Source organism: Zalophus californianus, chromosome 13, assembly GCF_009762305.2.
Source record: "Zalophus californianus isolate mZalCal1 chromosome 13, mZalCal1.pri.v2, whole genome shotgun sequence".
NCBI lineage: Eukaryota > Metazoa > Chordata > Mammalia > Carnivora > Otariidae > Zalophus > Zalophus californianus.
Window position 1 is genome coordinate 93216934 of NC_045607.1, and position 144179 is coordinate 93361112.

The 144179-nt window shown below is 48.2% G+C and overlaps 1 protein-coding gene across 9 annotated transcripts; it reads right to left on the minus strand.

Annotated features, from left to right (window-relative positions):
• Window positions 1-1898: 1898 nt before the first annotated feature.
• On the minus strand, window positions 1899-79112 carry SPIN1 (spindlin 1). Of its 9 annotated transcripts, none has more exons than XM_027614512.2 (7): window positions 78100-78143; window positions 76707-76774; window positions 40267-40476; window positions 24850-24898; window positions 13405-13658; window positions 8899-9132; window positions 1899-5392 (listed from the first exon to the last, which is right to left on the minus strand). In XM_027614512.2, exons 3-7 carry the CDS (start codon window positions 40316-40318, stop codon window positions 5193-5195), a joined length of 789 nt encoding a protein of 262 aa, XP_027470313.1. In that variant the 5' UTR covers window positions 40319-40476; window positions 76707-76774; window positions 78100-78143; the 3' UTR covers window positions 1899-5192. The 9 variants fall into 9 exon arrangements, with proteins under 9 accessions (XP_027470313.1, XP_027470312.1, XP_027470316.1 ...); XM_027614511.2 differs by having other exon boundaries at window positions 76702-76774; window positions 78100-78116; XM_027614515.2 differs by lacking the exons at window positions 76707-76774; window positions 78100-78143 and adding an exon at window positions 78984-79112.
• Window positions 79113-144179: the final 65067 nt, after the last annotated feature.

The window sequence follows — 144179 nt, forward strand, 5'->3', positions numbered from 1 at the left end:
TCGCTTACACACCCGGTGGGACACAAAATCGACGCAGAGCTCGAAAGCTCCTTTTGCAGTCTGCACCCGCAGGCCACGCAGAATGCAGAATTCCAGTCCGGAGTCACAAGCTCGACATTAGCGCCAAGGCCTGCCTCTGTCCTGTTCACGTCACATCCGCCGCAGCTATTCCAACACCAAGACAGAGTTTCAAAGTTACGTGCACGTGCTGATCCCGTGAAGGGTTCTGGGTCATTCCCCGAGCGCCTGAGTACACGGCGCAGAGGTGAGCGGCGCAGGGACGTGCCCACATGGCAGACGGCAGCCTACTCACCAGATGGGAATGGCTAGCACAAAGAAGAAGGACGAGCCAGGGCCCGCACACCCCCACGCCTGGGCCGGCAGGGGGCAGGGGGGCGCCCCCGATCCAGCATCCTCAGGAAAAAACCACGCAGAAAGAAGGCAGGGTCATTTTTAGGCAAAATGATGTGCCAGGCCAATAACCCTAAAACCGTCTGCCATGGAGTCACCTTAGCTGAAGGGTTTTATGGGCAATACAAGGGCAGACAGAGACTGAGAGCATCTGCAGAAGTAATTCCAAGACTCCCCTAATTCTCTGAGACTTGGCGGCCTGAGCGCTTACAAACACAGGACATAGGACAAACCTGTGCTAGACTTTACGTGTGAGACCGTGTACCGCGGGCGTTAAGCAGCCCAGGTTTTACAAGAATATTAACGTAAGGACGTGTTTAAGGTATCTCTGAAACACAAAATAGTTCCCACAGTCCTATGACGGAAATGCAGTTTCTTCAGCATAATTGGAAGACAAGACAACACGTTTTGCCATTGACCTGGGAAGGAAGGTCACAGAAGTGCCCGCAGAGACGGCTGGGCTGTGGCCTCTCCGGGCCCCCGCGCCGAGGCCGCTGTTGTCCTGGACCACACATGTGCCCCCACGCCTCCCTCACAGGCGCCGCGGACAAAAGGCGCGCCTCCCCCCGACCAGGGGTCCCACGCGGCAACGGCCGAGGGCTACGCAGCATCTGCCACAGTTTACTCACCACCAGCGCGTGGCTGAACTGGCAGGCCCACCCACAATTCTCCAAGCATGGCTGCTTCCAAGAGACCCACTCGCTGGCCTAGGGACAGCAACCGGCGACCGCCAACCTTCCCACGAAACCTGCTGTCCTTTAGGGAACACGCTTCCCAAGCTGCACCTGCAGCGGCGGGGGGGCTGGTGCGTGTCAGGAGGGGGGCACGAGATCGGGCCTGCCACGGGCGGACGCCAGTCATCCCCGTCCCACATCTGCCCGTGCCTCCCCCAGCCCCAGCCTTAACCACGTGATCCACGGGCCCCACTCAGCGGGCAAACATCAAAACACAAATCTAATTAAAGGCACATGAGGGATCTACTTTGTACCTCACTGGTTAAAATTTCCCAGGAAAATAAAGCACAGAACATGCACCCATCAGTGGCGTGACAGTCGCCTCCTCATCCCACCACCGGGAAACAGAGAGAGATCTTCCCTACACTCCCGCGCGTGGGTGCTTGAGTATTAACAACATTACAGGCAGTATATAAAGCAAAACTAGATGTGCAAGTATAAAATACACATTATTTAATTCTATTTAGAATAATCAAGTTTAAAATTTTATGATAAATTTTCTCCTTAATGGCAATCCACCACAGAATGGCTCTAGGACACCGCTCACTGCCCCTCTCCCTTTGGGGACGACCAAGTGTTAACATATGCGAGGAGAAGTCCGACCTCCTTCCGTTTCTGCGTGCACTGGACGGTTTACATGTGGTGGAGAGGGGAAAAGGTTACTTAAAATCTTAAAGTAAACTTTAAAGAACTTCCAGAAGCAGGTTTAACACATCACATTTTGCTCATGAGCACAAAATTTACAGTCAGAAGTTGCACATAAAGGGTTTATTTTAAATGTTTTAAGGATAGGATAGAGTTACATCATAATTATAAAAATTACTTACAGAATTAACAGATTTATATTGTTTATACTTCTAAATGCAGAGAACAGGGAACGGTCTACACATTGTATAAAATAAAATTAAAATTAAAAATGAATTCAAGCCTGAAAGATGAGGTCATTTACCTAATTGTAAGATGCGAACACGAAGACCTCTGAACTATACACATCCGCTCACACCGCACTAATGGTGGAAATACAAAAAGCGCAGCATTTCCAAGGAACCACAGACATTTCGACCATAATTATTTGTTATAATAATTGTTCCTGTTTTGTCTTTGGAGAACTTTCTTTCTTTCTTTCTTTCTTTTTTTTTTTTAAGACAATCAGCTTACGCATGTTTTCAGGCACTACAATTTGTGACAATCAGAACAGTCTTCTAATGGGTCCAGAGCGCTCAGAGATTCGAGCCCAATGCACTTCGGGGTTTGGCACGTAAAAGAGGAATAGGAATGAACTCTGGCTTAGAGGTGACTGCGAGCGCTTCGAGCATGCACAGTCCCTTCAAATGCTGCACGACAGACAGAGCTGGGGAACCACCCTCTGCCGGCACTGCGTGGTGCCACCAGCGCATTTTCATCCTACGACCACTACAACGGCACAGGAAGCAATATACAGAGAACTGAAAACAAATAAAAACAAAGAAAACAAAAAACCTAAATATCTTTCACATGCAAGTTCAGTTAGTTACATTGAACATCCTACTTAGAATAGAGCATGCAAAAAAGGATGGTCTGCGTTTAAGGTTCTCCTCGGAAGCTTCACGTGGCAGCCGGACGTCACACGCACACGACACGGGAACACGATAGCAGGTCAGTGAGGAAGGCCGGGACATTTTATACAGGTTCAGGGCTTGTGCACTCACAAGTCCCACGATAATTTTGGAAACTCATGTTGGGCTCCTCGAACGAGGAACCAACATTCTGATACCAGGAAAAGGCAAGCAATGCATGCAGATCTGAAACGTGAGCCTAGAACGAAGCCTGAAGTACCGGGCGAGGGAGTGGAATCAGTCACCGAGCAAGTGTGGGTTAAGCCACCAAAAGAAAAGAGACCAGGGGAAAAAAGGAAAACAACAAAAAGCCCCTTCCCCTTCCCCTTCCTTTTCCTAAAGCAACAAATGGAACAATGATGAAACTAACGGTGATCATGATGTGTCACATTCGTCTGGAGAGTGGCAGACCATGTGGTATTGAAGGTGCTACAGGTGCTCGCAGGAAAGCCACAATGCAAGTCATTAAGTGAGGCTGGAAAGGTTTCCACTGACCCAACCCTCAGGATACTTCCAAAGAACACTGGTTTTCAGTCCAAAGCCACTGCGCCACGTTCGCACAGTGCACACGCCAGACACCCCCACTCTCAGGGCACACGCATCCCGCCTGCGCTCGGGGAGCCGGGCTCAGCCTGGAGACTGGCATGCAGGGACTCTGACCAGAGCCAGACAGACGTGCCGCACGACGCCTGTTCAAGCAGGAGGAGCGTGAGACCAGGCACTCACCGCAGGGAGAAGCGCAGAGCCGGACAAGCTCCCCCTGCTGCCCGAGGTGAGGCGCTGCACTTCTTGAGCGCGAGGTCACCGCCCAAGAGCATGACAATGCACAGCCTTCCGGAAGGCAAAGCGGGCCACCAACGCGGACCATGCGCAGCGAGGTCACCAACGACAGAATCTCCAATACTGAGAACAGCCACGACAGAGGCCACACGGACTGCTGGTAGTTGGCTGACAACGTGTGCATTCAGCCTGCTGCCCAACACTGAGGCAAGCTTTCCAACATCCACAAGAGACTGGATTCCCATACTGCCTCTCTCCTGGCTTTCAAACCATCAGGGCTCATCCAAAACAAAGTGACAGATGGCCGTGTCGCCACCACCCCAACCACATCTATGGTTCTATTTTGGTCAAAACAACCTCGCAGGAGCAAGCCACGAAAGGGCTGTGTGGCCAAGGGCCACGGTCACACCCAGAAGCTAGCGCAATGACGGAAGAGTCCACATCAGCAGCACACGGGGAGCCGAGACCGCCCGGCACCACAGAAGGTGTCAGGGGATGCAGGCTGTTATGTGTCTAGATATCCTCTGCGGGGAGAAGCCTTCTGACCACAACCATGTATCAGTAAGAACAGTAATAAAAATAAAAGTGTCCCAGAGAACTTGCCAGAAGGCAGCAACGCCACTCCCAAACTTGTATTTCTAATATCAAAGCACTAGGCTCTGCCAGGAACTTACCACATACACACAAACCACTGATGCACTGTTACCTCTCAAATCCACGCACTAGAATCCAGGCTGCCGAGCGTACAAATTAGTGGACCAGCTGTGCCGTCCAAAACACACCGGCATCACACCGTGTGGACCAAGTGCCTGGGCTTTGCTTTAAAACAAAAAAAGTACTTAGGATAAAAAATGTAAACAAAAACTTACAAAGCTTAGAAATTAAAGGCAGCTTCTTACCCAGATTCCTGTTTTGTTAAATTCTAATGTGGGTCCAGCAACTGTTCACAAATGATTCCTATTTGGACTCATGGTTTAAAGACTCCAGACTAAAAAGGTGTCTGAACTTCTGACTTCCAAAACACGCCGAACGTCCCTGTGTGTCTCCTGTGCCCACATTTACTTTTAAATAAACAGCAGTAATATACGAAATTGGACTGACTCAGGACAAGCACTCCTGTTAACTGGAGAGTATTACTGAACCCCCGCCCCAATCCACAGAGAACGGACTGCCAAGGAAGTGTGTGTGCGTGCGTGCATGTGCGCGCGCGCGCGCGTGTGTGTGTGTGTGTGTGTGTGTGTGTGTGGTGCTTATGGACACACACAGATGTGGACAGGGAGAGCGAGGTGCATACGTCTCAACAAAGAAGGCGGTACCAACAGTACCAGACTAAGCTTGCAGTGTGGCAGCAGACGGGGAGAACTACAGTGCCGGGGAGCTGGGGGCGACCCAGTCCAGTCCACACGACCGCGACGCTAGCCTGACTTCACCAACCTGGCCCTAACTCCCCTCCAGACACAGAGACTTCTCATAAGAGGAAGGAGTTCCTTACACAAAATGCTTTGTGTTCACATAAATCTGTACTATTCAGAACAAAACCAGTTCTGCTGGCAGAGATTGTGGGTTCGCAGGGACATTTAAGCTTTCATTAAACTGGAAAGCAATCAAGTCTTTATGTCTACAAATTATACATTTAATAGTTCCACAAATTTGGCCGAGTTCATGATGACATCTAGGATGTTTTCACCAAATCGTAGACATAAATATGGAAATCGTCATCAAACTTGATGAAATAGACAGACGGTTTGGCCTCCACCTGATGAATGACCATGCCAGTCCTTTTGGAGCCGTCCTCTTTGGCATACTCCACCTGTTTGCCTACCAGGCTGTCCACAACTTCTCCCGGTTCCCTTTCTGCTGGAGGAGAATCATCTGCATTAAAGAGGAGAGAAGAAAGAATTTAAAGTCAATTTTTACGTAGGTACCAACTCACATGTCTATTTTAATAATAGTGTCTTAAAACGTCAACATCTGGATTCGTCCTAATTATCTAGAGCAAAAGTCAGGCCACTCTTCCTTCAAGGGCCAGAGGCTCGAGGACATACGGTCTCTGCACCAACTGCTCGGCCCCGCCAGTCCTGTGAGAACAGCCGAGAGGGGGTGCAGGAATGAAAGGTGTGGCTGTGTGCCAATAAAACTTTATTTACAAAAACAGTGTGCCGCCCCCGCCCCAGGATGTAGGCACGTCAAGGATTTTGAAAATCATAACCAGAAATCCCCGTGGCTTGTGTTTAATTACAACCGACACCATCTGAGAGGGTGAAGCAAGGAAAGGCCACGGAAAAGCCTAGATGCACACAACTTCTCCAGAGTGAGCTGGAGTGACTTGGAAACAGGCCTTGTAAGCAGACAATACCTCCTGGGACACAGAATACGCCATTCTCTTCAACACACGCCTGGTCTTTCTCCTGTGACTCCTGAAAGCTTCTTTCTCCCCACGTTCACTGCAGCACACATGGTCTTCCTATCCCAGCTTCCGAATAAGACTTCCTGTGCTCTGAAGACAAGTGCCGAGCGAACCCCTGCCCAGACTAATCACGACAGGACCTCCGGGATGGCGGAGGCTGCCGCGCTTCTCAGACGGCCCCCAGCAAAGCCTGCACGCCGGAGAACGCTGCCCTGAGCCGGCAGGGGCTACAAGGTGTTCTCGGAGCACAGAAACCAGAGCAAAACCCCCCTCCAGCAGCAGACCCGAGGGGCAGGGGGATGGGCTGGCTGGGTGGCTACCACCCTCTCTCAAGAAACCCCTGCAGGTCGTGCGTGGGGCGAGCCTCTTTTCCAAGGAGCAGCAGAGGGCTTCCAGGTGCCCCCGGGGGCGGTGGGTCCTGCTTTACCCCAGGCCGCCGGTGCTCACGCCGCTCGCAGAGCACCCCAACCCTCACACACAGCCTGTTGTGGCCCTGAGCACGTGTCTGTCCCTCGCGGGGACACAACCCTAACCCCGCCTCTCTGACCGCCGGTGCTGACGTCATGCATGCCGCCGGCCACGCGCCCGAGTCTAGTGGTCCTCAGTTCTCCTGAGCAGGAAAGTGATGTCGAACCCGAAGCTCAAGTCCTCTCTTCAAAACTGCTCTTTCCTCGGCAGCGGCACCAGCCCACCATGCTTTCGGGGTGCTGCCCGTTTACAGAGCATTCCAAAGACGCGACGGCTGGGCATTTCACAACTGAGCCAAGATGCAAGGGCCTTACACGGAGGCCCCCGCGAGCTCCCGGCACCAGGGCAGCATCTCCCGTGGCCGCCACACTTCCACACTCGCTAAACCACTTAGCGGGTGGGTGAGGAGCCCGGGAGACACTGCGGGCGGTCCCAATGCCCCCGCGCTTTCCCAAGCAAGGCCAACAGTTCTCACTGCGGAGCTTTCTCTACAAAAAAGTCAAAAATCAACTGCATGCAGACTGGAGAAATGCTTTTAAGAAACACTCTCCTGATCATTAAATTCCTGCCCATATAAATACTTCCCTTTACAGATTTATGAAGAAAAGCCTAAGACAAAAATAGAAGGTGGAGAGTCAGGCCCAGATGAGCACTGTGAAAGCAGGTTCGCTGCCTGACTTGTTGACGGAAGGCCCCAAGAAGACATGCTGACAGCCCGCTCGCGCGTCGAGCATCTGCCCGTCACCCCGTCCAGGCCCAGGGAGCCCTGTGCTGGGGTAAAGGCTATGGAGTAGTTTAAAAAAGAACAGGCTTTACCCAAAAATGAAAGAAAATAATTCCATTTATAACAGCATCAAAAAGAGCAACAGTTAGGAATAAACCTAACAAAAGAAGTACAAAACTAATACTCTGAAAACCACAAGACACTGTTAATAGAAATCTTTAACTCTCAATAAATGGAAAAGTACCCGTGCCCCTGGGTCGGAAGGCTTCACAGTGTCCAGACGATCAGAGACTCTGCACAATCCCCATCTGAACCCCAGCCGACTTCTTTGCAGAGACTGACAAACTGATTTCAAAATTCACGAAATTGCCATGGACCCAGAAGAGTCAAAACAATTCTGAGAAAGAACAAAGCAGGACTCAGCACCCCCACTTCAGAGCCGTGTGACCGAGTACAGCACGTGCCCCACAGACAGGAGCACAGCCATCCATCTGCAGCCAGCTCCCTTTCACCACGGGCGCCAAAACCACCAGGAAGGAAAGGACAGTCTTTCCACAACATGGTGCTCAGACAGTGTGCACAAGAATGACGGGGAACCCTTCCACCACATCGTAAAAATTAACTCAACATGTATCGAAGATCAAAATGTAAGAGCAACACCTATTAAGACTCGCAGAAGAAAACGAAGAGGTGCATTGTTTATGGCCTTGGACCCAACACCGAAATGAAAGCACGAGTTACAAAAGAAAAAACAAATTGGACTTCATCACAATTAAAAACTTCTATGCTTCAAAGAGCACCACCAAGAAAGTGAACAGAAACCCAAATAAGAGGAAGTGTCTGTAAATCCTACATGGGTCAGGAGACCTGCAGAGAGAGACCCAGACTCTGACAGACTTCTCTCCGAAGAAGACACAGAACCGGGAGCACCTGGGCGGCTCAGTCGGTGATGCGTCTGCCTTCGGCTCAGGTCATGATCTCAGGGTGCTGGGACTGAGTCCCACATCAGGCTCCCTGCTCAGTGGGGAGCCTGCTTCGCCCTCTCCCTCTGTGCTAACAGATAAATAAAATCTTAAAAAAAGACACGGAAATGGCCAGTAACATACAAAAGGATGCCTGACGTCTTTAGTGATCAGGGAAATGCAAACCAAGCCCACGATGAGGTAGCATTTTGCAACCACAAGGACAGCTAGAGCGAAAACGTCAGTTAACATGTATTTGTGTCAAAACCCTCACACACGGTCAATGCGCGTGGAGAAGGTTGCAGGGGTCCCCCAAACAATTCAACAGCAACACAGACCCATCAATCCCAGCCCTGCACCCAAGAGAACTGAAAACATCCACTCAGAAACCTGCGCACAAGGGTTTACCACAGCATCCTTCATAATCAGCAAGAGGTGGACAACCCACACACCCATCCGTGGACGGATGAACACATGTGCACACAGCGCCGCTGTATTTGGCAGGAGAAGAGATAAAAAGCACTAACACACGTCACAACACGAGGAGCCTTGAAAATGCTGAGCTGAGTGAAGGAAGTCACACAAGAGAGGCCCCCCAAAGTCCACCCGTGCCAAGTCCACAGCCCAGAACAGCACATCTACTTGGCAAAAGGTGCAAAGTTTCACAACTTATGCTTGGCGCAGGACTCAAAGAATAATCACTTGACCCTAGTCATCAAAACAAGATACATCTACAAAACAGTTCATCCAACATCTCGTTCTAAAAGTCAAGTTCCTCTGGAATCGACAGAAATAAAGGCTGTCAATACACACTTACTAGAATCGGGCATAATGCGAAGGTCGCCTTCTTTGTAATCGTCTAAGAGCTGGTACATGTACAAGACAGGGTCCTTCTCGTAGGTGATGTAGAACCACGTGTTCATGATGGGGGCGCGTGCGAGGACCATGCCCCTCCACTCGTCCTTGGAGCCGTCCTCTGTCTCAAACATGTGCTCTACCGCCTTGCCGATCATCGTGTCGGCCAGGTGTGCATCGCTGATTCGAGAGGTCGCTGGGGACAAGAAGCAAACAACGGTTCACACGGGGTTTTACCGGGTACGTACCGTGAAGACTGAGCTCACGCAAGGGGGTGGCCTGAAGGGCTGTCCGCGCACCACACCAGCACCCCTGCGGGGCCCAGACCACAGGATCCCACGGGCACTGTTGTCCCCAGTCAGCTCCTGAGAGAACCTGCTGTTCTTCTGTGTGTCTTCCTAAACTCCTCTGCCCTTTTGGTATTTTGTCTAAAATGGAACTTCAATGGTTTGTCGGAGGTACAGAGTGTGTTTTGGTATTAACAGTTACTTTATGTGTTGCGGTTAATGACCGCCTTGTTGCAGAATTCCAAAACAGGAGCCTTCCCACGCATGCTCACTCACCTTCCCTCTATTAACACCTACGGAACCACACGCCAGGGATGAAAATTAAGCAATGCAGCCATGCCAGGCCTGAGAGCTTACTCTCACGTCCACATTGTTTCCCACAGCGACCAGACCGTGCCTCATGGCGGTCACACCAGCCTGCGCTTTGACACGAAATGCCCCAGTGCTTCCGCTTGGTCATGTGAAGAACAAACTGCTTCCCTGGGCCTGCAAGCCTCCCCTCCTGGCCTGTCCCTGCCCCCACGGGCCTCTCCCTTCTCCCCACCAGGCTCCCCCGTCTGCGGGATCACCAGCCACCTGTTGCCTCCTCCCACTGTCTTCCCTAATGACACCAGCCACCACGTGCAGACACTGTTGACAAAAGCAGGGCCCTTCCTGTCTGCTTCCCAACACGGAGATCACAGGGCATCAACACCTGCCGTACAAACTAATCCTCAGTCCTGTTCTGTGTTCTTTAAGAGGCAGGCGGAAAATCACAGCCTTCCTTTTATTAATACTGGGAAAATTACGGAGGATCCTAATGATTTTAAGTTTTCTCTGGTCCCCACGTTTTAGACAAATGTCTTTAAAAACAATTAGCACTTCTATTTTACTCATTCGCAAGTGCTTCTATTTCTGTTAAAATAAAATTCAAAGGAACACAGATTGTAATTTCTTGCTAAAGATACTGTTACCCAATTTTATCAGAAGGACACTGTAAACACATATGGTGGTTCTCTCCACTTACATATGCAGTAATTCTCCAAAATTACATAAAACTCCCCACTGCACTAAAGCAAAACCTACTAGTTTCGAAAGTTCTCAAACTTTCCGATCTCTGGACTCCTGTACAGTGTGCTCAAAAATTTCTGAGGATCTAAAAGTGCCCTTCTTTATATGAATAACTATCAGAATCCAGTATGTTAGAAATTATAAATGACAAATCCACATAATGTATTTCTAATGAAAAATAACTATACTTTCTAATAAAAACTCAGTCGGCAGTGTGGTGTGGTTTTACATTTCGGATGCCCAGCTTTATAGAAGGATATGCAGACTCTCCTGTCTGCTTCTGCATTCAACCTGTCACATGCTCTTTGGGGTGATGTACAAAATCCAGCTTCACAAAGACCTGCTGCTGAAAAGGGAGTCTTCTGTTAGTGTTTTCGGGAAACTGCAGAGCTACCATGTGACGTTAACAGCTCTTCAGCAGTGAACTGTGGTGCAGAATCGGAAATCCTTACCAGCAAACCTGTCACACTGTCACATGAAAACTCACTCTCTCCAAAACATGTACAGAACTCCTACAACTCAGCAGCAACAAAAATTAATTAACCCAACTACAACCTGGGCAAAGGCCCCGAATAGGCATTCCTGCAAAGATGACAGATAAGTGGCCGAAAAGCACGTAAGAAGATACCCGACACGACTAATCGTCAGGGAAATGCAAACCCAAACCCACAGTGAAGGACAAGGGCTGGTGAGCATGGTAGAGAAACTGCAGCCCTGTGCACTGTGGCTGGAAACGCAAAATGCTACCCACACCGTGGAAAACAGCACAGAGTCTCCTCAGAAAATCCAACACGGGATTCCACTTCTGGGACTCTCCTCCAGGGAAAGGAAAGCAGGGGCCCGGAGAAGTATCCAACCACCACGTTCATGGCAGCACCATGGCAGCCCAATGGTGGGAGCAGCCCAGGCGTCCGTCCACAGATGGAGGGGCGCACAGGTACCATGCAGTGTCAACACAGCCTTGAAAGGGAAGGAGATGCTGCCACCGGCTAGACTCGGCGAGCCCTGAGCACACTGTGCTGAGGAAGCACCCCATCACAGGAAGACATGTACTCTACAGTCCCGCTTCGGAGGTATGGAACATGACCGACTTCATGGAAACAGAGTAGAAGCGTGGAGGCGGGGGCCGGGGAGGGGAGCTGCTGTTTAATGGGGACAGAGCTGTAGACTGACAAGATGAAGAGATCTGGAGATCTGCTCCACAGCAGTGTGAAGGCACTTAACACTAGCTGAATTACGGACACTTAAAAATGGTCAAGGCAGTAAATTTCAGGTCACGTGTTGTTTTTTTTTTTTCCCCCACCAAAATAAAACAATCTGTCAGTCTTCAAATGGATCCTTTACCAACACACAGTCTGGTCCCACACAGAAGATGACTGTTTGCTGAGTTATGCAACGCTGCCGCCTTCCCACATGGAGTGTTAAGTGAAGGCCACAGAACTTCCAGACTGCGGTATGGCAAGGCAAACCATAGAGTCAGCACATGATCTACTGCTGGTTTGTATAGAAGCCTTTGGATTTCCTTTTCAAAATGCTCTGCTGTTTACAAAAGCAACCCCCGTCTCCTGCTGGGAACTACAAAGAAAAACATTAGGCAACTCTGAAGTCCATCACCAGAGATACTTACAGATTTGGGGGTATTTGGGTTTGGTCAAACCATGTTTTTACCAAGATAAAAGGACTTTTTTTGTCCTTACAAAGGCAGAAGAACTCAGGAAAACGGGCACAGGACACACAGCAAAATGCAGTAAATCTCACGTGGGCTGAGAGTCTCGCCCCAGAAGAGATGCAGACTAAACCTCTGGGTCAGAAGAAGAGTATTATGATAATTACTTCCTTCACTCCCTCCACAGCGGCACCGGGAGGGAGGCACGTCCAAAGACAACTTCCTACAAACAATGGACATGAAGGTTTGGACATTTTTTAAGACCTGCAAGTAAGACTCTTCAATGTGCACTTCTTACGTTGGAAATGGGCGAACGTCAAGATCAAGAAGAAACTGAGGATGTGCCTCAGGAGGAAGAGAGAAGGTCCAGTGGCCCAGAGAATAGTTAGATGTGACAGAAGCCAGAAATGCAACACTGCGCAATGAGTTACCTTTCATAAATGGATAAAGAAGACGGAAAGCAAGACTCCGGTGAGAACGGAGCTGCGTTTACACAGGATGAACACAGACGTAGCACTGCTATCCACAGGGAACACCAACAAAATACATGCTGCTCTGGCACAGAGTTAACATGCTGGGGAAGCACGTGGGTCCCAAGAGCACAGTGGCAAAAGCAAAGAGGACAGAGGCACTGAAGAGCCCCCTCTCCCGCCAACCCGACCCCACGCTTCTACCCCGCCAAGTTCACCTCTGCCGGGACTGCGTCTGTTAACGCAGGGGCTTCTGAAGACCATCCCAAAAGCATAAACCAGCGCTCGTGCATGAGCAGCAAGGCTGTCAGAAAACATTTCCAAGTGAACACGCTGAAGAAAGTAAGGTGTACCGTGCATGCATCCTGCTGACCGTAACAGTAACATTTATTTTATTCTTAAAGATACAATCAGTCATTATTATTAACTGACACCTTACGCCTTAAGAAGCTAGCTTATCAAGGTGAAACACATTTGTATGACACTTCAAAAAAGAAAGGGCTGCTCACTTCCCCAGTCGCTGTGCAAACAACCCTGAAGAATGCGTACTCAAGCCCACGGGCTCTGGCAGCCTGAATTACGGCTGAAAGGGCAACGATCACTCATGTAGTAACACACACTGTGAGGTATACTTCACGTAAGGACTCTAAAATAAAGGCATAAGCTACTATAATCGGATGAAATAACTACATAGCATATTTGAGCTAATAAGAAAATATTCTTACCCATCAGAGTCCACATGAACAGTGAGCAAAATGTGGGAAATAACCATGTTAGACATTATCAGATTGTCAATTTCTTCAGCAATAACTTCATACATCTCTATATCCCTCACAGTTCCTTGAACTGTGGTTTTAGTGACTTAATTATGTATCTGGAGTGCTTGCACTCCAGTAAAAATAAAAATACCAATAATGCAAAAGAATAATCAAAAAGCATCCATTTCAATAATCATTTTTAAAGCATATAATGCACAAATAATAAAGAGAACTTACCAACTCTATCAGGGAGGACTTCGAGCGCAGAAACTCTTTCATCTTTATTAAGTTCTAGTCCATAAACACAGTCAAATCCATCGTATTTTATAAGATACAAAGAAGGATTTACAGGCACCTGGTCCAGAACGGTTCCTTTCCACTGGGTGACAGGGCCACTCCCCTCCTTCCACCCATGCTGAATCCTGCAGCCTACGATGTTCCGCCGGGGCTGGGAAACAGGTTTGCTCGGCCCCACACTGCTCCGATGTTTTCTGCATTCACACATATACACACGTAAGGGATCATCTCAGAAGTACGCACCCCTCGATCCAGCGCTACCGCTAGCCAGCATGCTCTCCTACGGGTTATCCCAGGCCCACGCCACAGCTAATGGTGCCACAGTCCCGCTCCACGAGCCTCCAGGTGAGCCCTCGGGGTCACCACGTGTGCACACGCGTGCTGGCCACAGGGCTCCCCAGGCCCGCACTGTGGACGGGAAGAGCACCACTGCCGGTGGCAACTTCAGCCCTCATACTGAGCACGAGCACAGCGTTCTCAGCATTCGCGTTCCCTCTAACGAGTCAATTCACAATGATCCCATAGAAAGAGAAGGGCTGAGCGCGTGAAATATTGACACACGCACATGAACCCGTTCCTCGTCCAACTGGGCAATGTGCAAACGTTCCATCTCACCCACTCCAGGGCCCACGCCACAAGCCCCCACCTTAACCAGTGAGAGGAAACAATACATTGAGCTTCTTCTCCCATCCCCCCAGCCAGCAGTCCAGGCCGGCTGGCATCCCCACGTTGTACCATCAGTTATCTCTAGAAAACATAGAATCTTACACACTTGCATTTGTACAAATACTTAATGTAAAAATTATTGCAGCAACACCAAACCACAGTCTTCTCAGATCATTAACAACTGAAAAAAATCTACACACGATGTTTACAAGCAGTACACATGGGTCCTGGGATCAGGGAAGGAATCCTGGTTCCGCCTAGGAGTCTGCACACGAGGGACCGGGCTGGGCATGAATACAAGCTGAGGGCCAGGGCCATGCCCTGCCTGCGCTTCCGCGAGAACATCTGGTGGTCAGAAAGCTCTCAGCTGCTGCACCATGAGGGCAAGTAATTAGCGAGCGGCGTACACACAAACTTGAAAAGAAAAACAATTTATTGTTGGCTATAATATTTAAAGCTACAGACGTATGTACATCAAATAGTGGAGTCTGGTAAACCGGGTGCTTCTGTGAGACAAACAGGGTCCGGCAAACCATGGCTGCCCGATGAGGCCGGATTAGCAGAGGGGGCAGGGCCCAGGAGGAAACCGTCTCACATCGGGCTGAAGAAGGGGCCCTGGGGCTTCGTGCAGGGCTGTGAGGGCAGGAGAAATCACGGGTCGGCTCCCCGCCCCCCACAAGGCTCGGCAGGCACCCAGCAAACCCAGCTCCCACCAGGATGGCGCCGCAGGAGACAAAGGAGGTGGGCCTCAGAAGGGACGACGGAGACACCCCACACTGGCCTCACGGACACAGAGGAGCTCAGAGCTCGGCAGGGAGGACGGCCGTCAAGGGAGCCCCGGCCCTCCTCACACTCAGGGGCCTCACAGCGGCACCGGGCGGGAGGCACGTCCAGACAGTCTGCCCACTGTCAGGCACACCACAGGGGTCAGGACAGGGAGGGAGAGACACAGAAGCACCCAGAAATGAGGACTAAACCGGAGGAACCCGGCCCACAGACACCGTGGGGTGCGCCCGGGAGAGAAGACAAGGGACGGCGGGGGCAAAACAGCCATGGAAAGAAAGGGACAGACACGAACTCCAGCTTCCGTAAAACAGAAGGACACCAACACAACTCGAGAAAAACTCCCCGAAACAGAAGACGGACATGTGCACAGGCCGCCCTGGGAAAGCAGACCCCCAACCACAGACACGAACATTCTAGTAAAACAAAGGGACTTCAGGGAACAGAGCATCTTGTGGGCACCCGGGCGAAAGGACATCACGTGTAGGGAAAACTGGGAATGTGACAGTGACGCTGGGGCCACCAGACGAGAGAGTGGCGGGGTTACAGTTCTCAGGAGGGAAACGTGAGCCGAGGGCTCTCCGCTGACCTCCAAGGCCCGGGAAGAACGTCCTCGCCAGTGGCTCCCGAGGAGTCACGGGAGTTCCCACAGAGGCTGACCGCAGGCTGGGAGCACCTCCTCCAACTGCACACAAACTCGGGGAATGGGAAAGAGGGGCGCACAACTGCGGGCTGCAGGGAGGAAAAGACAAAGCAACCTCTGGACAGAGCTGGACAGAGAGTATTTGAGACCGACGGCCCCTCATTTGATGCGGAGAAGGGAGTGAGAGCTGGACTGAAAGATGCTCACAGCAAGGAGCCCCCAGAGGCCCCCAGACTCTGCAGCGTGCAGCTTGGTGCAGAGGAAAAGGCCAGCACCGCGCAGCACCGACAGTGCCCTGCAGCTACAAACAATGCTCAACCCCAACGACCACGAACCTCAGGCCTCTTCACAGACCCTGGAAGCGCGCCGTGCAGGAAAATGGCTGGAATCTTGCTAGCATGGCATTTCTCCTCCATCGATCCATCACCTACTTCTTGGGACGTTCAGGCAGAAGAGAAGCCTTAGTGATGCATACTGTGTACGGGGTCAGGCTTTCCGCACAGCGAGGGAGGGGCTGGCTCCCAAACCCCAGCGAGAAAGGAATGCAGTCCTGTGCAGCATTTCGGTGATTCACACAAACGCTCCACCATCGCTACCAAAATTACAGGCCAACACGGCATCCGCGCCAGTGTCAACGTGGCTGGGCCACAGTACTCGGGTATGTGGTCAATCATTATCCCAGGTGTTTTCTGTGAAGGCACTCTTCTAGAAAGACATGGAAATCAGCAGATGGCCCCCACACAGCGTGGGTGGGCCTCATCCAATCAGTTGAAGGTCTTAAGAAAAAGTGTTCTCACAGGAAGGTGCGATTTTCCCTCGGACTGCAGCTACAACACCAGCTCTTCCCTAGGCTCTAATGTATGTCTGTGCGTGTGCACGCACACCTACACACACACACAATCATCACCTGTTCTGTCTCCTTGGAGAATACAGACCACAGCCGGAAAAGTTTCTATCCGAGACTCTGAGGCAGGACATCTTCTATTAACCATGATTCTCAACAAAACCACCCTAAACTTGGCCAGTGACGGCACAGAGGGTCAGCTGGAGAGGCAGAGCGGCACGCTCAGCCCTGCATCCCTTGTACCCTCGCGAGAGGCGCTCTGCTGTGGCCCCGCAGCTGTTCCTGAGGAGGGAGCGGGGCACCGTGCACCGCCATGTTGCCTGGCTGTGTCCAGCAGCAGCACAGGCCCCCTCCCTCCCCGGGGTGCCACGAGGGACTCAGAGCTGCTGGGTGGTCCTCTCCAAAGCAGCCCCTGCACCCTTTACCCCGGAACACAGCGGTCCTTCCCTCTGTCTTCGTTAAGGGAGCTGGAAGGCCCAAGTCCTGCTGCTGTCCACGGGACGCCTGGGCAGGTCCAGCATCTTGTTCTGTGTCTCTGTGCAACACTGTGTCATCACCCGTGTCTCCCTTCGTCTGTGCAGCTGGGATGACGGAGGCTTCTGTGCCCCGCACGTGGCGTAGCTCTGGTCTTACAGAAGCTACCTCTAACCTCTGAAGTGCTGCATTTAGACTTAACATTCTTCTACTAAAATCTACAATTAATCAAAACCTATGCCTTCTCTTTCCTAGCTCTAGCAAAACCAAAAATAAGCAAAGAATTCTTAGTAAAAGGAGGAAAATTAAAAAAAACAAAAACAAAAACAAAAGACCTCAGCACACTGTAACCCCACCTGACGCTGCTCGAATTTGGGCTGCTCCTCCAAATTGTTATTTTTCGTTTCGTTATTATGAGTAACTTTTTTAAAACATTACCTTATTTAGAAACAAACAAGGAAGGAAAGATTTTTGTTGCTTCTTGTAACATTTCCATCTCGTGGACACGTTATTTTTCTAAATACACCCTGTGGTGACGCAGACGGGGTTCAGAGAGGCAAGCACAGGTTCCTGCGAGCCTCCAGACGCTGTCCTGGTGCCCACGTCCCCAAACCACCTTGGTCCACACATCAGCCTCAAGACCCTTCTCCCCTCAGTGCCTGTGTCAGGAAACAGTACTTTCACTGTCTCCCATTTTCCAAGTTACAGATGTCAAGTGCCAATCGATCCTTCTTCCTTCTGACCGGTTTTTCTGAGTTGCTTTTAGCATGTTCTTTGTTCCTCCAATCAGAAATGTCACCAGAGCCCGTGACTTGCGTTTTTCATTACCCCTCAACTGGCACTGGACCAATCTAGCGAGAGGGGCACAGAATCATCTCCCTGTTTGCTCTTGATCCTGCCCCCTCCACCCCTTCCACAGCAGGAGGGACGCAGGGTCTCCAGGTGTGTCCTCCACAGTCCACCTTTCCCCAACGCTGCTCACCTTCCAGAAAGAATTCAGACCAAGTGTTCCCGAATCAGGTAAAATAGATAGGCTTGAATTTTAGCCCACCTACTGAGTATCTTACATAGTAGCTTTAATTTCTAGAAACTGATGGCTTGATCTTCTCGTCAACGGTGTCTCTTCAATTAACAAGTCTCCCAACATCGGGGGCAATGTTTGCCTCCTTCCCCGGTTCCTCTATGGACTCGGCGAGTCGGCCTTGCCTGTTGGCGGTGGATCCCCGGTTAGCTCTTCCGTTGTGACAATCTCTTGCGCCATCAGTGCCCCTCAGGTGCCTGCCGGGTGCCGGGGCCCTCGTGTTACATGCAAGCTGGGGCCACGGCATCTGTGGTGGGGAGCACATCCTCGGGCCCAGGTGAGCCCTGACGTCGGGCAGGATCTGACACGCAGCTATGATGCAGGGGGCTGTGGAGCGGCCAGGAGCTGAGGGAGAGACCCTGGGGAGGGCAGCAGGGCCAGGCGAGCATCTAGGCAAGCTGGTTTCTCCTCTTCGGCTGTAACCAGCCCTGGTGGTCTCCTACCTGCGTGGATTCCAGAGTCTACTCTGGTGGTCACTCTGCGGACGGCCTCCTGTTCTCCTCAAAGTGGCAGAGAGTTCCTCAGCTCAGCTTAGTTTTTACATAAATCTGTCCCAACACACTTTAGGTCTCCCAGAGATTTCTAGTGTTCCTGGCCTGCCAATAGGATGAGGTAGGATGAACTCTCCAGCTCAGTAACAAAAACTGCAAATTCTGAGGAATTGTTTTAATGCAAATTATGGCGAGGTACAATCCTCTCTGCTTATGGCACAGACAGAGCCCTCCTAGCGTCCGACCCTGCAATCTGCTGTCCCAGTGAGTCCACATCCAGGAATTTATCCAAGGTGGTGGACAGAGACCCAGCTGCCACACTCTGAGCCCCGTTCGTGACGGGAGACTGGAGATATAGCACGTTTGACCGTGGGCCCCGCTGATGCAGCAGCTCCTACTACACAGCTATTCAATCCATCAGAGACGGAGAAAATATGACATGAACATCTTACACACATAATTACCCACAGATAGGGAGAAAAAAGGCTTCTCAAACATTCGGTACAGTACTAGCAGCTGTGAGTAATCCCAGAACGGCACTAGAAATACTTAGGCTGTCCTCCTCTGGGTCCACCTGTGCTTTCAAATTTTCCTACAATGACTTAAAAGCAGTTCATTTTTATGGGCAGATGAAGCACAATTTTAGTTTAATTACTGCTAAATTAATGCAATGAGTATCTTACTTCTGCAGGAAACTATATACAGAAACACATTTATACATTTTCATGTTTCAATTGCGAACTTCACTTGTAGTGCGTGCGTTTAGTCAGGGGTAATTCTACTTGTGGGGCACCATGTCCCTGGCTCTAAAGGAAGAAGTAAAAGAAGATTCATCAGCAGTCTGGCTGAAAAGGCAGAAGTGACAGAGATCATTCTCCCCATGGCAGCACCGAAGGCAACCACGAGTACTTAGAGTAACACACTTGTGTTTCTAGTCGAAGTCAAGCTCCCCAACTACCGGGACATGACTCTGCCCAAGGCTCTTGTAGCCACGGCTTACAGAAGAAGAGTGTTCTAAAATGTCTTTATTCACGTTAAAATATCAAATATTATTTCATATTAAGAGTGCACAAATATATGTTCTTTGTAAGTTGATTTAAGTTCTTCCAACCAGCACGGACCAGGTGACGAAGTCTGGAACTTCCTTGGGTAACAAGTGATACACTCGTGTATCGTACTAGTGTCTTTTATCAGGCAGAACACTGATGATCGCTGAAGCTGGCTAACAGGGCTCAGGACTTATTACATGTTACTCTATTTTTGTGTACATTTTAAATTGCTCATAACTAGAGGAGCGCCTGGGTGGCTCAGTCAGTGAAGCGTCTGCCTTCAGCTCCGGTCATGATCTCCAGGTCCTGTGATCAAGTCCCGCATCGCGGGCTCCCTGCTCAGTGGGGAGCCTGCTTCTCCCTCTCCCTCTGCCTGCTGCTTGTGCTCTCTGTCAAATAAATAAAAATTTTTTTAAAAATCTTTAAATTGCTCACAACTAGAAAGGTTAAAAATTATACCCTAAACAAGTTCTTAAATCTTATTTTAATTGCTAATTGCTGATTTAGATAAAAATCAACAAGAGCTGTAATAAAAATAAAAGCTTATTTTCACGAGCTGGAGCAGTACATATAAAAGCAAACTAAGAGGAACGTGTCCGATTCCCGGAGAAGGTCCAGAATCGGCACACACCCTCAGGTCATCTCTGGGTGGTTCAAAGAACAGCAGGCAGATGGGATGTTATCAACGGAAACAGCTTTTCTAACTTAAAATGAGGGCTTCCTAAACGTGGTGATGTTGACTTAGGTCCTCCCTGGACACATGTGTTTTTTTAACAGCTCTCAATCCATATATTCTTGGGAATGAGTCTGCAGCGCTGTCCACAACCACTTGCTGGGCCGACACACCGCACGGCTGCAGACAGAAGCCCAGAAACTTGGCTCCGGGGAGGTAGCCTGAATTGCAGCTGAGCGCCAAGGACAAGGCCACCCTGAGTCACCCTCCGCAGGATTCAAGGGTAAAGTAGAGAGACCAGAGGTGAACACCTACGATCACTTGGCTCGCTGCTTATCTCCAGAAGCCATCTCTGACACTGGTTTCAGGGACCAGTGAGCTGCTATGTGTCCTCAAGGGCGAGTGGATGGGGGCCGGCCGCTCAGCAGCTGCTCTCACTGCTACAGCACGACCCGCTTAGCTCCCCGATGAGCCTCGGAGGAACCGCGGGCAGGCGGCCACCCGGAGCACATGTGGAAGGCCACGCCGGCCCCACAGACCGGAGTCCACGATACCAGACCTTACCTAACAGGTTCCCGGGCACTCTGCCCCAGGCACCACCCCTGGGGAGCACGATCAGAACCGACACTAATTTCTATGCATCCACGTTCCCAACAAGGTGAGCTCAACTGCAGGGGACTTTCTGTACCTTGCTCAACACTTTCAATACTTCAAGTCAGTTCTGAATTGACCACGCTACTTGTTCAGTCGACCAGAAAGGAAGTTCTGTGTGGGAAGACCTTCCAGTGTTTACCCAGACTCCCTCCATGTCTGAGACCCACCCCAAACAGCCCCCAGGACTGGAGTAGCTTATTTTGGTAGCCAAAAGTTAAAGGGACCACACTTCTTCAATCAAATTTCAACTACCACAACGCTGCTATGAACCAATAAATGCCTATCACACTCTGTGTACGTGGCTGTGTCCATTAATTACTGACATGCTTTCCTTATTCTCTCCAGTCCCGTCCTAGAAAAGCACTTCCCTGTGTTCCCGCAGATTTCAGCAGAAAATACGGATTAAATCAAAAGGGCTCTCTTTTTACAAGATGCCCGCCAGCAAGAAGAACGAAAAAACTGCTTTTCTGCTACGTGCAGCTTAGTGAAAGTTCCGCAGCACATACTACCACTGCTGGCTTAACAGGACAAGATGAAACAGCAGGGAGTGGGTCTGTCTTCCACCCCAATCGCTAGGGGTTCTCTCGTTACTCTGTCTACACACTAAGAGTTGTCCGCGGAAGCCTCCCAATGCCGAGGGCCTTCCAAAATGCTACCCACTTCACTGGTGTGAAGAGCAGTTCCTCACAAGCTGATTAAGAAGTCGTCCAGGTTTTGATCAGTTTAAGGCAGTCAGCACCAGGCTCCACTGCTCACCTAGTCTGTGTGTTTACCACGGACAGCCCCCATTCTGCAGACGGGAGACTAGAACGCGTTCCCCGTGGACAACGGTGTGGTCGCTGCATGCTCTACAGAGTCCTGCCGATCTATCTGTGAGCCCTCACTCAGTCACTCCTCCGTGCAGGAGCCCGGACTAGCTCGTTAGCCTCTGCATAAAAGGGCTCAGGGTTCCTCCTTGACAGGGAGGCCACACAGGGACTCGACGAAGAGGAGGCGGCAGCATCTCTGTCCTTGTCGCCATCAGTGACTTATGTCTTAACAAATGGAAAAGCCCTCCCTGGAAACATCTCTACTTAGTGTGTAATAGCTCTGGTCCGTTCTCCAAATGTGCGTTAGTGGGAAATACACCAAAACCCTGGAAACGGAAATGCATCCACTATCCAAATTAGGGACGAAAGAGAACCAGATTTCCGTTTGAAAACTGAAACAAAGAACCACTATAGCTAAACTCACCTTAGATGTCCCCCAACTACACTTTCCCTTCAAAAACCACAGCTGACCCTTGAACAAAGCAGGGACTGGGGCACTGACCCCCCACGCAGGTGAAAATCTGGGTGTACCTTCTGACTTCAAAATTTAATAGCTTGACCACAAGCCTTACTGATAACCTGAAACAGTCAGCTAACCCCTATTTTGTATGTTACACGTATTCCATGCGGCATTCTGACAATCCAGCATGCTGGAGAAAAGAGTGCTATCAACACAACCATAAGGAGGAAAAAACACACGCACAGTGCAGTCCCGTGTTTACGGAAAGAAATGCAGGTCGTGTGGACCCGCGCAGCCCTGGCTGCCCACTGTGAGGCACTTCCCAAACCACCTCCTGAGAAGCCAGGACACGGCGGTCACCAACTTGTTCCCAAAATGCAGTGAAGGGACCGGATGGCAGGGGGCATGTAAGCTTGTTCCATTTACTGTAAAAGCAGAAAAAAGCCACGGCTACACAGCTTCTGGGTGCCGCGGTGCTCCAACACGGCAGACCCGAGTCCCCGAGTCCTGCCAGTCTCCGCGGGGATGGTGGCCCTGCCGGCACGCATCTCCTGGGTGTGCCTGGGACTCCCTCCAGCAAGCAGAGGTGTCCACACGTGGCGTTCCTGCTCAGTCTCCCTGGACTGAGGCGTGGGTCAGGCCTGCATGCCTGACTCGCTCACCAGAGGGCCACAGTGAGGGCAGGTGAGGGCAGAGTGAGGCTCCAGGTCTGCTTTTCCACGTGGTTTCCATAAACATGTCACCTGTGGAGAGGAACCGTCCTGGTCCACATCAGGATTTTTAGGCCTGGTAAGCACGGTGCCAGGCAGATGGAGGAACGTGCCAAGGCGCCCAGCTGAGCCATCCAGCTTCCTGCTTTGCACCAGCTCCTGGGCAGGGGCCGCTCCAGAGGCAGCCAGCAACCACCACCCATGGTGAACGGTGCAGACCTGTGCATCATGGGTCTTTGTTTCCAACCATCTTCAGAGGTGCACAGAGGTGAGAAGACACAGGCGAGTGGGAACGACAGCCTCTCCTTTCTTCCCAGCTCCCTCTGGTACAGAGTAACTCCGTCACGGCCCTCTACTTTCAACGGAAATAAGCACTAGGTCAAGCTCCCTGCACGGCAGAGCCCAGGGGTCAGATGCCTTCAGCTGGCACACATATGAACAGCAAAGTTTTAAAGGTAGGTGTTTATTCCTTGTGCTCTGGGGGGAGAAATAACCACCACCTCAGAGCCAGGAGTTAACAGGTGATCGTGCTTCAGATGAGGCTCGTGAAATCCTTGCACAAACCCAACAATGCCCACAATCCTGAGTCAAGACTAGTTCTAGACACCCGGCAATGGGTAAAAATGGATAAAACTGAATGCACATTACATTCTTAAAGCCATTTATTTTAACATAGATTATGGCAAAATCTATGTTGCATGAACTGTTCTGGTCTTGCAAAGTTAACGTGTGCCTTGCTCCTCTTCCCCACCGTAGTTACGTTTCTATCATTACCTAATATTTAACGCTTGTATTTGTTTGGTTTCCACTTGGGCCAAGACATGGTTTACCATTTGCGGTAATGCTGTGGTATGATAATGAGGGAGAGACAGTACATGAATGACCAGGTCCCTGGATATGGCAGAAGCATGAATGTTAGTAATGGGCAAATCCACGGAATCTGGGAAATGCTTTATCCAACCTCAGGGACACACATACTCACCTCAACGTCACACCCTTCTATTCCAGGTCATTTCCTAAACTACGCATTATAAATATTTATGTTATAGGTCCACATGTGCTCTGAAACAGGAGGCACGTGTGCACCAACCACCAACCATTACCAGTGGGGGTCTTATGCTCTTCAACCCCACAGGGTGGTGGCAGGGGTACTTGCGAGCCTTTCGGTAGGAAAAATTTGGAAAGAAGAGCTATAACAAGAGGCCTGGAAGGCGCTAGCTGGGGTCAAAGGGTGTCTTCCAGAGTTAACAGTCTACAATTAGGGCTCCAAACAATCAGAACTGGTTCGTTAGAGCGATGTCCGGTAGCGCAAGCAGGACCTGGTGGGTCCTTGTGAAATCTACTAAATGTAATTCAGTACACGCACAGTATTATCATTCAAGATAGTACCTCAATTTTCTTTTTAAATGTAACTACGTCATACACAAAGATTTAAGAGAGAAAAAGTGCCTTCTTTACTCTGGTACCCATAGAATTTAGGATTTATAACCTACTGGTCACTTAAAATACATGGCTTTTTAATTATCTTCCAACATGTATATGTGTTCCCTAAATTACAAGCTTTTCATTTATTTGAAAATGTTATAAAGCAGTGAGCGAGCACCTGTCAGCATGCTAGCCAGGCCCTCAAGCATGACCGAAGGCCTCTGTCCACAAGGAGCTCCTTGTCCAGCAGCAGATCGGAGACAAGAACCTGCAAGCCAAGAGCGTGTAGCCCTTCCAAGGAGAGAAGCAAGAGAGGTTCACCACACACCTGCCACCCTCGCCTCAACGGACACTTCCTGGCTAAACGGACACTTCCTGCCGTCAGTCTAGCCCCTTTGAGCTGGAGGGGAAATCAGGGCCCAGAGGCTTTAAGAGGTGGAAGGACAGGCCTAGGCAGCCGTAGGCCAGGCCAAGGACAAGGGACACGGCTGCAGGTCTGTACTCAACATGCAGCGAGGCAAGACCTCCTGAACCCGGGGGAGAGGGCGTCACGCTGCATCTCAGACCCCACGTCACGTACGGCCACAACCTGCTATCTAAAAGCAAGTTTCAGAGGTGCTTACTTGTGGGAAGTCCTTTTCTTCATCATGCTTGCAGACACACCAGCATGGCCTAAAAGAGAAGTGAATATAAGTCAATAAAAACTGGATAGAAAATACTTCAGAACTTGGAAAAATTAACTTCTGAAAAACTGCTAAATAAAGCATGAATGAAAATAAACCATAAACAGCCAACATGTAGAAAGCCCACTGCTTATCTAATTTTTAAAAAGGAGATAAAAGGAGTTCGGGAAGATAAAATGACAGGGCCAACAGCTCATCTCCCCAGATGAGTCATGAAAAACTGCCCAAAATCACATGGACAGAAACCAGAGAAGTGAGCGACAATCTGGCCGTGAAGTACGACGTTACAGCAGCTGCGGCCTGCCCCCCGCAATCAGAGCACCACAGGCGTGAGACACCTGGGTCCAGGCATCGGGATGACGGGTGGGGCAGGACCACGGCGGCCCCGCCGGGACGCAGACTGTGCTCCGAGGGCAACATGTGGACGCCGGGAGGAGAAGGGAAACCAGAAGAACCCAGTGGGTGCGCCAGGCTGAGAGCCAGGCCAGGGCTGGCAGGAGAGGGGGCCGGGGGCCTCCAAACATCTGGGGGTGGAAAGGCATGAATGGTGTTCAAAGTCCAGTGAGCCACCTCTTTGAACCCGTGAGGTAAAAACCACAAAGAGGTGGCCCCTCAGCAGGAAGGCTGAAGGAGCCCCAGGAATCAAAGCTGCCACAGCCCATCCTGGCATCTGAAGACCAGAACAAACCCAGAAGGCAGCAACGGGGTCCCGACGTGCCACATTCCCAACGCGCAGTGGCAGACTGGACCCCACACCCCCGTGGGCTTTAACAAGACAACGTAAGTAACAGGCAAAGATGTTAAAAGTGCTGTAATAAATACGCTCAAATAGTTAAAGGAAGACACAAACAATACTTAAAGCAAAACAAAAAAAAAAAAAAAATGTGAAGAAAGGACAGGAATGAAACTGGTGAAAAACACAGGATCTGAAATGAAGAGCGGGATGTGGTGAACCGCGGCCCAGACCCCACAGACACAAGACCAGCGACGCTGACCCCAGTGGCGGGGAACAGCGGGGATGGGAATGGCCTTGGTGGCCTGACGCACTGTAAACCGCACCCACGACAGAGAGGACGGCGTGGGAAAGAAGAAACAACTCTGGAAGGAGCAATGGCAGGTAAGTGCGCAAGCACGTGGCCAGTGAGCTCACCGACGCCAAAGACGACCACCCCGGGGCACGTCCTAATCACGTTTCTGAAAACCAGCAACCAATAAAATACTTTTAAAACAGCTGGACAATGAAAGACGCATCAAATGGAGGGAAACAAGGGCAATACTGACTCCAGATTCATTGTCAGAAACCACGGAGCCAGGACGGAAGACGGTGGGTGAACCCGTGCACTCAGCACACATTCAGCCCAAGCAGCTTCCAGCCCAACGACACGGAGAATCCCAGCAAACATGAATACGCCACACGCACCAATTCAGAGACAAGACAGAGGGATGGTACAGTAGCTAACACCACACAAGTTAACTTCAGGGCAAAGTTATCGAGGATCAAGACAATATTTCAAAATGGTAAGAGCCAATGACCCAAGAAGTCCCCACATTTAACCCCAGGCTGAGCGTGTGGACCTGGTCCCAGAACACTGAAGGACGCAAAGCAAACCGGGGACGGCACCAGCAGGAAGAATCACCCACAATCCCGACGTGAACTCCTCTCTCAGGAACTGACATAACACGCAGGTAGAACATCGGTACAGACACGGAAGACCCAAACTCCACAAACTGCCAACCCGCGCTTTTTCCCAGGTTCACATGAGACGTTCACCCAGACACACCATCTGCTCCTCAGAACACAAACCCTCCATCCACTTACAACAACCTGAAGCCACATCAGAATTAAACCAGAAATAAATAGTATCTAGAAATACCTGTGTTTCTGAAAATTAAACAACAATCTTCTAAAAGTCCACAGTCCAAAGACAAAATCACAATGAAACGTGGTCTTGAAGAAAAAATGGAAACAATCCGTGGAATGCAACAAACACAAGTACTTATTACAATGATCAAAATTCACATTGAGCAGCAAAAACAGACAAAGAACCTCCAACCACAAACTCGGTATCGTGGTTCCCCAGGCTGGAGGCTTGCGGGTTATCCAAATTTCTCTCTCCTTGGCCTTACGTGAAAGTATGCGATTTAAACACACACTTCCTTACTAGTGTTACACTCACGATGGTAAAGTTAATAGGGAGAGAGCTGGACGATCCCTCACTGTCCCCAGGTGACAGCGCAGGGCCATCCTCGCTCTACCCAGCCCGGGTGCCCACACACAAACATGCAGGTGACTCAGGGACGATGGGAGAACACAGCCTGGAAGGAGAGCGGAGCATCCTGAAGCACCACGGAACATGGCGAGGCCTGGGCTGGAAGGATGAGGAAGGACGTGTACACAGACATGAAGGACTTGCTCAGGGTCTGCTGGGCCTGCTCCAGGCGTCAGCACGCCCTCCCCTCCCACGCGGAGGACACCAGGGCAGGGCAGCTGACTCAGCATCTGGGCTGCCCCATCCCTGCACGCCAGGCAAAGCTCAGGCCCGCAAGTCACCACATGTCCCCATGAAGTTCACTTCCCCAGCTGCAGGAGGACCCTGGCGGAAACCATGTTCTACTGACCACTCAAGAAACAACCCCTCTGTGGCAGGAGTGCCGTCAGACGAGCAGCAAACTGGCTATGAAATGATCCCAGAGCCCCACGGGGATGAAGTGAAAGAACGGGTGTCCGCAAGGAAACCGAGGGAACAGGGAGCAAGAGGCTGCAAAGAGGGAGAAAGCCAAGGGCTCCTGAAAGCCGAACACCACGAAGAGAGAACGCGCCGTTTCTGGTGCCACACGCTAACAAGCAAAAAGCTGAACTCGATGAAGAATCAACAACTCTCCTTCGATCGGTCAGAGACGTGAAGTCACCGGGCAAACGGCCGCTCCCCAACCCGGAGACTGACCTGCAGATGCGGACGAGCACAGCTCAGTGGGCAGAAGTGTCCGCAGGAAGTAGGGCAGGAAAGCCTGAACAGCAACCGCCCAGCGGCTGAGGCCTCAGTGTGGAGAAGGCCAGGACAAAGCCTCCAGCCACCAGTCGTGCTGAGGGGACGCAGGGCAGCCATGCTTTGGCAGGTTTCACCTCCAGGAGCGCTGCCAGGTTCTCAGGGAAGATCAGACAAAAATCCCCTCCTGCTTCCAGTAGAGGGAGGGGAAAAGTACCCTTTTAGAAATACAACAAAGTGTTCAGTTCTCAACAAGGCCTACCCTCAAGAGCTTAACCTCTGGGGTCTGTCTCAGCCCAGCTGGACTGAGGGAAGAGGAATTCAAAGTGCAGGTGCCTGCCGTCCAGTCCCACAGAGGGAGGAGGTCAGCCTGTGGCCCAGACTCAGGAGAGCGCAAGACCGCATCTCAGCCCTACAGGACGTGCACTGCCCCCACACAGCATCGTCACTTCATGGACGGCTCACAGAGCTCCTTCTACCTGGCACATCATGTCGTAGGCAAAAAATTACACAGCACATTAAAAGGCAAACAACATGGTCTGATGAGACAGCAAGTATCCGAACTAGGCTTAGATATATCTGACAGGAGCGGTGGAGTTGTCAGACCAATAAGCTAGGAGCTCTAGTGAAAAAAAGTAGACAACATGTGAGAAAAGAGGAGTAATGTAAACAGAGAGGTGGAAATTATCAGAAAAAATTAAAAAGACACAGCAGAGATCAAAACACCATAAAGGAAATGAAGAATGTGTCTGGGGGACCCATCATGGAGAAAAAGGAATCGTGGAAAGTGCTTGATTAAAACCACAAAAAAGCAGGGAAAAGTGGAAGAGAAAAAAGGAAGAAAGCACAGGGCAAGGAACAGGGAACAGTAAGAAACCGGCCGACATTAATCCAGCAGTCCCCAGAGGCTGCTGAGGAAGAATCTCTGAGCTTCAGGACATGCCAACAGAAACCTCCAAACCTGAAAAGCAAAGAGAAAAAAGACAAAGACGGGAAAAAATCAGAGTATCGAAGGACCATGGGACAACTACAAAGAAGTAACATGTACAACGGGAATGCCAGGAAGCAAAGAAGGAGACAAACAGAACAAGTATCTGAAGCAATAATGACTGACAATTTCCCCAAACGGAAGTTAGACACTAAACCAGAGATCCAGGAAGTTCAGAGAATGCCAAGCAGGATAAACGCCCCCAAACCACATATAAGGACAAAGAAAAACTCCTGACAGAGCCAGAGGAAAAACACCTATGTATAGAGGAACAGAGCAAAAATTACATCCAACGTCTCCTCAGAAAGCATGCACGCGGAGAGCAGACTGAGGTACCTGAAGTGTTGAGAGAAAATTAAAAACCTAGAATTTTGTATTCTGCTGCTATCCTTCAAGAGAGAAGGAGAAGACCTGCTCAAACAAGCAAAAGGTGAGAGAATTTGTTACCAGGAGACCTGCACTATAATAAATGTGAAAAGAAGTTCTTCAGAGAGAAGAAAAATGACATAGCTGAGACGCTCAAATTTACAGAAAGATCATTAGAGATGGAATGAATGAAGATGAAACAAAAACTTCTCTTTTTATTATTCTTAATAGAACTGGTAACACTTTTCAGAGTATTAGCAACAACATATTAGATTATAGCTTACTTGTAAGTGAACTGGATTAGTTCTAAATGTGTCCTGCAAACTCTAGGGTAATCTCTTAAAAAAGTAAAAGAACAAGGGCAATGAATAGAAAATAGTAACAAATACAGCAGATATTAATCCAATAATCACTTTAATATCAATGGTCTAAGTATACCAATTAAAATACCAAGACTGTCACAGTGGAACAAAAAAACAAGACCATACTGTACACTGTCCACAAGAAATCCACTTTAAAAATACATTTAGAACTACAAGTAGAGGGAAGGAAAAAGATATACCATGCTGTAACACTGATCAAAAGAAGCGAGAGTAGCTATATTAATTTCAGAGAGATCCCAGAGCAAGGAAAGTCACCAGGGAAAAAGAAATATATTATGATAAAGCAATCAATCCTAAGAAGACATAACAATCCTTAATGCGTGTATCTAACAAAAGAACATCAAACTAAGGAAGGCAAATCTGTTAGAACTACAAAGAGAAACTGATGAATCCACTATCTCCGTTGGATACTTCAATAACCCGCTATCAGAAATGGACAGATCCAGCAGGCAGAAAAATCAGTGAGGACAGTGAAACCCAACACCACCACTCATCAAATGGATGTAACTGACATCAACAGACCACTTTATCCAACAACAGCAAACCACACATTCTTTTCAAGCTCCCATGAAGCATTCACCAAGACAACATTCTGGACCATAAAACACACCTTAATACATTTAAAAGAACAGAAGTCCTGCAACTGCTCTCAAACCACAATAAAATCAAACTAATTTCAGTAACAGAAAAATAGCTGAAAATCCCCAAATAGTCGGGAGATTAAACCACACACTTCTAAACACACAGTTCAAAGAAGAAACTGCAAGAAAAATTAAAATATGTTTTGAACTAGATAAAAATGAAAATACAATTTAAAAATTTGTGGGATGCAGGGAAAGCAGTGCACAGAAAGAAATTTATAGCACTGGATGCATGTACTAGAAAAGAGGAAAGATCTAAAATAAAAAAATCTAAGCTTCCATCTTAGGAAACTAAAAGACGAAACCATATTAAATGCAAAGTAAGCAAAAGATGTTATAAAGGCTGGGGATCCTGGGTGGCTCGGTAGGTTAAGCATCTGCCTTCAGCTCAGGTCACGATCCGAGAGTCCCAGGATCAAACCCCGCATGGGGCTCCCTGCTCAGGAGAGGGCCTGCTTCTCCCTCTGCCTCTGACCCTCCTCCCCTTGTTCTCTCTCGCTCTCGCTCTCACTCATTCTCTCTCAAATAAATACATAAAATCTTAAAAAAAAAAAAAAAAGATGTCAGTTCTTCTCAAGTTGATCTACAGATTCAGTGCAATCCCAATCCAAATCATAGCAAATTATTTTGTGGATATCAACGAACCGGTTCTAAAGTTTATAGGGAGAAGCAAAAGATTCACAACAGCCAACACAATACTGAAGGAGGAGAACAAAGCTGGAGAACTGACACTACCTGACTTTAAGACATACTACAAAGCCACACTCATCAAGACCCCATGGTACTGGCTAAAGAATGGACAAACAGATCAAATGGAAAACCCTAAAAAGATCAACATATAGTCAGCTGATCTTTGACAAAGGAGCAAAGGCAATACAATGGAGAAAAAATAGTCTTTTTAAATAAGTGGTGCTGGAATAACTAGACATTCACCTGCAAAAAAATGAATTGAGACACAGACCTTACATCCTTCACAAAAAGTAACTCAAAATGGATCACAGACCTAAATGCAGAGTGCAAAACTGTAAAACTCTGAAAAGTTAACATAGGGAAAAAATCCAAATGACCTTGGTTATACTGAGGACTTTTTAAAATAATACAATGGCACAATCTATGAAAGAAGTGAACTGATAAGCTAGATTTCATTAAAATTAAAAACTTCTGCTCTGTGAAAGACACTATCAAGAAAATGAGAATTTGGCGTATGTGCTTGACTGAGGAGCCAATGGGACGAAGCTACCATCTTTGGGATTATGACTGAACACCTCTAAGTCAGAATCCTGCCCACGCAGAACAATACGGCAGCACCAAGGAGCCTCGGTTGGCCTGAGATAAGCACTCCCCCACTGTCCCCACCAGCGGACCACCAAGCTTAGGGACCAGGGTCTGGTGCAGAGAGCACCTCATGCTGGGAAATAGGGCGTGGCTGAAAAGGGGGCCACCCCCTCACCACTCATGCAATGCACATTTGTGGGGAACCTGGTACTAAACCATTCATAGACAACCTGCTTCTGGTTTTGTACGTAGGAGAGCAGCTCCCTCACTGCGATCTATTGAAAGTCAGCCCTCGACACAAGGGTTTGTAATTCAAAAACAAATACATAAATTTTTTAATAAAGGGAAGACAACCAGAAGAAGAAAATACCTGGAAAACATATCTGATGAAGGACTGTTATCCAAAATATATAAAGAATTCTTAAAATTCAACAAGAAAACCACCTGATTAAACATGGGCCAAAGAGCTTAACACCAAAGAACAGATAGAGATGGCAAAAAACATGTATGAAAAAATGTTCTACACATCATGTCATCAGGGAAATGCAAACTAAAAACAATGAGATACCACTACACATCTAATAGAATAGCCAAAATCCAGAACAGTAAGCACGGGAGAGGATATACAGCAACAGGAACTCTCATTCATGGCTGAAGGGAACGCAGACCGGTGCAGCTGCGATGGAAGACAGTTTGGTGGTTTCTTACAAAGCATACTCTTACCATATGATCTAGCAATTATGGTCCTTGGTATTTACCCAAAGAAGCTGGAACCAGTGCCCACAAAAGCCTGCCCATGGATGTCTGTAGCAGCTTTATCTATAACTCCGTAAGCTTGGAAGCAATCAAGATGTCCTTTCGTGGGTGAGTGGATAAACTATGGTACATCCACAAATAGAGTATCATTCAGTACTGAAAAGGAACAAGCTATCAAGTCATGTAAAGACACGGAAGAACCTTAAGTGCACACCGCTAAGTGAAAGAAGCCAATCTGAAAAGGCTACATAGAATTCCAACTCTATGCCATTCCAAGAAAGGCAGAACTATGGATACAGTAAAAGGTCAGTGGCTGCTAGGGGTTACGGGGAGAGAGGAACGAATACCTGAAGACTAGGGGATTTTTAGGAAGTAAAACTACCCTGAATAACAGCAGAATGGTGGATTTGAGTGATTACACATTTGTCAAAACCCACAGAACGTACAACACCAAGAGTGAACCTTAAGACATCTTAACAATGGACTCTGGGCAATCACAACGTGTCCAATGTAGGTGCATCAACTGTAACAAATGTACTATCTGGTGGGGGCTGTTGCTAGTATATGGGAGGCTGAGGGGGAGGGCACCAGGGGTATATGAGAAGCGTACATTCTGCTCACTTTTGCTGTGACTTAAAACCGCTATAAGAAAAATAAAGTTCTGGGGCGCCTGGGTGGCTCAGTTGATTAAGCATCTGCCTTCAGCTCAGGTCTGATCTGAGGGTCCTGGAATCAAGCTCCACATCAGGCTCCACATCGGACTAAGCGGGGAGTCTGCTTCTCCCTCTTACTCTGCTTCTCCCCCCGTTTGTGCTCTCTCTCTCTCAAATGAATAAAGAAAAAAAAAAATCTTTAAGAAAAATAAAGTCCTTTTTTAAAGTCCTTTTTAAAAAAAATAAAGTACTAGACATATTCTTTCACCAACACTGAGCTAGACAACCAGAAAGCAAATACCTGCAAAGTAGAGGTAAAATGACTTTGAACCCAGACTTCCATAACCAGCTAAACTGCCAATTGAGGGTATAGACATTTACCTTCACATATGGGCTCAAAAATTACATCTCCCACAAATATATGGAAGTTACTGGAGGATATTCTTCAGAAAACAAGAGAGAAAAGATTCATAAACACACAGGATCCAAAAAACCACAGACATAAGCTAGGAGCAGAAGTCCAGCATGACTTCTGTGACAGAGGCTGAGGCCCATGTGGATGCAAACAGGCCAGGGACGTAAGGCAAGTCGTCTCACAGAAGCTGGTACCACACAGTGGCAAGTGTAAGAAATAACTCCTATCACAGACAAAGTAACTCTGACTTTAAAAGAGCTCTGGGGCGCCTGGGTGGCTCAGTCGTTCAGCGTCTGCCTTCGGCTCAGGTCATGATCCCAGGGTCCTGGGATCGAGCCCCGCTTCGGGCTCCCTGCTCCGCGGGAAGCCTGCTTCTCCCTCTCCCACTCCCCCTGCTTGTGTTCCCTCTCTTGGTGTGACTCTCTCTGTCAAATAAATAAAATATTTAAAAAAAAAAAAAAAAAGAGCTTCCAGAAGTAGAAGAAAATCAGGGGAGAAAAGAACAGAAAAAGGAAGGCCAAGGAGGTCTTACAGGATGCAATATTCACCTCACATGTGGAACCACACTGAGACTCCTTCCCTGCCCATCTGACGACATACTGCAGCAGCCACACTAACATACTGCCTGCTGGTGAGAGGGCAAGACGGCACAAAGCCCACGAATACCTCACAGAATTAAATATGCATTTAAGATGTGATTCAGGTCTCCTTCTAGAAATCCATCCCAACGCAACACACCGGCAGGACAAAAGCACAAGCCTAGTCACTGCAGTCGTGTCTAATACAGAAGAGCAGAAACAACCTGAATGTCGAAGTAACTGACCTCGGAGCAAATGAGTATGAATACCACTCAGCTGTAAAGAGCGGGAAGGAGGCGCTCCACATCCTGAGGAGAGGTCACCAACAAACACTGTTCAGTGGAAAAGCAGCAGAGGAGCAGGTAGGTGTGTATATATTCACTGCGCCCTGATGTCAGTTTGTCATTGAAAGTGGGTGGCATCACTCATCTGAGGATCAAAGATTTTCCAGTAGAAAACAGAACAAGATCCTTTACTAGGTACTACATCTCTTCGTTGATTGAAATGTGAAAATAGAGCCATAATTTATAAAATAAACTGTTCTATGACTCACAAAAGTTATTTAAACTTTTGTTTATTTAAACTAAACCGAAATGGCTAAGAAAAACTAATTTCCCTCAAACTGTTTTAACAGAAGCTCAGAGACGCATGTTCCAAAGCACTCATGCTTCCTTTTACTCTACCTCGCTTTACTGCGCTTTGCAGATATCACGCTTTTTACAAACTGAAGCACCAAGCAAGTCTATCAGCCTCATTTTTCCAACAGCATTTGCTCACTTCGTGTCTCTGTGTCACATTTTGGTAATTCTCACAATAGTCCAAACGTTTTCACTATTACAATATTTATTACAGTGTTCTGTGACCAGTGCTTGCGACTCACTGAAAGCTCAGATGATGGTGAACATGTTTTAAGAATAAACTGTTTTTTTTAATTAAGGTATGTACATTGTTTTTTAGACATAATGCTACTGGGGGGACTGGCTGGCTCAGCTGGTAGATCATTTAACTCAATCTCAGGGCTGTGAGTTCAAGCCCCACGTCGGGCATGGAGCTTACTTAAAAAAAAAAAAAAAAAAAAAAAAGCAGGAGGGGGACTCCTGGGTGGCTGAGTCGGTCGAGCATCTGAGTCGGTTTCAGCTCAGGTCATGATCTCACGGTGGTGGGATCAAGCCCGGTGTCAGGCTCCACGCTCAGTGGGGAGTCTGCTTGAGATTCTCCCTCTCTCTCTGCCTGTCCCCCTTCCCCCACTCATGCACTCTCTCTCTAAAATGGATAAATTAATCTTTAAAAAAACAGACATAAACTACTGCACACAGTAGAAAGACTGCAACAGAGTGTAAACATAACTCTTATACACACAGGGAAACCAAGAAATTCATCGGACTCATTTCACTGCAGCATTTGCATTATTGTGGTGGTCTAGAACCAAACCTACAACAGCTCCCAGACATGCCTTTTACCAGCTGCTAATTTCAGTGGGCTCAGATTTTCCAAAGATAAAGACCCTGTCTGTTCCAGCACCTCGTTTAGATTAGGAATCCTCACCAATCTCGTGCACACACTCGGTGCCTCCAACCCTACCAACTCACTCACTCTTCCCTGTGAACAGCTCTGCCTCCTGTGAAATCTCCCTGGGAGGCCATCAAGAGCACTCTGTCCCTGCCACTGCGCAAATCTGACAAAAGCCCAGTTTTGTGTGACCAGAAGTGGCCTCTGGTGGGGAGGCTTCAACAGACATAAAACTACAGGACTGTAAGGAGGAATCGCGAATTCTGAGGGTTAATATTCTCCTCCTACAGGTACGGAATCTGAAAATCCACCTTTAGAGAAAACACCCAAAAATACTGACCCTTGGAGGCCTCAATCATTTAACTAAAGTCCACCAGGCGCCACTTACACATGCAGCTTCCAACCAACTCCTCTGTGCATCACTGGGGGATCCACCTCGGATCTCAGGAAATGTGAAGAAAACCTCTCCTCTGTGCCCCTGGAAGATCCACCTCAGATCTCAGGAAATGTAAAGAAAACCTCCAGACAAACTGACTAAAAAGCAAACAGACACAAAAGCACTAACAGGCCAAGCTAATTCAAACAAGTCTTTTTAAAAATACAATTTATAGCCTCAGAAGTATAGGGTACTTGCACCTATGAAATAATATGAAAAAAAGTGAGCTCACAGAAGAAACAAAATGCTCACTTAAGAAGTCTTCTTAAAAGGTTGGAAAATAAAGTCAGTAAACCTCCTAAGAACGAGAAAATGGAAATGAGTAACTGGAGAAGTTTAGGGGGAAAAAAAACAGAAAGACCAGCCTAAGAAGCAGATGTCCCAGCAGTGTGCATTCCAGGGAGAGGAGGAAATGAGCACCAAAGAAGGAACACAGAACTCCCCACGGTGGAAGGACGGACCTACCACTGAGAAAAGCCCAAGCACCGAGTGAAAAAGACCACTCACTGTCATGTTTCCCAGCACAGGAAAAGTCCAGCCCAGAAGTTTTCAGGGGGGAGGGTGAAAGCACTGGACACACACCCAGGTGCAGAAACAGCATCCGACTCCTCCAAACAGCAACACTGGGGTCTCAAAGACAAGGAATGGAGTGATGCCTGGAGAATTCTGAATAAAAAGTTATTTCCAACCTAGAACCTTTTGCTCCACTGAAGACTGAGCAGGAGAAAAGAATGAAGACAATATTGATGCAAGGTTTCAAAAAACCTCATCTAGGTGCACTTTTGGAAACTGTATTAGAGACAATTTCAAACGGGCAGAAAAGTAGAGAATCTTACCGACCATACGTTCCACTTATCACTTTAAAGATTTTTATTTATTTATTTGAGAGAGAGCATGAGTGACAGAGGCAGGGACTGGGGGAGGGATGGGGCAGAGGAGAGGGAGAAGCAGGCCTTCCGCGGAGCAGGGAGCCTGACGAGGGGCTCAATCCCAGGACCCCGGGATCACAACCGGAGCTACAGGTAGACACTTAACCGACTGAGTCACCCAGGCGGCCCTGCACTTGTCACTTTAACCATCAACTCATTCACTGTCTGCTCTAGAAGCTTCTTGACGCTGTACAAGCTTTTCCTAGGCAAGAGTGCACACCGAAATAGGGAGGGCATGGCAACCAGAAACAGGGAGCATCCAGCTACAGACAGGAAACAGGAATTCCAAGGATGACAGAATGGCCGTGGGGCTGCAGGGCGCGGCTCAGGGAACAGGGCCGAAACCGCTAGGAGGGTCCCCCCGGGAACCGCGGACAGATGGGCCGCCTATGGTGCCTGCCGTGTGGCGTATTACACTAACGGGTCTATAAAGCTGTGAGGACTGTTCAAAAGACTTCAAGCTGCAAAGAAATGTAAGCAAATAGACAAAAAATTAAGAAATCACTTAACTCCAGGAAAAACAAATAAATAAAAAAGAAAGTCATCGCACTGCCTTCCTTGGCTCAGCACTGTCAGATTCAAGAGAAATTTGTCTCTTCGTATTATTTACAAATGGTGAAGGTAAACAACAGAAGGGACAGAGTGCCTGCTTTTTGTTGTAATAAGTCTTTGGCACTACTTGACATTTTCAACAATGAATTTTTATTAATTTGATAAAAATAAAATCAAGGTTTTAAAAATATTTGAATTAAATACAGCAAAAATAGTTGCTAAGTCACAGTGTTAGGCACATGCATATGTATTATTACTATTCCCTGTACCTAGCTGTATGATTAAAGTATATCATAAAAAGAGAAAAACTGCAACCTTGGATAAACCAGTAAAAATGGAGGCTAACTCTAGGGGAAAAAACACATGAAAAATGTGCCATATAATAGGACTTGCTGTCTATCATTAGGTGTATATAAATTATTATTTTAGTAACCAATTTAATTCCAACATAGTTATATAAATAAACCTAAGTTATTTTAAATAGAAATGCCTAATATGTGGAACTAGATATATAAAGAGCATGCAAGCATTCAATTTTCAAGTTTTTACTCATCACCCATGCTCTATGTCAAACATAGAACCCAGTACTAGGGACTACCTAGTGATCTATTTACCACTATGGCACTTTTAAGGCAGGGCCTCAAATTCCTCACCCTCCTCCCATCAAGCATAGTACACATTCCCTCCCTTGAACCTGGGCTGGCAACGCAGCACACGTCAGCCCGTGTGAGCCCCAAGGCTCCAGGCTCCGCCAGGAGGGCCTCGCAGCTGTGCCTGTTTCTCTGGAGACACTCACGCTGGGGGGCTGTCATGGTAGTCCAGCTCCCCAGAGGCCCAGGGAGGAGGAGAAAGGTCCCTCAGTTTTCTCTCCAGGCATAGCTGAGCCACTGCACCAATGCTGGAATGCCCACCCAGGCTTCTCCTTGCAGGAGAAAAAGAAACCCCCCCCTTTTGGGTGAATTTTCTTTATTTGTCAATTACATGCATAACTGACAAGAGCCTTGGTGTATGTTAATAGGAAGAATGATTTAAGACAATTTTATAAACCATACTGATCAAGGGATCAGCAATCTTTCCAAAATACAATCTATCAAACAACAGTGGGAAAAAAGTGACTCCGCAGTCTTGTGTTAAAGTATCAAACAATGGGCCAACGAGAACTTACAGAGTACCGCTTTGTCTTTAGCTCTACAGAAATGTTGAGGACGAAGAAAATACAAGATCAGAGTATGGACTGGGATTAACAATCTCTCCCTTAAGAGCAACAGCATCTCTTGGTTTAGATCCTTCGGGCACTTATACCACATGACACATCAGTGTAATCTGCTCACTCACTCTCTTGATGACAAGAACTCAAAATCAATGAAGAAAACAGGAGTGCTGAATTTGGAATGGTGTGCATAAAAAGAAATCTGGAAAATGAATTACTATTCCCAATGACAAACGTGAGAGGTTTCACTGATCAACAAAAAAACGACAGCCGGCGTTGGTGGTATAGTGGTGAGCATAGCTGCCTTCCAACAAAAACACGACAGTCGATTAAAGCATCTGCCTTCGGCTCAGGTCATGATCCCGGGGTCCTGGGATCAAGCCCAGCATCAGGCTCCCTGCTCCGCTGGGAGTCTGCTTCTCTCGCGTGCGCCCCCTCTGCCCCTCCCCACCGCTTGTTCTCTCTCTCTCTCCGAAATAAATATCTTTAAAAAAAAAAAAAAAAAACTTGACAGCAATTTTTGCAATTAACAAAATAAAATTTAAAATATTTTATCGTAAATAGTATGATCAACGATAACAATGTTTTTTTGTAGAACAGCTATAATGTGCCAGGCACCTAGCTGAGGCCCAACCCACAAGCTCATTTATTCCTCCTAATAAGCTCAGCACAGCCCTGTTTAGGTGATAAAAGCCAAGGCTCGAGAAGACGTGTGGTGTGCCTGTGTCTGTGGCCGAGAGGGCCGGGATTCGGTAACACACTCGCAGATGGCTTATGCTTCAGTCTGTCATCCTGGCCCAAAGTAATCTTCTGACAAACCCTAAACAGTGAAATCAGTATTATCTTCACAAAAAAAGGAGCTAAAATAAAAAAGAGATAATCGGTACTTAAAAATCTGAATCCCTGTGGCTCTTATAAAGAATTCCAAATACTATCTCAATAAATGTAAAAAACAGTACTAAATCAAACAGCAACCATTTCTGTAGAACTATTAGTTTTACCAGCATAATTCTCAGATTCATTTATCAAAGAATCTTAAAATGCTATGACAGTCTTTTTTCAACATTTCAATGTATTTCTGAATGGAGAGGAACTTAAGTCCTAAAGAAAATACCACTTACCTATTTCACAGTGTAGCCTGTTAGACTTTCCCTTGGGTTCTGGGGCGGGTAAAGATCATGCAAAGTCTAACCCTCTATTCTAGTTGTATCAGCTGTGTGCCCCAAGAGTAAGAATTAATTTCTATCAAATATTTATTTCATTTCTATCCATTTCATTCCAATGAAGTTCTTTCAAACAAACATACAAACAGCTTTTTTCCTTAGAATCACTATAAATACCCTAAATCTCATACTGCTCTAGTCAAATCACTTTCACTTCTTTCAAAAAGAAATGATAAATCCTTCATTTTTTATAATCCCATTAGGTAGGTTTTTACAATTCACTTGCTAAATTTAATGGACATCTGGAACTTGCCAGAAGATGAAAGACCGCAGAAAAAATATGAACATGGTCCCTGCCTTTCAAAAAAGGAAGCTGTTTTTTCCCACATATGTGTACAGAGTAGAGGAAAGCACACAGCTTTGGGAACAGCAAACCACTAAGAACTATGTGAAAGTATTCCTGGGTTTTAGCAACATTTCACACTTACTAAAAGACACAGGGACCGCACCGCCTACCTGCATCCGCTCTGGACCGCTGGCCAGGTGTCTTCCCGAATGGGGTCTTCATTCATCTGTATTTAAGTGAGCAGCACAGCTGCCGGACTAGGGTGAAAATTGAATACTCTCCGATTTGAAACTTTTCACAGAATCTCAGTGTTCCTGTTAATCCATCATCCAAGTGCCTCTTTTACAAGTTCAGCAAAAACATGTGAAATCATAAGGACTCTGTAAAACAGTGAATAGTTCGTTACTAGAGCATCATCATAAGAACAAAACTACCCGAGTGAGCCACCAACTAACATAAAATTTTAAACACGACATCAGCTATAGAGTGCTTTGCCCAGAAGCAATTAGCCTTATTTCCGCAGACCTGGGCGCCAAGGGCAGCACGACTTCCCGGAGGCCGCGGGGAACACCACACTGCGTCTGCCTCCTCCACGCACCCCGGAACCCATTCTGCCGCCAACATCAGTAAAGGGCAGACGCCGGGGTGTCCATGAAGATGGACCCTGCCATGGCCCGTATCTCCTCAATGGGACACAAAGACCCAGCCCACGGGGGCAGCAGTCCCGGGAAGGAAGGGTACCAGCACGGCTGCAGTGGGGGCAGCACGGGAACCAAGTTCAGGTCAGAACCACGGCTGGGCGCCAGGTCAGCAGGCCAGCAGCCGGGGCAAGAGAAAGGAGCACAGCCAACAAGACTGAGGTGCCCTGTCCGCTCCCAAGCTTCCAGAAACCAGAGGAAAAGATCAGTAAGTCCCACACCCATGCAAAAGTAAGGTCATCTTAGGGAAGCAGTTTATCCTTTCAGCCAAATTTGGTTCCAGTTTCAGTCCACATAGTAATACATATGTAACACACAGTCTCATAAAACACGAAAATGTCTGCTGCAAATCCCACTGAACCCAGGACTGCTCCAGGCCGGGCATATTCAGTCTTCATGCAACCACCGCCTGTGTTCACAGCAGTGCTGATTAATTTTCTTGAGACAAAAATGTAACAAAATAGAATGATTAAAAAGCATAATTAGTTGGGGAGAGAAGAAGCCATTTAACCAATAAAAATTCTTAACTATATAAAACTTTTTATTATTCAAGGAAGACAGACTTAAAAATGACCAGATCTTAAGAATTCATGCATTCAGTAAGTATCCAGGGTGCCCCCCGTTTGGGGCTCAGGAAAGAGGAGGACAGTGCAAGCCTCAGCCAGGGGCAGCACCTCTTCTGGACGCGGCTCTTCCCCTGCGAGGTTCTAGTACTCTGTGGCCTCACTGTCCAAGACCTGAGGAGCCCAGGCCGAGGCTGCCTGACACGTGGTTGCCACCCATCTCCCGAGTCCACCCACAGCCACTGGAGCCTCGCTCCCCGACCCTGTTCAGCACCAGCCATGCCACCTCCCTCAGCAACTCATCCACACGACTCCCCTGCCCTGCGGGGCCCTGCCTTCCAGAAGGCAGAATGCCGCTGGGTCCCCCCCCAACACACACACACACAGCTCCCCACCCTGCTGCCCACACAGCCACACAGCCACAGTGTGGCCTGACATCTTGGTCTCCGGCCGCCTGAGGACCCCGTGCCCACCCTCCTCCTCTGCACCACCATTCTCACCACGTTCTCGGCAACAATGCCTCTGCAACTTGACCCTCAGGTCTCTGACACCCTCCTTTCAAGCCACCTGCTCCCCACCCCCACCTCTGAACTCCAGGGTCACACCCTGCACCTTCTCATCGGCACGGACTACCACACGTCCAGAACCCTCATTCCAAGCACCTCAACTCAAACCGCCTCCGACCGTCCCCCTTCCCTTACCCGGCCACTCTCACCCCACACTTTCCTGCTGCAACCATTACCTCTCTCTGTGGCCTCACCCCTGTGGCACTGTCCGTGGTCTTCCTCGGGGACTAAACTGCCCTCCTAACTGCTCTGACTCTTCGGACATCAACCACAACAGTACTCCCCTGCTGTCCTCCATTTTCTTACCCTTCTTGTCCTGTCACCTTGGTGGCAAAACCCTGACCCAACTCCCTGCCTACGGTGCCCACAGCTTATGCCATTAGGCATAGCCAACCAGTTTTTCACCTCCCGCCTCAAGGGAACATGCAACAGCAGTCCGCGCCATGGGCAGGCAGGCTGCCATCCGCCAGGACAGCCCCGCACAAGAGAGGACAGCTCACCCTCGCGCCGCCTGAGCCTGATGGCGCCCTCCACACTCCCCTGCCTTCCCACCAGAGCATTCTCGGCAGCGCTCGACAAACGAGGCACCATCTCCCAACTGGAGAACATCCCCCGACTCCTGGTGCTCTACACAAAGCCGCCTCCAAGACTGAGGAATAGTCTAATCTGCACACGAGTATCAATGTACCCTAGCCTAGTGAACTAAACTGGTTCTGTAACATGAGAAACCCAGCTTCCGGAGGTCCTGAAGTGTGCGGCCTTTTCCCGGTGATGCTTCCTACTGCACACCACGTCACCGCGGGTGGCCGGGATGAACCTGTCAGGCCTGTTCTACTTTTAAACAGTGCAAGGCACAGGTTGGAGGAAGAGCTGCAGTGAGAGACTGAATAATCTAAGAATGCAAAATGTGAGATCAAAGTCCTTCCCCATTTCTGAGATGCAGTTAATATTCCAACTGCCTAATCTTACCAATGCCTATGAGTCCAGAGACAAAGGGGGAGCCCGAGCAAGTGGCAAACACGACCCAGTGCTGACTAATGCACCGCTGGCTTTGCTCTGCCATGTGATGCTTCGAAAAACTTCCCCAGAACAAATCTCACTCTTTTGACTGGAAAGAGAAAAACTTAACTTGTTCAAAAAACACTTTTTAAACATACTTTTACCTTAAGTTACTCTATTAAATGGTTAATTTAGTCAACAAGACAAAGTGAAGATAAATTTTTCTTAAAAAACTGTAAATGTTGACACTGTAAAATCGCATTATTTCTAGGAGAGTGGGAATTACTAAAGTTTGTTCAAGTATTACAGAAAATGCTGTCATGGGCCATAGAAAGGCAGTCCTACGTTTGCAGAGGCCCGAAGGCCGCGGCCATCACGAGGGCAACGGCGTCACAGAGCCACAGAGCCACAGAGCCACAGCGCCACGCGGCTTTCGGCTGCAGGGCCACAAAAACCAGCCCCTCTCACGTGAGCCAGGCACTCCTCATGGCCCCCGGGGATGCCATCGCTCATATAGCATTGTCAGAAAGGTTTCCCCAAGCCTCTGCACTTCATCCCCAGTTTACAGTGAGCACAGGTGACCCGAGAGCCACACACAAGTGTCTACAAGGCAAACAGGCACCACTCCCCCAACGTCCACATACAGCTCCAGCCTGAGACTAACAGAGCCCTGAGTGCGGGCGGGGTCTGGAGGAGAAAGCCGTTCAAGACACCGCAGACCAGCGGAGAAATTCAAGGACACTGTGGCATTACCACTGGCCTCTCACACACACTTGTGACGCTGGGGTGGCACACCCAAATATGGTCACTCTCAGGAAACACATACAGAGATTTCTAGAAGCAGACAGCCATGAGGTCTGCAAGTGAATTTCAAATGGTTCAGGAAAGAAAATGAGATACACATACGCACAATAAAATGAAAACTGCAAACTACGAAATCTTGAATCTAAGTGAGGGGCGTACTAATGCTCTTTGAACTCATATTTCAATTTGAAGCTTTTCACAATAAAAAGTTGGAGAAGAAAAGATCCTGGATTTTCCTCTGCTAAATCCACCTTTACTAAACACGGCCAGGCTTGCAATTTTGCTAAACAATCTTTATAATGTGTCATTAATTTAGTGTTCAAACTCAAAATTCTCCCTCCATAATAATCTTAAAGGGGATGAGACTCTCACAAACGGTTTCACAGAAAAGCAATGTCCCAAGGCGCACTCTGTGCGTCACACACCACTGCCTGCGCCTCTGCTCAGACACCTCACGGCCACCAGGAGGGACATACAGGGACCAGGCTGCAGCACAGGCAGACCGCAAGGGCACTGCCGAGGGAATTTCCTATGTCAACAGTAAACACGTAGACTGTTCCCATAAAGGAAGAGGGCGCCACAAAATTCAATGCCACTATATGCTATTTCCAGAAAGCGTAAGAAATGAGCGCTTCCACATTTCAGATACAAACAGAAATTACATATCAAAGTATTTGCGGCCAGCTGTTATCATCAAACAGTGCTATTTATAAAAAGGAAATAAATCTCCAAAACTGTTTAAGCAAAGATGTTAAGTCCCAAAGAGGTCTCCACACCTGGACCACTACCAGAAAAGTACAGGGGAGTGCTAACGGCCAAAATACGTCCAGTGTGGGCTGAAGTCTGGGTTGCTAGTAAGCTGTCTGAAAGCTGCTGTCACAGATGGTCCAACACGGGTGGGAGGAACCCGTACGACCACAAACACTTACGTGAGAAATGATGTACAGCCAAAGTCTGAACAGGGCTAAATACTAAGTAACATTCTTAGTTACAATATTGTAGTTATAAGGAAAAATACCCCTATTATAAGAAGTATCATGCCCTCTGCAGTTTACTGCAAGCTTTCAAATGGCTCAACAAAAAAACAGCGCAGCAAAATATCAGTGAATGGATCTCAACGTAAGGTATACGATATAACTCAGCTACAGTTTCAACTTTTCTGTGTGTAGAAAATTTCATTTAAAAAGTCTCAGGAAGGGGCACCTGGGTGGCTCAGTGGGTTGAGCGTCCAACTCGGTTTCAGCTCAGGTCATGATCTCAGGGTTGAGTCAAGTCCCCGTCGGGCTCCACTCTGGGTGTGGCGCCTGCTTGGGATTCTCTCCCCCCCCCCCCCCCCACTGTCCCTACCCACCTGTGCATGTGCACATGCACACTCTCTCTAAAATGAATAAATAAAATCTCATTAAAAAAGAAGTCTGGGGGCACCTGAGTGGCTTGGTTGTTAAGCGTCTGCCTTCGGCTCAGGTCATGATCCCAGGGTCTTGGGACTGAGCCCCACATCGGGCTCCCTGCTCGGCGGGGAGCCTGCTTCTCCCTCTCCCACTCCCCCTGCTTGTGTTCCTGCTCTTGCTGTCTCTCTCTGTGAAATAAATAAAATCTTTAAAAAAAAAAAGAAGTCTAGGGAGGGCGCCTGGGTGACTCAGTCGGTTAAGGGTCTGCCTTCAGCTCAGGTCATGATCCCAGGGTCCGGGGATGGAGCCCCACATCGGGCTCCCTGCTCAGCAGGGAGCCTGCTTCTCCCTCTGCCTGCCGCTTCCCCTGCTTGTGCTCACGCTCTCTCTGTCAAATAAGTAAATAAAATCGTTTAAAAAATTAATTAAAAAATAAAAAATTTTTAAAGAAAAGCAAAATATTTGTAATTCCTAAATCTAGATGGGGAACATACAAATGTTCAACTGCCTATTTCAACTCTTCTATATGCTTGGAATTTTTCACAATAAAAAGTCAAGAGAGAAAAAGAATCAATGGTTTCACTTTGTAAATCTAGAAAGAAACCCACTGGAGTACAACTGAGAACCTTCCTAGGTTTACTGGAAATTTACTTCCTAGAATTTACTAGAAAGTCCAGTGGAGGGGCACCTGGGTGGCTCAGTCAGCTGGGCAGCTGGCTCTTGATTTCAGCTCAGGTCAAGAGATCAAGCCTCACACTGGGCACTCAGCACAGTCCGCTTGAGGATTCTCTCTCCCCCTCTGCCCCTTCCCCCTGCTCGCTGGAGCTCTCTCTCCCTAAAATAAATAAATAGATTAATAAATGAATCTTTAAAAAAAAGAAAGGAAAGAAAGTCCAACGGATGTCACCTCGAGAGAACATCAAAGAGGCCTCTAGTGCAGGCTGTCCCCTTTGGCTCAAACCTCAAAATTAAAATGAAGGGCTCAATATGAATGAAGTGTTGTTGATAACCCAGGGTTTGGCTAAAATACCAAGTGGACATCTAAAGGCCTCCAGAACCCCAAACTCTCAGATACCAATATAAGCAAAAACCCTACACATCTGAATACCACGTTCTAATACAGGAGCTCTCAAGCACGGACAAAATGCACAGGTGCCGCGAATCTGGATGAGGGAAGCGTGTCTTCATTTTCCTAACCTTCACATCTAAAAACAGCACCTCCCTCCACCATGAATGTATGCAACAAACCACAACACTACTAGCACCTTCCTCAGGAGGAAGCAGTCTTTCCATCCCTTTCCATCTGCATGTATTGTAGATCTCAGTCACTTTTAAGCTCATCAACACTTTTAAATGATGTCACGTGGCCCGCCACACACCAGACCCAACCAGAGCAGACCAGCTGTTGGGTCGGCAGTCCCTCCAACTGTGAAAACAGAACTGGGGATGCTGTAAGACAAAGAGCTGGGCCAGCCCTGGTCCAAATTCCAGGGAAAGTCCCTCTAAATCCTTGGAGGAATCTCTGTGATTCATGGTGGCCCCTAGATGTTTTGTGCTAACAAGATGTCTCAAAATGGGGTTGGTCACACAAGACCAATCATGGCACTGGAGGACTAAGGCTCTAAATCCCATGATGGCAGCCCAACTGCTTAATCGTCAATTCAAGCTGACAGCCAATGATCCATCAACCATGCTTACATAATGGAATCCCAATAAAACTCTGGACACAAGCTGAAGTGGGCTCCCTGGTCGGCAACGCTCCAACTCCACGTACAGCTACACAGCCACATGCAAGGTAAGCAACACTCCTGACCGAAGAAGAGCACTACAAGCTTCCCATTCAGACGCTCACAGACCTCGCCGTATGTGTTTGTTCCTCTTACAGCTGGTCCTGATTTGGATTCTTTTCTGAAAGTAGACACACACCTTCAGTTCCCCCAGACCATTGGAAGTTAAAAGAATTTTTTGTTTCCCAGTGCATAAAAATGCTGTTAATACTATACTGTAGTCCATTAAATGAAAAACAGCATTAAGTCTAAAAAACAATACCTTAATTTGAGAAGTTTATTGCTAGAAACTAATTACCATCTGAGCTTTCAGCAAATCATAATCACTGATCAGATCTATAACAAATAATGCAAAAATTTGCAATACTGCAAGAATCACCAAAATATGATGCAGAGACACAAAGCAAGCAAATACTATTGGAAAAATGGCGCTGCGTGCTTGACAGAGTTGCCACAAACCCTCCATTTGTAAAGAACAGTATCTGCAGAGCAAAATGATGTGAAGCTTAGTAAGATGAGGGGTGCCTGCATAGTGAATTCCTGAATTCCCTGAATTCTGCAAGATGTTCTAGTAAATCATCAAATCTGAGAGGGCCGTGGGAACCCCCAAACTTGGGGCTGGGGTCTGCCATGAGGACAGCTGTGCGGAGGACAGCGCCGCAGCCTCTGACGTCCGACCTCATCCAGGAAGTTGGTGCTGTAAGCGCACACAGGTCTACATGGCTCTCTGGTGTTCCTTCTCACTGATGATCTGTTGACCAGTACATGAAGGAAGAAAAATCAAACACCACCTCATTTATTTTTTGATGAGCATCAAAGCCATAATTTAAGTATCTTAAAATATAAAGATTTAATGACGCATATATTAATATCAAGTTGCACTTAACATAATAAAGAAGCCAACGTACCGTTAAATTTTTCATAGTTTTACAACCACTTAAATATAATTGATTTCTATTGTGATCCCTTCTACTTAACTTACTGTATTCAGAAGCACTACAAGAAACATTACAATAGGTTTCAGCAGACTGCCAAGAGGACCACAGCACAACCACCTGCGTAAACCACCAGCAACAAGCAACTCTGGAACCTTCCAAGGCCACCTGCAGCACCACATAAAGAATGGACAACTCCCGGCAGGGAGGGACTCATCACTGAGAACACCCCCCTGAAAGCTAGAAAATCAAAATGAAATCTAGACACCCCAACAAGAACTATCAGGAACCAGGGTTTCTTACAGAAATAGCTACTTTCAGGTCAGGTGCAGGACACACAGGAGGAGGGGTGTCAAAGAGACACCATTTTCTTAAGTTCTGTACATGACTGAAAACTTCCATGACAAGATCTTGAACACACACTTAGAAGTCATCGAAGGACGTGATGGTAGCACTCACAGGGGCAGGATCTAGGGAGGTAAAGCCCACGTCCCAAACAGCTCGGATCACTGAGAGCAAGGGGCGGCTGAAAGGCTGACAGCTCTGCAATGAGCCGAGGACCAGAACCCCAGGACGATTGGGGACCATCACAGCGAGGAGGGGGCTGTGAACCCAGGCTGCTGTACTCCTAACACGGAGCTGAGGGGAGCCCAGACTGCCCACTCACCCAGCTGCCTGGCAGAAGCAAGCGTAAATCTTCCCTAGGAATACCATCCCGGACTCCAGAGTATTTCAAACAATTTTTAAAATGTAATCTACATGTGCACACATACAAACTGGCCCGCAAGGAGACAAAAACTGACAGAAACAACAAATAAGAATGAAAAAAGCAGACCCACAGAGTTGCTAGGTATTTGGAGTCATAAAATCATACCTGAAAGTATGCTGGGGGAAGAAAGATACGAAAATATAATTATTAAATGAAAAAGAAAACAGCTGTCAGCATCATGCTCCAAAAAGTAAGACCTAACAGAGAAACAGGTAGAAAACTTTTGTTAAAATCAAGGACAGGTGGCAAAGAGCCTTGAGGTTTCCCTGAGCAGACAGAAACAGTTTAGTCATGCAGGCAAAGCTTGATTTAACTTATTTTGCAAGACTGACTGGAACAGGGTCATCCCTCGCTTGTGCCTCTGAACATCACAAGCAAAACTTGAACTGCGTCCCAAAGTTGGTATGAGGTAACTACTGACCAATTCCTTATCACTTAAGAACGTTCTAGCATCATGACCAGTCCCTGGGAAGAACACACAGTCACCAATTCTCCCCATAGGAGCTGCTTTATGACCATGCACCCCCGAGCCTCACTCCATGCTCTGGTTCGAGTGCTCCCAATTTGCAAACTGTTGTCTGAGTGTGTGCATGATAAACTTCTGCTAACTGCTACTTCAGTGACCCGCTGGTCTTACTTTGGCTATTTTGAGCCTCTGACATCTCATGGTGTCAGAAGCGGAGTGCAAACAAGACTCCCCATGACTTTAAGGCCAGTGAGCACACAGGTGCTGGTGCCCTCAGAGCCCACTGAGCTCCCCGCTTTCTCCTCGACCCTGCAATTTTAAGGTAAGTCTCTCTGGGTTCTGAGCTCCTCAACCTTCTAGTGCACACTTGCTTTCTGTCCCTACTTTGCTTTCTGGTTTCTATTTCCCTTTGCTGAAACTTTTCAGTAAGTCACCCATCCTGTTCCAAGGGGGGAAACACATGATTCCCAGTGATTTGGAACAGCTGTTAGAAACGAAGGCCCTCGTAGTTAAGGTGTTTAAGGACAGCCAAAGGCGAATAGGTTTCACCTGGTCCTTGGACCAGGCTCTTGTGCCTTTCTCTAAAAACAGGTAAACTTTTGGATAACCTGGAACTGTAATGGCCACTGCGGGGAACCTTTCTTTAGCCGAGTCCACCTTAAAGGGCACGGGAAAAGAGGATCCCAAACCTCTCGGAGACAACAATGGAATGCTTTGTTTGATCGGTATGCAGAACACTCTAAAACACAAAAATGACTTCAAAAATAGTTCTAAAGGATCCTTACAGCATGCAAATAAAAAAATCTTTAGTAAAATCTTTGGCCACCTGGGCAAGCAACCTTAACTTAGTCCATCTGCCAAAACACAATTTGGATCCAACTATTCTTTTGAGTTTTATATCTGAGACATGACTAAAATTTTTTGAAACAGAAGCTGTAAGACCCCTGTGTCTATCTGTAGGTTTACGATGCCTACATATATGTTGTAGATATGATACATTTTTATCTCTGAATAGTATTGCCAGAATTAATTTTAAAGGCTCTATTTAATTGGCTTAAAAAAATTAGGCATTTATATAAATTAGGTATACTCTCACATAGTACTAACCCAAACATTCTTCAAATTCATTTGAACTGGGATAACCTCTGATAAATAAAAGCAAGTTTAAGTTTCTTGGTTTAACAAAAACAGAAATGTCTTCAGAGTTACTAATATTGAACGTAATGCAAACAGGAAACTCTCCTACCCAGGTTTACTGATCAAGTAAATTCAGTGTCTCTAGGTTACAGAATATATCAACAAGAAAACAGTTAAGATGATAATTATTTAATGTCTAGTCCAAGCCTAATTGTTAGAAACAGGCAATTTAAATAAACATAAATAAGAACAAAGTTTCTACTGTTAAACTAATGGATGTTCACTGAATATTTAAATCATTTCCACATTAGACAAACATTAAATGCTAAACCTGTTTATCTAATTCTGACTTTTTAATTTTTATAGAGACAAAAAATATTTGGCTCTGTTAATAAACATCTTTTATACCAAACTGAAAAAAAATTTTAAGATTTTATTTATTTATTTGACAGAGCGAGAGCAAGAGAGAAAGCACAAAACAAGGGGAGGGGCAGAGGGAGAAGCGGACTCTCCACAGAGCAGGGAGCCCCATGTGGGGCTCAATCCCAGGACCCTGGGATCACGACTGAGCCCAGGGCAGATGCTTAACCAAAGGAGCCACCCAAACACCCCGAAAAAGAATTTAATATGAGGCAGAATACACTAGAAATTTTGGAATGTATGTATCAGTTTGCTAATCTACTAGAGAATGCTAACATATGACGGACTGCTCACAACGCCCACCTCCTGGTTTTCCCTGGATAGCAAAGTTAAGAACTGTTAAAAGTTGGAAAAGGGACTGAAAGTGAAAAGTGCACCAGAGAAAACATGAGAACACTTAAAGTAATGGAACAAATTAACTCTGCACACACCGTGTGCAGACAAGGCAGCAGGCACACCCTGCAAGGCGGGGCAGCAGCGGGGCTCCCTAGAGCTTCCTCCTACTGTGGAGTAATTTACTGTAACTTCCTGTTTCTCAAACTGTGGGTATAGACCCTTAGGGAGTTGTGATAAACATTTACTTAAATAGGAAATATAGAGGCACCTGGGTCCCCCAGTCAGTTACCATTCAACTCTTGGTTTTGGCTCAGGTGGTGACCTCGAGGTCCTGGGGTCAGGTCCCAGGTTGGGTTCTGCGCTCACTGTGGAGTCTGCCTGAGATTCTCTCTCCCTCTCTCTCCCCCTCCCCACTCTCACACTGCTCTCTCTCTCTTTCTCTAAATAAAATCTTTTAAAAAATAAATAGGAAATATACACATTATTTGTAGCTACCTATATACATAAGTGGATAATATGTATATTCAATTTACCTATAACTTCTAAATGAATTTATTATGAATTTACCTGTGGATAACTAAAAGAATTTCAAAAAGCGCCAAGAGTGCATGCATGGCATACAATGAAAATAGGAAATACATGTCAGTTTATTAAGCTTCTACTTTAGTCACTTATATGGTTATAAATATATTCGTATAGTACGTACTGGGCCAAAATATACATTGTATTTTTTGCTGTGGAATGGTCCCACATGTCTGAAAGCCACTGCTTCGATACCACAGTATCCTGAGCAACAAAAGGGTCTATGCAGCCAGCTGGAAAGACCAAGACGAGAACCACCACTCTTTCCGTCCTGCACACACACAGTGATAGTCCCCCAAGACGAGGCTGCAAACACTCTCTGATAGGCTCACATGTTCTTGCCTTATGTTTTCAGGTTTACAGCCAGGAAACAATCTATATTTAAAAGAACTTCTAATTTCTTATAACTACAATTCACCCTTGAACAACACTGGGACTGGGACTGCCAGCGTCGTCAAAAATCCACGTATAACTTTTGACTCCCCAAAATCTTCGCTATTGTTAACTGGAAGCCTTGCCGATCACCAAAACAGTCGGTTAACCCATTCTGTATTCATATGCTGTATTCTTACAATAAAGTAAGCTAGAGAAAACGTCATTAAGAAAAGCATAAGAAAAGGTATTTTTACAGTTCTGTCCTGTATTATTTACTGAAAAACACCTGCCCGTGAGGGGACCTGTGCAGTTCAGTCCTTGTTCAAGGGCCAACTGAACTTGCAAGGCTGTTGAGTTCTGGGGGCAGCTCCCCAGTATTCACAGCTCTGCTATCAGTTTAGAGGCTGCTGACCCACCTTTCAAATCTTGATTCTCCCTCTCAGCAATAATGAGGGATCTGCAGCCCCCACCTGTCCTATCACTGCCATTCCAGCACAACAAGGTCAGGAGACCCTACAGACAATCTCATACTATCATCACCAAAAGGCACATGGTTCATGTAAACTATGTACCAGGAATTTATACTCATTCCGTGTAATACACAAACACGTCTATAATCCTCTAGTGATTAATCTCTAACAATTGCCTTTCGAATTCCTTTTCTAGCTAGTAGTCATTAAGTTTTAGAAATTAAGAACATCTGAACTAATAAAGTTGCAACTGGCAACAAAAAGTATTTATCTGTTTACTTATCTTTATGATTTTCATTCCTTAACCCCCATTACCTGCTTTCCCCGTCCCGTTTCCCCATGCCCCTGCCCACCTCCCCTCTGGTGACCAGCACTGTGTTCTCTGCGGTTAAGAGTTTGTTTCTTGGTTTGTGTCTCTCTGTCTCTTCTTTCCCCTTTGCTCGTTTAACTTCCACATACTAGTGAAATCGTACAGTTTGTCTTTCTCTGACTTATTTCACTTAGCATAATACTCTAGCTCCATCCACATCGTTGCAAATGGCAAGATTTCATTCTTTTTATGGATGGGTAATATTCCAAAGTATATATACATCACACCTTCTTTATTCATCTACTGATGAACACTTGGGCTGCTTCCATAAATCAGCTACTGTTGATAATGCTGCTATAAACAGCGGGGTGCATGTATCCCTTTGAATTAGTACTTTCGTATTCTTTGGGTAAATACCCAGTAGTGCAATTGCTGGATCATAATGTAGTTCTATTTTTGAGGAACCTCCATACTGTTTTCCAGAGTGGCTGCACCAGCTTGCATTGCCACCAACAGTGAGAGAGGATTCCCTTTTCTCCACATCCTCACCAACACTTGTTTCCTGTTTTTTATTTTAATCATTCTGACTGGTGTGAGGAGAGAGCTCACTGTAGTTTTGATCTGCATTTCCCTGATGATGAGTGATACTGAGCATCTTTTCATGTGTCTGTAGAACATGGGGATGTTTTCTTTGGAGAAATGTCTGTTCATGTCTTCTGCCCAATTTTTAACTGGATTGTTACTTTGGTGAGTTGTATCAGTTCTTTATATATTTTGGATACTAATCCTTTACTGGATGTGCCATTTGCAAATATCTTCTCGCATTCCATAGGTTGATGTTTACTTTTGTTGATGGTTTCCTTTACCGTGCAGAAGCTTTTTATGTAGATGTAGTTTATTTCTGCTTTTGTTTCCGTTGCCTCAGGAGACTTCTAGAAAAATACTGCTATGGCTGATGTCAGAAAGATCACCGCTTATGTTCTCTTCAAAAATTTTTATAGTTTCAGATCTCACCTTAAGTCTCTAATCCATTCTGAGTTTGTTTTTCTGTATGGTGAAAGTGGTCCAGTTTCATTCTTTTCCATGTTGCTGTCCACTTTTCCAAACACAATTTGTTGAGATGACTTCTTCCCACTATTCATTTCTCTTTTGTCAAAAATTAATTGACCATATAATTGTGGATTTCTGGGTTTTCTGTTCTATTCCACCGATCTATGTATCTGTTTTTATATCAGTATCATACAGCTTTAATTACTACCACTTTATAATATAACTTGAAATCTGGAATTGTGCCAGTTCCAGATTTATCTTTTTCAAGATTGCTTTGGCTATTTGAGGTCTTCTATGGTTCTACACAAATTTTAGGATTGTTGTTCTAGTTCTGTAAAAAATGCTGTTGGTATTTTGATAGAGACTGCATTGAATTGGAAGAATCCTTTGGATAGTATAAACATTTTCAAAATATTTGTTCTTCCAATTCATGAGCATGGAATATCTTTCCATTTTTTTGTGTGTGTCATCTTTAATTTCTTTCACCAATGTTTTATTAGTTTTTTGAGTAAAAATCTTTCACCTCTTAGATTAAGTCTATTCCTAGACAGTTGTTTTTGATGCAACTATAAATGGGATTGTTTTATTTGCACTTTCCACTGCTTCATTATTGTTGTATAGGAATACAACAGCTTTCTGTACATTGATTTTCTATCCTGTAACTTTACTGAGTTCATTTATCAGTTCCAATACTTTTTGGTGGAATCTTAGGGTTTCCTATATATAGTATCATATATATATATACACTATAATATGTATCATACATCATTTGCAATAACCTGCAAATAGTAGTTTTACTTCTTCCTCACACCAATTTGGATGTCTTTTATTTCTTTTGGTTGTGTAACTGTTGTGGTTAGTACGTCCAGTACTATAGTGGATACAAGTAGTGAGAAGAGACATCCTTGTCTTCTTCCTGACCTTAGGAGAAAGGCTCTCAGTTTTTCCCCATTAGGTATGATGTTCAATGTGGGCTTTTCTCATATGACCTTAATTATGTTGAGGTATGTTCCCTTCTCAGCCTGCTTTCTTGAGGGCTTTTATCATGAATGGATGCTGTACTTTGTCAAATGCTTTTTCTGCATATATTGAAAATATTTTTATTCTTTCTCTTACCAATGTGATGTATCACACAGTTTTTGCAAATACTGAACCACCCTTGCATCCCAGGAATAAATCCCATTTGATAATGCTGAAAAATTCTTTAACATATTGTTAGATACAGTTTGCTACTATTTTGTTAAGAATTTTTGCATTTTTACTCATGAGAGACATTGGCCTGTAGTTCTCTTTTTTTCTGGTGTCTTCAACCGGTTCTGCTATCAGGGTGACACTGGCTGCATAGAATGAATTTGGAGGTTTTCCTTCCACTTCTATTTTTTTGGAATAGTTTGAGAAAAAGTATTAATTCTTCTTTACAAGTTTGGTAGAAGTCACCTGTGAAACTGTCTGGTCCTGGACTTTTGTTTGTTGGGAGATTTTTGATTACCGATTCAATCTCCTTGCTGGTAATCAGTTTGTTCAAATTTTCTATCTCTTGCTGCTTCCATTTTGGCAAGTTACAGATTTCTAGGAATTTTTACTCATCTCTAAGCTGTCCAATTTGTTGGTATATATTTTTCATAATATTCAGTTACAATTGTTTGTATTTCTGTGGTGCTGATTGCTACTTCTCTTCTTCACTTGGGTCCTTTTTTTTTTTTTTTTAAATGAGCCTTGCTAGAGGTTTATCAATTTTGTTGATCTGTCCAAAGAACCAGCTCCTGGTTTCATTAATCTGTTCTACTGGGGTTTTTTAGTTTCTATTTATCATTTATTTCTGTTTGAATATTATTTCCTTCCATTTGCTAGGTTTGGGTTTTGTTTGTTCTTTTTCTAGTTCCTTTAAGCAGAAGGTTAGGTTGTTTGAGATTTTTCTTGCTTCTTAAGGTAGGCCTGTATTGCTATAAACTTCCCTCTTAGAACCAGTTTTGCTACATCCCAAAGATTTTGGACCATTGTATTTTCATGTTCATTTCTTTCCATGTAATTTTTTATTTTTTTGATTTCTTGGTTGACCCACTGTTTAGCAGCATGTTGTTTAACCTCGATGTATTTGTGTTCTTTCCATATTTTTCCTTGTGGCCGATTTCTAGTTTCATAGCATTGTAGTCAGAAAAGATACATGGTATGACTTCAATTTGAATTTGAGACTTGTTTTGTGGCCGAATATGTGACCTATTCTGAAGAATATTCCATGTTGCCTTGAAAAAAATGTGTATTCTGCTTTTTTAGGATGGAATGTTCTAAATACGTCTACTAAATCCATCTAGTCCAGGGTGTCATTCAAAGCTACTGTTTTGTTTTGTTTGGACGAACTGTCCATTGATGTAAGTAGGGTGCTAAAATGCCCTATTATTATTGTATTACTATCAGTTAGTTCCCTTACATGTTATTAACTCTTATTTATTTGGGTACTTTCATGCTGGGTGCATAAATATTTATAATTGTTACATCCTCTCACTGAGTTGTCCCCTTTATTACTATGTAGTGTCTCTCTTTGTCTATTACAGTCTGTTTTAAAGTTTATTTTGTCCGGTATTAGTATTGCTACCCAGGCTTTCTTTTGCCATCCATTTGCATGATAAATGTTTCTCCATCCCCTGACTTTCAATCTGCAGGTGTCTTTAGGTCTGAAATGAGTCTCTTGTAGACAGCATATAGGTGGGTTTGTTTTCTGTAATCTACTCTGTCACCCTGTGTCTTTTGATTGGAGCATTTAGTCCATTTACATTCAAAGTAACTATTGATATGTATTTATCAACATTTTGTTACTTATTTTGTGGTTGTTCCTATAAACTTTCTCTGATCCTTTTTTCTCTTCTCTTTCATGAATTGTTGACTTTCTTTAGTGATATACTTGGATTCTTATCTCTTTAATCTTTGCTTATCTATGACTGGTTTTAGATCTGTGGTTACCATTAGGTTAGTGACACCTGCATGTAGCAGTGTACATTAAGTTGATGGTCACTTACGTTTAAACCCATTCTTGACTCCTCTCCCCCCATTTTAGGTATACAATGTCATATTTTACATCCTTTTTATTTTATGAATCCTTTTACTTTTACAGAAATATTCATTTTTACTGCTTTTGATTTTTTCCTCTTTTCATACTCTCCCCCCTTATGATCTCTCCTTTCCACTCAGAGTCCCCTTTGATATGCCTTGTAGGGCTGGTTCAGTGCTCATGAACTCTTCCTTTTTGTCTGAGAAACTCTTTATCTCTCCTACTCTGAATGACAGCCTTGCTGGACAGAATATTCTTGGCTGCAAATGTTTCTCTTTCAGCACGTTGAATATAACATGCCACTTCCCTTCTAGCTTGCAAACTTTCTGCTGAAAAATCTACTCATAGCCTTATGCAGGTTCTTTGTAAATAGCTATCTCCTTCTACTGCTTTTAAATATTTTTTTTTTTAAGATTTTATTTATTCATTTGACAGCGAGAGACAAGCAAGAGAGGGAACACAAGCAGGGGGAGTGGGAGAGGGAGAAGCAGGCTTCCCGCTGAGCAGGGAGCCCGATGCGGGGCTCGATCCCAGGACCCTGGGATCATGACCTGAGCCGAAGGCAGACACCCAACGACTGAGCCACCCTTATTGCTACTTTTTGCCACTTTACTGTGTCTTGGGGTGGACCTCCTTGGGTTCAATTTTCCAGGGGATCTCTGTGCCTCCTGGATCTGGATGTTTCCTTCCCCAGATTCAGGAAGTTATTGGCTATTATTTCTTCAAATACATTTTCTGCCCCCTTTTCTCTCTCTTCTGTGATCTCAAAATGCAAATCTTAGTACCTTGATGCAGCCACTAAGTGCCCGAAGGCTATTCTTAATTTGCATAATTTTCTCTGCTCTCCTTTGCTCAGCTTACTTTCCTTTACTCTGTCTTCCAGGTCATTAATTTCTTCCTCCCCTTCACTTAGCCTATTTATTCCATCAAGTTTATTTTTGGTTTCACTTATAAGATTCTTGATCTGATTCTTTTTTTCTCTCTGTGTCAAGGGTCTCACTGATGTTCTCCATTCTTTCCTTCAGTCCAGTACCTTTATGATCATTACTGTAAATTCCCTATCAAATATATTACTTTTATCCATTTCACTTTGATCTCTTGCTGTGGTTTGATCCTGTTCTCGGTCTCATTTTGTCTGGCTTTCTAGGCTGTGTGTTAGGAAAGTCAGTTACTTCTCTTTCTCTTTTTGGTAAGAGCCTTGTGAAGAAGTCCCGTAATGCCCTGCAGTGCAGTGTCCCATTCCCCAGGTCCTGGCACTTCAGGGAGTGTCTCCTATGTGCGTTGCGTGTGCTCTGCTATTAAGTCTTGGGTGCTTTTTCCTTCAGTCCAGTCGTCTGTAGAGGCTCTCTTTGCCTTTTGTTTGCAATGTTTGGTCCCCAGCAGGATGGGATGCATTTTAACAAGAAATGCAGTGGTCAGGGGCGCCTGGGTGGCTCAGTTATTAAGTGTCTGCCTTCGGCTCAGGTCACAGTCCCGGGGTCCTGGGATCGAGCCCCACATCGGGCTCCCTGCTCGGTGGGAAGCCTGCTTCTCCCTCTGCCGCTCCCCCTGCTTGTGTTCCCTCTCTCGCTGTCTCTCTCTGTCAAATAAATAAAATCTTAAAAAAAAAAAAAAAAAAAAAGAAGTGCAGCGGTCCGCTTGCAAAAATGAGACCTGCACCCAAACTGACATGCTGCAAAATGTGCGGATCAGGAAATGTGGTGTTGGCAGGGTTTGTCTTGGTTTTTTCTGGGTGAAGGACCCACAGTGCTGGGACTGAAGGGAGCAAGACTGGGAAGGGCGGGTCCGCCGGGGAGGGGGGGCGGGTTTCGGGGGAGGGTGTGGAGTGCAGGTGTAAGCAAGTTAGGTAAGGAGTGCCGGCGCCACACTGGTCCCCACAGATGGTCTCTCTTCATGCTGAGGGCAGAGGAGGGAAACGGTGCCCGCCAGCTCCTTTGTTCGGTGGGGGTCCCCTCCCTATGATCACTGTCTCCCTGGGCCACACTTCAAGATGGGCAAATCACTCTCCCAGCTGCCACCAGTGTTTTTCAAACTGCTAGTTCTATGCCACATCTGCTCAGGCTGCTGCTGGTCAAGCTCGCTCTCTAAGGATGGGGGATTCAGCTTACTAACGCCCTCTCCCTCTGGGTTCTGAGCTGATTCCGCTGATTTTTAAAATCCCAGGCTTTAAGTCCTGCTGATTACAAGAACCCACAAACCCGGACCCTCTTGCTTTCAAAGGCAAACGTTACAGGGATTCAACCTCCCCATTCCCGGGCTCCCTGGTCTGAAACTGTTTAGTGCCCTCCTCCTTCCCACCAGCTCCCTCCACACCTGAAACGGTCATCGTCTGTTCTGCTCCCAGACCACATCTTCACCTTTCCTACCTTCTTTGATGGGGCATTTTTGCTACCTTTAGTTGTGGAGCTTGTTTTTCCAGTCTTCAGATCATTTTCTCGGTTATTTAGGCTCCTATGTTATCTAGTTGTGTCCATGGGACAAGGGAGCTTAAGGCCCTCCTACTCAGCCATCTTGCCAGCAAACCATCAAAAAATTATTTTTTTACACAAATTTGTACTACTAGAAATAATGATGAAAGAAAATGTATACAAGAAGTAGGATCTATGGTTTCTGTTAAAGAAAAAAGAGAGATGAGGAATGGAGACGTATTTTTGTTGAAGGAAACAAATAATTTTATCCTTAAGTAAAATAATTATCCCAGAATAAGGGGGGAAAAAAGGAAAAAAACAGAACAAAACCTAAATAGATATAGAAAATTTTAGAAGGTCTGTGGAAAAAGGAATCTTAAGAAACATACTTTGTGTGTGGTCAAGCTAAGGTTAGGACGGGCCTATTTAAGTTAAAAAAAAAAAAAAAGAAAAACAAGAATTTTATTTTAAAAGTACCCCAGTGCAAGCTTAGAATTTGGCTTTGTTAAATAGACAAGATTCGTTTTAGAATACTAGTCTGCTCTTAACAAAAAATTATGAACAAAGACCTTTCTCTATCTTTAATGTAATAACTTACAAGAATAATTTCCTGTGTTCCACGTTGTCTTCAACTGTCTTTGACTTCTTAGAAAAATAAGTCTTCTCTATTAAAACAGTTAAATTGAGGCGCCTAGGTGGCTAAGCGTCTGCCTTCGGCTCATGTCGTGGTCCCAGGGTCCTGGGATCGAGCCCTCCATCGGGCTCCCTGCTCGGCGGGAAGCCGGCTTCACCCTCTCCCACTCCCCCTGCTTGTGTTCCTGCTCTTGCTGTCTCTATCAAATAAAATAAAATCTTTAAAAATAAATAAAACAGTTAAGTTTTGTGGAGGTTTTTTTACATGTACTTACCACTGAAATCTTTACTGTCATTTTCGTTGAAGGGATAACAAAGCACCGCTTCACAAACTCAGTCCTATTTGATCAAATGTTTTAAACCTTTTGACATTTTTTGAAAAAGAATACAAGCAGGGGGAATGACAGGTAGAGGGAGAAGCAGGCTCCCTGCTGAGCATGGAGCCCAATGCAGGGCTCGATCCCACGTGACCTGAGCTGAAGGCAGACGCTTACCCAACTGAGCCACTGAGGCACCCCAAGCTTTTAACATTTTTAATAAACTTCCCCAAATCAAATTCTGAACAAAGTAAAAAGAAAAACATTAATTTAACAATGTAATCTTTTGCTGCTGGAGGGTCTTGCCGCAGTGTTGATGGCTATTAATCCATCAGAGTGTTGGCGGCTGAAGCCTGGGTGACTGTGGCCGTTTCTGAAAATAAGACATCCGTTAAGTTTGCCGTATGAATTGACTCTTCTTTCAGGGAAAAATTTCTCTGTAGCATGTATTTCTCTATAGCACATGATGCTGTTTGGTAGCATTTTACCCACAGAACTTCTTACAAAACTAGAGCCCATGCTCTCAAACCCTGACGCTGCTTTACAACTATGTTCCTATGATATTCTAAATCCTTTGTTTTTATTTCAACAATCTTCACGGCATCTTAACCAGTAGATTCCATCTCAAGAATCCACTTTCTTGGGGCGCCTCGGTGGCTCAGTCGTTAAGCGTCTGCCTTCAGCTCAGGTCATTCTTTCCTCTTCCGTAAGAGGCAACTCCTCATCTGTTCAAGTTTTATCATGAGATTCTAGTAGTTCAGTCCCATCTTCAGGCAACACTTCTGATCCTGGTCCGCTTGCTATTTCCCCCACATCTGCAGTGACTTCCTCCACTGAAGTCTTGAATCCCTCAAAGCCATCCATGGTGTGTTGGAATCAACTTCTTCCAAATTTCTGTTGATGATGACATTTTGGCCTCTTCCCATGAATCACAAATGTTTTTTATGGCATCTAGAATAGTGAATCCTTTCCAGAAGTTTTCAGTTGACTTTGCCCAGACCCATCAGAAAAATCACTATCTATGGCAGCTATAAAACCTTACAAAAGGTATTTCTTCAATAATACTTGAAAGTCGAAATTACTCCTTAATCCATGGGCTGCAGGATGGATGTTGTGTTACCAGCATGAAAACATTAATCTTATTGGATATCTCCATCAGAGTTCGTGGGTGACCAAGTGCGCTGTCAATAAGCAGTCATTTATATTTTGAAGAGACTTTTTTCCTTGACCGTAGCTCTTAACAGTAGACTTAAAATACTCCATAAACCATGTTGTACACAGACGTGCTATCCCCAGGCTTTGTTGTTCCATTTCTACAGCACGAACAGAGTAGATTTAGCCTACTTCTTAAGATCTCTAAGATTTTCAGAATGGTAAATGACTACTGGCTTCAACTTAAAGTCATCAGCTGCATTAGCCCCTAACAAGACAGTGTCCTCTGAAGCTTTGAAGCCATGCACTGACTTCTCTCCAGCTAGGAAGTCTTAGATAACACCTTTCATCTTAAGGCTGGTTCATCTACACTAAAAATGTTGTTTAACGGAAGCATCTTCACTAATTCTCTCAGCTAGACCTTCTGGATCACTTGCTGCAGCATCTACATCAGTACCTCCTGCTTCACCTTGCACTTTTATGTCAGAGACAGCTTCTTTCCTAAGACCTCATTAACCAACCTCTACTAGCTTCAAACTTTTCTTCTGCAGTTTTCTCGCCCCGTTCAGCCTTCTTGGAATTGAAGAGTCAGGGCCTTGCTCTGGGTGAAACTTTGGCTGAATGGAATGTTGTGGCCGGTTTGATCATTTACCCAGACCAAACTTCCTCTGTATCAGCAGTAAGACTGCTTCACATTCTTAATCACTTGTGTGTTCACTGGAGTAGCATTTTTTTTAAAGACTTTATTTCTTTGACAGAGAGAGACACAGTGAAAGGGAACACAAGCAGGAGGAGTGGGAGAAGAAGAAGCAGGCTTTCCACCAAGCAGGGAGCCCGATGCAGGGCTCGATCCCAGGACCCTGGGACCATGACCCGAGCCAAAGGCAGATGCTTAACGACGGAGCCACCCAGGTGCCCCTGGAATAGCATTTTTCATTTCCTTCAAAAACTTCCTTTGCAACCACAGCTTGGTTAACTGGTTCAAAAGGCCTAGATTTCAGTCCATTTTAGCTTTCAACATGCCTTCCTCACTAAGCTCAATCCTTCCTAGCTTTTGATTGAAAGTGAGAGCCAATGACTCTTCCTTTCAGTTGAACATGTAGAGACCATTATAGGATTATTAGTTGGCCTAATTTCAATATTGTTGTATCTCAGGGGAGAGCAGGAGACAGGGAAACAGCCAGACAGTAGCGCAGTCAGAACACACGAAACACTTATCGATTAGGTTGACCTCCTTATTTGCGCATGGTTTGTAGTACCCCAAAACAATTACAATAGTAAAATCAAAGATCAATGATCAAAGATCACAAGTATCACATTAACAAAAATGTACGAAATATTGTGAGGATTATCAAAATGTGACACAGACACACAAAGTAAGCAGATACTGTTAAAAAAATAGCACCAGGGCACCTAGCTGGCTCAATCAGAACATGTAACTCTTGACCTTGGGGTTGTGGGTTTGAGCCTCACAATGGGTATAGAGAATACTTCAAAAAATAAAATCTTTTAAAAAAAGAAGAAGAAAATGGCGCCAACAGACTCAACAAAGGGTTGCCACAAAACTTCAATCTATTAAAAAAAAAAATACTGTTATCTGCAAAGCACAATAAAGTGAAGTGCAATAAAACAGGTATGGCAAGCATTTACATGGTAAGCATTATCAAAGAAAAAGTAATACTAACCCTTCTTTACGCTGCACTTTCATAAATATAAGTATTCTGGAAATTATATGGAAATCTTAAAAATTTGAAATGTCCTGGCACATGTTGTAAGTCGCAATTCCAGCTACTGTCTTACAATACTGTAGGATACAAAAATAAACCCCCCTGTCAATTACCTTATAATAATGTCTCATCTGACCCTTAACCATCACCAATTTTAAGTCTTTCATCACAGTTATTGTTTTACTCTGATGATTTTACAAAACTGTGCCTGCAAAAATGCTTCATCTTCAAGGAGATTCACAGAAAAGACCCTGACAAGTACTCTAGAATAAAGATTTCTGAAACTCTCAAAATCATAAAACTGAACTAGGGTAAGAATTTCCAAAACTCTGACGCAAAAACTGAACTGCTAACAAAAGACAAAGAATTGCAGAGGACTGAATAAACTGATAAAGATGATCATGATTTTTATGACTTCATTTAAAACACTGCTGGTTCTTAGTGTTTTGTTTTCCTAATTTAAAGGACCCCCTTTTCTCCTCTCGAGTTATCTATGACTTAACAGCAATTTAGTAACGTGAGTCTTTTTAACAAGGGTTGACAACGTATGTTTCTGCATAAGTTCAGTACGAATCTGTTCTCCCAGGGCGCCTGGGTGGCTCAGTTGGTTAAGCGTCTGCCTTCGGCTCAGGTCATGATCCCAGGGTCCTGGGACTGAGCCCTGCATCAGGCTCCTTGCTCAGCGGGGAGTCAGCTTCTCCCTCTCCTCCTCCCCCCTGCTCATGCACACTCTCTCTCAAATAAAATCTTAAAAAAAAAAAAAAAAAAAGAATCTGTTCTCCCTATGACAGGAAACAATTAGACAAGTCCCTGTCTTGGCTTTTTAGCCTAAAGAGACTTTTGAAGTTCAATCCGAGATTCCCTATGAAAAGTTCCAGCGAAGTAGATTTAAAAAGAGCCTTTACGGCCAAAACACTATTCTTCCTGCACTTATATAAATAATCAAGACAAGTTTATCGGAAACTATACTTAATCCGCAAAATTAGTCTTATGTTCTTATTTTTAATAGAAATGGATATGATATAAGGAAAAAATTATATCAAATAATATGCCTTTATGGATCAGTCTATTTTTTGTTTTCTACCCATGAACTGGGCTGGTTCCAGAATTCTAGTTTCCTCTAATATTTGGCTAGAACTCTAACATTTCCAATTTTCTCCCACTTTTTGGACACGAAATCACCATGAAACTAAAATTGACTCTTTCCTAGAACCATGTACCCTAAAACTGGACAACCTGATAGAAACTTCAAAGGAATCACACTGCTCATGTGTGGACAGTTTTCGTGCCTGTTGCTATGTGGCTGCTCAGAAAGATCACCAGGGACATTATTGCTGCAAACCAGGAGAATCTGTCAGGTTGCCACTATCTGCCCTCACTCCATCTAAAGATGCTCAGAACCCTACATTTAGAAACCTCAACTGGCTGCTCATCAAATTCACAAAACAGAATTTATAATTTGCTCAAACTACTAACCTTTGTTTTTTTGTTTCCACAGAAATGCCTCTCATTAAATCACCTAATCGATCTCACCTTACAGAGGCCTAATTTACATGGAAGCCCACCCGCACCACCTTCTGAAATACAACATCCTCTTGTTCATCCTACGTGTTTTGAACATAAGTGTTTGCTTATATGTTCTGTTGTGCTCTATGTAATCATTTAAAAAAAATGATTTAGGTAAAACCTGACTTACGTAAAAACTGACTTAGGTAAAACCTGAATCTGATTATAACCCACTTGATTTATTTGGTTAAATTTTAGCTCCTGGGAATCCCGACTCTGGGAAATTTTTCAATCTTTGGCTACTGTTCTCACAGTCGTCATACTAACCCGTCTAGTGCACTATAATCTCTCGAAGGTTTTAAATGCCTATTGGCAGCCGCTCACATGACAAATGTCATCCATCAGGATAAACAACTCAATGATATCAACAATAACCACATGAATGACAAAGACAGTGACTACACAGACCTCCAACCTGATGACTCAACTACTGGAAACAGCAAATGTGTTTATTCTTCTGCCTGACTACATCAGCGGTAGTAACCAAGAATAACATCATAATTGTTGGTCATACTCTCAGCCTGCTAAGTAAATGACCAAAAGGGGGGAACTGTTAAAATCAAGGACAGGCAGAGACTAGCCTTGAAGATTCCCTGAGCAGACAGAACCAGTTTAGTCATGCAGGCAAAGCTTAATTCAGCTTACCTGGCAAGGTTAACCTGATCTGGAACATTCCTTTCTTGTGCCTCTGAAAATCACAAGCAAAACTTGAACTGTTTCCCAAGGTTAATATGAGATAACCTCTGATCAATTCCGTATCATTTAAGAAAATTCTAATATTGTAACTAACCATTGTATAAATTAAACAGTCATTGCCTTCTCACTATATAAGCTTCTTTATAACAATATACCCCTAATCCTCATTCTATGTTCTGATTTCAGCACTCCAGGTTTGCAAACTGTATCTCTGGTGTGTGCACAACAAACTTTTACTAATTACTACATCAGTTATTCATTGGTTTTACTCTGGCTATTCTGAACCTTTGACAATATCAAAGAACATGATTTCCCAGAAGTGAAAAAAAGCACAATAAATTCAATGGGTGACATTAACAGTAGGCTAATCTTGTTAAAAGATTGAACAGAGAGAGATTAGAAGAAAATATCCTGAATGAAGCATGAAGAGGATAAGAAACTGAGAGGGTCTAATATGCTTTCAATGGATTCTGTAAAGGGGGTGGTAGGCAGGAGAAATACTTTAAAAGATGGTGCCTACAAACTTTTCAAAAATGAAAAGAACTTCAGTACAGATTTAATTGCACCTACAAAAACAAAATATACATAAAAATATATACGTAGACACATCATAGCAAAACTGTTGAAAACCAAAGATTAAAAAAAAAAAATCTATAAAAGGAGAAGAAATCAGAGACAAACCATGAGAGACTATGGACCCTGGGAAACAAAATGAGGGTTTCAGAGGGGAGGGGGGGGTGGGAGGATGGGGTAACTGGGTGACGAGCATTAAGGAGGGCATGTGTTGTGATGAGCACTGGGTGTTATATGCAACCACTGAATCACTGAACACTACATCAAAAACTAATGATCTACTATACAGTGGCTAACGGAACATAATAAAAAATAAAAATTAAAAAAAAAAAAAAAAAGACAAATTCCAGGCGCCTGGGTGGCTCAGTTGGTTAAGAGTCTGCCTTCAGTTCAGGTCATGATCCCAGAGTCCTGGGTTCGAGTCCCACATCAGGCTCCTTGCTCAGCAGGGAGCCTGCTTCTCCCTCTCCTCTGCCTGCTCCCCGCTTGTGCTCTCGCTCTCTGTCAAATAAATAAATTAAATCTTAAAAAAAAAGCAAATTCCACTCATGGGAGTAAATATTAAACTGACAGCTTACTTCTCATAGAGGGACTAGAAACCGAATATGTAATTCAGGAACTTCTTTCAACACCTTAGAAGAAAACCAACAATTTAGGCAATTCAATACACATCAAAATTATCCCTCGAAAAGAAATCAACTTGTGAAATTTTTAGCTAACAAAATCAGAGAATTCACTATTAGCAATCATTCAACAGGTGAGAAACACAAAGAGTGTTCTTCAGGCAGAAGGACAATGTTCAAAGATGGAGGACCGGAATTACAGCAATGAATGAAAAACAATAAAAAGGGTAAATCCAAATGGTTATTGATTATACAAATTAATAATGTCTTAAGATAAAATAGATACAGAATTAAAAGAGCACAACAGTGGCATATAAGTGAAAATGAGATAAATGAAGTTTAAGTGCCCAGGAAAAGAGGCAAATAACCAATTACATTTTGAGAAGTCAAAAACAACAGGTGTTTTAAATAACTTCCAAGTTAACAACAACAACAAGAAAGCATCCAAAGAAAAACAAAAAAGGAGAGGAAAAAAAGCACATTAAACAGGTATAATAAAGAGAAAATACTTATTAAGATAAAATTTACACCCAACTATGTCAATGATTTTGTTAAGTGACAACAGACCAAATGTTCCAAATGTAAGAAACATTGTCAGGCTAGATTGTTTAAATTCCAATGATAAATTGTTGACAACAGACTCATTCAAAATGTAAGTACACAGAAAGTATGAAAATAAAGAGAAAAAAAATACACACGTTACATATATTAACCAGAAAAGACAGTGCCGCTACATTAATATTCAGCTAAACAAACTTTGTCCTAACTATACATTTGTCTTAAAGAGGAACACTTAATAATTTTTGAAAACTCAACTGATGAGGAAGACCTACAACTCTAAACATGTATGCACCTAACAACATATCCTCAGAATATATAAAGCAAAAACTATCAAAACTAAGAAGGAACAGACAAATGCAAGATTACAGTGTTAATACATTTCTGTTGCTGAGCAATACAACCAGTAGACTAAAAGGAAAAACTAATAAGGACGTTAAATTCAACATGACTAACCAAGCTGAACAAACATATAGACACTGCATCCAACAAATACAGAAGCACATTCTTTCCAAGCACACACTGGGCATTTACAAATTGGGCCATAAAGCAAGTTTCAAAAATTTCATAAGCTTTTAAATAGTGTTCTGACCACAACAGAATTGAGACAGAAATATAGGCAGAGGGGCGCCTGGGTGGCTCAGCAGGTTAAGTGTCTGCCTTCAGCTCACATCATAATCCCAGAGTCCTGGGATCGCACCCCACATTGGCCTCCCTGCTCAGCAGGGAGTCTGCTTCTCCCTCTGCCCTTCGCCATGCTAACGCACTCTCTCCCTCTCCCATAGATAAATTAAATCTTAAAATATATATATATATATATATATATATATATAGGCAGAGCAGAGACGATTCTTAAGAGCAGTGAAACCACTGTGTATGATGCTATAATGGTGGATACATACCACATATTTATCAAAACTCATAAAATATACACCAACAACAGTAAATACTGACATAAAACTATGGACTTAGAATGGTGATGATGTGTCAACAAAGGTTCAGTGACAAACAAACATACAATCTGGGGCAGGATGTTGATTATGGGGGAGGCTGGAGGGGATGGTGGGGGAATCAGGAGGTACAAGAGACTCTATACTTTCTGCTCAATTTTGCTGTGAACTTAAAACTGCTTTTAAAAATAAAGTCTATTTTTAAAAAAGATTTATCTGTCAGGTTATATTAAGTACGCTTTGGTTACAAACCCCAGAAATCTTAGTTAGGAAAACTTAACCCAAAATACTTCCCACTTCCCACCCCTACCCTCCCACTTCTCTTCTCTTCTCCACCCCGCCCCTCCTGCACCTCCCTCTGCTTTCTGCTCACTGTAGACACATAAAAGCCCGGGACTGCAGGAATCTCCATCCGGAAACATGATCACCGGCAGGAGGAAGGGGATGTGGCAAATCTCACCACTGCTTTTAAAGTTTATGTGACAAGTGTCTTCTCACATTTCACTGACCAAGATAAATACACAGCCACATCTAACTCAGGAAGCAGGAACCAGATACTACCACACACCCACTATAGTATCTAAAATTACAAAGACCAATAATACCATATATTGATGAGGATGCAGAGCCACAAGAATGTATTTACCATAGTAGGATGAAAAACTGGTACATCTACTTTGGAAAAGTTTGGCATTATCTACTAATATTGAACACAGACCTAATATATGACCCAGCAATCCTACTCCTAAGTGTACCGAACACAAAAGTATACAAGAAACACATACCTGAGAGTTCACAGCAAGTCCACTCATGTGAGCCCAGTGACAGCCATGAAAATGAGCCTCTTGGATCACCTACCATGGAGAGATGCTCCACTCCTAACTCACCAACACACTCCACCCCAGCACCACACGTCCCCCACAGGCTGTTTCTAGCCAATGACCAGCCGCAGGCAGAACACTAAAGCGGGCTTATTCCTGCAGGACAAGGGACTCCTGGGACTCCCAACTGTGGCTAGAAGACTCCTCACTGGCCTTGCTTAAATTTTCTCAGAACTGCACTGCGGTCATCAAGCTTTGCCTCCCAAACATTCTTCATCCCTTCCTCCTCCACATGCAGCAGACCTCCAAGGTGATGACAATGCCCACACATTTATCTCCCCCACTACATCTAAATCTGATCCAAACTTGGGACGCCTGGGTGGCTCAGTTGGTTAAGCGTCTGCCTTCAGCTCAGGTCATGACCCCAGGGTCCTGGGGTCAAGCCCCACATCGGGCTCCCTGCTCAGTGGGGAGCCTGCTTCTCCCTCTCCCTCTCCCTCTGCCCCTTCCTCCTCCGCTTGCGTTCTCTCTCTCAAGTAAGATCTTTTAAACAAACACACACACCTGATCCAAATTTGCTGTCCTCTGGTTCTTGGGAGACCTGAACTAACAGTCTCCAACTGGGAACATCCCAATCTTTATCAACAAGAGAATGAAGACCCATGAATAGTACAATTCATACATGAAACTACAACTCTAGTGACCACATAAATGAAATTCACGATGAATAGTTCCACAGTCAGGGTGTCACAGACCATGAATGTGCCACTACTTCTACACATTTCACACACATACACACACACACACACACACTGAAAAAAAAAGCAAGACTCTGAAGTCAACAGTCCTCAAACAGAAGGCAGATCTGCTATGAACCCAGATTAAGCCATTTAGAGCCCAGCCGTTACTGGGTCAGCCAGAGCCCTCCTCCTGCCCCCTCCTCCGCCCACCCACCCCCGCCATTAGCCACTTATAAAAGCCTGCTGGGACTCCAACATACTCTCCGGCAAATACTTAAAAGCATAGATACAAAGACATACAAACATCTTAAAACACACACACACAGAACATAGTTCTGTAACTTGCTTCTTAATAAGTATTTTGTTTCCTACAGAGTGTAGTAAAATTTTCCTCTTATTTGTAATAGTGACACAACATTCCAGCGTATCTATATAAAATTCACTTATTTTGCCCTAACCCCAATATTGGACAGGTGTTTCAAATTTGTCATATCACAAATACTACTATCATGAAAAATCTTACACATGCAGATTTGCAAACTCATACAAATGTATCTATACAACAAATTCGTATCAGTGGAACTGCTAAGCCACACAGTATGGACGTTTAAAAATGTCTAAATACAGGGGCACCTGAGTGGCTCAGTCGGTTAAGTGTTGGACTCTTGGTTTCTGCTCAGATCATGCTCTCAGGGTCCTGGGATCAAGTCCTGTGTCAAGCTCTAAACTCAGGAGGGAGTCTGCTAGAGAGTCTCTCCCTCTGCCCCTTCCCCACTCTCTCTCTAAAATCTTTTTTTGAAAAGTGTCTAAATATAATGAAACTACTTTCCAACAAAGTTCTACCAAACTACAGCCCCACCAATGACATAATGTATTGAAAAACTATATATACTTTAGATGAATCTTACTTTATTAGACTAATACCTTAGAAATTATGAAAAGTGGGCTGCCTGGGTGGCTCGGTCGGTTAAGCATCTGCCTTCAGCTCAGGTCATGATCCCAGGGTCCTGGGATCCAGTCCCACATCGGGTTCCCTGCTCAGTGGGGAGCCTCTGCTTCTCCCTCTGCCTGCTCCTTCCCCTGCTTGGGCGCTCTCTCTCTCTCATTCTGTGACAAATAAATAAATAATCTTTAAGAAAAAAAATTATGAAAAGTAATTATAAATGGAAGTACATGATAGGATCACTTCTTTCACTGAGTCAATTTAAAGGAAAAAGCTTACAGAAGTAAACAATACCGAAGTAAACCAAAGAAATTACTGGTAGATACAACCCAAACATTAATTCTAAATTAAAACAAGACCATTCCAGGGCACCTGGGTGGCTCAGTCGGTTGAGCGTCCAATTCTTGATTTCAGCTCAGGTCATGATCTCAGGGTCGCAGGATGCAGCCCCATGTTGGGCTCCATGATCAGCTGTGGGGGGGGGGGGGTTCTGCTGGAGATTCTCTCTCCCTCTCCCCCTGCTTGCTCGCTCGCTCTGTCTAGAAAAATAAATAGATCTTTAAAAAAAATAATAAATATGGGACGCTTGGGTGGTTAAGCATCTGCCTTTGGCTCAGGTCATGATCCTGCTCAGCAGGGAGTCTGCTTCTCCTTCTGCCCCTCACCCCACTCACGCTCTCTCTCTCAAATAAATGAGTCTTTAAAAAAAATAATAAAAGAAAACAAGACCATTCCACAGACGTGCCACCCCAGGAACCAACTATCATCACTGCATTTACGGATCCTGCAGTTCCCACTGAGAAGAGTGACCAGAGCTCTGTAGGATACTGGGGCTCCCTTTGCAACTGCAATATAAGGCATAACCTCTGAATCCTCCCAGGATGGGTGAGCAGGTCTTTCACAACAAAGCCACTCCAACATTCCAATCTCTCTAAGCCTTCCTCCATTATATACCAAGACAGTTCTGTCATCTCAGCTTTGCTTAGACAGACGACCTTTTGATTTGTTTAAGGCAATCAACCAGCACTCTAATCCCTCGAGCTACCAACTGATCCAGAATGCCCACTTAAAAGCCCGTATCAACAAATTCAGCCTAACCCACCTTCGTGTCCCTTCCACCATTATCAAACACCCTTAAGATCCATTCCCACAAATACCCCCAGGTCCCACCTATACAGTGGCAAACCAATCTTTTGGATCTCATGAGTCACACTGTCTATACCTCCTACTTTGGGGCCTGCTGGGACGATCCTTGGGGAAGGGTAGGCAATTACAGGTTTGCCATGCAAAGGAGAGTAAGTTCCTCACACAGGGGTTGGAAAAGCTGCTTCTACTGGCAAAGGTAGCACAGAATTTAGGTCTCCAGCTTAACTGGAATCTGACCATACGTTTCCTAATCCAATTTTTACGATTCCACTCCTTATCAATCAATGCTCTTGCTTACAAATTTGGAATTCAATTTGCATTTTTTAGGGCAGACGCAGAAACTTTCAGGTCCCTTATGTGGAACCCCAGTTGGCATTTAAAACCCTGAGCTCATCATTTTGTTTTGTAATGTTTTAACGTGGCTAGACTGAACCACATTCCCCAGAACTTCCTTTCCCGTTTGGTTCTGGTTTGGGCCACAAGAGGGCTCTGGTACAGCAGGTAGACAGTGCGGCACATGCGGCACCACATGTGTAGCCTGCGTCCGCTGGCCTTCTGGTTCCCCTCACTGCGGCCAGGCAGGGCTGCCCTTGCAAGGCTGCTGCAGTGGCCCATCTTTTCCCCAGGTTCCCTGAGAGTCCTACCTCCTGGGCCATGTGTGTGGTCAGCTCCAAGACCAAAGTCAGAGGCAACAGAACGGACACAACTTTCAATTTGTCCCATAGAGCAGACCAGACATAACTACACAGCACCCATCTCTCTCCTTAGACAACTGCCCAGGAGGGTTTGAGCACTCAACAACCCAGGCACTGAGCTGAGAACTAGAAAAGTAATTACAGGCAAAAACAGGAACAGTCTCTGCTTTCATGAAGCTCAATCTCCTAGAGAAAATGAAAATTCACTAAGTTAATTTATACTGTAATTTTGAAGTAGCAGTAAGGACAGCAGTATCTCTAATAGGAGAATTTGACTACAGGGAAGTCAAGAAAAAAAACTCAAGAACTTCAGAAAATTGATGGCTGCTGTAGTGTGTGATAGACAAAGTTCTTTAGACTACTCTCTTTATCATGAAAATCTGCAAACTCACGCAAAAAGAATCTCATGAAAAAGTGATGCTGGAGACAAACTCTTAGAGAAGGCTAGGAAGAACTGAAACAGGACCAAAAAACAAAACATTCCAGGCAGAGGAAAAAGAACCAGTGCCACATGCCCTGTGGAGAAGGTGCTAGGCACAGGAGAATGACAAGCATGGCTGAAGCAAGGAAAACAACGGGAGACGTGGTTTAAGGTGAGGCTGAGGTGCCAAAGGATAAAAATTATGTATGCCCTTGAGATCATGTTACTAAGTTCAGTACTTACAGCCACTGAAAGCTTTAAGTAAAAGGGTGACATAATGAGATCCACCTTTTTAAACTCTAATTTTTTTACACTAAACAAATTTCAGTTATCTTTTACCCAAAAATCTCACTGTGTTAAAGCTAAACGTGCACAAATACAAAAAAACATATCCACAGGGTTATTCCCTGCAGCAACCTTTATAACAGCAATAGAATATAAACAACCTATGTTCATCATTAGGAAACTACAAGCACAAAAGAATGGAAAAGAGCTTATGTAAAACAATCACCAGAATATATTAAGTAAAAAAGAACAGTGTTGAGTTCTACCATCTTTAAAAGCGAAAAGGAAATAAAAATATGCGTCCGTGCTTCTATTTGCAAAAATGAAACACTGGAAGAATAAACCAGAAATAAAAAGGGGGCACCATGGCAATGGTGCAGGAGACAGCAATGGAAGGACTATGAACATACCTTTGTTAACACAACTTTGACTTTGAACTACATATACATTTTACATACTAAAACTTTAAAAATACATTAAACAAAAAATTAATGCAATCCTTAAAACCTAAAGATTTCATATAAATAAACCAAATTAAACTGGTATCAGAAAAAAATATTTTCAAATCATTTTATAATTTGGAACATCAACAGTGCACTCTTACGTGGATGCATTTTAAGAACTTTTAAGAACGGAAGAACTGTAATGAAATACAAACCAATACTTTATTGTTACTGGTGTTTTCAAACATTTATATACTGCAAAACAAGGGAAGTAATGTTGCAAAGAATGCAAATCTTCAACGTTAGAGAAAAAAGGATGAACTCAAAGTAAAAAACCTGCAGTGTTAAATCTAAATTGAAAATATCAATACAAAATAAAATGTTATGTATTTCCCACATCTGTCCAATGAAAGTAGAGGCATCCCAGTAGCAATACGGACACACTGCACCAGATTTTGGTATCTATATTCCATCCCCCAATAAAAGGAGCTAAAAGAACTAGCTGATCAGGAAAGCACAAAGTCTTAGACATCTAGTACCAGAAAGCAAGAAATGGTTCAAAGATTAATGGAGTGGCATCCAAGGGAAGAGATCCAGCTTGAAGGGACGGCACCATGTCCAAGTGAGGGACAAGCTGAGGAAAAAGAATGAGGACTACTTGATTAAAACACCCTGAATACACAAAAATCCATGGGTCCACAGTGGTTTCAAAAGAGAAAAAAGCAAAAAGGAACTCACAACAACCCAACCCTGTACACAGGAAAAAGGACATTCTGATCACTTGCCAGGACCCAGACTAATTAGCATTAACTAAGACATACAACTAGTTAATATATAAACATACATTCACATATAGATCTGTAAACACAGATTCATATATTTAGGACTATGGAACTCATTTATAGATAAAAACACGTAGGCCACAAACGGGTCCAAAAATTACACCTACATTGTAAGGACAGAACTATAAGCAAACTGAGCAACTTATTATAAACAAATACAATCTAAGTTTAAAAAAAAAAAAAGTCGTTCCACCTTCATTTTTATTTAAGCCATTTCTACACCCAACGTGGGGCTTGAACTCACGACCCCAAGATCAAGAGTCACATGCTCTTCCAACTGAGCCAGCCAGAAGTCCCTGCCTTATTTTTTTAAAAAACATTACTACAGTCTAAAAATATCTAAAATGGTATAAATAATGCTTTACTAGTCTATTTACACTGTCAACACTTGGATAAAACACCCATGTAGAACGGATCCTCCCTCCACCCCTTCCGTCCCCAAAACTCAACACATTTAACATTCTAGTGACTCCAGACCGATTCCCCTTTTGTCCCAAATGACTTCAGCCATCACCTCCCACAGGCTAGACTAGAGATCCTGCTCTGGCAGATCTCTTCAGTGCACCTTTCATGCTGCTTAATGCCATCCGATGGCTTTCCCCACACACAGGATAAACATCAGCTGCCTTGATGGGGTATGCAGATTATGTAAAATCTGGCCCCAAATTCATGCTACACACACCGGCCATGCCAAACTACAGGTGGTGTCAGCAGTGGTAATGTCATCATCACCATCATCGGTACCCACAGGGCACCTACTACAGAGCCCTAGGGGCTTACACTTGATGAGGTAGGTGTGCTCGTCCTGTTCAACAGATAAACACACTCATAGAAGTAAACGCTAAGATGGGGCAATCTGTGGTTGGGATTCAAATCCAGGGTGGTCTCAAACACCCTCCACATTGCCTCTGCTGCTGCTGCCCCTCCACCTGGACGACTCTGCTCTCCTGCTCTACATTCTTGACCCTGCTGGAGCACTGCCTTCTCTTCCAGATGCCCTCAGCACGAATTCCCACATCACGTGTATGTATACCTTCCCTACCAGACTGTAAGGTCTACAAGGGCACATCTTTATGTATTATGCCCATACATGGCTCGTTTTAGTAAGAACTTATGGCAATTTTAAAGCCATAAGCACCCAACAAAGAATTAACAATTACACTGAATACTGGAGCACAACTAAGCAAACTGTTCACCTCAACATTAAAAACATCATGTTAGTAACTACAGCCAAGTTCAAAAGCAGGAAGAGAAGGAAATCAACAATGACTGGCAGTGGCGGTTGCATTTCAGGACTGCACTGGGAACCCTACAAATCCACTTAATTCTTACCATATCCTCATGGGACACGTCTCTTCCCAGTTTACAGCTGAGAAATGGCAAGTCCACGAGGTGGGGGGGGGGGGGGGGAATCTGTTGTGTAGCTTCAGACCAGTACCGAGTGGGGCTGGATTCCCACCCAGACTCTCCAGAGCTGAAGGCCATGCTATCTCCATGGCCAAGTGCAGAGCCCATAGCCTTTTCACAACACCATACTGTCTGCCAAATCAAACAAAATACTTGGGCAAAATAATTGATTCCCTCTTCCAAGTTCTTCTCATTCAAGGAACAGGGGGGAAAAAACCATTTAATTAAGCATCAATAAATAGAAGGAAGTATTTATGTAGACACGTATTAACCGCTCTTTCTCAGCAAATCAAGATTCTGCTAACAACTAAACCAGAAGAAATACTCAACAGCATTATTTTTAATCTATAAATAACCCATGTGATTAATTCTTCAGAAACAATATCCTTACCACATATTTTTAATGTACCAGAAAAAACGCTAACAATTACGGAGTGCAGCAAGTCATGAGCGTGTGGGCAATCAGGTGAAGTCACAGGGAAGTGAAAACACTGTAATTAAATTTCTCCACTTACAACTTCAAATTAATAATTCTCATATCTTAAGACTAAGCCAGATTTGAGATACTGTCCATGAGATGCACAGGCACTCACAAACCGCACCAACCTCCCAGTTCACAATGAAGGCACAGGTACCATTACCTAAGATGCACTGTGAGGACAGCAATGACCAACTTTTCATTGTTACCTGGATTTCATGGGTGCTGAAACAAAACAAAACAAAAAGAGATAGGCAGCCAACGATGGAAACGGTACCACAATTACTTCTCAGAGCTCTTAATTCGATGCACTGAACTCTGACCCTAAGGGCAGACAGAACACAGCTGTTTCCCAAACTGAGGTGACCAAGGAACCCTTTTGTTTTTCCTGTATCATCTCTTAGAACTACCATCACAAAAAACACTATCTTAAGCAACACCACTTCAGGTATTCCAAAACTAAGTAAATACTGTTACCGTACTCCGAATTGGAAACTGAAGGTACTATCAACAGAGCAGTACTAGTGAAATTCCTAGGTTCAGCCAAAGTCTGAAAAAAAAAAAAATTCTAAGTCAAACATAAAGAACTAGGAGTCCTTTTCTTGCCCTCCCCATTTAGCACCATCTTAACATCACTTCGCTACTCAAGATGAAAAACAAATTCTATTTTCTCACAAGAAACTAATACCTACTATCTATAATTTTGACATCAACACATTGTGCGACCTTTACTGGCTATCAAGTCTCATAACGAACGTTCTGTCGATTTCTGGCGATCACAACTTGGGGATGTTGCCCATCAACCAAGGCTGGGGGAAGCCTCCCCCTTTCCTCTGGCCCGGTCTGAAAGGTCACCACCTCTGAAGGGCCTTCACAAACTCGGCCCGCCCTGGGAACACCCAAGGGCAGGCTTCATTTTCATTTCCTAACATGCTATGCAGAAGGCAGTGGCTGCCCTCTCCGTCCACCCTTCTAGACTGCAGAGTTCCTTCCAGAAAATTCCAATAGAAGAAAGTTACAGGTGTTGGCATTTCGGCAGGCCCGTGGTCCCCGGCTCCTGGCGCGTCACCCGGCTGCGGGCGTCGGGCTCTGCCTCCTGACATACTCGCCAACATAGCCCCACAACCCGCGTGTGCCGCCCCAACGTGCACAGTTCCCCGTCCAGACCCGGGCCCCGACCACAACGCCAAGACCAGCCGCTGCACCAACAGACGCGGGGCGCCCACCTCCCGGCCGTTTCCACCGTCGCGGCCGTTTCCACCGCGAGCCCCGAAACGGGGTCCGAGGAGGCGCGCGAGGCCACCGCGGGCACTGCGCAAGCTTCCGCGTCGTGCGGCTCATTCCGGCGCCCCGGGCGCAGCGCGCTCAAGGTCACCCGGGATGCGGGGGCGCGCGGCGCGACGAGCGGACCCTGGCCGGGGCAGGGGGCAGAGGCGACCCGGGCCCGCAGGGAGGGAGGACTGGCGGCCGCCCCGCCCCGCCCCTCCCCCCACCGCCCCGCCCCGCCCCGCCCGGGGGTCCCGTCCCCCGCCCCGCCCGGCGGGTTATGCAACGCTCCCGCGCCCCGCCCCCGCCGCCCCCCGCCCGCCGGCGCCCAGGCCTGCGGAACAAAGCGCGCGGGGCCCGCGGCCGGGCGGGCCGGGCGGCCGCCATGTTGGCGGGGGGCGGCGAACAAAGGCGCGCGGCCCGAGCCCGAGGCCCCCCGCCCCGCGGCCCGGCCGGCAGGGGGCGCTGTGCAGGCGCCGCCCGCGCCCGGACAATGCGCCGCGGCCCGGCCGCCGCTCCCCGGGCGCCGCCGCCCCGCAGCGCGCTCCGCCCGCGCCCCTTCCCCGCCCCCCGAGCGGCGCCCGCTCCACCGCGGCGCGCGGGTCTCACCTGCCGGCCGCCCAGGCCGCCGTCCGCAGCCCGCGGGCCCTGCCGTCCCGCGCCGCACTCCCGCCCCGGCCCGACCGAGCCAGACGGCACCGCCCCGCCCCCGCTCCGCTCCGCGGCCGCCGCCGCCCGCCCCCGGCCGCACGGCGCACGCGCACTGCGCCCGCCGACTGCGCCGGCCTCACCGCCCGGGCCCGGCCCGACGGGCCGCACTGCGCACGCGCCGCAGGCAGCGGGTGGGGCCTGGCGGCAGGGCGGGGCCTAGAGGGCAGCTGGGCGCGGCCTGGAGCCCTGAGTGGATCCGGCGACGCTCACCTGGAAGCGGGGCGGGGCCCGGCCAGGCGGTGGGAGAAGGCCTGGGAGCCGGGCTTGGCTAGAGGCGGGACTGGGCCCGGCGCGACTCACCGGCGGCGAGGCAGGTGGGGCGGGACGGAGGCGACAGGGCCCGGCGTCTGGGTGGGGCCTGGCGGGCGGCGGGCCGGGCCTGGAGCTGCGCATCTGGCGGCGGGGAGAGCGGGGCGGGATGAAGCTGGGCCAGGGTCGGCGGCGGGGCGGGGAATGGCGCCACTCACCTGGCGGCCGGGAAGTTGGGGGGGGGGGGACGGCGCGGGACAGGGCCTGGCGGCGGGTCAGGGCGTGGAGTTGCTCACCTGGTGGCGGGGCTGGCGGCGAACAGAGCAGGGCGGGCTTAATGGCGCTCTCACCTGGCAGCGGGGCGGGTGGGGAGGAAGGGAGCGGGGCTGGGCCTCCTGGGCGCTGGGGTGGCGCCGCTCACCTGGCGGCTGGGCGTGCGGGACCGAGCAGGGCTGACCTGGCGCCGCTCTGGCCAGGTGGCGGCGTGGGCGGCTGGGGCGGGGCCGAGGGGCGGGGCCTGGCGCGCGTCTCACCTGCTGGCGCGGGGGGCAGCTGGGCGGGGCCCGGGGCCGGACCCCAGGTGCGGGCCGGGAAGGGGCGGTGTTCGGGGCGCGGAGCCCCGGAGCCAGGGGCGCCTCGGCTCGCGCCGGAAGTCAAGCATCCTGGGAAGTTTCGTTTTCGCTTGGTGGGAGGACTTTCACGGATTGACCGGCCCTTCTCATTCTGGGATTTAAGCCGCAAGACGTCCTGCAGCGCGCGCGCCGCCGGGGTGGATGAGGCCGGGTACGGTGGTAGGGGCGTCCGCGGGCTGAGCTGTGGCCGTCTTGACGCAGCCCGCACGCCGGGCAGGGCGCCAGTCTCCAGCGCTGGCCCGCTTCCCGCGCGCGGACCCGCCGCCGCACTGCGCCGCCACCCCGCGCCCCTGTCCGCGCGGACCCGGGCGTCGCCCACCCACCTGCCCCGCCGCGCGGGGGAGGGGATCTCTGCAGACCCGCGCCCCTGTCCGCCGGGACCCGGGCCTCGCCCACCCATCTGTGACCTTGAGAGCCTGGCCCCCACCACGCACGAGAGAAGTCGACCAGCTCTCCTCCGAGATCGGGAGCCAGGCGTTCCCACGGTCACCCGTGAACTCGTTTGACTCGTTTCACCCAAGATGCCCCTTGAGTGTTTTGTTGGTTGTTTGCGGGAGGAAGGAAGCGAGAACAGTATTAACTCCTGCTGAGTTGAGTGCAGGACCTGAAGGCTGAACCCGGAGTCTAAACCAAGCCCCCGCACCCCCGCCTGGAGCTCTGCGCTCACCATTCACACCCCGGGAGCCAGGAGCTTTCCCCTCCCCCCGCCCCCAGCAGCAGGTCACAGCCGCCGTGGTTCCTCGAGTGCAGTCGCACTGCCGTGTCGTGGGAAAGCACCTCAGCCAGTGTTGTCAGGTCAGATGACAGGACTCCTGGAGAGCGCTCTAGGCTCTGGCCTGCAGCACAACTGGTGGTTAGCAATGCTCTGCGGGATCTTACTGGCAGCTTTCCTTTCCTCCCAAATAAGACTGATACGTGCCTGCTCCAGCCATTAAGGCTCATCTCAGGTGACACACTTGGCGTGCACCGGGACCTCACAGGCCAACTACAGAGCCCATTTAGACACAGACATAGAAGTGTGTCACTGTAGTTAGCGGTGAGGAAGCGCTGGAAGGTTGTGGCTTTGTGTTTAATGTTTATGGCGCGGACAGTAATGGAGCAGATCAGGAACCAGGAGGGATAGGCCCCAGGCAGGGGCCAAGGAGGCAGCCGATCGGAACCTTCAGTGCTGTACGCCCGGTGTCTCCACCTTGCCACTGTTGACATTTGAGGCTGAGTAATTCTTTTTTAAGGGGGATGTTTAGCAGCATCCTTGGCCTCTGCCCACTAGATGCCGGTAGCACGCACCTTCTCCGACATTATGACAGTCAAAATGGTCTCCAGACAAAGCCAAATCCCTTTTCCTATCCCTTCCATCCTGGAGAACCCCCGGGTTAAGTTTTGCCTCTAGTGATGATCACTGGGAGCTGTCAACAATGCACAGGCCACCCTCTGTCAGAAAGGGCCGCACTCGCTCCCTGCTGAGCAGCCACCGTTCCTGCCAGGAGTATCTCACCGCCCCTCCCCCTCAAACCTCGCTGCAACCCTAGCATGCTGAATGTCAAAAATGGGCTTTTACATCACCCAGGTAAGTCTGCCCAAAATTTTTTCTAGTTAAAAGGGAAAAACATCAGACAAATCCATTGAGAGACTGTGCAAAACAGCTCCACTGTTTGATGACTTTTCAAAAAATGACTTTTCAAAAAGTCATTATCAAAAACAAAAAAACAAAAAACGGAAAAGCTAGGGAATCAGGGCCAGACATAAGAGACCACAACCAAACCCATCACATGACCCCCGATTCCTATACCACTTTGAAGGAAAGAAGCTGTGAAAGAGATTTGGGGGACAGTTGAAAGACTTTTATATGAATATTTCAGAGAGACTATTGCTGAATTACCATTAAATGTTTCAGTGTGGTGACATCTATCACATTGCCCTTGTTCTTAGGGGATGTGTCCTGAATTATTTGAAGTGAAGAGTCCTGGTGGCTACAACTTTTTTCCAAATGGTTCAGTAACAGATATATTTTATCTAGAGATAAAGCAAGTGTAACAAAATGTTAACAGTTTGTACATTTACGTGATGGGTATATGTATGTTCATTGTCTAATTCAACTTTTCTGGAAAACTGAAATTTTTCAAAATAAGTTGGAAAAGTGGAACCCCAGTTACATCATCATGAATCTCTAGAATGGGATGCTCAGTAAGCAGTCCCTGCCATCTTCCAACTTGCTAACCAAGCATTTCCAGAAACTTAAAGATACAGTTTTTTTGTTTACAGTTTCTCAACCACACTTGACATCTGGAGATTAGGTCAGATGAGCCTACATATATTTTTCCTCCTGCAGGAACTTTATTGCTGGGAAATATAAATTGGCGTGTTAATAGTTCCAACCTCTACTAGGCCTATGTCTCTCTCTCTCTCTTTTTTTTAAGATTTGATTTATTTACTTGAGAAAGAGAGATGGAGCAAGCATGCGGAGGGGCAGAGGGAGAGCGAATCTTAAGCAGGCTCCACACTCATTGCAGAGCCCAACACGGAGCTCGATCCCACAAGGCTGAGATAATGAGCCAAAACCAAGAGCCAGACCCTTAACCAGCTGAGCAACCCAGGTGCCCCTAAGGCTATATGTCTCTTAATGCTGGGTCCCTGGACTCCTACTTGGGGAGAGGACATTTCTGCCCTAAAGATGAATACATCTGTGATAAGGTAGTGCAGTGAGCTTAGACCCACAGCAAACCTTGGTGTATTGGTGTACTTACCCCACTGACCTTGTTGTGTTAGAAACCAACCTTCAGAAGCCTTTTCACGTTATATTTATTATAAAATAATCCAGTTCAACACAGCAAAAAGTATTCAACATGCATCATACACACCATGGACAGGAATAATTCTTTGTATTAGTTTAGCCTCTAGGTGGATGAGTTTGACGAGCTACCAGTCGTCTTGTAGGTAGGGATGCTCTCTCCCTATTGGATACCTGGGTCATCTTCCCGTTGGCCCAATAGCCCGCTACCCCCAGGCAGTGGGGGCAAAGACTGTTGAACTGGGAACACTCGGGCTTCTCCCATGTCTAACACGTTGGTCCTTACGATTGGAGCTCAGGGCGGCCCATCCACTCCCACCTGTGGCTCCAGATTTCTGGCTGTGGTCATTAGGCAGCCCTAGCAGGTGAATCCTGCTAAGACGGTGGCCTTCCCAGGACAGAGGCATCTCTTCTGCGCTGGTCCTGATGAGGCACTGGGGCTAGATCTCTGACTGAAAGCCACCTTGATACACACTCTGCAGAAGGGTGTGCGAGATCTAGCACTGTAATCCAGTGCAGAGGTGACCAGAGCTCACTTGCCTGGTTGGCAGTGGGACCAGAAATGGGGGGAGGGGTAAGGAGAGCTCAGAAAGGGGCAGGGTCACCTCTGCCTGGAACTTCTCCAGGTATTTACCCTGCTCAGGGCTCCTGGAGGCTGGAATGGGTGGGGATGGATTCTCCAAGCCTCTTCTCACCCTCTTGTCACTTGATCTCTTGTAAGACCCTTTCTTTCCATACTCTGCTGTATGTCCACTGCCTGGACTAGAGCAGAGAGAGAGGAGTTCAGTGAGAATCCTGCACACCATTTGTGGTCTACAGATGGCTTCCCAGGTTTGCTGCACAACCTCAGTGCAGGTGTTACTCTTCTAGGGGAGGTAATTCATCAGGAAAAAACTCAGGTTCTCCAGAGATGCTAATGCAGGCTCTGGAGGGCCACACAGTCCCAGGCCTAGACCCTGGCTCCTGACCCCTTTCCCCACACCCAGGGCCCTCCAGGGTCCACCTCAATGGGGAGGGTGTAAATCCCCTCCCTTTCCACTCTGAATGGAGGGGCCTGGATACTTTGCTTTCCAGGAAGCCTCGGACCAGGTAGATCCCACACAGAAGCTTCTTCCTTGTAAAGTGAGAGGGAGCCAGCCTGTTACAATCCCCTCTCCCTGGAAGTCTGGCAGCAGTGGGACAAGAAGGGCCAGAGGACCCTCCTCTCAGGAATGCTGTCTCTCTCCACGCACATCGTTGGCTTAATAACTTGCTCCTGAAGCTTCAGCAAAATCACAAATTAGAGCGCCCCACCCCCTCCAGGCTTCTCTCAAACAACTGAAACTGTCAGGGCCCTGCCGAATGAAGAAGCAACCAGAAGAGCCTTTCCACCCGCTGGCTCGACAAATGTCAAACAGCCCAGGCACCGCATGAGCCTCTGCAGGGGACACTATGTCCACAGCCACAAGAACGTTTACACTTCGTGTTCATGGAGGGAATATCACGTGGTGCGAGGGACATGTTTGCCGAAAGAAGGACTCAACAGAAACGGCTGGAGCAGAGTTCAGCCACCTGGTCAACCAGGCAGCTTCGTCCCCTGGTTCACTCCTGTGCCCCTCCAGGTCATTCTCTACACAGCAGGCAAATAAATGCTCTCAAATGTCTCCTCAGAAGCCTGCCATGACCACCTGCACAAGTCGATTGTTCTCTGTTCTCTGTGACGTACTTCCTTGTTTATTTCTCTTGGGAGCACTGATTCTCCTTTGCAATCACATACAGTATTGATTCGTTTATGTGTGTATTGCCTGTCCCCCCCCCCGTTATAAAGTCCAGATGGCAGAGACAAGAACTGTTGTCCTTATCAATATACCTCCTGAAGGACAGTAAGGACTCAGCAGCTATTGATTATAGATGAAAGTATGACTTGCTCTGGGAATACTGGATCATGTGGATTTATTAGGACATAGGGCTTGTGAAGGGGCTCAAATGCCAGAACATCGGGCCATTTAAATTCTCATTACCTACTCTTACAAGATTATGTCAAGGATCAAAATAAATTCTGTATAGCTCTACACACACACAAGGGAGTTTCACCATCCAGGAGGACACAGCTGAAGATGTTCAGTCGGGTTTGTGGGGCGGCTGCTGAATCAATCTGGTGCTATCTGGAGAATTTAGAGAGAGAATCATGAACTACAGGAGACCATGAAGAAAGCCATGGTAATAATGTTGGGGGACAGCTTTAGGCTGAATGGAGTGCTCATGGAAAGGATAATAGAACTTCCAGACAGCAAGCACACTGGAAACTTGATGGTAGGGGGAATTTCTGTTTTATTGGATGGCGCTATGGTCAGGTTGAGAGGGAGGAAAGCCTCATCATTCAAAAAAAAAAGTCCTGGGGCGCCTGGGTGGCTCAGTCATTAAGCGTCTGCCTTCGGCTCAGGTCATGATCCCAGGGTTCTGGGATCGAGCCCCGCATCCGGCTCCCTGTTCTGTGGGGAGTCGGCTTCTCCCTCTCCCACTCCCCCTGCTTATGTTCCCTCTCTCACTGTGTCTCTCTCTGTCAAATAAATAAATAAACTCTTTTAATAAATAAATATGTAAGTCCTGAGGATTTTGATTAAATGTTATGAGGATAATGCAATTATGCTGATTTCTCTCAACAGATTAGTTTTGCCTGTGTTTGAACTTTTTATAAATGGAATCGAACAGTGACATGCCTGCATATCACATACACCTTCAGTATTATATAAGCATCCCGGGGATACTGCATACAAACTGGAAGACAGCTGCTGTAGGATATATCCCTAGACGTGGGATTGATGAAGTATATGTGTTACTAGATACCACACCTATACAATGGTATCAGAATTTTAGATCTCTGCCACTTTATTAGGTGAACAAAACCATATTCCGTGATAGTTTGCATTTGCGTTTCTCTCAGTATAAGAGAAACTGGTCTCTTTTCATATGTTTAAAAGTCGTTTGGTCTTAGGGAATGCACTACAAACTATTAGAAGTCATAAACGAATTCAGCAAGGTTGCAGGATCTAAGATCAATATACAGAAATCAATTGTGGTTTTAAAGTATAGTAGTAATGAGCAAACTAAAAGATTAAGGAAACCATTCCTACAACATGGATGGACTTAGAGGGTATTATAGTAAGTCAAAGACAAATGCCGTATGATTTCATTTATATGTGGAATCTAAAAAACAAAACAAAAAGCAGAAACAGACCCATAAAGACAGAAAACAAACTGACAGTTGCAGGAAGGGAGGGGGGTGGGGGGATGGGCACAGCGGGGGAAGGGGAGAGGGAGGTCGTGGCCTCCAGTGACGGGATGACTAAGTCGTGGGAATACGGGGTTGAACAGTACTGTGATAGTGGTGCACGGTGACAGACGGCGGCCACACTTGTGGGGAGCGCAGCGTAATGCCATGGGCTTGTGGACTTGGTATGTTGCAGGCCGGACACTAATGGAACATTGTGTGTCGATTATACTTTACTTTAAAAAATGAAAAAAAAATTTTAATTAAAAGGAAATTCCTTCTATAATAGATTTCAAAAGAATAAAACATTTATTATTTCAAAATAAAAAAATAAAATTTATTAAATATAATAAAAGAAGTGCAAAGTTCATACCCTGAAAACCGCCAAACAGCGTTGAAATTAAAGACCTAAGTCACAGACTAAAAGACTTCATACTTATAGGTGGCAATACTCCCCAGATGGATCTACAGGTTCAATGCAATCCATCTCAAAATCCCAGCTGACTTTTTTTTTTTTTTTGCAAAAATTGACAAGCTGATCCTAAAGTTTGTGTACAAATTTAGGGAGTCCAGGATAGCCAAAGCAATATTGAAAAAGAAGAGTAAAGCATGAGGAATCCCACTTCTCGATTGTTGAACTTCCTTCAAATCTGCAGTAACAAAGACATCATGGGACCGCCGTAGGCATAGATATGTAGACAGATGGAATAAAACAGCCCAGAAATAAACGCTCATATTTGCAAGCAACTGATTTTTGACAGGGGCACCAAGCCAGTTTTTTCAACAAATGGTGCTGGGACAAGTGTATATTCATATGTAAAAAAATGAGGTTGGACCCCCTCCCCCCACTTCATACTGTGTGTTAAGTATTAACTCAAAATGTGTCGAAGACCTAAATGTGAGAACTATAGAGTGCTTAGGAGAAAATACAGGTGTAAACCTTTGTGACCTTGGATTAGAGCAGTGGTTTCTTAAAAACAACACCAAAAGCACAAGCTGTAAATGGAAAAATAGGTAAACTTTTGGTCACCGAAATTAAAACTTGAGCTCCAAAGAACACCATCAAAAATATGTAAAGGGCCGCCTGGCTGGCTCAGTCGGTGAAGCGTCTGCCTTCAGCTCCGGTCATGATCCCAGGGTCCTGGGATCGAGTCCTGCATCGGGCTCCTTGCTCGGCAAGGAGTCTGCTTCTCCCTCTCCCTCATCCCCCCCATTGTGCTCTCTCTCAAAGAAATGAATAAAACCTTTAAAAAATGTGTAAAGAAAATGCACAGAATGCGAGAAAGTATCTGAAAATCACATATTTGGAAAAGCACTTGTGTATAGAACACATAAAGAACTTAACGATAATAAAGCAGCAAACAACTCAATTAAGATGGACCACGGATCAGAATAGGTAATTCTCCCAAAATGATAAGCAAATGGCCAATAAGCCCAGGAAAAGACCTTCAGTGTCATAATTGTCACCTCTCAAAAGGGCCACAGAGGGTATGATTCCATTTATACAAATGCCTACAATAGGCCAATCCATGGAGGCAGAAAGTAGATGAGCAGTTACCCAGGACTGGGCACAGGGGTAACGGAAGCTTCCCAGGATTGTTGTGATGATGGGCACACAGCTACATGAGTGTACTGAATGCCATTGAGTTGGACACTTTAAATGGGTGAGCTGTCTGCTGCATGAATTCTCTCTCAAAACAAGCTGCTGAATAAAGGAATGAAACAGAAAAACGTCATTGGACGGCCATGTCTTGTGAATTGTCCATGGCCTCGGTCGATCTACTCTTTTACTTGGATTTTTGTTTTATTTTTCTCCTTTGTTTGTAGGAACTCTTTACATGTTGAAGAGTATTAGTCTTTTATCACATGCTGGCAAGATTTTTACCTGATTTTCCGGTTTGCTTATTATTTTGTTTCTGGCATTTTTTTTTCCTGCAAAGGTTTAAAAGTTGTATACGAGCGGATTTGGTGCTGTTACGTTGCCTCTTCACTTTTTTACCATGTTTGGAAAGACCTTCCCTATAATGAGATAATGCATTTTTTCCCCTCACATTCAGAAACTTTTCTTTTTTGGGTTCTTTAGGAACTTAGAATGATACAATGTAAGTTTAAGCACTAGAAGAGATTAATTTCGACTTTGTCTTTAAACATTTCCCCATGTTTTTAATGGGGCTTTCATTGTCAAGTACCCAAAACCACTTATATTCATCCTCTATCACGTTTAAATATGAGTCTGAGATGAGTGGATAAAGAAGAGGTGGTAGATATAGACAATGGAATATTATGCAGCCATCAAAAGGAATGAGATCTTGCCATTTGCAACGACGTGGATGGAACTGGAGGGTGTTATGCTGAGTGAAATAAGTCAATCAGAGAAAGACGTGTATCCTATGACCTCACTGATATGAGGAATTCTTAATCTCAGGAAACAAACTGAGGGTTGCTGGAGTGGTGGGGGGTGGGAGGGAGGGGGTGGCTGGGTGATAGACATTGGGGAGGGTATGTGCTATGGTGAGCGCTGTGAATTGTGCAAGACTGTTGAATCACAGATCTGTACTTCTGAAACAAATAACGCAACATATGTTAAGAAAAAAAAAGAAGATAGCAGGAGGGGAAGAATGAAGGGGAGTAAGTTGGAGGGGGAGAAAAACCATTAGAGACGATGGACTCCGAAAAACAAACTGAGGGTTCTAGAGGGGAGGGGGAGGGGGGATGGGTTAGCCTGGTGATGGGTATTGAGGAGGGCACATTCTGCGTGGAGCACTGGGTGTTATGTACAATGAATCATGGAACACTACATCAAAAACTAATGTAATGTATGGTGATTAACATAACAATAAAAAATTATTAATAAATTAAATAAATAAATATTAGTCTGTATCATTCAGAGATGACTTCCCTAGAAATCCAAAACACGCTTTCCCGAGGGTCACGAGTGTGTGTGTGTGTGTGTGTCATTGTTCCTAGGGGGCACAACCTGTCTACGAGCCTGGAACACAGAACCCAGCACCCTCTTCCCCTGGCCCTATTCGCCTCCAGAGCATAAAGGCGTAAAAGCTCACTTCTTTGATTTGAAAAATGGGAATAATTAGCATACAATGGGAGAGATTAAATCTGTGAAGCCCCAGTGCTTGCAAACAATGACCCTGCTTTCAAGGCCATCTACCAACTTCAGTTTGGGCGTGTGAGGTTAGTGCCCCACCGAGGGTGATGCTGGGCACAGCTCTTCCTGTTGTGAGGGTGACTCAGGCCGACCAAAGTCCAGGCACACGTGGCGGTGAGCACCCAGGGTCACCCCTGCAGTGCAGATGGTGGCCAGGACAAGACCGAGATGGACCGAGCACTCTGCTAAGACTCCAGTGCCCTAGACAGCCCGGGGCCAGAGGGCTCCTGCCCCGTGATCTGTGCCAAGCCCTGATTCTGGGGCCCTTTCCTGGCATCACCAGACTTCTGGACCTGGGAGGAAGAGAGCATCTTGATCTGAGGAGGGCAGGGCAGGGCTGACCTCACTTGCTCTCCCCACATCCCCAAATCTGCATGTCCTTAGGGACCTGCATTTGAGCCTCAGACCCAGGTCATAGGCTTCCCGTTTCTGTCTCAAACTACAGCCTCTACCGTGAGACCTTAGAATCCTACTTTGTCCGTCAAAAGGCAAGAATTTTGTTCTCCTTAGTTCTCCTGACGCCCCTCCATCAAGCAGAGGTGTTTGCATGCTCTAAACAGATGAATTTCAAACATGTTTGATCGGGCAGCTAGAAGCCCCACGCATCCCCATGTGCGTGGAAATATGCCTCTTTGGTATATTATTCTGAGCCAAGGTTCTTGAAAAGAGCAAATGCCAGGAGAGGCTTTCTCTGAAGGACTTCATCCGCTGAAGACAGGGCCTCAGAGAGCAGCTCAGCTGTGGTCGGTCCTCAGGGTTCGGTTCACCAGGGAAGACTGGCTCTCATCAGAGCAGAGGAGACTAGAAGCCACCACCAACCACACCCAGACAGACTTTGTCCCCAGCTGTTGTTATAGAACAAAAATGCAGCCCAATAAACCTGTAGATCTATTTGGCTATCTTCCTCAGCTCCTGGAGAGGGCAGCCGCCCACCCAGCAGGTAGAGGGCAGGTAGAGGGACTCGGGAGGAGCTCTAGGAATGCAAGCACTTTATAGGCAGAAGGGGTGGTACAATTAGCAAAAGCGAGAAAGGGCTGTTCCAGGAGAGGTCACCTTCCCTGAGGGGGAAGGGTGGGGGTCTTACAGTGCAGACCATCTCACTTTCCCTCCAGGGGTGGCGACGGCCCGGTGGCAGATCCCTTCACTGCGGCCCCAAAGAAGGTTCCTGACTGGCCGGTCAAGGCTGTATTTCTAGGCGAGGTGGAAACTGCAGTTGGTTGGGTGTTAAGCCATGGTTTGGGGATACCGTCCTGACCATGATCGTTTTGTTTTGTCCCATCCTTTCTTCCAAGGGCCCGGTCATCCTTCCTCCCCCTAAGAGGCCCCCTCCCCTGCTGCTATCAGGGTGAACAGAGAAGCTTTTAAATCTGACCGCCTTTGGGACACTCACTTTTATCCCAGGACCCCCGTTCATGCAATATTTAAAATCTAACAAATCAGTGTGCCTTTTGTTCCATGTGCCGGCCTGCCCTCAGAGTAGCTCACAGACCCGGGCCTGGAGCTGGGCGCCTGTGGAGATCTTGCCTGCCCCCATTCCGAGCGAGCGCACCTCCCCAGGCTGGAGACAGGCACCTGCAGGGAGCCCAGAAGCTGCCACAGGGGTTCAGATGAACCTCAGCGGCCCCGAGTCAGCAGCGTACCCGCCCCTCACGGAGCTGCCCTGAGCTGGGCCCTGGCAGAGGAAGGAGGACGGGCAGGCCCTCCAGGCCCAAGGCCCCCAGCCCCCCCGGGGCACCCCTCCATGTTGGCCTGCCTGCCCCCAACGCGTCAATGTTCTCCCGATGCTGGGAGATTTTCCCTCATCGCTCGCTTTAAGCAACATTATTATAATATGGCTTCGAGTCATTACCTCCGTGTTCCTTTTGCTCAGGGTTGTTGAGTTGTTTTTTGTTCTTGCTTGTTGGAGCTCTGGGTTTATAGGATTCGTCCAGTCCCCTCCCCCCATACTTCTTGGCTCACATCACAAAAGTATTGGGTCGCTTCTGTGGCCTGCAGTTCAATGGTGCGGTCGCAGTTTGGACAGTTTTGCTCGGTCGTCACTATTCTTCCACGTTGTCTAAGTTGCCGTGAATCCCATCCGGTGCAGTTTTCGTGCTAGATGTTGTGTTTACATTTCTTGAAGTTCTCTCTGTTTGGGTCCCTTTTTCTAGATCTCTTTTGTAACCATGCATTTCACAGGTCATGTTGCAGATCTGGAGTATATTAGAGCTCCTGTAAGGTTGTGTCTGCTGCTTCTGGCATTGGGGTCCTTCTGCATCTGTCTCTACTGGTTGATTTTTCTACTAATTGTGAGTTACAGTTTCCTGCTTCTTTGCATATTTGGTAATGTTTTATTGCTTGACAGATGTGGTAAATATGTCCTTGGGTGCAGGATTTTTTTTAATCCCTTTAGCCTTTTCTGGGGTGCACCCTGAAGGTGGTGGAAAGGGTTTGACCCTTCTGAGACTTGTTTACTCGGGACCAGTTAGTCCCACCACCAAGACAAAATACCTTTTTGAGTACCTTTCTCAACGCATGGTTTCTTGGGAGTCTTTCCAGGCTAGCTGGTGGAACGTGAATTAGCCCTGGCCAGGCGAGCCTGGGGATTGCGCCACCAGGCTGATCTCTCTCTGGCCTTCGTCCCTGCAGGCCCTCGCACTTGGCAGAATCTGGTCAGGTCTCTGCAGACAGATTTCTGGAGCGGTCTGTGATCCGTCCTCAGAGGCGTGCTCTGCCGTGAAGCCCGGCCCCCTTGGCCAGCCCCTGCCTCTCAGCAGGACGGCCAACAGCCTGGCCACACCTGGGCCCCTAGCAGCTCTGTGGCCAGCAAACTCTCAGGCAGTAAACCCAGGGGCTGCTGTCTTGCCTCCCGGCTGCCCAATGACTGGCTCGGGTGCTTTCCTATATTTGGTATGTTTCTTGGTTGGGTGAGGCAGAGAATAGAGTCTGTGTCCTTTACCACACTGACTAGAAGGAGAACACTCCCTTTGTGGCCTATCCATGGCTGGTCCTTCAGGACCTGCATGCTGAGTGAGCGAGGGGCTCCTGGGGGACCCACCCACCCTACTGAGCCACCTGCTTCCTTTTAAACCTCTCTCCTGGTGCTTCATACTCAAGCTATGTGCTGCTCCAGGAAACAAACTTAAGAGCAATAAAATCCATACTCTGGTTTAAATAAAAGCCAGTGGAATTTGAGTTAAATAACAGCCCTATCCGTGGCATGAACAAACACTATATTGTTTAGCTTGCCTTCGTTCTAGGACAATTCCTGCAAAATTCTCATTACCATAGGATTCCTGATCCCATATTCATTTTATACCATTTGGCAAAACATCCACCTCTTTGTTGGTCTTATTTTGGTTTTCATGTAAAACTATTCTTACTAGTAAAGTTTTTTTTTTAAGATTTTTTTATTTTAAGTCATCTCTACACCCAACGTGGGGCTCGAACTCACAACCCCAAGATCAAGCGTGACCTGCTCCACTGACTGAGCCGGCCAGGCACCCCTAGTGAAGCTTTTTTAATCCTAGAGTGAGCCCAGCACTGGGCTGCCGGTGTCTCTTCATTTCGTCATAGCGGACACTGACGACAGTCAGATAGCCCTCTTCCCTCTTGGTCGCAGGAAACATGTCAGTCACTCATGTAGCATTTTAACTGAACCAGAGGGCAGCTCATTTGTGGTAGAAAATTGAAAGCTGGGGCACCTGGCTGGCTCAGTGGGTTAAGCTCTCTTCGTGATCCCGGAGTCCTGGGATCCAGTCCTGCATCAGGCTCCCTGCTCAGCGGGGAGTCTGCTTCTCCCTCTGCCTACCACTCCCCCCCTCGTTCTCTCTCTCTCTCAAATAAATAAATAAAATCTTTTTAAAAAAAAGAAATGAAAATTGAAAATTACCTGGCTTCTCCTCCCCCGCTGTCAGGCAAACAAAGGGATAAGGTGCTGCAGAAGATTCACCAGGACACATTCCAACGGCAGGTGTGTTTTTTATGTAGGTAAGATCTTTCCAAGCATCTTGTCAGTAAGTTCAACATATAGATCACATTCTGTTTATTCCTTCATCAGCTGATGGGCATTTGGGGTTTTCTATTTGGGAGACTATTACGAAAAATGCTGCTCTGAGCATTTGTGTTCGAGTTCCTGTGTTGTTCCACATGCGTGTTTCTCCCAGTTGGTGCCTAGGAGTGCAGCTGCCAGGTCACGTAGTTGACACTGCGTTCACCATGGTGAGGAACCGCAGAAATGGCTCGCTCCATTCCACACTCCCTCCAGCAGATTTATCATTAACGGGCATTGAATTTTGTCAGAAGCTTTTTCTTCATTGCTTGACATGATCATGTGATTTTCTCCTCTTTATGCCGTTAGTTTAATGGATTACACTGATTGTTTTTCAAACATTGAACCAGTCTTGCATCCCTAGAACCAACTCTACAGGTCATGGTGTGCGATTTTAAATACATTGTAGAATTCTATTTGCTAATATTTTAAGGATTTTTGCACCTGTACTCATGAGGGATATTAGTCTGTGGTATTTTGTTTGTTCGTTTGTATTTTCTTTGTCTGGTTTTGGTATCAAGGTAATGCTGACTCCATAAAATGATTTGGGAGGTGTTCCCATCTCTGCTATTTTCTGGAATAGATGGTGTACAACTGGGGTTAATTCTCTAAACATTTGGTAGAAGTCTCCACTGGAAACATCCGGCCCTAAATATTTCTTTTTTGAGAGTTTTAAATTATAGACTCCTTTTCTTTAGTAGTTACACGGCTATTCAACGGACCCACTTCATGATGGGTGAGTCCTATAGTGGTTTCCCTGCCCCTCCCGCTAAACACAACCCAAACCACTGGATGCTGAACATGAGAGAGACATGATAGCGTCCTGAAAGGTGCAGAGAGAAGGCCAGCTGGTGAGGGACTTCAGGGCCCGAGGGTGACTCTGTGGGGAGTCCCCTGGGGTTAGTCTTGCCTTGTAATCAACCAACTATAGTCTAAATTTACTACACTCTTTTTTCTTTTTCTTTCTTTTCTTTCTTTCTTTTTTTTTTTTTTTTGGCTATCATTTTATTTCAAAGAAATGTATGTCTTTGTGTTTAGTTTTTTTTAAAGATTTTATTTATTTATTTGAAAGAGAGAGAGAATGAGAGAGAGCACATGAGAGGGGCAAGGGTCAGAGGGAGAAGCAGACTCCCCGCTGAGCAGGGAGCCCAATGTGGGACTCGATCCCGGGACTCCAGGATCATGACCTGAGCCGAAGGCAGTCGCTTAACCAACTGAGCCACCCAGGCGCCCTCTTTGTGTTTAGTTTAATTACATTTGAGAAACTACTCGGGGGCCAGGCACCATGAGGGGTGTTCAGACTATACAAGGGTCTCTTCCCACAAATAGTTGACGATCTAATCAAAGCAACAAACAGTTACATCATGTTTTAAAATCTAGTGTATTAAAGAACATTTGGGATATAGTAAGACCAACCAATCAGGAGGGGATTCTGGCTAAACCAGCCCGACGTGACCATGACAGGTGGCTGCACGTTCCCAGCATCTTTGCTGCACTCGGTGCCCGCGTCTGACAGTCTGGATACGGAGCCCCACTGTCCTGTTTCAACAAGTGTCAGCATAATTTTTTCTTTAACAGGGCCATGGTCCTAAGAAGGTTGGATTGGATTTTCTAAGCTGTGAGAGAGAGAAAATCTAACTCATTTCATTATAAAGCTCAGACTAATGGTTCTCGTGGGATTCGAGGCGTCTTGGCACCTTGGCATACTGAATATTTTAAGCCAAAGGGATCTGAGAAATGACAGGTGCTGGAAGAGTTCTCTGGCCCTCTCCCCCTGAAGCTGGGCATAAGCCCCTCACAGAGGAGGTGACCTGCCTGCACCCGGGGGACGGACGCTGAGAGAGCTCTGGACGGACAGCCCTTGGTTTTGCCCCGGGTACTACACTGACCTCGCTGCCCCGTACCAGCCTGCTGCCCACAACTGCCCACTCTTCATCAAACCTCGAATGAAAACATCCACGCCCAACTGTTCCCTCGGGTCTTCGTTTCCTTATGCAGGCTCCCATGTCCTGCAAAACTTACAGTAAATCCACTTGTCTGCTTTTCCCCCACCCACCTCTGTCATCTGTCTTTGTCAGCCTACTTTTCAGACCCAGCCAGGGACCCTGAGAAGGTCACGGGCAACTTCCTTTGCCCCTCACAATTCCTTAGGAGAGCTATCTTGGGTTTTTCATGGTGAGCTAACTTAAGCGAAATTAAATTAATGGCAACTTATCATTCCCCAAATAGAAGGCAGTCTAGAGACCTGGCTCCTTTACGGCTCTGCTGCAGGCTCCAACTCCTGCTAGAGTCGGGTTTGTTTGTCTCCCAGACTGGAAATCTCAGCAGTGCCTACACACTGGAATCTCCTGGGAAGTTAAAAACAAAACAAGACAGAACAAAATAAAACATGTTGTTTTCCCAGCCCTAGCCCAGAAATTCCGATTGCTGGTGATGGGCCTGGGCTCCCGCTGGAGCACCCCTGGAGCACTCCGGGGGAGGGGGGCAGAGTCGGCACCCAACTGCAGGTGCTCTGGGGCAGGTGCGCTGGGGGTTGTCTGGGGCCAGGGGTGGGGAGATACAATTGCGAACAAAATCCTCTCACACCCCAGAAAATTGCTCCATAACGGTAGAAGAGAAAGAAAACAATGTCGTTGTCAGGTAAGCGTTAAACCCAAACGGGACGGCCATCAGGCAGCCACGAACAGTGCCGCAGAGACAGAAGGACACTGCGGACAAGCCGCACTTTGGGTAGATTTGCCATCTGGAGTCAGGCGACTAGTCTGGCCCACCTCCTCCCAGGACTTCTTTAGCTAGTAAAGACTTTCATACATTTAAAAGGATAGACAGAGGCATTCTGAAAGAAAAGGGGAAGGAGGATATCTCTTTCCGAATTTCTCAGGACCATGAAGCCTCTTCTGTTCAGTCTGTGTTGGCCCTGCCAGCCTGGGTGCTCCGGGTGGCCGAGGTAGCGCACTGGCCAGCACCACCCGTCCCTCCTGCATCTGCAGAGATACAGCCTCACCCGCTGCTTCGCCAAGACAAGGGGCCATGCTGGCTTTCCCCAACCCTGCAGCTGCACCACCAGGCTGGCAGGACAGCGTCCTATCCCAGAGGGACGAGCTCGGCCTCTGTCCTAAGGTTTGGCACGGTAGGGCCTGTGGCGAGGATGGCAGGCGTCCGGGACCGCACTTGCAGCAACCTGCCTGGCTGGCCTGGTGTCCAGGTGAGACCCTGGAGAAGAGGACCACAGGCTCCCGGCTGCCGAACTCCAAACGCTGAATGCCTCCGCGTCACCCCGAGCATCGTCAGCATGGCCACGGTTGCATTGGTAGATGGGGATGTTTCCCATGGCTCGCGGTGCTCTGGAGGGCTTTCTTGGTGGCTGTGGAGCATTCTGAGCAAGACGCTTGCATCGTCCTCGGCGGGGAGGTCATAGTCAACAACAATGGTCAGGTACTTGGCCTTTTCATGGGGACAAGTATCGTGTCCTCATGTCTAACGGAAGGACTGATAAGAAAGAAGCTCCTAGTGCCGCCATGGAAGGTGGTCCCATCCTTAAGAAATGTCTTTTCACGCAAGCTAAGTGGCACCACTTACCTATTCAGCCGTTCCATAACACCAGGTCTGCTCTCCACCACAGAGAAATCTGGAACAACCTACTCACGAGCGCGGAAAACCCCAGGGAAGGCTTCAATCTGCTCGTCTTCTCTGTCTCTTCTCCCCGAGTCTGGATCATCAGTGACCAGAGTGGCGTGTCCTTACAGTGGGTGCCCGCATGCTCCCCCGCCCAGCCCGACCCCCGGACCTGCCAAGGACGATGAAACCAGCGCCTCTGGTGGGTGACGGAGAACGACGGTGGCCCTGCAGGTGTCACGCACACGACACACAGAGGGCCGTGGTTCGCAACATCCTTGTCTTTCCTTCTTGTTAAATTTTCCTTGAAACACCGTCCTCTGCTCATCTGCATCCTGTTTTGTCAGTGCCGGTTGACAAAAGCATACGAAAGCGTCAGTGCCGGTCGATCCTCCTTCGCGCTACTTTTCGATCTTCCCGTTATTTTATTTCTTTATTTTTCCAGTTTTATTGAGAAATCATTGACATACCTCACTGTACACGTTTAAGGCATGCAACGTGATGGCCCGATTCACATATTTTATGAAACAATTACAATAGGTTCATCTTCCCATAGAGACACAGTAACACACGGCCTTTCAAAGGAAGATGTTTTTGACCCGTACGCATCTTGTTGGCGCCATCACCAGCACCAGCATTTGTGAAAATGCTGTTTGATTGAATGTTTCATTATAAAGAAGCAATTTCATTAGAACTATGAGCTGATCTCTTTGCTGTCAAGTTTATCCTTCTACATCTCCAGTATATCCTATAAAAGCAGACTTGGTTTGTTTCAGAGCAGTTGCAGATTCACAACAAAATTAAGAGTAAGGTACAGAGATTTCCACAAACTGCCCAGTGCAGCCTCCCCACCAAATGGTCCTCTGAGTGCTGAAAAACCTTCCGTTCTCTGAAACACTAGCTTCTCCCAAAATTTCTCTCACACTAGCCCTCACGCTACAATGGATGGGCAAGCAGAGAAGGTAAGTGTCACGCAGGGGGAGGGGGCACTAACGGATAGTGCTGTTTACTACGCTTTTGTTCTAGTTCTCAAGGTGCTCAGAACCCCCATGAGCAGAAAGTAATTTATGGGGCATCACTCAGAGAGGCCATCACGGGATCTCCGGATAGCATTAACCTAATCAGCAACTTGGCAAATGAAACAAGTTTTATCATCATCTTTTCAAAGTTCTTTTCTCTCTCCTTGCCCTTCCTTCTCACTTGTGTTTGTGCGATGTTCTCCTTGCCCGCGGCTTTCTGTCTGGGACTAACTAAAGTTGGTTGCTTCTCTCAGCGGGATTGAAGTTTCCTCACCCAGATATAATCCGTTAAAGGCATACACTCGCCCCAAAGTTCACGGGTTCCTGTGGCTGCAGATTATTGCTGAAGTCTTTTTGTAGCTAAGTAATAGACCCTGGCATTTATGGTGTGCTTACTCTGTGTGGTGATGTGCTAAGGATTTCACACCTGCTAACTCTATTTTTACACGGGCCTTAGGAGGCACGCAGAGTTATCGGCTCTGTTGAGTAATGAGTGAATGGAGGGATTTCAGAACTTGTGCACAGCTCCTCAGCCAGGAGCGACAGAGCCAGCATCTGAAATTCTGCCATCCCTGCACCACACAGATCCCTCTTATCACGACCGTCCTGCCGTGTATTTGGCCACCATTCAAAATTTGGGATTATTAAGGGCTGTAGGTAATCAGAACACACCACCCTAAAAGAGGCCACTTTGGCATAAGGATGATTTTGAGCTAAAGACAATTGAGAAATAAAGCTCTCTGCCCTCCCCATCTGCCTAAAAGCAGGAGGAAAATCCCCATTTGTGAAGGTGTCTCCGGAGCCAGCAGGAGGAGAGTCTACATGACAAAGCCGCTGAAACAGCGGCCTCGGAAGCCGGGACACCTGTTCCTGAGCCTTCCGCCTTCCCCGCAGGTGGACTGGTGTTTGTTAGGATGCCACACGGCCCCCCCACCCCGCGGTGGCCACCCCTTTGAGTGTCCGCGTCTGCGCGCCGCACACCCGACACCTGTATGATTTTCTCTTGTGTGTCTGGCTCCTGTGCGTGTGACGTTGGGGCCCAGCGGGAGAACCGGGGGAACGGGAAGCATCTCCCCTGCCGCCAGAGCTGGGCACCCTCATCCGTGTCCTGGGCCCCCGGGGGCAGGGTGACTACAAGAGAGCGGCAGCACAGAGGAGGCGGCGGATGCTCCCGGGGCCACAACGGGTGTCTCCGTGCACATCCCCACGGCAGGAAGCCCTTGCTCAGTCACCGAGCCCAACTCCTGTGCCTGGGCGGCTGGCGGCAGTGCTCCGCCAGGTGCGGGGAGGTACGGGTTAAACACGGTGGCGGGCCGACTTACCCTGTGGTCTGGAAGGGGGAGGGAGGTCAACGAGCGGGGGAGGCTTCTAGGACGGTTCCTCCGCCCCCCTTGCCCCACCTGCTTTCCCGCAGCCCCCCCCCCCCCCCCGCAGGTGCAGGCTCCCACACTGGACTCCCTGCCGTCTCAGAGTAGGTGCTCAGGATGTGCTTGAGGACGACGGAGGGCCGAGGGCTGCCCTAGAGCTCAGCGTGCAGACCCTAGGGACCCTGCGCGACATCCCGCGGTGGAAACGAGAGACGTGTGCGCGGCCCACCGCCCCCCACTCCTGTCTCGCTTCTGCGTTTCTCAGGCCGGTTTGTCCCGCGAGGAGGTTATGAAGCGCTTCCAAACAACCGACGTAGCAAGTCTGGCTGCTTCCCATCTCTGGACGGAGAAGAGGGACCCCCGCCCAGAGCCGGAGGGGCAGTGTCCGCCTCTCCCACTTCCACGCGCACGCGCGCAGGCTGGCCGCCCCGGTTCAAACCGGCTGCTTCACAGACTCCTCTTGCCCAACTTCAGACAGACTCCCGGCCTTGGTCCTGAAGACAGTCTCAGCCAAGAATCCTGCTGAGTCTGGGGCCAGATTCCCCCCGCCCTGATCACACTCCGACTGCCGCCCTGAGGTCCCGTTTAGCCGGTTTAGCCGCAACCCCCCACCTGCACAGCATCCCTGGGGGGGGTTTCCATCCTCCTGCCCCCACTCTGCGTGGCCGCACACCCCAGTGCCCTTGCTGCACCGCAGCTGGGCCCAACGTCTCTCACCAGACCCGACGGCCGTGAACAAAGAGCTCCTAACCTTTAATCAAGTGCCAGGTTTCCTTTAGCTTGAGGAAGAGAAGGAGCCTCACTGTTTCTTCTTGTTTTGTTCCTATGAGGACCAGACTGTAGCCAACGTGACACTGGGGAGAACGGTTGGGTTCTGTGTTTGGTGGGAAGAGGGGGCTGCATCCCCAGATTGCTTTCTTTTTGCTCCCTGAGCACGGGAGACCAAGGTGCGGGCCACACGGCACTCAGGAGGCAGACGCGGTGGTCAGCGGGGAAGGGTTTGCTTCTTCCTCGGACCTGAGTGGCCTTGCTCTGCCGGTCCATCTGCCTCTGGTGTTGGGGGCACGTCCCTGGAGCTCGCAGGTGGGCCTCCCTCCACCGCAGCCTACTTTCTTGGTTAAGACCTGGGGTGCTCATCTGCTCCCCCTTTATTTACTTATTTTGTTCAACAACATTTTCTGCAAAGAGATAAGGAGGAAATAAGAGCCAGATTGATTCATGAACAAACACAAATCAGGTAGGAATACATTACTATTGATATAGAAATGTTGAGGTTCGGGGCAAATGGTCAAGAAAGAATTCTTGAGACATCTTTGGTGCAAAAAGGTGGTTTCATTAAAGCACAGGGGACAGGACCCGGGGCGGGGGGGCGGGCAGAAAGAACTGCAATGGGGTCAGGAGAAGTGGCCCATTACGTACTTTCAAGTTGGGAGGTGGTTAGGGTAGGGTAAGTCTCTAAGGAATTTTGGAAGTGAGGTTTCCAGGACCTTGAGGGGGCTAGCTATTGTTGGGAAAAGGTCATTTATTACCATCTAGTAACACCTGAGTCATGAGACCCTTCAGATAGATGTGTATCGGTGGGCCGTATGCTTGGGGCATGATTGCCAACAGGTATCTTGGCGCGGTTGGGGGGGGTAGAGATAAAGGAAGTTTCCACAGGAATTTTTATATGTTAAAGTAGACTTACAGGGTCCTGGCCGGGCGGGGGGGTGGGGGGAGGTCAGGCTAAGATTACCCGTTGCCCTTAGCAAAGTGTCAACCTTGAGGCAGTTGAGTCCCTAGAGGAAGGTCATTCTGCCTGTTTCCAGAACTTGTCAATGGGCTGTAGGGAGTAAGGGAATTCAGTTATTTTCTTTTGCCTTTGTTCCCACATCAACTATCCTTGTACACTTCACCATAGAGATGTCACGCTGTCAAGGAAACATGTCAATTAGGCAGATAGGCTATGTTAGCGCCACTGAAGCAGATGCTGAACTTGGTTTTCACCCCCGCAAGTACAGAGACACCATGTGGGCTGTGCAGGGATGGATCCCCTGGATGCGCCGGGAAAATACAAGGGCCCGAGGGTCATTCTTCCCGAAAGGTTCGTGGCCCCTGCTCACTGGTCTGACTCACCTCTCCCCACAAAAGCTGCTGGTCTCGCTACACTGTTGGCTTCGCTTCTGAAGGAAAGCACCGAGTTAGTCTCGAGGGCCCCTGCGGAGGGAACATGTCTACAGCTAAACGCTCCTGGATGTCAAGTACAATTTATAGGAAAAGGGAATCCGCTCATTGCTACAACCCGGTGTCACCAACGCCACGTGAGTCCGCTCCTTGCTGAGTCCCAGACGGAAACCAAGGCAAGTGAGCTGTTGCACAAAGGACACTATTTGCTGCAAGTAAGCGGATCGCGGGGAAGAACGTCCTGAGCCGCAACCCCTGAGCAAGGCTGGATGGGTTCCTTTTATTTAGGATTAGGATGAGTATGTAGACAGAGAAGCCTTGTCATCCCGTGCAGAGGCGGGCCAGAGGTCACGCGTGCGCCTATACGTGTAAGTGAGGCTCGCGCCCTGGAGGAGTGGGGATTACGCTTAAACGGGTCTGGGCGCTGGAGCTCTTCCCCCCGGGGCAGGCGGGACCAAGAGCTTTAGGAAAGTGTGGGGCAAAGATGGGAGGGGGGTTTACAAGCACGTGAGCAGCAGAGGTCTGGTCCTGGGGTCTAGCTGGTGACACCAACACAGTGTACATTATGGCTTAAAAAGATCTCTGTAAAACCTGGAGTAGAAAACTATAAAATTGTAAACTAACATTTCAGATCATCTTTCTAGAGTGTGATTGCTTCTTGGTCTGGAGCTTAGAGGCAAGGGCCCAGCTGTCAAGGAAAATCAAGAGAAAGGGACATAGTGCTGGTGTGTGGGGCGGGGGCAGGGAGGCAGGAGTGGCCTTAAAACCACAGCCTTTGTTCACTGGGGAAACAGAACTATAAATACCAGGTTGGTTAAACGCCCCCCCCCAAAAAAAACTACAGTTGTTAAAAAGAAAACCACAGGCCCAGAATGGAGTCCTTTATGTCAAGAGCATCCCATCAGCAAGCCAAGACTTAATATCTAAGCTGGGGACACTTTCAAGCTCCTGGAAATGCGACCTGTCCACTCAAGCTTCCTGGGAAGTCTGCTGACGGGAGGGCGGCTCACCTAGAAAAATGCATTCTTTGCTAATAACTTCCCCCTTTCCACTCCCTCTCTGCCTTTAAAACCCTTTTCTCCTTTGCAGCCCTGCAGAGCTCCCCTCCACTTGCTGCCTGATTCATGAATCGTTTATTAAAGCCAGTTTGGTCTTTTAAATTACTCAGTTGAATTTGTTATTTAACACAGACAAGCACCTAGATTTTCTTTGTAAAGATTTTACTTCTAAGTAATCTCTATGCCCAACATAGGGCTTGAACTCATGACCCCGAGATCAAGAGTCACATGTTCTACTGACTAAGCCAGCCAGGCGCCCAATCCATTTATGTTCTTTGCACCTTCTGTATTTCATATCCTAATTGTAAGTACTCTGTCTTAGTCCATTCCAGCTGCTATAACAAAATGCCACCCATGGGGGTGCTTATAAACAGCACACGTTTACTCCTCCCAGTTCTGGGGCCTGGAAGCCCAAGATCAAGGCTCCAGCAGATTGGGAGTCTGGAGAGAGCCCACTCCTGGTTCCTAGGGGATGTGTCCTCACACGTGGCTGATGGGGCCAGGGGGCTCTCAGTCCTTTTATAAGGGCACTGATCCCATTTCTGGGTGGACCCTCCTGACCTACTCACTTGCCAAAGGCTCTGCCTGCAAATACCATCACACTGGGGGCGAAGTTTCCATGTATGAATTTGGGGGGACAGCGGTACTTCCCCACCCGACAATCATAAAAATAGTCTCCTCTGGTTACTTCTAGGATTTTATAATTCTAGTTTTTTACCTATAGGTTCTTAATCAATAAAAATTTTTTAGGGGCGCCTGGGTGGCTCAGTTAAGTGTCTGCCTTCGGCTCAGGTCATGATCCCAGGGTCCGGGGATGGAGCCCCACATCAGGCTCCCTGCTCAGCGGAGAGCCTGCTTCTCTCTCTCCCTCAGCTGCTCCCCCTGCTTGTGTGCCCGCTCGCTCTCTTTCTCTGTCAAATAAATAAATAAAATCTTCAAAAAAAAATTTTTTTAAAGAATGTGTGATTGTTGAACTGGGAAGAATCCCCGTTTCTCTGCGTACACAGACAGCCATCTCACACCATTTACAGAATAACCATTCTCTCTCTCCATTTCTGGGCCTTGACCTTGGTCACGAGCAAAATTCCCACGGTCAGGCTGTGTCCAGCGGGGCTAGAGCCACACTGACTGTCTTCACTGCAAAACGAATGTGAGGGCAGCGTGCTCTCATGCCTTCTCTCCTGCAAAATTGTCTTGGTGAATTTTATGTATTTTGTCTTTTAGAAGAATTTTAGAATTCACTTTTCAAGTTCCATTATGCTTAGGATGGGTTGCATTTACTGATCACATTTCTTAAGTTTTTCATAGTTTTTGTTGGGATAATTTTACATGACATTTTCTAACTGGATGTTCCTCATGTACAAGAAAGCTAGCAGTTAGGACCTGATCACCCAACTCCCTGCTCCTTCCGCTCTGTTTTCTGTTGATCATTTAAAATTTGGTATGTAAGACAATCACCACTTCATTATTCATGCATCCTGGCCCCCCCCAGCCCACCCCATCTTATTGCATTAGCGAGGACCACAAGCATGATGTATTCTCATTTCATTTGAAAATTCTATCTTCTAAATTAAAATACACAATCTTATTTTTATAAAGTCTTCAAAATAAAACCTGTCGTTTTGAATTCTGAAATAGTCACTGCAAAGAGAAAAAAAAAAAAGGAAAGAAAGGAGGAAGAAAACATCAGTAATGACATTACACGCTCAAATACAGAACATTACAAAATTTTTCCTCGGCTGTTAAAGGTGTCCGAACACCCTTCCGCACTTGCCCCACCGTCCAGTTTCTAAATTTTGAAACACAGAATCCGCAGCATCCCAGGGACAGAAATACTTTTACAAGGTACAAAAATCAGTCACCATATTGGCATAGAGGACACTGTCTTGCAAGAACCCTCCTGGCGACAGAGAGGCAGGTGAACACGGTGTCTTTGTACTCGCAGAGCGAGTGCCACTCCTGTGGGGAGCTATGCTCATGTGTCAGAGAAGCAGAGCGGTGCTTCGTCACCCTGAGGCGGAACCCCAGGCCGTCCTCGCTTCCCGGGACCCTATGAGTGCAGATGACATGGCTAGTTCTTGAGTGACCCTGCTACTATTTGCAGTCACGGATTTCTCATTTTGTTTATTTATTTTTAAGATGTTATTTTTAAATAATCTCTACACCCAATGTGAGGCTCTAACTCACGACCGTGAGCTCAAGAGTCACATGCTCCACTGACTGAGCCAGCTGGGCACCCCACAGAGTCCTCATTTTCATCTAACTTCTCAGGTGGCTCCACTCCTGAGCTCCCTGCACCCGGAATGTTCCTTCGTTCCTGTTGGTTGTTGGCTCCTTGGGTCTGACAGCTGTGAGTGTGCCCATCGCTTCATCAAGGTGGCTCTTCCCGCCGCCTGGGTTGTGTCCCCTCTCTGAGGGCACCCACTGCTCTCTGCTCCCCATTCCAGCAGCCACTCCCACAGGTGGCGCTTCTGCCAGACGGCAGCTCGGGGGGCCGTGCCGCGTGCGCCCCCACCTCAGGCTTGCAGAGCGAATGCATCCTGCTCTATGATTTATTCACGTGTAATCACCCCCCCTCATTTACTCTCTGCAGGATGCCTTGTCCTCCCGCATCTCCTGCACTTCAACTTTGGACTCTGGCCGGCACATCAGGGGAGAAGACGCAAGGTGACGGAGGCTCGCATCCGCTGATGGCCACTGATGGTTTTATAAACACAGTAGTAAACCTCAGTCCAGAAGACTTGTTTTTATCCATAAAATCCACTGTGGATTTTTTACTTTTACAGGAATGGCAAAATAGACGTTGCGGGAACGGTCCGCAACTTGTTTCTTGCTCAGTACGCTGTTTCCAGACTTTATCTGGGGTGGTCTGTGTGGTCCTGTGTGTGTTTTCATTTTGCGCGCTGCTCGTGGCACGAGCAAGGCGCTATATCTGATCTGCCTCCCCGTCTGTTCGGGTCCCCCCACCCCCCACCGCAGACCCCGCCGCATGGGCTGCCCGGTGTTATGTGCGGAGCTGTTGGCCTCCCAGCCTCTCCGGGCTTGTCCTCACGGCCCGGGCCTCTGTGCAGCAGGGGAAATGGACCACGGTCCTGCTGCCCTACCTGTGGGCTCAGCCACCCAAGGTCAAGGTCAAGGACGAGGCTCGGGTGGGCAGGCTGGGCCGTCAGGCTCCGGTCTAAAAGCTTGGCCCCGAGAACAGACCTGAGAGGGAAACCACTGGGCGGCAGACAGCAGCCCTGGGAACGGCTGTCCCGCGGCTCACGGTGCTGTCCCAGCCATTCACGCCTAGGTGACAGCCTGTCTTTCCTCAGCTCTTGGAAAGGTTCTTTCACGTACGTGAAGTTCTACCCTTCTCTTATGTTCTTCCTTTCTCTGTTCTCTTTCCTTCTCTGTGTGTCTCTGGAATTCCTGTTACTCAGGCTCTGTACCTGGATTCATCCTGGTTTGAGTCTCTGTATCTCTTATTGTTTCTGTCATTGTCCTCTCTTTCTCCGTATTCTCTGAGTTTCCTGACGGTTTTAAAGTAGGCTCCACACCCAGCATGGGGCTTGAACTCACAACCCTGAGATTTAGAGTCGCCTGCTCTCGGGACTGAGCCAGCCAGGCGCCCCGAGTTCTGAGTTCCGTAAACGTTGTTGTCCACGCATACATAGGAGCTCATGTTCTGTGAAACATAACTTGAATTTCCAGAGGCTTTGTTTCAGGTATTCTCACGTGGCTCATTTCTCACATGCCTCTGCTCTTGTGAGCTCTTGTGGATGCGAGCTTTTCTAAAACCTCTCTGAGGCTGCAGTTCAAAGACGTTGCCTCCTCTTGTGTCCTTTGTTGCATGTCCTAGGTTCTCTGAATTCCCTGTTTGCTCCGAGGTAACGTTCTCCATCCGTCTCTCTGTCCTGCCTTCTCGGTCCTGCCTCCTTTCACCGTATGCCTCTCCTCACCCCTCTGGGCGCCCGCCGGGCTGAGCAGCACTGCTGGCGAGGACCACCCTTCACTCCCGGGCTGACCCCTGAGTGGGGGCATCCCTCTGCCCTGAGCAAGGGCAGCGTGTGGGGTCCTGATTGTTTTGGATGTCCAGCTGTTGATGGCAGGGGGGTATGCGGATGAGGCAAGGAAACAGGGGTTCTGGTCTGACCACTGGGTGAACTGCACGGCTGGAGGAGAGGGAAGGGGCAAGAAAGGAGGCAGACCCCGGGGGGGGGGGGGGTTGGTCCTCTTGATATGTTTCATTTGAGAAACTTCTAATCCTTTTTGGGGTTCAGAATCTGTGACCTGGAAAAGTGCCACCTGCTCATATTGATTATTTTGAATTAAAGATACTTGAGAAACAGCCCGCACAAGAAGGACACTCCGACCCCCTCTCCACCGCCCTCCTGAACGCAGGAGATCCATCTCTCCCCCGACAGGTGCCCTCCCTGCGCCGGGGGAAGCAGTCCTATTGCCAGAGACGGGATATTTAGGGCCGAGGAAGCTGTGATTTACGACCCCAGCCCCAACCTCTTTGTCTTGTCAAATCCTTGCAAATTTACCGTTCCTTTGTCTAAAGGTATAAAAGCTGCCTGCTTTGGTCACCTGTTTGAGTCTTACGTCTTTGTGGAGCTCCCGTACGTTCGTATTTACGCGTGAAATGGAATCCGTTTTTCTTCCGTTAATGTGTCTCACGTTGGTTTGTCAGACAGGCGCGGGGAGGACCAGCATCCCAGCGCAGAGTCGCGGGGCGTCCCTACACGCCCGCTCCTTGCCCCTTAGCGCCCGGACGACGTCCCGGAACGTCCGCTTCTCCAGGCCGACTGCGGGTTCCCTCTGCCTTGAGACACGGCCTCAGATGCCCCGGGGCCTTGGTGGGGAGGAGAGAACGGGAAACCCAAAGACACGAGGAGCGAGGGGGACAGAGACGCCACAGCGCTCCTTGACCCGCTATCGTAACGGGGAGATGCGCTCGCTTTATTTCCATGAGTTCACGCTGACCTTTCCAATTTGAACTTAGATACGTTTTTCCCCACGACACACTTAGTAAAATCTTAAACCCTTAGGCAAAACTATAATTGTACCTACATGTCTTACCTGCTCTTACTGGGTGGTCAAATTATTGAAAATTGTCATTGATTAAGCACTTCACAAAAAGCATATTATTAAAAAATGCAATCTAAATCCTTTATTTCTTTTCCTACATTAAAACCATTTTTAAAGTCCTACATGTCACGTAGCAGCTGTGTCGTGGGGCTGGCGGGGGCGGTTCCTGAGGCCGGCCGCGCAGGGTGGGCAGGAGGCGGGAGCAGGGGAGCGGCGAGCAGGGCGAGGCCCGAACCCGCTCAGCGGTCCCCCCGCTGCCCGCCGGACCTTGCCTGCGCCTATGCAGCCGCTTTACTGAGGCGCCACTCACGCACGCCCCGTTGAGGGTTTCCGGGCACTCATTTCAGGCTCATTGGCTGGGCCCTGGGTTAGACTGACAACAGACAGATTGACCGGAGAGGGTCAGGCAGAGGTTCGCGCCCCAGGAGCACCCAGGGACGAGCCACCCAGAGAGGTTACACAGCACGTCCACAGGACAACAGTCAATCGTGGGGAAGTGACAGCACTCGGGAGGACGTCGGGTTTCCCGGGGCGGGGGGTGGCAAACTGGGGGGGGGGGGGGGAGGGGGCAAGTACGCGGGGAAGCCCACGGACGGTGAGGGCCAGCTGCAGAGTCGACTCCCGCGAGGGGTCTCGGGGCTGCGGGGCGGCTGCGGGGCGGGAGCTGCGTGCCCTGCGTGTTCGGCTCCCTTTCACCGTGCGCTTCGTGCCCTTAAAGTTCGTAACTCAGCGTTTTTTCCTCTGTCGGTAGAGTTGCGTGACTATGGCCATGGCCTGCGTTTAGACTACTTCTGTCCCGTCCCCCCAAAGCGACCCCACACCGACCAGCATCTAATGGCGTTCTCCCGCCGACCCAGCCCAGGCCAGGCGCTGTTTTACGCTCCCACGGGCTGCGCAGGACGGTCCCCTTTCTCCTCGTCCTTGCCACACTGGTTCTGCTGCCTTCGGGAATGTACCCCTTCCAGCCAGTGTGACTGAGGCCGTGCCTCGCGGTGCTTTGGGCTTGCATCGCCCTGGTGACGTCGAGCATGTCCTCATGAGCTTGCTGACTGATTTGCAGACCGTGGTCGCCCCTCGGTCAGCCGCGGTCCTGAAGCCCATGACCTCCTTCTACGTCAGCACAAGGTCAGGAGTGATGACAAGTACGGTACAGGGAATAGGGTCAACACCACCGTAACACACTAAGCGTGGTGAGCATTTCTTAGGTATACGACTGTTAAATCAGCATGCGGTGCATCTGAAACTAACTTATTTATTTTTTTGTTTTTTTAAGTCTGTTTATTTAAGTCATCTCTACACCCAACGTGGGGCTCGAACTCATGACCCTAAGATCAAAAGTTGCACACTCCACTGACTGAACCGACCAGGGTCCCCATCTGAAACTTATTTATTTGACAGAGAGAGAGAGAGAGAGCTCCGGCAGGGGAAGGGGCAGAGGGAGAAGCAGACTCCCCACTGAGCAAGGACCCCCCCCATATGGGACTCGATCGCAGGACCCAGGCGTCATGACCTGAGCCAAAGGCAGACGCTCAACCGACTGAGCCACTGGGGAGCTCCGTGAAACTAATTTAATATTACATATCAATTTTACTTCAATTATAAACTTTACAAAGGTCAGTAGTAGCCTTTGGCTGTGACGCATACCTTGTCACTCCTCTCCACTTCATCTCATCACCCAGCATTTTGTCACCTCACATCCTCACGGGAAGAAGAGTGAGTGCGGCACAGTAGGTATTCCGAGACAGAGAACATATTCACATAATTTTTATCTAACGTACTGTTACAATTTTTCTATTTTATTATCAGTTGTTGTAGTTAATCTCCTACTGTGTCTAACCTTATATATTAAACTTCATTACAGGCTTGCACCTATGAGAAAGAGCGTGCATACAGGGTTGGGTGTTATCTGTGACCTTGGGCCTCCCCTGCGGGTCTTAGAGCCCGAGCCCTACAGAGAAGAAGGGACCACGGCATCCTTGGAGAAATGGCCCTTCGAATCCTGTGCCCCTTTGTAAGTTCGGTTATTTGTCTTTTTCCTGTTGGGCTACGGGTGTTTGTCCTCTGTTCTAGATTCATGTCTGTTACCCAGTGTACAGTTTGCTGACATTTTATCTCCAACTCTGAGCTGTCTCTTACCTGCTTGATGACCTCATTCACAGCACAAAAATTGTAAATTTGGTGTGGTCCTAGTTCACCTATTTTTCTCTTGCTGCTTGTATTTTTGGTGTCATACCTGAGAACCATCCCCTGAGACAAGGCGTAGACTTCTGCTCTGTGTTCTCCTGGTGTCCAGTGGTTTTGGCACTTACGGTCAGGTCTATGAATCATTTTAAGTTAATTTTCGTATATGGCATTAGGTAGACATCCAACTTCATTTTATTGTATGGGGAACTTTAGTCATCTTAGCACCATTTGTTAAAATGACTGTTCTTTCCCCACTGAATGCTCTTAGAATCCTTATGAGCAGCAAGAGGGTCTGTTTCCAGCCATATTCCATGGGTCTGCGGGAGCCAGGCCTTTCCATCCCATCCGCACACAGAGCTGTAGCTCCGAGGCTAAGACCCATTCTGATCCTCCACGGGGTCTGCAGGCCCCTTCTGTCTGGCTCCGCGAGGCTGAACCTGTGTGTTGGTATCTCTGACCTCAGCGCTCAGATCTGCTCAAGCATCGCTGCCTGCTTTAGGAACCGGCATCCGCAGCTAGGGCCCCAGGGTGCAAACTCCTGTCTGCCTTCTCTGCCGTGACAGCTTCGGGGCCCCTCTGGGGCGTGGGCCTCGCAGAGGGAATGTTACCCTTGTGTGGCTGGTGACCCACCTCCTGCCATCTGTGCATGGATGCCCCTGACACCGGTCATTGTCAGGCCGCTGGGACCCCAGCTACATAGGGTCACTCGACCGTTTCACTGGATGGCAAACTATCCAGAGATTTGGTGACTTAAGATAGCAATCACCATTTTATTTGTGCAAAATTCTGTAGGTCAGGAGCTGGGGCTCAGGTCAGTTGGGTACTTCTGCTCCATGTGGCATCGGGTTGGAAATCGGCTGGAGCCTGAAACCCCTGGGGCTGGCACTCATAAACCTGGCCCCACCTGGGGGGGGCTGAAGCCTGGGAGCTGGCTGGACCTCTCTCCCCCCGGGGCTCTTTATCTGGAGCTCAGGGTTGCTGGGGGAGTAAGGGAGCCCAGCTGTTCTGCAGCCTCATGGGTCTTGGCAGCCACCCTCCCCCTGCACTCTTGTGGTCACAGCCTGTCCACTGTCAGCCCAGATGCAAAGGGAGGGACTTGGTCACACTGCAGAGGGAAACAGGGGATGCAGACACTGTACGGCCTTCTTTGGAGACACCACCTACCCCCCTGGCCCCACGTGGACTTCCCATGGTGGCCCCGGGACTGGAGGGCTTGATGACTCCTGCTGTTGAGTTCAGGGAGAGGAACACGGCTGCGCCTTACCCAGACGCAGACAGAGCAGACGTGCCTTTGGAATCATGAATAAATGTCTGCACGAGATTGTCCTTATCTAGCCCTTTCTACTTTTCATGGAGAAAAATGATCATTGCAAAGGTTTTGTCCAGGTAAGCATATTTGTCTAGGCTTGTGCTCCCAAATTCACTGTCAGTTCTCCTGCTGCTTACTTCTCCATAGTAGGAGTTCAGTGGAATCCCCATGGAGCACCTTCAAACGTTATATGAAATGGAAAGTGTGCACAAGGCATCTCCTCCCCCAGACTGGAGGCTTTAGGGGACTTTCAGACAGAAATACAAGGCACAGGAGAAATAAAGTTGTTTGTTACAACCAGAAATGTACCTCTTCCACCCCAAAAATGCTCAAAGTCATACAGAAATAAATCCTCTTATTTTCTATGTAAAGCAATGGAAGGCAAGTTGACGGCTGGTGAGCCAGCGCGGGGGAGGGTCAGCGAGGGGTCTGTCCCTCGGGACGGGGTGTGGGACATACAGACACACCCACACCCCTGTCCACTGCCCCGGCTGTGGATACAATACAGACTTCTGTACCAAGGAGGGGACCCAACAGACAGAAAGCCCTTCGGTGAATGCTTTAGATGGTTTTCTACAGAGGCAGAGGATTCTCTTGCAACGTCAAGCCAAGTAAACGATCTGAAGAATGGTCGGCATCGGGGAACATTTTGGCCTAATAGGGAAGGCGTGAAGCCGACGGCTCACTTACACCCGGGTATACTTCTCTCGTGTCGGTGAATTAGCTACAGTAACAACGGAGCGAACGCGCCGCGGATGTTGACCTCACGGCAGCGAGCCCCACGCATGGTGGAAGGGCCTCCACATCTTGGGTTCTAGACGCTCTGGGGGGGTACTCACTGGCGGGCAGGGCTTACACCTCGGGTTACCCAGAGACGTGGGTGCACACCTGCGCCCAGGATTCAGGGAGAGTCGGGCGCCAGCCAGGATGCGTCAGGTCTGCCAGAGGAGACTGGCCTCATGGCTGCCCGTCGTTCTTCCTGGGCGAGGAGGGGGCACCCAGCGCTTTGAGTAATGGCTTTGGTGGGGTCCATAGGTCAGTGGCCTCTCCTCTAGCAGACGCACAGGACCCTGTGTGATGAACACCCCAATGCATTCTCATCACACAGCAGCCATCATAAAAAATCCCTACATAGAAATTGAACAAAAAATTAAAAATTAGGTTGAATTTCTGTATCTGTAAGAGTTCTACCTTCTGGTGAAGAAATAACTTTTTCTGCATGAAAATCTGTAGTCTGACTGCAACACGGCCATTTTCAGCGTCTCTCCCTCTGGACCCTATTCTGTTTGTTGACTCCATTCCGTGAAAATGGGCCGCAGAGGTGTGTTAATGGGGCAGGAGAGGCCGAGGGAAAGCCAAAGGGGAAGAAACATCTTTCTGAGGGTCCCTCCTCAGCGCCTGGCTCCCTCCATGAAGCAGCCTCCAGGGTCCACGGGCATCAAGGAGGCCGACACGCGAGCCAGGGAAGACCAGGGTCCACTGCACGGTCAAGAATCGAGGCTCAGCCTTGTCCACTGACTGGGGGTCTGGTTCTAGTCCTACGTGCTCATCCTCTCTCCCTCCTCCATGTTGTCCGGTGTGGGATTCATTCATCCGAAGTTGGAGAAGTCCCTGCTGGACACAGGTGGGCAGACATAGTGCTTATCCCTCTAAGAGCATTTGGGGAAAAGAAGAATCTTAGGTAAAACTCCAAAAAAGCTCACTCATCCCCCTCCCCCTGCTACCCCATGTTCTGGTGGAGTGTCCTGTGGAGGAGAAATGCCTCCTTTCTCCAAAATGAGGAAAGCCGCTGGCCTCGCGCCTAGGCTCCATCTTCCCTGGCTAGACACAGAATGGGCACTCAGAGTTAACTCTTTTCAGTAACAGATGAGGGGAGGGACATAGTCCCGAGCAGGAGTATCAAAGTGCATCAAGACCCCAGAACAATCCCCGTGGGGGCGGGGGCAGAGAGGGGCAGAGACACCACCCAGCATCCACGCGAACTCCCAGCGTGCCCAGAATAGCCAGCTGCGACCCAGGCTGTGAGTCTGTGCACAGGAGGACACAGCCCTGCCTCGGAACCTGGAGAAAAAAACCCTCAAAGCCTCTCTCAAAACCTCCCTGCAGGTTTTTGAAAAACTGATGTGGAAAACAAAAACAAATCTGTAAAAAGAAAGAAAGCCCATAAAATTCCATGGCTTACTTTTAATTTTCAACCTCTTCCTCTCTTTCCCCAAAAATAAAATTTCTTATGGGTCATTTCAGTTTCTTAGGGCTGCTTTACGAAAGACCACCAAACTGGTGACATAAAACCACAGAAATTTATCCTGTGTCAGAGGCCAGAAGTCTGAGATCCAGGTGGGGCAGGGCCACTGAGATCCAGGCGGGGCAGGGCCGCACTCCCTCCCAAGGCTCCAGGGGACGGTCCTTCCTGTCCCTTCCAGCCTCCGGGGCTCCAGGCCTCCCTGGCTCGGGACGTCGTCACTCCCATCTCTGCCTCTGTTTCCTCATGGCTTCTCCTCTGTGTCTGTGACTCTCCTCTTGCGTCCCTTACAAGGATGCCAGTCATTGAATTTAGGGCCACCCTCATCCGGGATGATCTCATCTTGAGATCCTTAATTATATCTGAAAATATCCTAAATGACTCACATTCATACATGGGGAGCAGGGGTAGGATCTGGGTACATCTTTTGAGGGACCACCATTCAACCCATGACATAGAAAAATAAAATATACCCTAAACATTGGTCAGATTAAATACAACGGGAATTTGGTAAACTTGTAAAATACAGATGTGTGTGTGTGTATTAAATATTTTATTTGTAAGTAATCTCTACACTCAACGTGGGGCTTGAACTCACAATCCTGAGATCAAGGGTCTCAGGCTCCACTGACTGAGCCATCCAGGCACCCCCCAGAGGAATATATTTTAAGAGTAATTTCCAAATAACTACTACTTGGCTATTTTGAGCTTAAACTTTTATTTTCTGGTCTGTTTGGTTTAAACAAAGGTTGAAGATTACTGTCACACTTCCGGCTCAGAGCTAGGAGTGCAGGGGCTGTGCTGGGTGAGTGCCCAAGTCAGAACGGGTATCCAACCCCATTGCCCTTGTCAGCCCGCCCCCTGGAAAGTCTGCAAAACCTGCCTGGGCCACTCCCGTCTTGCAAGCAATTCTCTCCTCACCAATCTCCAGAAATGGCAAGTCATGGCTGGCCTCCTCCAACGGGCCAACCATCCGTCCCTGTTGTGTTCAAGATTACACACATACGTTACGCACATTGAACCTTCCAGAGCTCAACCACCAGCGTTCCCTACGCCATCCAGCACTGACGCTCCGAGATGCACCCTGACGGGAGCAAACTTTAGAAATGTGACCCCTTTAGAAATCAAAGGCCACATTCCCTTGGAGATGACGCTCCTCTTCCTGAGTAACTGTAGCATAAAATGCTCTGTTTACTGCTTAGCAATCCTTTGAGCGCTTCCTGCTAGTGGCTTGTAAAGGTCCTGTTTCTTGATTATCTCATGTTTTACCTCCGTGGTGAGCAGTGACCTACATCTCTGCAGCCGGCTCCGGACGCGTGGGGCGCGAGGCACGAGCTGGAGACTCTTCACAGAAATGAGCTCCACTGGCGAGGATACCTGGTGTGCTGAGGGGAACATTTGGCTTAGTTTTCCCTTTTAAAATCTGAGCCTTTCAACAGAAATAAACCTCACGCCCTGCATGCCTGCTGTGTGGAGGAGGAAAAAATTGGTTTATCTCTGCCTTTTAAAATCAGATCCTGTGAACCACTTCTTTACACCGTTTACTGAAGACCTACTTGGTGCCAAGCGTTGTGCCCCATACGATGCTGCATGTGACTGAGGAGGCAGGTAATGAAGGATGCCCCACTGACACACGGAAGACAGCCACACACCAGGGTGGGGGGCCGTGCCGGCTTCGGGTGGTCTGCAGCAGACCCCAAGGTCAGCCAGCCTGGGCTGCCGCTGGTGCTGAAGGAGCAGGCCCAGAGAGAGTGCGGGCACCTGGGGAGTAGACGGTGGCCACACGGACACTTCTGTCATTTTACTTTCTCTAAGTGCAGGGACCTCATGGGATCAATCAATTAGCCAATGTTTATTGGCGACCAGAGTGCAGGACAAAGGGACTTCTGCTTTAATGAGCTAAGAGTGTCCCTGGCTGATGGCACCCCCAGGAGCTGGTGGACCCTCAGGAAGGATTTAGCGAAGGCTGAGTGCATGGAGGCCCTCGGAGCAGCCGCAGGTCCAGGGAGGGACGGCAGAGCCGAGCGGAAGAAGGAGGTGGGAGCTAGAGGTCATGGGGCTGGAGGGCTGGAGGCCTCCATGTTCCTTGAATCCTGGGAATGCCGTCCTGAGAGACGCCCTGAGCAAGGGAAAAAAAGGAAGAAAACATCTGGGGTCTAATACATAAGCGTGCTGAGTCACCAGAGTTCCAACTTCTAGATCCTGGGTTAACGAGACCATGGAATCCAAAGACTCCGTAACAACAAGTTAAAATGTAAAGCTGAAATCGTTTGCAGCTGCAGCTCAGAAGCAGGCTCTGCAGAGGTGTGCAGCTTGAAATGAGCATGAAGGACAGAAGGCTCGATGGCATCTGGGCCTGCGGCTGGCCACACAAGGTGGTGAGGCATGTCCACCATGAACCCGGACCCAGGGACCCCAGCGCCGACAGGAGGCAGAGAAGGGGAGCCTGGTGTCTGCTCCCCGTGGCTGCCTGACCACCACCCAAGGCAGCCTATGACGTCTGATTAACGGATGTGTTACAAGAGCTCTGGGCTCTGGGTGAGGCAGAGTGCTCCCCGCCAAGGCTCGGGGCACCGGGCAGATGGGCAGCCACCGCTCACAAGCCTGTTGTCCATCTGTGCGTGCGGAGGCTCCGTGGTGTCCAGGCAGGAACCTCCTCTCCGCGTCCTGATGGCCAGATATGATGGTAGCAACGCTGCCGTCCCCAAGGGCGACCCAGAGACGCGGCCCCAAGGTCAGGCTGTCCTGGAGCCCATGAGCAACACGGTTTCAACTGCTCTGGTCCAATAACACGTGGAGTGTTTTCCGATAAACACAGTGTAGAACTGTAAATGTATTCTCTTCCTGATGGCTTTCTTAATGACATTTCTTTTCTCTGGCTGACTTTATTATAAGAAAATGGGGTGTAATAATACAACCCACGGAGTATGTGTTAACCAACTGTTTATGTGATTGGTAAGGCTTCTAGTCAACAGTAGCTATGAGTGGGTGAGTGTTTGGTAAGTGCGAAGCTATAGGTAGATTTCTGGCTGTGCAGGGTTGGCACCCTTAACCCCTGCGCTGTGCAAGGGTCAACTGTATTTGAGGTCTACTTTCTTCACGAATATTTCTATGCCAAATGCTACACTGGGAGCTCTCGTCTCAAATTCTCTGCTTAGAGCATATGACTCTCAACAAGTTATTGTTAAAATTTCCAAATGGATGTCCTCCAGTTATCCAAGCAATGTAATATTTCCAATATTTCTGAGTATTTTGGGTACCCCCCACGTGGATGGCTGAGTTAGCATTATGACAGTGTGCTTCAAATGTGGTCTGATCTCAACAAGTGCCCATTCCTGCAGACTTGGCAGCCTGCACATGTCCATAGCAATTAGGCCCCTCTTGTTTGGGGAAGAGAACAAACAGTAAGAACAACTAAATTAGATTCTAAATGCTATGGATTTAAGTGTGAATAACCTTGTTTTCTTAGTTCGCCACTGAAGTCATCACACGTGATAATAAAATTGGAGCCAAAAGCAGGGAAGTAATCTTAACCATGGAGATGAGAGCTGACGTGAGAAGCACAGGTGGATTGCTTAGAGACCGCCCAGGGTGGCCAAGCTGCCGGCCGGTGGGCTCAGTCCAGAACGGGGGAACAGAGCACGCACATGAGAGTTAGCACGTTCCTTCTCTCGATCCGTGGGGCACAGTGGCCGTCTGGCCATGGAACAACCACAGTGGCAAGTGGAGGTTAGTGAGCAGGGAGCTCCTGCTATGTTACCTTGGCACCTGCTCTCTCTGGGCCTCAGTTTACTCCTCTGTACATTGAAGGGAGTCCCCGGTTTATAAGCCTAAGAACACTCAGCACCCAAAGAATCTCTCTGTTCATGGGAAATCTTTCCTTGGAAGACAAATCACTAAAAGGGATGAAAGCCATTCTGGCTGCAGGGTGGTAGGCACAGAGTGGTGGGCAGGCCTTTCCCCTCTGCCACCCATCTGTGTGGCCCTGAGTGCCGGAAGAAGCACCAGTCCCTAAGAAAGCAAATCCTGAAAACCCCGGATGATGTAAGGAGAGTCGGCTTCCCCTGATGCCCCAAACTGCACACTGCCCCAAGATGAGGGCCTCAGACAGGGCCATTGGTGATGCTCACAGGTGCCGTGGGGTGGGAATCGGCCTGGGCTTGGCACGGCTCTTCTTGGACCTCACATGGCATCAGTGGAGGTCACTCAGGGGTTCGTGGCTGGCAGGTTGGCTGGTCTGGAGGATCCAGAATCTCTCCCCGCATGCATCAGTGCCTCGGTGGGGACAGCTGGAGGCTGGGATTGGGCAGCGCTGTGCCCTGCTGTGCACAGGCCCCTCTAGCCCAGCGGGTCCCGGGGACATCTTACACAGCGGCTGCCTTTCTCAGGGCTAGCATCCTAAGATGGCTTACTTGTACCCGAGAGATTTTAATTTATGGAGGTGACCATGCAATGACATGGAGAGGGCAATGCCATTCAAAGAAGAATTTATTACGAACATTTCCGGAGAGAAGGGAGCAGGCCACGCCGGGGCCGCCACATGGGGCCACAGAGGGAGCGGAGGTATTTGGTCAGGAGGCAGAAGCAGGCATGAGGGGAGCGCGTGGGCCCTGGCACTTGTCCCGGTTTCCACAGACAGGCAAGGCAGGGCAGCAAAGAGCTTGGGAGCGGCTCTTGGACCAATTTTGGCTCTAGGCTATGAGGCTAGCCCTGGGGTGACCTGCCTGGGGGGTATTGCTTGGTGTGCGGGCGCCAGGTAAGGGATGGTTGGGGGCACAGACCCAGATTTGGCTGGTTTGCTTTCAAACGGTGTGCTGTCTCAGAATTGGCTAGCCCTGGGCAGGACTGCCTCTCTGGCCGGCAAGCTGTTTAAGATGTCAAAACACCATAAGATACAGACAATAAAAAGCTTGATTAATCCCCAGGAGAACCTGGATGAAGCACCACGTCCTTTTATGGCCCAGTTTGGAGCTCACAGTCCCTTTCAGCATGCTCCGTGGATTGAGGTGGTCCCAAAGTCACCTGGATTCATGGTTGGGTGACCAGCCATCCCGCCGGCCCAGGGCCATTTGCTAGGAGCCCCGGGAATGTTCCTGGCAAAGCAGGGGCCTAGGGGGACGTGTAGACCTCGTTGTCCGGGGAGGAGTGGCCAGACCACACAGGAAGCTCCTGTGGGCTGGGGTGCTGCAGCCCTCCCGGACATGGCCTGCCCCGCGCCTGAGGCCTGGAGGAGATAGCCTCACATGAGGCCCAGGGCATGAGTCTTGCCCCATTTGCAGCAGGGACAGAGAGGAAGGATGTTAGAGCTCGTCCCAGACCAGAGCAGGCAGCCACGCAAAATAACTCCCTAACGACTAGGTCATTATTGCCCTCCTGAAGTTTGCACACATGCAGATGTACAAAGTGAGTCTGCATGACACACACAGCGCTGACCCCTGGATGACCCCTCCAGATGGCTGGAGGCTTTGGTGACGTCACAAACACGCTGTGCAGGTTGCTGGGGGCACCATGAATGAGTCATCACGTTGGCCTGTCTCAGGGATGGGTCCAAGGATTGTATTTCGATAAGTTTCTCAAGCCAAAAAAAAAAAGGCTTTTTTAGATATTCCCCCAGAAATGGGACGTTGTAGCCCCTAAACATGGCTTTGCCTTTTCAGGCTGGCGGGGGTTGGTTCCGAGCCTGGAGTGGAAGTAGCTCGGCACGTACAACGCAAGCGTGCAGATGCACCCAGGAAAGTGTCAGACGGAGGGGCAGACAGCATGCAGGGCGGCAGATGGAAAGGTATTTCCCACCCGGACTCAGGACACGGAAACGTCCCTCCCCCTGAGTCAGTCAACAGTGAGGACAGGGTCCCTGGTTCCTGGCTCAGGCCTAAAACCCTAAGGATCCATGGTGATCTTGTTTGCTAATCAGTGACATGGTGGTGGAGAGCACAGGGGCGGGTTGACAATCTGGGACCTGTAGCTGGGGTCAGAGAGCCAGACAAGACCCCAGGCAGCTCGGCCTCCAGACCCTCCCCTCCTCCGTGGGCTCCTCGAGATTACCCGGCTCCTCAAGCTGTAACCTGTACTCGGACTGTTGGCCAGGAGACCCCCATCAAGCTCCTCGGCTCCAGCGGGTGCCCGCCCCCCGCCCCCACCCCCGTTGAGCTCCGCGTCTCTAGCGGGCGCCTGGCCCCCCACCATGTTGAGCTTCACGTCTCCAGCCGGTGCCTCAGAGACCCCAGTCGAGCTCTGCTTCTCCAGTGGGCACCCTGGAGACCCCGCGTCGAGTGATAAGGCTCCTCTGCCCTCACAGGTCTCTTACGTGGAATCTAAGCTGCAGGTTACTCCTGCCTCCTTCTGGGCCTCCAATTTATGCAGGACGCTTTTAGGGGCCAGACGTTGCAACGTGTGAAAACCACACACCGGAATTTGTTCCATCAGGGAGAACACACTTGGGTATGTGTACGGATGAGAGTGGGTGGGGCGCGGGTTTTGCTCACGGCAGTGCCTCTGGTGGGCACGGTTTCCATGGCTTTGTGCCGCATAGATGGACCCCCTGCGGGAGCAGGATGAGAGGGAGTCTGGTGACATCACACGTGTCCCCCAGACGGTGTCAGTCGCAGCCGCCTTGGGCCGGGCCGGCCATCAAAAGCTTCACAGAGGAAGCATGCACGGGGTTGGTGGGGAGGCCTCAGGAGCAGAGCCAGGGACCCGGGTGGGTCTCTGCACGCGCTCTCTGTCACACAGGCTGCGGGTGGGGTGATTCACCTGATGCCTCAGCTTCGCGTCCATCGAGCAGGCTGGGAAGGTCATCTGAGTGGAGGGACTTTTGCACCAAGGATGCTAAAAGCGTCAGTGTCGAGGGTGAGTCCAAAGGGAGGTGGAGGCCCTGGAGGCGGCAGAGGGGACATGGCGAGGAGGTGGTCTCAACACGGGATTCCCGGGGGGAGCCGAGAGTGTCCTAGCAGAGGTGACAGTGGACAGTGGGAACATGCCACCCACGTGTGCCGTTTGGCAGAAGGAGTGTTTTGAGCTGGAGCCAGAGGAGAATGGACAGGTGCTGAAGGACGCCTTCCCTGAGCTCCGCTCATGTGCCCGACCGCCCCCGCTTCTGAGGAATGACTGCCGTGGATCCCCCTGGCGGGAAAGCCTGAAGGCTGTGGCCACGGTGAGCCGGCCCCAGGGCAGGGTGCATGCTCGTCCGGAGCCCTCAGTGCCCTGTGCGTGCACCCCTGCGGTTCCTGCGCCTCTGCCATGGTCCTGTTCCTCCCTGCAGACCCGCCGTTCTTCTGCTGAGACATGCCCTGAGCCCCAGGTCACAAGCGCCCCCTGAGTGCTCCGCCGCACGCCGTCATGAACAGTTTGCTTCTCTTTCTTCAGCCTGACTTACAGGACCCCAGTTCAGAAACCTAAGGGGTAGCGGAGACAACCCTTACCTTCCTATCTGGCCAATGGGGATGTTTTCATTCATCAGTGGATCAGAGGGGAGAATAAAGAGGGTGCTGGAGGAGGGTCCACATGCCCGGTCATTCAGTGGAGGAGTTCCCTACTCATGTGTCAGGAGGCAGGGGACCTGGAATCATGGAGGGAGGGGGCTTGGGGCACGAACGAAGGGATCTGTGGGGTGGACAGCCTTCCAGTCGGGTGGGGTTGGATGGGGCCCGGGGCTGGTCTCAGCTGCGGGCAGGGGGGTGGGCAGGATCTCACCTGGCTCCACATCTGCGGGACCCACGGGGGCACCAGGGTTGCTGCAGAGGGAGGACGAGGCTACCCGGAAGTGCTCGTGCAGCAGAGGTGCGCTGAGGCCGAGGAGGAAGATTTGTCCTCAGAACGACATTTAATGGGAGCTCATGCGTATTCATGGGCACATTCGAATTCTGGAAACTAAGGAGGAAATCTAATGCAGAGTGAGGATGTGGGGAACCCCTGCTTTCTCCATCTATTTTTTTGTCATTGCTGCAAGGTTTTGGAAATGAAAGGATCACATTCTGCCCTATCTCAAAGCGTGATTCGAAGGAAAATTATTGGCAGCCAACAGGGTCAAACAATGCAGCTCTGAGCAGCGTTCTTCGGGAAGCAGTGTACCAGGTGGCCGTCACTGCTCCGTGTGACATCTGGGGTTTGGTGCAGGGACCCCGTCGTGTGACAGGCAAAAGGTGATGAGGTCACAGTGGCCACCTGGGCATGAGGCTGCACGTGAGTGGGAAGGAACAGTGGTCTCTCTCAGCCTTGAAGAGACAACACCCCGTGTCCAACCGCAGCGGGCAGAGGGAGGTGGGACAAGCCCCGGACCTCGTACTCTTCCCGTGCCCAGGCTCACTGCTCTCAGTTCTGAGCCCCGCTGAAACCAGGAGGTGGGGGCGCCCAGGAGCCAGGCTGACAGTGAGGCGGGGGGCAAAGCAAGAGTGGCCTGGCTGAACTGCCTCTCTGCACTGCTGGTCCAGGGCTCGGAGAGTTGGGGGATGCCCCTGATGTTAGGGTTTAGGTTGGCTTAGCTTTGAACAAAAGGGAGTTTTGGAATGACATAACCATAATAGCCACCTACTGGTAAAATCCCTAAATAATGACCTTGCCCAGAGGTATTATGTGCACATTTTCCCCTCTTTCCCTGAGTTGTGCTTTCACTTTCTCGAGGGCATCCTTGGAAGATCAAGCATTTTTCATGTTGGTAACAGCCCATTTGTCTATTTCCTTTTTGCTTATGCTTTCACATCTATGAAACTAACTGCTGCCTAATCCAGGGGCATGAAGATTTACCCCTGTTTTCTTCTATAAGTTTTACAGTTTTAGGGCTAACATTTTGAACTTTGATCTGTTTTGTGTTGATTTTTGAGGATCCGACTTCATTATTTGCATGTGGCTGTCCAGTTGCCCCAGCACCATTTGTTAGAAAGACTGTTCTTTCCCCGCTGAATTATCTTGTATTGAAGATTTATTGACCATAATCACAAGAATTTATTTCCGGTTTCCCAATTCTATTCTGTCAATAGAATATTGATCTGTGTCTTTCCTTATTCAAGCATGACACTGTCTTGATCACTCTAGGTTTGTAGTAAGTTTGAAATTCTGAAGTGTGAGTCCTCCAATGTTGCTCTTCTTTTCCAAGATGGTTTTGGTTATTTTGGGTCCCTTGAGTTTCCATGCAAGTTTTATTTTTTTAAAGATTTATTTATTTCTTTGAGAGAGAGCAAGAGAGCGGGGGGGGGAGGGGCAGAGGGAGAGGGAGGGAGAGTCTTAAGCAGACTCCTAACTGAGCGCAGAGCATGGTGCGGTGCTTGATCTCATGAGCTTGAGATCAGGACCTGAGCCAAAACCAAGAGTCAGATACTTAACCAACTGCGCCACCCAGGTGCTCCTCCGTGCGCAAATTTTAGTACCAGTTCATTAATTTCTGCAAAGAAGTCAGCTGTGATTCTGATAAGAACAATCTTGAATCTGCAGATCAATGTGGCAGGGAGCTGGACCCCACTGGGTGGAGGACCAGCTGATAGGCAGGGAGGCATTCCTGCTGGTTCAGGGGCATCTCTGGTGGGAGCAGAGGAACTCGCGGTTAGATCTGTGAGGCTCAAAGATGTCAAGGCAGCATTTGAAATTTTAGGCCCGTCAATGACAATGTGCTCCTGGCCTAAGGCAAGGCCCTGGGGGTCTCGAGGGGCAGACAGATGGGGACGCCTCTTCCAGAAGTCAGGTTGGATGCACAACGGCAATGCGTCCGCCTCGGGCCCGCCTGTCAAAACTAGCAGCAGACGTGTCACCATGCCCTCCAGGAGCCCTAACTTACTCTCTTTTCTGTAGTGTGTTATCAAACAGAGGAAGCCACTCTGAGAGAGGTAACACCCTATGTCTTAGATGTTTTAAATAATTCCCGGGATTGTTAGTAAAGACAAAACCCTTTTTATATGTATGTTTACAGGCCATTTGTTCAACGGTCCATAAACTTGGACTAATTACATTGGGTTGTTTGTCTATTTTTAAAAATTGACTTATAGGTGTTGAAGTAAATATCTACTCTGAATATAAATCCTTTGTGGACACAGTTGCATGAGCTCTCTTGTCTTTTTTGTTGGTTTACAGTCTTTTTTGTGTGTGAAGTTTTAAATTTTGATGCAGCCACAGTCACCCTAGTCCTATCATGTCTGTGCTTTGTGTCTTTCTTCAGAAGGTCTTCCATACTCCAATTTTGTAAATTGTGCTTCTATGCACAATTCAGAGTATTTTTTCCTGTTTCTTGTACAACGTGAGATAAGATCTGACTTTCCACTGTAACCGTTCCAGGAATCTCTATTTTGTTTCATGGTTTCATGCGTCAACTCGGTGCCAACATTTCAGTTGCTAGGATGTGTGTAATGTATCATGTAAAATATATATACATACGGTTATTCATGCTTTTATATCTGGCAGGAACATTTTCTCCTTTGTTTCTTCTTTTGAAAACTTTCTTGGCTACTTCCTTACATTTTCTTTTCCTAATTAAATTTAGAATTATCTTGTCCAGTTTCATAAAATATTCTTGTGAGGTTGTATTAAATTTATAAATTAAGTTACAGAGATTTAAAATTATTCATGAACAAGAAATCACCAGGGAGAAATATCTAGATGTACTTTCCCTAATTCTCCAGATAATTTATATTGTTCGTATGTTGGTAGAGTTGTAAGTCAGTGGGTAGGTCCTGATAACATAGGGAAACAAATCCAATATTTTACAACGAACATTCTTTCTAGATTTCAGTGAATAAATATAATTTATATTTGTATGTAACAAACATCTTAACATTCCAGCAAATATAGTTTATAGATCATCCTTAAGTTTATAGATCAGTAACCTATTTAGTTAAAAACTGAATATTACAGAGGCATCCTACTCTTACTTATTAAACATTTAAGAAGAAATGTCTTTATGTGTAAGTGTAAAATGAAGAATCTTGTTTCTTTGCTCTATAATTATTTGTCAATTTTTGGAGACCATGAGATGAAGATACTCCTAGTCTTCTTTATCTTAGTTACTGGCTAAATATTGGCCTTTAGGTCAAATACAGAATGAACTGATTCTTTCTCTCAAGGTTTCTTACTAAATAACCTCACACAGAGGTGACCACACATGGCTTATAGTTTTAATTATCATTTTAAACAGAATGAATTTACATTTGGGGGGTTTTCTATTTCTCCAACACGGAGTCTCACTATGTGGATCATTTACCCATTTATATAGGCTGTAAGAGCCAAGGGTAGGTGACCCCAAAATGCACCACTTTGGTATATTGATTATTTGCAATAAAAGTTACTTAAGAGACAGTCTGTGCAAGAAGACCCAGACCCTTCCTTGAAAGCAGGAAATAAATCTCCGGTGTGAAAGGTGCCCTCCCTGCACCAGGAGGGAAGGAGACGTCCTCGTCACCAGAGGGGGTATATCTGGAGCCCAGAAGGCTGTATGAACAGCCCTGTTGCTTTTACTAATTTACTATCCCGGCCTAAATTCTGCTTCGAATCCTTACTACTTGAAGCTCCCAAAGATAAGTGTTCTTTATCCTGTCAATTCCTCACAGAGTTGTTATCTCTTTGCCTAATATAATATAAATATAAAATATAAAAACTGCCTGCCTCGGTCATTTCTGTAGGCCTCAATTTCATTGCTGGGCCTTCCTGTGCACTTAATAAAACCGGGCTTTTTCTCCTGTTAATCTGCCTCATGTCAATTTGATTCTTAGTCCAGCTGGAGGACTATGAGAGGTAGGGGAAGGTTTTTTTCCTTCCCTTCAAGGCCTTTTGTATTTTGAGTAAACTGCAATTTTTCAGCTGAATCTTGCACATTTTTTATGAGGCTCCTAGGATTTTGTAACTTTTGTCATTGCCGATGGATCCCTTTTATTCCCAAGACCTTAAAAAGCGTATATAATAAAGACACTGACTTCTGTACATATATGTTATTTCTATCATCTTGCTGAGTCTTGGTACTACCTATAAAGGTTTTCAGTGGGTCCCCGTGACTTTCTAGCTGGATGATCACAGACAGACAGTAAACAGGTGGCTCCCTTTCTCTTTGTTGACAACATGGGTGTCATTTCTCTTTCCTCTTCCCCTGACGAGGACCTCAGGTATCCTGCGGAACAGTGGCAATGACAGTGACCATCCTTGTGTTCCAGAATTTAATGAGAATTCTGGTATTTCTACTTGTGTAGAAGTTTTTGCCAAATACATTCGTATCAAGTTAAAGGTTTTTCTAATCTAAGTTTATTAAGAGTCTTCCCCCCCCCAAATCTCAGCTATGTGTTGAATTCTGGTTTTTTATTATCAGTGAAGATGGTCATTTCCCCTCTTTTCATCTGCTGGTTTATTACCTTCACAGATAACATCCTTGCAGTCTTAGGATACAGTCTACTTGGCCACAGTTATTTTAGTACACGTGGGTTTGGTCTGATAGTATAGTGAGGCCGCAGAGTGGCGTGCTGGTGGGTAAAGACGACCTCACTTCTCATATTCACTGGCCACAACTGGTCTACGGCCACACCTACCTTCAGGAGAGCAGAGGTGCAGGGGCTGGGTGTGGTCAACCATTAGGAACGTCCGTCTTTTGGGTGACCTTACCATTTTTCAGCCCAGTTGAGAGGTAAAGGGGGAGCTAGTCATAATTATGCCCAGATGACAGGTGTGTTGCGTTTTTAATATACATCTTTATTAATTTTATCTTGAATGTGTATGTACTGGGATGAATAATTACCCCCCAGTTCAGGTCCACCTGGAAACTGCAGATGTCCCCTTCTCTGGAGATTGGGTCTTCACAGATGTTTCAGGCTAGAATGAGGCGGACTGCGTTAGGGTGGGCCTTGCTGCAGTGGCCGGTGTCCTGGTGAGTAGAGGGGAGTTTGCACACGGACACACACAGCTGGGAGACTGCCCGTGATGACGGGGCAGGTTGTGCAGTCACTCTGCATGAGCCAAGGGGCACCAATTGGGCCAGAAGGTGACAGAGGAGGAAGGGTCCTCCCCTGGAGTCCCTGGGGGCTGCGTGGCTGTGGGCCCCGACAGCACCCTGATCTCACACTCTGCCATCCAGAAACATGAAACAAAACATTTCTGTTGCCTTAAACCACCTGGTTTGAGGAACAGAAGCCTAACACAGCACTCAAGAGATTCTCTAGACCAGAGACAGGGCTCTCACTGGGAGCTCACGGGCTCACCAGCCTGACAGGTGCGGCCCCATCGCGAGGCCCAGGACTGCACCCGGTCACACGTGAGGCAAGCTGGTGGGAGTTTTCCTTACATCAGCAGCAGGACACTCTGTGCGGGAGGGATGAGGAGCAATGATTTATTTTTCTCTGCTTAGAAAGGGAGGAAGGCACCTATTCCCGCCCCCTCTGAAAGGGTCTCCTTGGAAACACAATGGGCCTGAGTCCTTAATTCAACACTTTGGTGTGTAAATAAAATATCCAGGAGCCAGATAGCCATGTGGGGTGTGTGGGTGTGTATGGTGTGGTGTGTGATGTATGTGTGATATGTGATATGTGTGTGTGGGTGTGTGTGCATGTGTGGGGTATTGTATGTGTGTGGTGTGATGTGTGCATGTGTGTGCATGTGTGTGTGATGTGTGCGTGCATATGCATGTGTGTGATGTGCGCGTGTGTGTGGTGTGGTACGTGCATGTTTGTGTATGTATGTGTTTGATGTGCACACGTGCATGGTGTATGTGTGCAAACATGCATGCGTGTGCTGTGTGTGCGTGTGTGTGTGGTATGTGGGGTGTTTGTGTGTGTGGTGTGATGTGTGCATGTTTGTGTGTGTGTGATGTGCACATATGCATGGTGTATGTGTGCAAATATGCATACGTGTGATGTGTGCATGTGTGCGCATGAGATACGTGTGTGATGTGCGTGTGTGTATGGTGTGTGGGGGGTATTTGTGTGTGTAGTGTGATGTGTGCATGTGTGTGTGTGTGTAATGTGTGCGTGCATATGCATGTGTGTGATGTGCATGTGTTTGTGGTGTGTGTGTGTGGTCTGTGGGGTGTTTGTGTGTGTAGTGTGATGTGTGCATGTTTGTGTATGTATGTGTGTGTGATGTGCACATGTGCATGGTGTATGTGTGCTGATATGCATGTGTGTGATGTGTGTGTGTGTGCGCACGCACGATACGTGTGTGTGCGCGCTGTGTGTGTGTCTCAGCTTTAAGACTTGGAGTTCTCTCGATGCTGAGGCTCACACTTCCCTGAAATGTCCCCACCTGGGGCGATGGCTACTCCTTTTTGCCCCTTAGGGGGTTTAACATAGGGACCTAGGTTGAGCTGTAACATTTGGCTTTTTGGGGGGAGACGAGGGAAGTTTTATTATCCTTCCGGATCAAAGAAATTACTAGACAGGAAGCTAGAGCTGCAATCTTTGTGGCATGTGAGGAGTCCAGGAAGCGGGGCTCTGCAGCAGCGCCCAGAAGTCCAGGCGAGTTTTACTTCCCCACAAAGTGTACCTGGGGGATCCTGGGAAAACTGGGGCCATGGTCGCCCTCCATCGTAGCACATATAAAGCTGGAAATGAACTACAGACACACACGCACACACACACAGGTGTGCATGCTCACTGAAGATTCAGGAATTTACAAACATTTAGGGGAAGAAGTGTGTCAAAAAGGAAAGTAAGCCATTGTAGAAACCTCTGCCACCAGAACCTGCAAAACAATACTAACAACCTCCAAGTATTTTATTATGGACAATAATAGTAACTGAGAATGATCCAGGCAAACTTTACTTTAAAAAAACACTGTCAACAAGCAAAGCATTCTTATGAATACAAGCAAACCAGGTAGTACTTAGGAGAGAAGGTGTTGGTCCCCCAACCACACAAAACAACGTGTATGCAGCTTGCAAAAGATGAAAGAGAACTGAAGTCATCAACATTAGAAATGCAAACAGGTTATAAATGCCAGTTTAAGAAGAGAACATTATGTGTATATCCATGCTAATAAATTTGAAAGGTCTTAATAAAATGAATAATTTCCCAGAAAAAGTAGCTGACTCAGAAAGAAATGTCTGAATATACTAAAAACAATGTAAAAATTGAAATAGTTAATAGTATTCTTTTAAAAACAAAAGCTTCCATTCCTGAATGATTTTGCAAATGCTAATTTGAAGGTTTAAAGGAATAAATCATTTCAACATAGACAAATATTTTAAAAACCTCCCTAACTCATTAATGATGAATAATGTATGTACCAAAATTTAAATACGCTAGTTCCCCCAACTCCAAAACTATAGATCAATTTTAGTTAAGACTACAGTACTGTCTATTGCTGCATAACAAATTAACCCCAAATTTGGTGGCTTAACACTTTTGTTCTCTGAGGGTCTCTGCAGGTCGGGAGTCTGGTGTGGCTGGTGGGGTCCAGGCAAAACCGCAGTCAGGGTGCTGCCTGGGCTGGGGTCATCTCAGGGCTCGAAGGGGGTGGGTCTGCTTCATCCTCATTCACGCGGCCGTCAGCCTCAGATTCTAACTGGCAGACAGCGGAGACATCAGCTCCGTGTTGGCCTCCCCAAAGAGCATGTCTCTCCAACACCACAGACGGAAGGTGTACATGGTACAATCCTTTCTCGGTCCTGGAGGCTGGAAGTCCAGGATCCAGGTGTGGGCAGGGCTGGTTTCCCCTGAGGCCTTTCTCCTAGGCGTGCAGACCCTGTCTTCCTGTGTCCTCACTGGTCATCCCTGTGTATGTCTGTGTCCTCAGCCTCTCTTCTTATAAGGACACCTGTCATAATGGATTAGGACTCACCATAATCACCCATTTTAACTTAATTCCTTCTCAGCAGACCCTACCTGCAAACACAGTTGCATGCTGAGCTCCTGGGGGTTAAGGCTTCACCATACAAAACTTTTTTTGGGGGGGTACACAATTCGGCCCATCACAGCACAGGAGGCAGCCCCTGGGAAGACCTGCTTCCAGATCATAAAACCCAAGTACAGGACAGATACTTCCTCAGCATGACAGAATGCTTACCCAGCAGAGGCCCGGGCGGCTCAGAGCTCAGGACTGCAGCAGGCGGCAGGAACGCTGCAGCTGGTCAGTGAGCTGGTCTGCGGGGGTGGTTGGCATTGGGGAAGGGAGCCCTGGTGGTCCTGCCATTCTGGCTGAAGTCCAGTTCCGCCTGGATTCCTCTCGACGCAGAGGGTCAGAGGCCTGGGGAGCAGGGCCAGGAGACCCCCCTGGAGGTTGGTGTCTAAGTAATTGTGGACGGTCCTGCTGGCAGACTCTCTATGAGTGGGCACCCTTGGCATCTCCATACCGCAGGGGGAAACTGAGGCTGGGAGAGCTGCCTGGGGTCACAGGGTGGTCCAGCACTACAGCCACACACTCAGTCACCATGGCCTCTGTGCCACATCATTGGGAGATTCTTCTGGGAAAGTGGCAAAATAATTCGTTTCATCTTGGTGAAAGAACAAGTGAGCATCCAGCTGGGCTGCATCTTCTCAGAGCTGTGTCTAAGTGAGCATGTAATTGGAATATACGTAGAACAAAATTACTAACAAAACCTACCTATAGCAGGCTTAAACCAGCACAAAAGCCAGGAATAACAAGGCCACGCATTCCTCTACCCATTGTTCAGATTTTATTCTCAGATTTTTTTAAGTGAAGCATGCCCATGATACAACGCCTCTGTGGTCAGGACAGTTCGACCAAGAGGTTGGCACAGTGAGCAGGTCATTGGGGGTGAGCCCACACAGCCCTGGGGAGGCAGTCCAGCCTCAGTGGTCCTGCCTACGAAGGGCTCCACCACCCCTCGACCTTGACAATCTATAATTCCAAAGGGCACCTCCAGGCCTCCCTTGTCCTCCTTAGAGCTGCCAACCCCTAATTCCCAGTGTCCTTCCCCACAAAAGCCATTGACCCATCATAGGAGAGTTTATTCTATTTCATAGAGGGGTGACTTCTCCCAGGGTTTAGATACTGCTTTAGAGAGAACAAAAGTTTTTAAATATTTCCTTTTGTGGTGACAGAAGGAGTAAACGGGGGAAAAATGGACAAAAATAGAACTAAAATTAGTAACATTTCCCAGAAAAGAGGGAAAAAAATCTCAACTTCCCTTGAAAATAAAATAATATAAATGTAAAAGTATGTAAAGAAAAAGAAAAAATTCAAAGGTACATAAAGATACTATTCCACATTGTTTTTGTATTTTTTTGTAAAGAATATCTCATGTTGAATGTTGATGTGGTTAACTTGATAAAAAATATGTATTGCCTTCGGATAACCACTTTGCAAAGCAATCTGGGGATATGTACCCTTTGTAATATAACACCTGGGTATAAAAATAGCACATAATAATCACTGAGTACTTTTCTGAGATCAGCATTTTTACTGTATCGTTTCACTGAATTTTCACAGAGATGCTATGAGATGTATGCCTTTGGCTCTGTCATTTTATGGATGAAGTTCAGAGAGGTTACGTTAGGAGCCCAAGGCCATCCAGCTGGGAGGGTGGAGCCAGGATTGAGCCCAGGCAGGAGGACTTTGGCTCTACTAACTACATGTAGCCCTATCTTCTGAACCACTAAATAGTAAAACAGATAAACAGAAGAGTTGAAGTGGTTTGTTGGCATATGAGAGGGATGGAGAAAAGAGAGAAGGTTTAAACCATTTAAATCTAGCGGAAATATAAATGGGACAGGAAGACAAGAATGCAGAATAAAGGACATGTTTCATTAGGATGTCAGAATGGGACGGTGTTTGGAGAGGGGTCTTCACAGAGGTGATTAAGTTAAAATGAGGCCGTCAGAGTTAGGCCCGATCCAGCAGGACTGGGGTCCTTATAGGCTGAGGGCATCAGGACACAGACAGGGACAGAGGGATGCCCGCATGAGGACACGGGGGAAGACAGCCATCCCCACGCCCAGGAGAGAGGCTTCGGGGGAACCAGCCCTGCCCACGCTGGACCTCGGACTTCCCGCCTCCAGGTCTGGGAGGTGATAAATTCCGATGTTTAAGCCACCCGGGCTCTGGTATTTGCTATGCAGCCTGAGCTGCCCGATGCACCCGGCCACCGTGTACCCTAGTGACATGCAGAGCCACCAGAGGGCGGTTTGTCTAGTGCAGCCCTCATCCACCCCCATCTGACCCACCAATTCTGGCCAGCACTGTGGAGGTGGGGCCTTCATGCCCTGCTGCACGGATTCTAAAGGACCAGTATTTCAGAGAAAGCAAGGGACTGACAGCCATGAGGCTCAGGGTTCAGTTTACGTACTAATGTAGGAATCAGGACAAACATGCTCTCCTAGACGGAGCCATTGATGCCAGGCCAAGGTATGCCTCTCCCCAGTGCTCCATCTCCCGTCTTCTGGAGTACTACCTCTGTGCAGGCAGGAAACCGGCTGACCACCACGCCCCCCTACCCATCTGCAGCATCTCTAAATCCATATCCTGCTGCCGGGAAACACATAAAACCTGCTTAGTCATCAATCAGGTAATTCAAGATGTTGTCATCAAACGGGGCGCCTGTCTGGTTTCTATCTGGAAAAATCATCCATTGTCAGTTAACGGGCATCGAGGGGCCTCTGCCCCGCAGAGCCCAGCACTGCCGCTCGGACTGCATTCGGATGATCCCACTGTGGATGGCAGAGTCACTGGACAGGCCGTAAGGGAAGCAGCAGGCCCCGGCCCTGGCCCTCCCGTCCTTCGAGCCATGGAGCTGGAGAAAGCACTTGATGTCGGCCACCGTGGAAGCCTTGTGGAAGCAAGCAGTAGTAAGCTCTTCTGTTTACATGTTCTGGCTTTGGGATCTGAATAAAGACCAAGGACCTGCTCACGCACTGAGAACATGCTTTAAATCCCTGCCCTTGCCGGGGCTGGTGCCATGGTCCGGGGCCTGCACGGTTCCCCAGGCCCCTGCTCACTTAGTGTCCTGCTGTGGCCGGATTGAAATTCTTAATTTTGAACAGGGGGCCCTGCTCGTTAACCAGGAGAGAGAAACAGTCTCCAAAAAGCAGTGCATCTATTCCTAAGTGAAAGAGGCCAGTGTGAGAAGGCTTTGTACTCCATGCTCCAGCCACGTGGCTTTCTGGAAGATGCAGAACTATGGAGACAGTAAAGACGTCAATAGAGGGATGGGTGGGTGCTGCACGGAGCATTGTTAGGGCAGTGAGACTACCCGGGCGAGACTGTCATGGTGGATGTGTGGGGTTTTTTTGTTTGTTTGTTTGTTTGTTTGTTTTAAGTAGGCTCTTTACCCAGCACGGGGCTTGAACTCTCGACCCGAGATCAAGAGTCCAGCGCTTCATGGACTAAGCCAGCTGGGTGCCCCATGGATGCTTGTCTTTACATATTTGTCAAAATGCACAGAATGTAGAGCACCGAGAGCAACCCCAATACAAACTGTGGGCTCTGGGTGATGGGTGGTGACGCATCAGTGTGGGATCATCAGCTGTCCGGTGGGATGCTGATGGTGGGCAGACCTCTGGGGGAGCCAGGGACGTCTATGGGAAATCTCTACTTCCCCTCAATTTGGCTGTGAACTTAACACTGCTCTAAAGAACGGAATCCATTAAAACACAGAGCAATGTACCAGTGAGGGTCTGCGTTTGGCAATGTGAAGGTCGCAGGGACCCCTGTGTAGATGCTCCAGCCCCACACCTGTCTGATAAGGGGGGATCACAGTGTCCTGGACCCTCGCCCCAGCTCTGCAGCCACAGGAGGATGGCGCCGTCCTCTTTGACAGGGGGACCTGCAGTCCCCAGACCACATGCGTGTTGCCCAGCCTCCAGGGTTGGGGGGTGTGGGGGTGGGGGCTGGGGAGAGGGGCACCAGCCTTGAGCCTGATCTGGGGTCTGAGACGCACCGTCCTGAGCAGAAGGCCGAGCCATCTTGGAGGTGTTTCTCTTTTTCACACAATTTTGCCAGAGATAAACATGGAGTGTTTAATTTACTTTTTTACTTCTTGTGGTTACTATTACAGAGATTGGATTTGCTCTGTTGTCCGTGCTGGTGTTTTGGGGTATTCTCATTTCTTGAGCAAAACGTATGTTTTAAGTTTTAAAACAAATCCAGACAGGCTGCCATTGGAATTTACCGGTCTTTAAAAACGCGTGATTCATTTAATGCTGTTGATTAAAACCTGGCTTCCAGAATGTTTTCTTGTGAGGCACACGTCTGGTGTCCGTTTCTGGAAGGCTGCGTTTAGGCACCGCCAGCCCATGTGTGATGACCTCACCATTATCACCCCCCTCGCCTCGCCAGCTCAGGTTTCAGCAGGACTGCTTAGAGCTCAGAGCGGGGAGAGCTCAGTTTGGGCAGGAAATGCAGAATCAGCACTAAGAAAGCAAATGTTTCCCCGAATCCCAACCAAAAAGTGAGTTTCAAATGGGTGGAGTAATGCAGTAGCCTTTGGGAAGCAAGCAAGCAAGCTTGCTTCAGAAAATAGCCGAAAGCCTATTTTCCCATCCGTGCGGTCGGTGTGGCCACCGCAGAGGATAGAAGGTGATTCTGGTAAATTAGGGGCATAAGTTGGTGACCCGGGACGTGCAGAGGCCCCTTTGAGCACCTCGATTGTGTGATATGGACGCTTGAGGCAAACCCAATCTAACCGTGACTTCTTGTTACAAGGCTCTGTAACCGCTACACGGTGACAGATTACACGCACACGGAAACGGGCGGGGGGGGGCAGGGCGCGGAAGCTTGTTCGAGAGTCACTGTCTGGTGCTGGAGATGTGGGGCTGCCCCTTGCTGTCACACTTCTCCCTGCTGGGGAGACCTGGCTGCAGGCCAGGAGGCCGCCCCTCCACCCCACCCCCACGTCTCTCTCCGGTCCCTGTCACCCCCTCCTGGTGGGCACTGTTTCTGCTAGGACATGCTGGAGGGCCCCGTGATGTAGGAGAAAGCTCACGGCCCTGGGCTTACAGCCCCGCCCACCGGGCGAGAAGGTTGTGCCTGCAGGAGCCTTCCTGATTCTCTAGGACTCAGAAAAGCCTTCAGGTCAGCACTTCGGTGGCTCCCGGAGGACCCACAGGCACCCCAAGGGCCCCGTGGGGAGTTCTAGCTGGCCTGAGGCCTCCACGCCCCCACGGACCGGGAATCTCCTCTGCTCATCATGTTTGCTCCACTCCCCAGCCCACGCTGCTCCAAGCACATATGACCTGGGTGTTTGTCCAGTACAGGAAATCATGAGCATTTCCAGATTGAGCAGGGCATCGAGTGACAATAATTTGAGATGGGCAAGGAGGGGCTGGGAGGGACAGCGGACAGAATTCAGACCTGGAGTCCAGGGAAATTCAACTCGAATGCAAATAATCCTCACGACCTCCCACAAGTTACCATTTCTTTGTCATTTCCTTTTCCTGCAAAGTAGTAATGCTGCAAAGGCCACCGTGGGGTTTGATGGTGATGGGATCCCACACACTGCAGTGGGGGGCAGAGGTCCCCTCACCCACTGTGCGCTAATGGCGATTACGGCATGGTCATAATGGAAGGGATCAGCCCGTCATTTTTTAAGATTGCGTAGCCTCCAGACAGTAGAGAGCACAGATCTCAAGCACAGAGCTCAGTGAATGCCTACATGTGTACACGTCCACTTAACCAGCACCCAGATGAGGATATAGAACATTGTCTTCACTTCTGTCTTCCTTCTATCCTCTTAGATTCTGGTACCAAGGCATGCAAATTAAAGTAGCAAAAAACAGATTAACTGGAGAGAGAAAAATCAGTACTTATTCACAAGTGCAACATGTGTACATTTCACTCTGCAAAGCTGGGGATCCAGCATGGACTTGGGGTCCTCTCTCAGTCCAGGTACATGCAACCAACGTTGCCAATGTTTCCCTTTCGTGTCACCTTCCCTGGGTACCTTCTGTGATGGGCCATGTTGTGTCCCCCCAAGACACGTATGTTGGAGTACCCCCAGGACCTTGGAACATTACTGTATTTGGAGGCAGGTTTAATGAAGTGATTAAAGTAAACTGAGATCACTAGGGTAGGTTCTGATCCAGTCTGCCTGGTGTCCTTATAAGAAGAGGAGATCAGGACACAAACACACACAGAGGGATGACCCCGTGAGGACACAGTGAGGAGATGGCTCTGCACACCAAGGACCGAGGCCTCCGAGGAAACCAGTCCTGCCCACGCCTGGATCAAGGGCTTCTAGACTCCAGAACTGGGAGGGAGTAATTTCAATTGGTGAAGCCCCCCCGCAGCCTGTGTGGTTTTGTTATGCAGTGAAAGCTGACCGATACACCTTCCTAGGTTTTTCCAAGAACTTAGGAGGTCTCTGTCTCCCCCTTTCCTGGCTGCTGCTGTGTTCCCCAGCACTGTTGTTGAAATGGTCACACAGTGTCCTGACCATTCACATGGACAATGCAATTCCTCCCGAGTTGCACCTATCTCCTCGTGCAGAATAGTTTGTCAAGAGACGTTTGTTTGGCGGAGCCCCAAATAGAACACTGAAGAACAAATATTGCATCCTTCGAGACTGTCTCACACATTTTGTTATAAAATCATCTCTCCCTTTCCTTGAAGCAGACCTGCCTTCATTCTGCAAGCCTACCTCCTCCCCGACCCGGCCTCCCTGCCCCAGTCATCTCAGCGGCGCCACCCACAGAAGCCAACAGCATATTTCATAGCATAAAACCAGGACTTTGCCAGCACATTTGACACGAGGGGCGCCTGGGTGGCTCAGCTGGTTAAGCGACTGCCTTCGGCTCAGGTCATGATCCTGGAGTCCCAGGATCGAGTCCCGCATCGGGCTCCCTGCTCAGCGGGGAGTCTGCTTCTCCCTCTGCCTCTGCCTGCCATTCCCACTGCTTGTTCTCTCTCTTTCTCTTTCTCTCTCTGTGTCAAATAAATAAATAAAACCTAAAAAAAAAAAAATTTGACATGAGCCATCTAATGCGACCCATGGGCCAATTGTGCATTCAGAGGTTTCCAGGCTGTTCTAGGCACAGTGCAGGCAACATGACAGTGCCTACAGGTCAGGTCATTCTTCTGCATCTGTGGGACGAGTGTCACTCTTCACACTCACAGTATCCAGGGGGTCTGGGTGCATGCCCACCTGCCCAGGCCAACGGGCCCACTCTGCCCAGGTCGCCCCTCTCCTCCCACTGCACCAGCCTGGCTGTGTCTACTCCTGGGGCTGCCCTGGACCACCCGCTCCCCTCGTCTACACCTGCAGCCTGAGCCTCTGCTCCTCCAGCCGGGGTGCTGGGATTTCAGAATTCACACTCTCCCCCCGACCCACATCCAGACTCAAGACGGGACGCAGCCTGCTGTCCCTCCTGTTGCTCTCCTGGGACCCTGGAGACCTCGCGGCCCCTCTCTCCTGAAATCCTCCCTGGCCAGCCGCACTTGTCAGCTCCCTCTCCTTGTTTCAGGCAGGACCACAAAACAGTTCCCATCTGACATTCTCTCCTGAACTTGTTGTGCCAAGCTCGCCCCTGCAGCACACGCTGATGGGCACCTCTGGCTGCAGTGCTGGTCCTTCTTGACTATCTCGCACTGGACAGGTGGCTCTTTCTCTCCCTCCAGCACTTTCTTCCCTCAGCCCCGGAAACCCTCCTTCCCGGTCCCATCGGCTTGTCACCCTCCCATCCATCAGTGCCAGGCCCTCTGGGACTCAGGGTCCCCCCCCCGTAACCCCTCCTGCCCTGGGTGAGCTCGTCTGAGGCCACCTCCTGGCGCCACCCACACCAACCAGCCAGGCGCCTCTCCGCAGCCAGGTGGCACGGCGGGGGCCACCGACACCTCCGTCTGATGTCCAGCACACGCCCCAGACTTAACTTGCCGAGAACCCAACTCAGGTGTTTGCACCGCAGCGGCCTCACCGCAACCCTGCACCTGCTCCCGCAAACTCAGCAAGTGCTGGCTCTGCCTTTCCGGGGCTAGGGCCACAGACACTGGGGTCATCTCATTCCTGTCTCTTCTCCAGAGCCCCCGCCCGCCCCCTTGGAGGCCCCCCAGGGCTGCCAGCTGTGCCCCGTGCACCTTGCTCCCATGTGCGCCGGGACTGCTGGTGGCTGGGCCCAGCCATCCTTACCTCCCAGCTCCGAGGCCCCCAGTCTCTGGAATGAAGTGTCTCCACACACATTTTCTTCCTTTAAATGAAGAAGCAAATCCCACCTTCCCTTCTACTGTGGGACTCTGGGACTCTCTGGTGGCAGGCATGGTCTGCAGACCGCGTATTTACTACCTGCCCCTTTACAGACAGAGCGCCATCCTCTGGATACGCCGTCCCCTGCGCAACCTCTGGCGTCTAAGCCTGGGACGTTGCCTTCATGTTCTTGTTTGGCAGTTGGTGAGCTCGCTCCTTCTTGTCCTTCCTTCCTTCCTTCCTTTCTCTGATTAATTTTCCTCTTCTCTTTTTCTTACATATTGGGGGGGATTCTGTCCAGAGCTCTCCACGCCCATCTTAATGCATGGCTTCTGTTTGTGGTGGTACATTTAGTCATGTATGAAATGTCATCAGATGAGGCAAACCACGTGAAAGTATTTAACAAACCTTGGCGTTTTCTGTAAGTGCTGCAGGGTGGGGTTTCTGTCAACGGTTCCTGCTCAGTTTGTTCTAGCACAGCTGCTTTCTGCTCCGTCCACACTTGGACATGTGAGAGGATCCACGGAAGCCTTTTTGGGAACTGGTCAGCTCACGGGTCCTCAGCTCCATCGTGCTTTAGCAGATCCAGGCCTTGGGGACACGGCAGGCATCACATCGCTGCCTCCAGGCCCTGCTGTCCAGATTCAGCTGATGTCAGGATCGCCTCCAAGAGTTTCCATGTGACTCCAACTGTGTTTACTGTCGACCACGCCTCCCACATTCTGTGATACTTGTCCCACTGAGAGGTGGGATCCGCGTCCCACCCCTGAGCCCAGCAGGCTCGTACGGTGTGGGGGACGCGGGCCACCCACTTGTCACACGGGGCACAACGGCATGGGGCTCGGGGCAGCCCGGCCTCGCAGAGCCCACAGTGCTGGGAAGGCCACCTGGGGGCATTCCCGTCAGCCGTCAGCCTCGTGGGTGCTCTGCGGCAGATACCACCGACCGGGGCTCCAGCCCCAACGTGGCAGCCCCTCCCCCACCCCGGGCCTTCCCTGAACCCCCACCCACAGATTTAGGAACAAAAGGGGACGGTGGTTCTATGTCCCCATGTCAAGTGCTTTGTCACGAGCAGCAGTAACTGGAGCAAATACAGACCAATCTCAAGGATACCCTGTGCTCATCGTTCTTAGGAAGCCCTACAAAAGGCATGACTGGAATAGAAATAAAATGAAAAGAGGAAACTTCAAATTCACGACATTAGCTTTGTTTGCGGGGTGGCGTGTTTGTCCCACATCAGCCGGGACTCCAGAGGGGCTGGGTCCATGTGGTCTCGGGGGGTGCCTTCCCAGCCTAGACACCTGAGCCACAGCGGCCATGCGCTCACTATGCTGTGAATTATTTGTTATTCATTTCCATGAACGACCCCGAATCCCCTGCCATGTGCCTTGGCCTTCTCGGCCCGCGTGCATGACCTGCACACCCGCTCTGTCTCCCTTCTCAGGGTGGTTCCAGCGCCAGGGCTTCGTGGCAGCTCCACCATAAACACACGTGCAAATGTGGCACCTACTCTCCCAACGGAACCTAGTTACCAGGGGTCATGAGTGATTCAGTGCTTGTGGGTGATATGACTTTTCCAGAGACTTCCACTGAAATGATAACATAAATCCTAAACGTTCTTCTGGAGAGCCTGTGATTCTCTGAGCTGATGTCCTCCCTACTCTGGCTGGAGAAAGTGAGATTTTAGTCTAGTTACCAGGGAGGAGGGACTGCTGGCTTGGGGACCCTTGACCCCCTGTGGCCTGCTGTGGCCCCCACACTAAGTCTGTGTTTGCTCAGATTCGAACTTGGAGACAAAGACTTGAGGGTGGATGGTTTATCTGGGAGGCGCAGGGAGCAGCCCCGAGGTGGGGAAGCGAGATGGGGGAGGGGTGCTGTGAAGCCCACTCCTGCAGGGGAGACCAGGGTGAATCCTGGGGAAACCCACCCTTCTCAGCATAATGTTTAAAACAAGACACTTAGGATTACAAAAGAAAATCCTGTGATTGCGAATCAGGGTCAGAGTATAAAGAATACATCTGCGATGTAGTCACACAGACGCTAATGCGGAAATAGGACGCCGCGGCTGGCCTAACGGGCAATGTCATTTTAAATCGCGAGGAGCTCAAACAGTGGTTTGGGGTGAGTTGGCTGTGCGGACCAAGCACGCAGGGGCCCGATGCTGCGTGGCGTGTCACCCACAATCATAGTGCAAGGAAATCCGAATGACAGAAGTCAGTGAAAACACACACATAACCTTTCCCATGCACAGTCTTGGGTGGCTGAATTCTGCCCACGGAGCCCAGGGCAGAGCCTCCGGCCCACACAGAAGAGACCATGTCACTGTGGACACTGCAGGGCACGCTGTTTGGCCTCACCTCCCCCGCGCAGGAGCACCCCGTGCTTCCCCTGCAGACAGCCTCCTCCTGGGGTCCCACTGGCCTCTCACCACCAAGCAGGTCCAGACCGGGCTCGTCAGCTTTCCCCTGGAGCCCCCAGCCTCGTGGAAACATGGGCCGCAGGAGAGACCTGGTGGGAACCGTGTGACAAGCACCAGGGCACTGTGCTGGCCCTGACAAGCACAGATGGGTGCATAATCAAGAATAAAAAGCTTCTGCACAGCAAAGGAAACAGTCAACAAAACAAAGAGGTGACCCACAGAATGGGAGAAGATATTTGCACATGACACTACAGATAAACGGCTGGTATCAAGATCTATAAAGAACTTCTCAAACTCAGCACCCAAAAAACAAATAATCAAGTCAAAAAATGGGCAGAAGATATGAAAAGACACTTCTCTGAAGAAGGCATACAAATGGCTAACAGACACATGAAAAAATGTTCATCGTCATTAGCCATCAGGGAAATTCAAATCAAAACCACACTGAGATACCACCTTACACCAGTTACAATGGCAAAAATGACAGGGCAAGACACAACAAATGTTGGAGAGGTTGTGGAGAAAGGGCAACCCTCTTACACTGTTGGTGGGAATGCAAGTTGCTACAGCCACTTTGGAAAACAGTGTGGCGTGTACCTCAGAAAATTAAAAAATCGAGTTACCCTATGACCCAGCAATTGCTGGTATTTACCCCAAAGACACCGACGTAGTGAAAAGAAGGACCATATGCACCCCAATGTTCATAGCAGCAATGTCCGCAATAGCCAAACTGTGGAAAGAGCGAGATGCCCTTCAACAGATGAATGGATGAAGAAGACGTGGTCCATATATACAATGGAATAGTACTCAGCCATCAGAAAGGATGAATACCCAACTTTTGCATCAACATGGATGGGACTGGAGGAGATGATGCTAACTGAAATAAGTCAAGCAGAGAAAGTCAGTTATCATATGGTTTCACTTATTTGTGGAACATAAGGAACACCATGGAGGACATTAGGAGAAGGAAGGGAAAACTGAAGGAGGGAAATTGGAGGGAGAGACGAACCATGAGCGAAAATGGAGACAAACAGCGTTTTAGAGGGGAGGGGGAGGGGGGTGGGTTAGCCCGGTGATGGGTAATAAGGAGGGCACGTACTGCATGGAGCACTGGGTGTTCTACGAAAACAATGGACCGTGGATCACCACATCAAAAACTAATGATGTACTGTATGGTGACTGACATAACATAACATAAAAAAAAAAAAGCCAGAGCGGTGGGAGTCACTGTCCTCCAAGGGAGTGGCAGGGGCCATGCGGCCCTGGTCGTGTAGCCAGGGAGGTGCACCGCAGATTAACCCTGAAGATGGGCAGAAGGACACCCTGACTGCTGGCTCAAGCCGAGACTCCCATCTCCAGCAAAGCCTGCACCAGCAGTGAAGTGGAATAATGGAGAACAGATGGAAAATCCGGGGAGACGCCGCGAGCGCCAGGGGTCGGAGTTCAGGCAGCATTTCTGGAAAGAGAATAAAGAGTGTGTTTCTTGGGTCTGATTTTCACATGCCTGAACTATGTAACCAGACAAATATTTGTGGATCTCCTCCAGCACTGCAGAGCCGCCATGGGAGCCCGCACAGGAATGTTCCCGCATACCAGTCTCCCTGCTGGCCCCAGACTGCCCTGCAGTTGACCCGAGCCATCAGGGACTCCACGTTTCCCCGGGGAACCTCGGTGTCACCTACACTGTGGTTCCCTGGGCCACACTGTTCACACCCCACCCTTCCGTGTCCTGGTCTGTGCTTGGGAGCTTCCTGGGGAGGGGGCATAGGATGTAGACACCTGCGAGGTCCCCCGTGGACTGGGTGGGAGGGCGTGGTGGTGCATGCAGCATCACAGGGTGCTTGTGGGCCTGGGAGGGGGTCACAGCCAGATGCTCGTGCACTCCCTTGTGGCGTCTGCAGCTGTGTCAACCTGGAAACTCAGGAACTTGCCACCCTGATTTGGGCCCTGAGGGTGGAGCCCAATGTGATGCATTTCTGAATATTTCAGTCAGCCCGTCCCTGCGGCGAGCGTCTGGCTGGTTGCCTTCGAGGGGCTGCATCGCACATTCTGAGATACACAGTTATTCCCAATTGGAAGCCAGCCAGCAGGTGAACTGTGGCGTCACCGACCAGCAAGAGCTCTGTCGTTGCGTTGGTGGTGACACCAGTGGGTGACGTTTAAGCCACACTTGGGTGTCTCTGATTTTACTGGAGTCCTATCACGATGCAACATGGAAAGGAGAAGGTCTTTCTGGCTCATCCACCTGCCTGGGTGTACGCGGCCGGCCAGGTGGTGCAGCTGACAGCAGAGGGCAGAGCACGTCCCTTCCGCCTCACCTGGGCCTCACCCAGCTCGGAGATACCCCGTACGGGAGACCTGCAGGCGACCGCCAGTGGCAGCGGCTCAGATACAGAGATAACAAGGCTTTGGACTCAACGAAACAGGAACTACGGTGAAGCTGAGGCATTCTTGCGGCTTCAAAATATGCTGTCGGGCCTCATGGTGGCAAAGAGGTCAACGGCTGACGTCGATGGGGACCCGCGCACATAACCCCAGCCAGGCCTCCAACGCCACCAGCGGCCGGGGCCTTCACAGGGAGGTCACCTTGAAGACTGGTGAGTCCAACCGCCAGGACTGTGAGGCCCGGCGAGAGCCTGGCATGTAGTAGGTGCTCAGCAAATGTCTGTGAACACCTTAAGATCTGACAATGAGGTGTCTGAGTTTTGTGCGTTTGGTGCCAATCTTGTTTTTGACTGGCATCATCCTTCCCTGTTTTAAAATTGTTTCTCTTTTCTGACAATGGTGCTGCCCCTCGCTTCGGGGCTCCGCTCTGCGCTCCCGGAGGTTTGGGTGGGCCGCCCCCCACACGGCTGGGGATTCCACCCAAGTAGGTCCCTCGATGCTCTCTCCTGAGGAGAAGTGACTCTGGCAACATGCACAATGACCCTGCACCCCGAGGACTCCACAGTCCTGGCACCCCCGGCCCCTGCCCATCCCACAGCTGGACTTCAAGCCTCCCCATTGGTTCGATGGGATGTCCAGGTTCCCAGGATGAGAACCCATTTTTGTCATGTTTAAGTTCATCAGAGTTGATTTCCACTGCCCCAACCAACTGAAAAATACAAGATTACAAAATAATGGACATTTGATGTGGAATTTGTCTTTTTCCCAAATAACCCTTATGAAGTTGATGATGCAGGTGACATGTTAGGAGCAGGGAAATATCCCAGTGCTGGATGCACACTGGGCTTGGGCCCTGCACCACGTGTGAGGTTTGTCCAGCAGCCTCCTGGTGGTTCCTGCTGCCCTTGCTCCCAGAGATTTACCCTCCCTTCTGCCATGAGCGTAGTGTGAGTGAGCCTCTGACCCCCTCAGTCCCCAGCCGTGGGTCTGTGTGGCTCCCAATCAGGCCCCCGTGCTCGCTCCCAGAGCCATGTGGACCCTCTGAAATTGTAAGCACAATTGTGTTTGTGAGCACCATGTTGAGGAATGTGGCCATAGTTTTGTTCAGATCCTCAGAGGTTTGCACCCTTGCCCCCAAATGAGGCCCTTTGTTGACAGTAAAGAGCCCATAGTCCTTCACTTGTGTATGAGCCTGACTGTAATTTGTACCTTCTGCTGCCTTGGATTTATGGAATATACCTTGTATTCCATAAATCCAATGACTGTGAAGCACTCGCAACTCTTAGAATGTGCTAGGGTGTTTTATGATTTTGTATTACTGTACCTGTGGCACCTTCCAGAATGTTCTCCTCAGACAGCCTGCTTGCCCCTTGCCAGTTGACACCCTCTCCCTCATCCTTCAGTGCTCCATCCAGGGATGACTCCCTCCACAGAGCCAACCCCCAGAGGGGACCACCTCTCCTAGACACGACTTCATTACCGTCCACGTGGGTCTGACGCTGTGGTCATCTGAAGAGGTGCATTGTGACTGATGTCTGATTTACGAAAGGGGAGAGAATTCTCATTTCCTTTAACAGCAGTCCCTGTCCTGTACCGACCCCTGTTTAGCTGAGCATCTCCACGGTGCTGTGGTTGCCAATGGCCTTAACGAACCCCACTTCCTGTTTTCACGCCCTTGTGGAGTCCCCTCCAACATGGGGTCAGATGGGTCCGTGGGACCATTGACATACGGTACAAGCACATCACTTAAGTGATTATGTCGGAGGAGAAACTGACTTCTGACTGATACTGCCTGCCCCCTCTCTTTCCCAACACTTGCACTGGGGAAACTAGCGATCATTTCACGAGCAGCTCGGCAGAGTGGCCTACATGGGGAGGAACTGAGGCCTCGGGCCAACGGTCAGTGGGGAGCCTGATGACTGGTGACAAAGGTGTAGACTGGAATCCTCCAGCCCCATGCAGGCCTTCAGATGAGACTGCAGCCCCAGCTCACACCCTGAGCCAGGAACACCCAGGCTAGCTACTCCCGGGTTCTGACCCCAGAGACTGTGGGGTCTCGGAGTCATGTGTCACGTAGACTTGGCTAACTCAGGCAGGCTGTATGAAAAGTTACAGAGGTTTGCATTATGATTGACATTTATGAAGTATCAAAACTACCATGACATGATTATCATGACCCTTTCCAGAGAGTGAAAATTAGGTGATTCAGGAGATTGACCTACAACTAGAAATCAGAGTTTCAAGGTTTAGCACCTGGTGAGTTTCTGATCTTTTTTTTTTTTTTTTTGAAATGAATGAGAGGAAGTCTTCCTTCAAACCTCATTGGTGGTCCAGGTGTGTGTGGCTGGCTGCTATTCCTCATTGAACTCTATTCCAGCACACCCATAGAGCCAGACAGTCGGATAAGTGGGAAGCAGGCACGGAGCAGGGACTGTCTGGGATGTGGGGGTGGAGGAGTGTGGGTCCCTGGGATTGAGGTGGACCAACAGGACATGTGCACTGATGCTGACCTCGGCATCCCGCATCCACTCGAAGCATACCTCGTCCGGCAAATGCGGTTTGTTGACCTTGGCCAAGTGCGGCAGCAGTTTTCCTGTAGCGAGAAGACCTGCAGCCACAGCCGTCCGGAGCATGTCTGTTACAACGTTCATACTCACGGATTCGTAAGGAGATGGGAAAACTCGTTCCAGCTGAGACTCATAAAACTTAGCTTGGGAATGAAATTTAAAACAAAACAAAATAGCTACAGGCCTTCCCTCCCTCCCTCACCCAGCAGGACTATATATTTTCAGAGAGACTTGATCTCTGGCTTGAATTACATGAAAGGACATAACGGAGATTTTGAGTATACAGGAAATGTGGACTGTTGTCCCAAATGGGTGTTTCCCCTTGATTTTGTTCCCATAGTTCTGAAGGTGGAATGATCCTGAATTCGGATGGGAATAGAAAGTGATGGCTCTGCCATTTGATGCTAAAAAGACAGTATAACTGGGGCGCCTGGGTG

What these genes read in the sequence shown, in the direction of transcription:
- SPIN1 (XM_027614515.2), bottom strand. Translation starts at nt 40,318, where the DNA reads ATGAAGACCCCATTCGGGAAGACACCTGGCCAGCGGTCCAGAGCGGAT. An exon ending in GCGGTCCAGAGCGGATGCAG is followed by an intron (nt 24,899 to 40,266) that starts GTAGGCGGTGCG and finishes CTTCTCTTTTAG; the next exon opens with GCCATGCTGGTGTGTCTGCA. An exon ending in TCGCATTATGCCCGATTCTA is followed by an intron (nt 5,393 to 8,898) that starts GTAAGTGTGTAT and finishes TCTTTAATGCAG; the next exon opens with ATGATTCTCCTCCAGCAGAA.